Genomic DNA, 144,179 nt, shown 5'->3' with positions numbered 1-144,179 from the left:
TGGTATCGAATTAAATCGGCTCCAATGTTTTAAATATTACGTCCGGAGTGTTCATGTTAACAAACCTGATTGTTAATTACATCTTCTCCTGCTGCCTGGTGGGGCTTTGAAAGGAGGGAGAATTGGAGGAGGTGAAGCAAATTTCATTCTTCTATGATATTTCTCCAGAAAAGACAGTGGGAGGCAGCATGGCTCTGTTGAGGAAGAACTCTGGACTGGAAGCAACGGCATCTGGGCTCCAGATTCTGCTCTGCCACTATGTGACCTTGGGATAGCTCCTTAACCTCTCTGGTCTTTAGTTTCTTTATTTGTAAACTGAAGAAACTGAAATGAAACCTACATAGTCAAAAAAAAAATCTAAATGAAAACTAGAAACACTGGCTCTGGAAACTGAAAATCTGGGTTAAATTCCATCTCCAATGCTAGCCTCAATGAACTTGGTCAAGCCCCTTCCCTTCCTTGGGCCTTACTTCCCTCCACTGGAAAGTGGATTGGGCTTCATGACTTCTAAGGTCCCTTCTAGCTCTGGAGCTATGATTCTATGAATCCACTCTTTGGCAAAATCTATATTGGCCACATCTTTATGATTTAGAGATAGGGTGGGGGTGAATAGGGGGAGAGTTCTGCCACTGACCAAAACTTGGACAATCAGGGCAGAAGAAAGGAAATTAGAGACAGAAGCCTTTGAACTGTGGACAAGGGTACTTCTCTTTTTTTCTGTGGTAGGAAGTGATGAGATCAAAGTATGCAGTCAAAGTGTTCTAGGGAAATTGGACGAAGGAGAAAAATCTTTCAGTTGAGGGCGTTATAGAAGGTTTTCTAGAGGAGGTGGTATTTCATATGAGGCTTGAAGGAAGATAAAGATTTCAGAAGGTAAAGTGCATGCTTGACACAGGAAATGGCTTGAACAAATGCACAGAGGTAGGAGATGACATGCCAAATTCAGAACGCATAGACCTTGGTGACTGTTTTGGTATGAAGGAATGACTTTGATATTTTGAATCTGGCTGACTAGAAGAATAATCATGCCACTAACAGAAACAGGAGTGTGTGCATTAGGGCAAGTTTGTCAGGAAATGACGAATCTAGTTTTGGACATGGTGAGTTTCAAGTGCCAGCAAGACATCAGGGAGGGAGTGGGCAATAGGAAATTGGAGATGTAGGCAACTACTCAGGAGAGAAAACTGGGCTAGGTATATAGATTTGGAAGTCACATAAAAGAGATAACTGAAAATGAGGTCACTAAGTGAGAATGTGGAGAGAAGATCTTCCCCCACTCCTATTGTTAATGCTCATAGATTTTGTGTTTGTTTACATATAAGTAAACATGTTCTATCCCTAGTAGAACATAAGCTTCTTGAAGGCAGGATTATTTTATTTCTCTCTTGTATCCCCCACATCCATCTCAATGCCTCTTACTTGGTAATACGTATGTAGTACGTAGTAGTACATAATAAGTGTTTATTGAGTTGGCACTATATCCATCCTTAGTGGATAGGAAAAAAAGATGATGAATGATCAGTGGAGACAGAGAAAGATTGATGAAGCAATCTCTTCATTTCCCAACTGGTTACACTCATTTTGGACTTTTTATGGATTCTCTACCATGCTGCACTTGGTACCTCCTCTCTCTCCTTTTTTTCAGCTGCCCTTTATGTATTATCTTCCTCCACTAGATTATAAACTCCTTGAGGGTTGGGACAGTTTTTCTTTTTTTTCTTATTTGTGTGCTTCCTATAGTGCCTGGTACAGGTTAGGAAGTTAATAAATGCTTATTGAATAATTAAAGGTGGAAGAACCAAGAGAGAGAGAAACTTCAAAAGAGGTCAAGGAAGGAGAAGGTATGTGGGGGGAGGAGGTGATCAGTAATGCTGAATTCAGCAGTGTTCAAACAGAATATGGTCTAAGAAATGGCCATCAGTTTTGGGAATTAAGATATCACTGGTAATTTTGTAGAGAACATTTTGAGTAGGATGGTCAAGTCAGAAGCCAGATTGCAAAGAGGTTGAGAAGTGAGTGGGTAGTGAGGAGAAGGAAGCAAGAGAGTACAGAATATTCTCTCTAGGGATTTGGTAGAAGTAAAGAAGAGGTATTGTATGAAGGCTGGAGAAGATATGAAGGGGATCAATGGAAGGCTTTTTAGGGACTGAGGAGCTCTGGGCATGTTGGTAGACAACAGGGAAAAAGACAACAGATAGAGAATGATTGAAGAGAATAAGGGAAGGAAAAGGGAAAGCAAGAGGGATAGAGACAAGAAGGAGAAGGATAGGGAGAAGAAGCTCTAAGGAAGGGAGTATAGATTTAGAGTTTAGAGATTTAGAGAAAAAACCTTCCAACTATACTAGCCATCTACCAGTAGCGATCATTTATTAGTGGAAGGCTTTCATTTTAGAGATAACGAATCTAAAGCACAGATGAGGATAGACTTGCTCATGGTAACATAGACTCTTGAGATTTTATTTCATCAACATGGATGCTTGTTTCATAACTATTTAATAAGATGGTGTCATAAACTATTTTCTATGGCTCCAGTGTTTCACAGGTAGTATTTACTAATGTTCCATAGCAGAGTGTAATTCACATATCTGAATTCATAGGATTATAGAGTTGACACAGGGCTTTAGAAGTCATCTAATTAATCCCCCTCACTTTACAGATAAGAAAACTGAGGACCAGAGAGGTTAAGCACCTTGTCAAAGTTACCCAGGCAGAGACAGAGCTAGAGTTGGAACCCAGGTTCCCTGATCCAAATCCAGTATTCTTTCCAACTTCACTATACTATAGACCTACTGTGGGTTAGCTGAGTGACCTTGTGTGAGTCATTTAATCTTTATGATTCTCAGTTTCTCCAACTGAAAAATTGGAATGGCTAATATTTGCATTATCTGTCTCCCAAGGTTGTTTTAAGGAAAATACTTTGCAAACTTTATTATTAAGTGGCAAAGCTAGAATTCAAGGATCAGGTGTTCTGACTTTAAACTGAATATATTTTCCACTCAAGTCAGGAAATCACAGCATATTAGAACTCTAAGGAAATACAGTCTTACTGATGAGGAAACTGAGTACCTGAATGGAAATGACCTGCATAAAGTCACAAAGTATGAAATAAAGCTCAGATTTGAAAAATATTCTTATTTAAATTTAAAAAATAAGGATTTAAAAAAGATTTTTGACAAGCTTGAGAACTGGACTGAAATCACTCAACAAGCATTTATTAATTGCCTACTATATGCCTTGCTGTTCCTCTCATGAGATACTTTGTCTCCCACCTTTGAGCATTTTTCCTGGCTGTCCCTCATGCCTGGAAGGTTCTACTTCCTCATCTCAACTTTCTAGCTTAGTCTTCCTTCAAGTGCCAGCTACAATTCCAGTATTTATAAGATGACTTTCGTGATCCTCCCCTTTAATGCTCATACCTTCCCTCTATTTATTATCTCCAATTTATCTTGTATATAGATGACTTGCATATTGTTGTTTGCATGTTATCTTCCTCGTTAGACTAGTAGTTCCCTGAGGGTAAGAACTACTTTTTGATATATCCTTACTACTTAGCATAGTGCTTGGCACATGCTAGGCATTTGATAAATGCTCATTGACTATCCAGCTGCTAGACACAGGGTATACAAATATAAAGAAGGAAACAATTCCTATTTGCCAAGAACTTATATTTTAACTAATAAGATGAGGTCCAATTGGACTAAAGAAAAATTATTTAAATAGTACAAGATGGGTGAGGTGTTTCTGGAGAGCATATTGTCTTAAAAAAAATTGGGAGAGGTTAATGACCTCAAAGCTCAATATGAGTCAACATTATTGGTTATGCCAATGATCAAAAAACACACAAAACACACAAAAAACCTTAATGACATCTTAGACTGTAGTAAAAGGGATATATAGTTCAAGACTAGAGGAAATAGTCCCACTGTCTTCTGCTCTGGTTAAGTCACATCTGGTGTATTGTGTTCAATCTGGGTCCAATATTCTAGGAAGGGCATTAACAAGCTAGAGAGCATCCAGAAGATACAAACTCAGGTGGTGAAAATCGTGGAGATCATGGAATGTGAAGAGTATTTTAAGGACCTGGAGATAGTTACCTTGGGGAAGATAAGACTCATCTATCTTCCTGTAGTTGAAAGACTGTCATATGGAAGAGGGATTAGACTTATTTGGCTTCAGAAGAACAAGGAGCAGTGGGTAGACATTTCAATGAGGAAAATTTATTCTCAGTGTAAGGAAAAACATCCTAATGATGAGAGTTTCTTCAAAAGAGGAATGGGCAACTCCACATAGACTTGGGTCTGCCCCACTACTACCATTGAACAAAAGCTCAGTGGCTGCTGACTGACAGTGTTGTAGCTGGAGGTTTTGGTTGTTCAGGAATGGAGAGCTCCTAAGAGCCCTTCTTGATATTTTCTTTGTAAAACGGCAGACCAAGTTTTCTGATTCTCTAACAAGGGTTCTCTCTATTTCAGTAACTTTCATGAGCTGAAGAACTGTTCCCAGAACCTAAGTTGGTGACCATACCTGATATTCACTGTAGATGGAAAGGGTGTTGAATTTGGAATTGAGAGAATCAGAGTCCAAATCCGAGCAATGCTATTATGTGACCTATAAAGCAAGTCACTTAAATTCTATTAAATTCAACAAGTATTAAGGGCCTACTCTACATCAGGAAAAAAATTAAAATCTTTTCTTGTTTTCAAGGACTTTACATTCTATTGCAATGCAAATTTTCTTGACCTCGGTTTTCTTATTGGTAAAATGAAAAGATTAGTCTAGACTGTAAGGGCTGCCAGGTAGCATGGTGGGTAGGGGGCCAAGCCTACAGTTAAAAAGACCTAAGTTCAAATCCAGTCCAAGATACTTACTATTTGAGTGACTCAGAGCAAGTCACTTAACTTCTGTTTGTCTCAGTGTTCTCATCTGTAAAATGGGGATAATCAAAACACCTACCTCCCAGAGTCATTGTGAGGATCAAATGAGATACTATTTTTAAGAGTTTAGTACAGTGCCTGACACATAGTAAGCACTATAGTGTTAGCATTATTATCGCTAGCTATCTTTAAATTTCCTTTCAACTCTAAATCTTACGATCCTTAGTAACAACAACAGTAGCAGAAATAAATGCTATTGTTCAGTCATGTCTGACTCTTCCTGACCCCATGTGGCATTTTCTTGGCAGAGATATTGAAGTGGTTTGCCATTTCTTTCTCTAGCATATTTCATAGATGAGGAAACTGAGGCAAACAGAGTTAGGTGACTTGCCCAGGGTCATACACCTAGGAAATGTTTGAGGTTGGATTTGAACATAGGTCTTCCTGAATTAGACTTACAATGAATTGATCCTCATAACCATGCTGGGATATAGTTGCTATTATTATCCACATTCTACAAATGAAGGAAGTGAAGTACATAGAAGTTAAGTGATTTGCCCAGGGCCACTCCGCTAGTCATTACGTGAGGCAGGATTTGAACTAGTATCTTCCTGATTCTTTAGTTCTGTGCTCTATTCACTGTGCCACCTATTTGCCTAGTACTACATTAATACTGTACCATACATCCTGTGCATGCTGAAAAAATATTTAGTGATTGACTTGACTGTACAAATTAAGTCACTTGCTAGGAGACAAATAGAATGTAGATTTCAGAAGTCTAGTTTCCTATCATCTGCTTCTGAATCTATGCATTATGATTTAATGGAAAGAATGGTGGATCCCACAGTCAAGAGAGATGGTTTCTAGTCTGAAGTCTAATGTCTGATTCATTTAACAGCGCCTGAGTCTCAACTTCCTTATCTGTAAAATGATTATAACAACACTTGTATTACTTGCCTTATGTGGTTACTATGAGAACTGTGTTTCAAGCACTGTAAAAAATGGGAGGTAGTTTTATTGAATTGTAATGTTTCCTACTATAATTTGATTCGGGACATAGTAATAAACTCACAAAAAACTGTGAAAGAGGCAACTAGAGAGGCAGTGGGCTGAGATTCTTGGATTGGGAGTCAGGAGAGTTTCTAGTCCTGGCAATGTAGACTGGCTTGCTTTCCTCTGGGCCTCAGTTTCCTCCTCTGCAAAATGGGGCTAATAATTCTCATCTTTCCCTCCTAGAGCTATTGTTAGTGTAGCTAGAGGGGAATTTGACTGGGTGCTAAATACAGTTTATGTTTACCTGAACAAACATGCAAGTTTCCACTTCTCACTGCTACTGTCTTAATTCTTCAATAATCTCTCTGTCTTCTGAAACAGTGTGGGGTATGTTCATCACAGCTATTAGTGCTATTACAGCAATTTCTCTTTCTAATCAGCTCATCCCCAAACTCAGTCTGACCTGAGCAAAATCTCTCCTTTTTGTGGTTTGCTCTCTTCCAATCCCCAAATTTCACGGTCACATGCTTGGGCACAAATGATTGTTGTGTCTATGTACTTTAATGGCAATTTTTAAATAGTATAAGAGAAGAAATAAGAATTTTGAGTAACAGGGTATTGGACTTCCATTTGTAGGCTCTGATGACTAGGCAACCAATCAGGCAACCAAACTTCTTTACTTCTTCTTCCACTCTCCTCCCTAAATGGTCAGAGGGTACATAGGAAGAGAAGTAGTTGGGCAGATACATAGAGGATGGCCTCCCTGGGTAGCACTCCTAGGAAACCCAGTGGCAAGTAAGTGCTAAAGACTGGATTTCAGTCTTGCCATTTGCTCCAGTTGTTGGCTCCTAATCAGCCTCTGTCCTCTAGTACGCTTCTGCTGCTCTGTCCAATCATATCTCCCCCTGCCTTCTTGTATTATAGGAGATCTCAGTCCTGTGTTCTTGCTTTCCCTCACTTTCTCTTTCCCAGTACCCTAGTTCCCACACAATTTTGCCCAGCATGCCAGTTCCCATTCAGTTTGCTTTAACAAACTTGAGGTGACCAGTACAACTCACAGTTCTCCTTCTTCTATGTCTCTGCTTGGCTCCACTGAATGGCTTCTCCATGAAAGAAGCTCCTTATCAAAGTTAAAAACCCTGAGATCCTGGGGAACTCTGGGTAAGGTCTATAGTCCTAGCATTCATATTCTAATAAGTCTTCATGGCAGTGTCCCCAAAGAAAGAGTTATATTAAAACCAAATTGGCCTGAGGATACTTTGAGAAAGTCTGGACCCTAGCCCTAACCCTAACCCTAAATGCATGCTGGAGTAGTGGAAAAGCTAAGAAATTGTCATTTGGACTGGACAAGTTTTCTCCAGAAGTAGGATGGGTTCAGAGCACAATTTTTTTAATCTTTTAAAATATCTTTTATTTCATTTGTATATTTCTATCTTAAATATATTTATATAAACATATATTTATATCTTAAATATATTATATAAATATATATTTATATCTTAAATATATTTATGTCTTAAATATATATTTATATCTTATATTTTATATCTTCATTTGAACTCTGTTGCTGAGGCATGAAAGGTCCAAGAAGAGTTTTAGGATCCAGTGCTACAGGAAGACTTTTTTTTTCTCCTACCAGTTACCAGCAGTTGTGGTGAAGTGTGTACTGCATTTTTTCACATTAACAATTAGTTTTCAAGAATCATGAATCTGGAAGGGGTTTTCAAACAGAATGTCTGAATCAGAAGAGCCTTTAAAACATAGAATGTCAGAGCTTGAGGTTGCCTTAGTACAATGGACACAGAAGATGGAAATAGTCTACCAGGGGTGGGGAACCTGTGACCTTGAAGCCACATTTGGCCTTCTAGGTCCTTGGGTATGGCCTTTTGATTCAGTCCAAGTTTTACCGAACAAGTCTTTTTATTAAGAGAATTTGTTCTGTGAAGTTTGGATTCAGTCAAAGGGCCACACTTGAGGATCTAGAGGGCCACATATGGCCTCAGGGCCTCAGTTTCCCATCCCTGCCAGCTAGTCTAACCCTTCTTATTTCACAGAGAAGGAAAATGAATCCTAGAGAAGAGAAGTGATTTTTCCAAAGTAACAGTTAAAAGGAGAACTGAACCTCAAACTCAGGTCTCCAAGTTCCCAGCCCCAGGCTTTTTCTATTTCCCTAAGGGACCTCTCAGTCTCTTTTTAGATTTGACATTCTGTAACTATGATGCATTTTGCTTATTTGTATGAAAATCCCAAAGAGATGGGTGGGTGTACTGTGGGGGTTCGAGGATGGGGAGGTGGGTAGTGTTTCACATGCTTGTGTCCTTCTGACTTGGAGACAGGAGGAGGGGAAGCAACAGAAAGGCAAAGAAGAAAAAGGGAGAAAGGAGGGTTGGGAGGAGGAGAACAAGGCTCCTCTAATCTCTTAAGTTTCCAAGTGTCCTTAAGAATGCAACTCAGTGTTGATTTTTGGTGGAAAAAACCTTTCCTCATATGACACCCAGGAACTGTCTTTCTTTCTCTTTCCTCTGCCCTGATAGCAGTTAATTTTGTACAAGTTGGAGTGCATTCAATCCAGTGTATATGCCTAAATGACTTCCGGCTCGAATGCCTCATTAGAATGCTGGCTGTGAGTGTCTCTGCTCTGCTCTCAGCCAGCCTCAAAGAGGCCTAAGGAGGATCATAGAATGACAGAATCGTAGAATCTTAGAGATGAATCACAGAATATAAGAATCACATAATTATAAAATCTAAGGAATGTTAAAACATCATCTAGTCTGACTCTTTCTCTTTCTGTTTTACAAAGAAGGAAGCTGAGTCCTAGAGATGCAATTAATTTCCCCAAGGTCATCCAACAAATCAGCAGTGGAGTTGGGGCAAGATCCCAAATGCTTCCCTCTTTGTGGTTCTAGTATATCACAGTGTAATTTCTTAGTGTGGCTGGCCAGAGGTTATTGTTGGGGACTAATATTTTTTTGAGAGATTTTTATTTATCCTTTCCACAATGAACTCATCAATTCAACTTTCTTTTCCATGTATCCATGAACCCTCCACCCTCACACCTCCATCTATCCATCCACCCATCCTTCTCTCACCATCTACTTATCAGTCTACCCTGCACTCTTTTTAATCAACCCATTCATCTATGCCTCCTTTCCCTATCCACTCTTTCCTCTCCATTTATTCAGTCCTCCCTACTCCTCTGTGCTTCCTTTCTATCTCTCTGCATTAAGTTTCAGTCCGTTCAAAAAGCAGATTTCCTTTCGCTATTTCCTTAATCCTTAATCTAGTTCTTCTTTGCTTTCCCTGGATGTCTTTGACCTTCTAGCCATCAGTTTCTATCCTGTGCGTGTGGGCTTTTGATAAAGTGGTTCCCATGACGACTCAAAAAAAATCACACAGATTGGCCTTTGCAGGGCGAGTGGGGGTAGGGAACTGCCAACTCAACCCAATGAAATCTTGTCACTGAGTAGCCTGGAGGTGTTGAGTATGAAGGAAGAGCCCAGACATCCTAATCCCATCATCTTTTGCGAGGAGAGAGTGAGAAGCATGGAAAGAGCACTGGATCTGGAGTTATTTGGATTTTGGATTTGAATATGGGTTCAATTTCTGACTCTGCTGGATACTGTTTCACTTTTTGTCTCTGGATCCTCACATCTAGCTCAGTGCCTGCTATATATAAAAGCAACTATCTAAACCATTATTAAGTTAAATTACCTTTGTGACCTGGAGCACATCACATCATATTCCTGAACTTCACTTTCCTTGTCTGTAACATGAAGGAAAACCAAAAACCAAGGGAAAAATGCATATATGAAAAACCAATGGGTATGTGGGGGAGACATAGAAGTCAAGAAATAGGGTTGTTGTGGGGTAGAGAGTTTAAAGATCTGGGGGTCTGGGATCCAGGGCTCCCAGAATGAGGGAATTGAATGTGATGACCTCTAGGATCCCTTTCTGGTCTAAAGTATATTGGCCTGTGATCTTGGGAGTGGAAGTAAATGATGGTTTAGGGATATGGAGGGTATAGAATAGTGTGAATACATGTTCCATAGGTTCTGGTCTGTTCTGCCCCTAGTTTTCTCTGATATCTTTCCTCTCATCCCCAATTGAACACACTTCTATATTCACTCTCTCTTTGCCTGAAATCCCCCTATTAGAGTCTTTCTCCTTGAAATAGTAGAGACTTAGAGCATTATTTCCAGAAGAACCTAGTGAAAAAGGTCTGGGGATATATTGGGAGACCAAGGTTTCCCTTAGCCCTTAATCAATTAACACTGTTAATTGTCTAGGCTGTCTGATTAGATAAATGAAGGCAATTCAATAGAATTCAACAGCTATTATTAAGAACCTGCTAAATCTAGAGAACTCTGCTTGTCATTGGGCGTAGAAAGGCACAGAACTGCCCTCAAGGAATTTATATTCTTAAATATACAGAAATACAAAGTATTTGCAAATTAATTTAAATTAATTTCAAGTAGTAAAGAATAGGGATGGCTGGTAGTGATTGAGAAAAACTTCCAGTAGGACATCAATCAATCAATATTAAGTACCTACTGCATGAACAAAGAAGCAAAAGACTATCCTTCCCCTCAAGGACCTTATAGTCTAACAGGGGAGACAACATGCAAACAAATATATACAAAACAAGCTATACAAATAGGAAATAATTAAGGAAGATATTGGAATTGAGGCATTAGGGAAAGATTTCTATAGAAGGCGGGATTTTAGTTAGGAATTAAAGCCAGGGAAATCAGTAGGCAGAGTATAGATGTGTTTAGGTCTAGAATGGGATGAATGTGCTAGGTATAACAGCATTGTTGTTACAGGAACAATTATGGCCTTTTCTAGAGGCAGAAGCTGTGCTGGATAGGAGTCTTGTAGCAGAGGATAGGATAGAAAGGGGAGATTGAGTGGGGCCAGGCCTGCTCCTTGTGGAACATCTCCTTGAATGTCTGGTATTTCAAAGTTCCTGGCATGTGGTAGGCACTTAATAAAGCTTTATTGATTTGAATTGAATTGGTATTTTGGTATAGCACAAGTGTAGCCAGGAAGGCTTTCATCATGGAATTTAGCAATCTGTGGTCTGGAGTAGAAAAACCACTTGTTCTAGGACGTATAAGTAGCAGGGAAGGTAGGTTTACAAAAGAAAGGATTGGTTCTAGGCACTAAAACTTTGTGACTTTGAGCAAGCCAGTTCAGTTCTTGGAGCCTCAGTTTCCTCATCTGTAAAATGGGGCTAATGATACTTGACTTGCACTCTTTACTTGCTCATTGTGAGGAAAAAAAGCACTTTGTAAACTTTTTAGAGTCTATGGAAATCAGACTGATTATCATTATTAATAATATTAATAATACTAATATGAATGCAAATTCACAGCTCTTCATCTTTCTTCTGCATGGATCATTAGGTCCTTCTAGGACATTTAAACTCAAAGCATATTAATAATCTTATTTATTTATTTAGGAAGCTCATCTCTAGTTCATCATTAAGGGGTTTCTTCCTTTGTTTGAAGAGCAGCCCTCTCCACTAGGATCACATGCTGATGAGCATTGAAGCCTTAGGCTAAGTCAGGCTCCCCTTATTAAGATGTTCAGGGAATTGATAGAGAAGAGGTAGGATTATGAAATGAAAAGAGCTCAAGATATGGTATCAATGAAATTCTAGTTCCACCCCTGGATCTGGTACTTACTACTTATGTGACCTTGTAAGTCACTTCACTTCTTTGACCCTCACTTTTTACACTTGTAAAGTGGAGGGAGACTACTTGGGCAGCTGCCTCCCTGAGCTGTAGTGGGGACAACACTTTGTAAGTGACAAACCTCTCTAGAATGAATCGAGAGCTGTTCTTATGATTCAGACAAGACTATAATCTGGGCCTAGAGAGTCAATTGCCAGTGATAGCTTGGGAAGAGGACCACAGTTCTCCTGGGCTGCTCTGGTCTATAGACATTAGGAGCTCTTGTATCAAGTGTCCCAAAGTTTGGTCGAATGAATTCCCTGAAGCAAAGTGGGAAGGACAGTCACTGAGTGATAAACACAATGTTTCTTGATTTGAAATCAGGAAATCTGAGCATGAGGACTTAAATCAAACATTCTTTTTGACCTGGGACAAGTAATTTAATTTAGCAATAATAATACTTGAATCAGGAAGTCCTGGACATGATGAACACAAATGCCATCACAAAAATGAAATCATTTCATTTTAACATACGGGAAATGACTTTTTGCTGATGTGGGAGTTATTCCTGAATCACCTCTCTCTGTGTACAATTAGACCATTAACTTGTGAGAGCAAAAGTCAAAATTAATATAGTTCTGGAAGAGACAGTGCAAATGAGTAAAAGATATGGCATGCAATACAGAAAACTTTAGTTTGACCTATTTAAAAAAGTTATTAATGCCAAAGATTGAGAAATAACTGGAGAAATAGAAATTGACACTGCGATAGCATTTTCATAAAGAAATTCAACTGATGTAAATCAAATACTATAAGGAGGAGCCCAAATGAACTTAAATGCTACCTTAAGTTAGCAAACACTTATTCGTCTTGACAAGCAAGGTTATGTGACAACCAACAGCAGGGCTTAGAATATAAATTCATTTGTATCCTCTTAAAGAGAAAGATGGTTGAAGATTATGAGCAATATTGCTGAGTAAAACAAGAAGCAGAAGAAAAAACAGGCATAAGAAAATCTTGGTATAATTAGGCAAAGTCATCTCAAGGACATTTAGGGGTAGAAATAGAAAGAGGGCAACAGACAGATAAAAAAAGGAAAAAATCTATGAAGATTTTTTGTAACATTCTTTTCATCAGCAACAATAGAACCACCATATGTGAACACCAATATCACAATTTTTGATGCGCTTTTGATAAAAACGGAAATGGTGTCATAGAAATCAAAAATGGAAAAATTAGTAGGAATAGATAAGAGTATATGCAGATGAGGTGTATATATATATATATATATATATATATATATACATATATATGGTGATACAGTTTTGAAGGCAATGAGAGATCAAATCTCAAGGCACATAAAGGTGTGGAAAATATGAAAGACTGGAATAAAACTCTGGATTTAATTTTTACTAAAATAAGAGTGACAGAGAATGTCAGTGACTACTGGTCCGTATGCTTGCTTTCTCATCTGCGAAAAAATTGTTAGAATAACTACATATGTATTGAAGGCATTCTTGATTAGAATATTAGAAGGAAAAATTAGGCTTCTGAAAGTGATATTTACCGTAGATCACATCTTTACCATCATTCATTTCCAATTAGATGTCACCTGTGCATATGTCAAAATTACAAGTTTCTTTGTGAGATGCAACAGCAGAAATATCTTTATTCCATGGCTCTTTGATTATGGTAAAGAAAAGCATAAAACAGACATTCATTTTCTACAAATGTGTTCACCATTGTCTTGGATGAGGTCTAGTTCATGTACATGCGGTGAGGTCTTCCAACTACTCCTGCTTGCCATGATTTTGTAATTGTTGCATCAAATCTCCTCCTGCCTCTTAAATGAGATCCACAATATCCTAACTGTCTACCTAGAAAAACACAAGTGGATGAAAAGTGCTTAATGTACAGAATATGAAATGAAATTGAATGTATAATACATAAGGTATGTTCATCAGTATATACTTTGGAAAGACAATGCCAACTGGAAGTTTTGTGGTCCTAGAATTGACAAGGAGGATGATAACAGACTATATCATCTTTAGGAAATGCAAAATTCTTTTAAGGATCTCATGTTCTTTTCTGAAACAAAAATTCATCTTTTAGAACCAATAATAACTAATAATGATGGGTATCATTTATGTAGCACTCAAAAGTTGGCAAAGTACTCTACATGCATTATCACACTTGATCACAGATATTCTTCTGATTTTACATATTTACGAAGCATGGAACAACACAGTCTCCAAATATTACCCAAGGAGAAATAGAGAGGCAAATGGTGGCCATGAACAGGTAGTTGCTGTTGTTCAGTTGTATCCAACTCTTTGTGATCACATTTGAGGTTTTCTTGGCAAAGATACTGCAGTGCCTTGTCATTTCCTTCTCTAGCTCATTTTACAGATGAAAAAATTGAGGCCAAAAGGATCAGGTGACTTGCTAGTAAGTGTCTGAGACTAACTTTGAACTCAGTTCCTCCTGATTCCAGGGCCAGTGCTCTATCCATCATGCCACCACGCTGCCCCAAATAGGTGGTAACATATAGACAATGATATATTGTCTGGAGTGGAGAAGAGATAAAAATGCTCCCAAAAATAAAGGTATGACTACAAAAGAAAATGATTGGGCTGATCCCATAGGTAGAACTATGAAAGATAATTAATTCTATGAATTTAAAGAAAATGGGAGGAAGGTGTTCCTGAATGTTGGGTGGATGATTTATGGTCATCTTATGAGAAGACATGTGGATGAGTGTCTCACAGGACAAGCCAGTATGGATATATTAAGATCTACATTTTTCAAAGAAATGCTTACATTAATATGAGATCATGGCTTCATTCAACTATTAGAATATAATATTTCATCATCCCCCCTTTTCACAGAATGTTTGTGAGGAAAGTGTTTTAAACCTTAATATTCTGTATAAATTTGAGTTGCTTAGAGACTTACAGGGTCATATAATATTAGTGTTGGAAGTGACCTCAGACCTAGAGTAGTTTGCCATTTCCTTCTCCAGCTCATTCTACAGATGAGGAAACTGAGCAACCATTCAGCTCAAGCAGGAATTCTCTCTATAGCATCTGTGACTTTTCTTAATCATCTCCAGGGAGAGGGAACTCACTCAATATCTTTCAAGAAAGATGATTTCACTGAGGTTTCTCCTCTAATTCTTAAAGTTCTTCCTTATATAGAGCTAGAATCTAATACCCTACAACTTCTGTACATTGCTGATACCATCACTACCATCACAACTACTTCTACCACTACTGATACTACCACTACTACTACTACTGCCACTACTACTACTACTACTACTACTACTACGACTGCTAGTATATTTATATAGTGCCTACTATGTGCCAGGCACTTTGCTTAGTTTTATAAAAACTGTCTTACTTGATCTCCACAACAATCTTGATAGGTAAATATTATTATCGTTCCCATTTTGTAGTTGAGGAAATTGAGGTAAAGATACATGAATTAACTTGCCTAAAGTTGCACAGCTAATAAATGTCTGGAGCTGGATTTGGACTCAGGTCTTGTGGAATAGTGAATGGAGTGCTGGGCCTGGAGTCAGAAAGATTCATCTTCCTGAGTTCAAATCTGGCCTCACATACTTACTAGTTGTGTGACCCTAGACAAGTCACTTAACCATGTTTGCCTGAGTTTCCCCATCTGTAGAATGAGATGGAGAAGGAAATGTAAACCACTCTAGTATCTTTGGCAGGAGAACCTCAAATAGGGTCATGAAGAGTTAGACATGACTGAAACAACTGAACAACTTCTTGACACAATGGAAAGCTGTGCCATCTCTGGCTGCCTACTTATATTTATACCCCTTGTTTCCTGGCATTCCATATTCTTTGTCATGAGGTTCTTTCCATCTCTGAAGTTCTTTGTTATTATTAGTAGCAATTCATTTTCAGGTTTACAAAACACTTTCCTCAGAAAAATTTTGTAGGATAATTAGAAACAACATGGAGTGCTAGACTCAGAGCCAAGAAGAACTCAGATACTTACATATTGTGTTACCCTGCGTAAGTGGCTTAACCTTTCTTAACCAGTTTTCTTATCTGTAAAATGAGAGGCGTTGTCCTCTGAGGTCCTTTCTAGCTCTATGATTCCAAGTACTTTAGTCTCAGTTTCACAGATGAGGAAACAGAGGTTCAAAGTTTTTGCAACTCCTGTTCTGATATACTTTTAAACTAAATCCCTTTACTAAAAGATAATGGAGATTGATAATGGGAACCTCAACAGATGGGGGCTTATGATTGATGGTACTAGAAACCTCAGTAAAGCATAGATTTATCTCTAGGACTCTGACGGGTTAAATAATCAGCCCTTCTCTGTACAAGTTGGGGTTGGGAGAGTGAGCCCAGCAGGGATGCTGCAGATTAAATGATTTTCTCAGGAACACAGAGAATTGGGAAATGTCAGAACCAGATTTAGAGTCTAGGCTTCCCAGTTGCTCTATTATACTTCATTGCCTCTATGTTTGAAGGTTCTTTCTCATTTTTAACATTTTTGATTCTAGGGGCTATGTTCCTTTCCTGTTCTGAACTCCCTCCCAACTGGGACATTCTCTAGACCTATCGGATTAACAGTCTGGGGTTACCCTCCATATTCACTGCTGAATCAGCAGAACTTTTAGAAAATGTAAATGCCTGTTAAAGAGTTAATAGTGCTTATTACTGCAGCTCGTCTTTGGGTAAAACTAATAAACATGACATTTAAAATATATAATTAGCATAATGTTTTCATTAATTCGTTCCTTTCATTATAGCAGCCGAGTGAAAGTGACAGATTACAACAATAAAGTCCACAATTGTGCTAATACCCGCAGTCATTACACTGTTACCCAGAATGATGTGTCAGTGTTTATTATTGGTAGATTATTATTTATATTACATCCACTCATATCTCAGGGCGCTTTCCAGAAAAGGTTACATAATTGCCTTATGGTAAAACTGGAAAGGAGACTCCATAGGACTGACCCTCACTCACTGTGAGTGACCAACCTGGGAGCAGAGATTGCTTTAGGAATAGTGGAAACCGTTTGCTTTACCATCTGCAGGACCTTCTTCAAGGGTCCTGAGGGCTAAGCACAGCCTACCCCCAGAGGGCTTGAGAAACACACTTTGTCATGTATAGGGGCATGCAATGATGTGAGGGAAGAATCATTTCCCATTCTGGGGACAAATGAGCTTGATGCTAGGGGAGAGTGTCTTGGGCTAGGTACCCTAGGAAGGCTACTAGTTTGACAAGAAACATGGCTACTTTCATCTAAGCTCGGAGCTTCTTAACCCTCCATGGGATTGAGAATAGATTTTAGAACGTCTGTGAAATTTCTTTTTTCTATTTTGATGACTGTATTTCAATATAATTGGTTTCCTTTGTACCCTGGTGTATTTTCTTTTATGCATTTGAAAACGTGATTCTGAGAAGGATACTGCCAAAGGAGTCTATGATACAAAAGAGGTTAAGAATCTCTGTCCTGGGTGGCCTTTTGCTTTGAGCTGTGTTTGCATTGGGGAGGGAGGAAGAAGAGCCACACTGAGGCATCTGCCTTCTTTCAACTGGGCACCGTTTTGACTTACAGTATAAATCTGTGAGGCAGCTAGGTGAATCAGTGAAAAGATTGCTGGACCTGGAATTAGGAAGACCTACCTTCATATCTGACCTCAGACACTTACTATCTGTGTGACCCTGGGTAAGTCACTTAACCTCTGTTTGTTTTAATCCACTGGAAAAGGAAATGGCAAACCACTTCAGTATCTTTGCCAAGAAAACCCCACGGAGAGTTGAACATGACTGAACAACAGTCAACAATTAATAGGTTAAGAATGTACTCCTCTATCAAGCCTGATTCTTGGTCTAAGACTAGAGTAGAAAGTAAGTCTTTGGACAAGGTTAGGACTCAGGTTGATATCAGGGGTATAGATGATATTGTGACTAGGGACAGGGTCCATTGTAGGACTTCACAGCAGGTCAGAAGTGAGTCTGTAATCAGAGTTATAGCTATGTCTGTAGTCAGGGTCAATGCTCATTCTATGTCCACAATCAAAGCTCAGTTGGTGACCTAGGGTTCAATTGTAAAATAGGGATAATAACAGCTCCTACCTCTCAGGGTTGTTGTGTGAATCAAATGAGATTATATTTGTAAAGCACTTAGTTCAATGTTTGGCACATAGTAGGTACAATATAAATGTTTATTCCCTTCTTTCTGCTCATACATCCTCTTTGGCTATATCCAAGATGTAGAAAGCAGTGTTTGGGAGACAGGAGAGTCCTGATGTCAAACAATCCAGAACAGGAAGCTAAAGATTTCTTATCAAGCATCTGGGAGACAATTTTCTCTCTGAGAAAAAAGCTAGCCAGGAAGCCCCCCTGGTCAGTCCAGCTGTGGGCAGAGAAGCAGCCAAATCCCACTAATAGAGGAGCTGAAGCCTTCAGAAATCACCGACAGGAACTTCCATCTGCATAATTATGAGGAGGTTTTTTTTTTTGGTCTTTTATTATTGTGAGCGGATTAGGAGGGGTGAGTGACAGAATAATTTTTTTCCTTTTTAATTTCATTTGAAGGTTATTCTCTTGTAGGGGAGGAAATGTAAAAAGGACATTCTTTTCTGTCTTTATAATTAGTAAAAGAACAAAAAATAAGAAAGAAAAATGAAAAACCCCAGTAACCTTCTCTTCAATTTGGGACAAAAACCTTGACCATGATTTAACCATAGTCAGAAGAGAGAATCACAGGGAAGCCTAGAATTTTAGATGTGGAAGAGCTCTTTGGAACATAGAATATTAAAAGCTGCTGAGACCTTAGAATCTAAACCATCAGACAGACAGTCATTGAGTATTTGGTAAGTGCTTACTATGTGCTAGGCATTGTACTAAGTTATACTGATATAGAGAGACCCTGCTCTTGAGGATCATTCATTCTAAAGGGTCAAATGACATGAAACAACCAGGTATACAGAGCAGCCATATACAAAGTAGATGGAAGGTAATTTGAAAAGGGTACTTAGGTATTGGGCAGCTAGGTGGCACAATAGATAGAGTGCTGAACCTGAAATCAGGAAGATATCTTCTTGAGTTCAAATCTGACCTCAGATACTTACTAGCTGTAAGACCCTGGGCAAGTTATTTAACCCTGTTTGCCTCAGGACATTTGGGATGGCCAGTTCAAAAGCATGGAGGTGGGATTTGGAGTACCATGTGTAAGGAATAGACCAGTGTTACTGTAACATAGTGTTTATGAAAGGAATAAGCTCTAAGAAAACTGGAAAGGTAGGAAGGGGCCAGGTTATGAAGAACTTGAAGAGTCAAACTGAATACTTGATATTCATTCCTGAAAGTAATATGGAATTACACTGATCAAGGGGTGGTCAGACCTACTCTTTAGAAAAATGACCTTGGCAAATGAGCGGAGTTTGGATTGTAGTGGGGAAAGATTTGAAGAAAGGAGGCCATCTAAAAGGCTATTTCAGTATTCCAGGAGAGTTGACTTTAAGAGCCAGAGTGAGGGTTGTGGCTGTGTAAGTGGAGAGAAGAGAGTGGACATGAGAGATATAAAGGTGGAAATGACAAGATTTAGCAACAAGATTTGGCAACATATCGGACATATGGTAAGTGAAAATGAGATGAACATGACACCCAGAGGCCACCCTGACTAGGATGATAGTGGTGTCCTCCATAGTAATAAGAAAGTTCAGAAGTAGGGAGGGTTGGAGAGAAAAGATAATGAGATCTCTGTTGGATATATTGAGGTTAAGATGTCCATGAGTCATATAATTGGGGATGTTCCAGAGGCACTTGGAGATGCTTGCTTAGAGTTCAGGAGAGAAACCAGAGCTGGATATAATGAAAATAGTCTCTTTAAATATGATAATTGTGCCCATGGTTGCTGATAAGATCAAGTGAAATAATATGCTACAAAATGAGAAGGGGATGTAGGAGTCCTAAAGCCTTGGAGTCACCAATATGAGACCTAGTAGGGACCTCAGAGATTGGGCAATATACCCCCTTCATTTTAAAGAGGAGGAAATTAAGGCCCAGAGAAGGCTGTCACTACCCAAGGTCACATAACTAGTAAGTGATAGACTCAAGAGTAGAATCCACATATCCTGCTTTCTATGCTGGTTTCTCATTGCCTGCTTTCATTTGTACTTTCTCATTGACATTCTTTGCATTGGGTCAAGAGAAAACAGACAGGATACAATTTTGCAGCCAGATTTGGGGAATGAAAGCATCATTCTGTTTTGCCCTGGTCAAAACACAGATGTGGTATTATGACTTGCTTGGGGTGTCATATTTTAAAGATGGATATTAACATATAAGAGCATTTTCAGAGAAAAGTGACTGGGATGATAAGAGGATTCTATGCTGATAACTCTAAATTCTCTGTATTCAGCCCCAGTTTTTCCCCTGAGATCCAGTCATGCATGATGAACTACCTATTGGTCACTTCAAGCATCCTATCCCACAGGCATTTCAAACTCAGTATATCTAAAACAGAACTTACTGACTTTTCTCCAAACTACCTGTTTTTTCCCCTGAAAGTTCCCTTTCTTTACTGAGGAGACCACCATGCTTTACAAGTTTAGTGTCATTCTCAGCTCCTCCCTTTCAATTACTTCACATATCAGTAGCCAAATTTTGTCATTTCTACCTCCAAGACATCCCTTGTGGCTGTATTCTTTTCTCTACTCTCACAATCAACACCCTAGTGCAGGCCCCTGTCACCTCTTGCTCAGATTATTCCAACAGCCTGCTCACTGATATCCCTACCTTTAGTGATCTTCACTCATTCCAATTAGGGTCATTTTCAGTTGTCCTGATCAGCATCTTGCCACTGGACTCAGCTCCAGAGAAGAAAGGGGGGCTGGTGACTCTGCACAGCCCTCCCTCACTTAAATCCATTTCACTTACATGTCATGGCATCACCTCCCTGATGTCGTGGTCCTCTTTGACAATGAAGGGCAAACAACAACTCATTTCAATATGTCCAAATCACTGCCAAAGTAATTTTCCTAAAGTATAGGTCAGACCTTATCACTCCCCTACTTAATCAGCTCCAGTGGTTCTCCAGTACTTGATCAACTCTGGAATTAAAGTCCTTCACAAACTGGCCCCATCCTATTTATCCAGCCTTATTACACATTGTTCCTTTAGGTATATTTGGCTCCTTTTGATCTAGCCAAACACAGTCCTCAAATGTTCTTCCTTGTGTCTTTGACCTGGCTGTCTCTCATTCCTGAGCTCCATTCCATTCTCATTTCTTTCTCTTGAAGTTATAGATTTCTGCAAGGTTCAGTCCAAACACCATGTTCTATGTATAACCTTCCATAATCTTTTCTGCTGCCTCAGCTCCAAAATTATCTTATGTTCATTTTCTACATATCCTTATACATACACATCATTGTCCTGGCTAGATTGTATGCTCCTTGAGGGCAGAGACCATTTCACTTTTGTTTTTGTATCCCCAGGACTTAACGTAGTGACTGGTATTGGTAAGTATTTAGGAAATGCTTGCATTACTGATTGACGTATTGATTGACTAGATATAAGTTCCACAAATAGGAGCCATTTATCTTGGTGAAACCAGCCATTGGGGGACGTGATCATGGTCTTCAGGTATTTAAGGACTGTCATAGGGAAGGAGGAGTAGACTTATTCTGCTTGGATATAGAGGGAAGAACCAGGTGCATTGGGGCTAAAGTGAGGGGGAAATCGATTTTAGCTCACTATAAAGAATAATTTCCTAACAATCATCGCTGCCTAAAAATGGAATGGGCTGTCTTGAAAGATAAGAAGCTCTACATTGTTGAAGCTGTTTAAGCGAAGTCTGAACGACCACCTGTTACGCTGAGGTTCTATTGAGTAGATTCCTACTTTAGGTATGAGTAGGGCAAGGTGATCTCTAAGGTCACTTAATTCTACGATTCTGTTAAACATGGTCCCTGCTATGGAGGAACTCATAATTCAGTGGGATGTGAGCTTGATGATGATGATAACCACAATGATGATAGCTGGCATTTATATAATACTTCCAAGTTCCAAGAGTGCTTTCTAAATATCATTTCATTTTATCCTCCTGGAAGGTAGATGCCATCATTATCTCCATTTTGAAACTGAGGAAATTGTATTCAAGTCCTCTGATTCTAATCCAGAGCTCTCCCTACTGAAAAAAAGATGTGAATGGAGGATTTACATGTAATTTACCCAATGAACAGTTGCTCATTTTGTATTGAGAGAGGATAAATAACTTGTCCAGAGTCACACGACTAATAAGGGAGGTCAGATTTGAAATCAGGTCTTTCTGATTTCTGGTTCATTACTCCTTCCACTATATCCCTGGTTGAATAAAATGAAAATCAATGCTGCAAAAATGTATGTCACTATGGAGTAATAATTGCTTTAAGAACTAGAAGAGATAGATAGTTTAGTAAGGGGAGTCCTCGTGAAGGGGATGGGACTTGAATACTGAAGTAGGATAATATTTGAATTGGTTCTGAGAGTATTTCAGGCAATGGGGCATGGGGGGCATGAAGACAAAACATGGCTAATTTTTATACCTCATGACCAAGAAAAAAATACCATTTGGAATACAGAGTGGGCAACTGTTCATTGGATTGGATTGGACATGGAGATTCTCATTTAGATTTTTTCCTTTGTGGGAAGAACCTTGAATTTAGTCAGAGGACCCATGTCTGGTTTCAGTGCTCTCATTTGTTGCCTGCACTGTTTGTTAAATTATATACCTTTTTGGGCCTTAGTTTCCTTATCTGTAAATTGTGAGGGTTCTGCTAGATGATCTCTGAGATTGCTTCCAGCTCTAAGTCATTTTAAATGCATCTTCCCCTCTGACTTCCTTCCTGTGTATATTTTTCCCCTGGGTTTCATTTCTCGTAAAAGCAACTTTTCCCTGGGTTCCTGGAGGAAGTGCCTTGAGGACAGCAATTATCTCATTTTTGTCTTTCTGTCACCAACATCTAGCAGAATATCTGGCACATAGCAGGCACTTAATAAATATGTTTTGATTGATCAGTTGATTCCTTCCTCTGTAAATGTATTTTCTTTGTAAATGTATCTTTTCTCTGAGTTTCTTTTTTCAATGACTCTTCATTCCAGGTTTCTTTTATTGAAATGGAAGCTTTTTCCAGGGACTGGTCTTATCTCTGTCCCCACTCTACTCCAGTCCACTTTAACTTAAGTAAAGTGTTGTTTAATTCATTGATCTCCAGACTTTTAAAAATACCCGCTACCATCAATAAAATAGTTTTGAAACACACACTCCCAAATATATGTACATTTGCTAATTGATAACTTATGCACATGTACTACTGTCCTTGGGCAGCTAGGTGGCACAGTAGACTACTGTGCTTGATGTCAGCAGACTCATCTTTGTGAGTTCAAATCTGACCTCATGCTTACTAGCCGTAGGATGCTGAGCAAGTCACTTAACCTTGTTGGACTCAATTGTCTCACCTGTAAAATAAGCCTGAGAAGGAAATGACAAACTACTCTTGTATCCTTGTGAAGAAAATCCCATATGGATTCATTAAGAGTTGGACATGACTGAAATGACTGAACAACTACTGTCCTAGCACTTATGTGCATCATAAACCTTAAACAAAACAGAAATAAAAAAGGATGAGATAAAGATGACATATTATTTGATCCCAGAGTCAATAGAGAACCTTTGAAGTTTGTTGAGTGGGGAAGTGATGCAGTATGACTTGTGCTTTGGGAAAATCACTTTGCTAGCTGAAGGAAGGATAGGTGGGAATGGGGAGCAGCTTGAGAAAGAGAGAATAATTAGGAAGCTATTGTAATAGTCCAGGCAAGACATGATGAAGGTTGAAATAGCAAGATGGCTGTGTGAGAAGAGAGAAGGGGGCAAATTTAAAAGATGAAGAGATAGAAATGGCAAGATTTGGTAACTGATTGAAGGGAGAATGAGGCATGAAAGGTGATACTTAGGTTATGAAGCCAGGTGACTGGAAAGATGGTGATATTTTTGAAAGCAATGGGAAATTTGGAGGGGGTAGAAAGAGGTGTGTGATGAAGACCACAATCCAACTGTACCTGATCTTACTTTGTGGCTCTTTCTACTCATCCCCTCCCTAAATGATGAAGGGATAGGCAGGTCTCTTATTCACTGATCACTATTCAGAGTACAAGACTCTTGATTCATTCATGATGTAATCTGAGGGGATAAAAGGTGAATATAACAAAATATATATAATTATTATAATTATAATATATAATTATATCTTGTTATATAAATATATAATAAAATATAATTATAATATATAATTATATCTTGTTATATAAATATATAATAAAAGGGTGACAGTTTTTCCAGTGACACCTGCACAGCAGCTGTTGTGGGTATCTGAATAGAAATTAGGTTGTAATTGCCCTAGAAGGACTGATACCAAACTCACAAAGGTGAAGCTGGAGTTTGTATAGCAGAGGAAAGAGGCAAAGTTGGGGAGCATTGAGGGATGGTAGATGTGGTTGCTCTGGAAACAAATTGCATGAATGGCTATCTCAGGGAGTGGGGGATGGGACTCTTCTAACTAACTGATTGTTTATAGTAGCAATAGAGTCAAGCCACAGACAGTTCTGGCTTTGGAGACCATTGATAAAGAAAAAAGAGCTCTGGTTTTGTCATCAGAAGATGCAGGTTTGAATCCTGGCTGTGCCTTACTAATTGCATGATCTGGGCAAGTCTCTTCATCTCTCTGACTTTCAGATTTCCCATCCATTAGGTTGGACTATGGAATGTCACCCAGGCCAAAGTAAGGAAGAACAAGAATCTTTTCTATGACATACTCTTCTAGGGTCATCAAATCCACTGTTTTCCAAGGCAGCACATTTTATTGTTGGACAGCTCCTAACTGTTGGGTCACTTTTCTTTAGCAGCAAAAATCAATTTCTAGGCAGCTTCTATACCCATTGCTACTAGTTCTTATTTCTGATGTAAATTTTATTCTTAGAGTCTTAAAAGGAAATATTTACTCTGGGATCAAATACCAATCAGTGAACTAGGATTTATTAGGCACCTACTATGTTCCAGGCACTGTTCTAAACTTGGGGGTACAAAGACAGGCAAAATCCAAAAAGTCTTTGCTCTTAAAGAGCTCATGGTCTAACAGGGGAGACAATGTGTGAACAACTACATATGAAGAAGATGTGTACAGGATAAGTTGAGGGTCATCTCATAGTGAAGACACTGAACTCTGTTCAGTGCAAGTGGAATAACATGCACTCTTAGCTGAGGGTAGTAAGTCAGACTGCGAGAGAAGCTTACCCTAGAAGTACATATAGTAGCTTTGTATTTTAACTAATAATTTGTAGTGACCAAGTACTAAGCTCTAGGGTTTCTAATATGCTGAAGGACTGGAATGCAGTTAATACCCTTCAGATCCAGTGCATTCTGATCTCATCAGCTCCAGTCAAGTGAAAGACCCAGTCACTTCTCCCTAGTTGTAGCTCGGATACATAATGGAAACAATGAACATGAGCTTGGACAGACTTCTGGAGACAGTAGACAATAGAAACATCTGGTGTGTTATGGTCTATGGGATCATGAAGAGTTGGACATGACTGAACAGCAATAGCTCTGATAATTATTATCTCCTGGGACTGATAATATTTGCAGTACTTGCCTCTTTGGGTTCTCACGAGGAAAACATTTTATAAACCTTAAAGTGCTATAAAACAGAGGTTATCATCATTATTTATGTTCCATCTCTACCCTTACCCTCCATTCTTGTTCAATTGGTTGAATTTTCAGGATCCTGCCCTAGCAAGTGTAAAGATACAAGAGACTTCTTAGATTAGGCAGAATTTGCTTTAGTTTCTAGGTCTTCTTGTTGCTTCTGTCTCATGTCTGCTGCTCATTCTGCTTGCTTGTTTTCTTACAATCTGCTCTACTCTGTCATCCATTCCTGGTGTTTTCCCCAACTCTGGCCTGATGCTTGACTCACCTGGACCTCTAGAATTCATGTGTTCCTTGGCTTCTCAATTCTTTCCTCTATTGTTACTACTGACCTCATATAATAATAATAGCAACAGTATTAGCTATCATTAAAGTAGCACTTTAAGGTTTACAAAGTGCTTTACCTATAGTATTTCATTTGATACAATGGCCTGGGAGGTAGGTGCTATTCTCATCCCCATTTACGGATGAGGTAATTGAGGCAGACAGAAGTTAAGTGGCTTGCCCATGATCACAAAACTAGGGAGCATCTGAATCAGGATTTGAACTCAGAACTTCTTGATTCTTGGGCTAGTCCTCACACTACTGTACCAGGCAGCTGCTTCAATAGGTTCATAGAATTCAGATTTGGAAGACACTTGAGACAACATCTAGTCCAGTGGTTCTCAAAGTGTACCTCCAGGACAGATCTTTCAGGAGGTCCACAAATCAAACTTTTCATAATAATACTTTATTCATAATAATGTTTTAATCTCTAAAATGATAAATATCAATAGATATAGTCCACAAAAACAAAAGTACTTTTTTTGAGTACATTCCTTAATAACTTTAAAGTGTATAAATTGGTCCTGAGGCTAAAAGGTCGAGAACTTCTGTTAGTAGGTCAATGTCACCTAACAGATGAAGAAACTTAAGTGAATTTGCCCAAGGTCACCTAGGTAATAGAAGAGCCAAGATTAGGTCTTCCAACTTCAGATCCAATGTTCAGAATTCTGCTGCCTATTCCCAAGCACAGTTGGTTCCTATGCGTTACCCTGATTTTGAAATTCCTCAGCTTGCCTGGAGTTTTCTCATCCTTGCTTCTTGCCTAGAGGAAAGTGAATATTGCGAGGGGAAAAAACTGGACTGAGATTCACTAGTTCTGGCTCTGATACTAACTGCATATCTCTATGGACCTAGTTTTCTCATCCTTCAAATGGAAATATTTGATTAGACTACATTTAAAAGGGAAAGATCTACAGATCCTTTTGGCTCTGGCATTTTAAATATTCTATATTCTAACATTCTATCATAAGGTCCTATTATGTGCTTATATTTTATGTTCTATATTCATTTGCCCCATCCAACTCCTCAATTTTGAGATCTCATGATTCCTCCAAGGGAGGCAGTATGATATAATGGTTAGAGCGTCAGATGATATCAGGAAGAAGTAAGTTCAAGTTTTTTCTCTGACACTTACCTTATGTGATTTATATGAACCTGGACAGATAGCTTAGATACTCTGAGCTGAGATAACTCTCTAAGACTGTTAATTATAGATACCTTGTGATCTGCATATCTGTCTTGGTAGATGACAAGACTTATGATCAACTGCTCCCCATAGTCCTGATGGGACACCTACCTCTCCAGGTTCCCTTCCCCCTCTTCCTCTTTCATTTGTCCTCATCTTAATCCATCTCTCTCTCTCTCCATTCCTGTTTGCTATTTACTCTCTCCCTCCCTTCCCTCCCCTGTCTTTTACACACCATGCCATGCCATACACACACACACACACACACACACACACACACACACACTCTTTCATGGGCATTACAACACCTTACAATAAAATGTCACATTTTCCCAGGGAGAAGTAACTTCAGGTGCCCCACATCACTATACATATTCATCCCTTGAAGCTGGCCTGCTGAATGCCAACACACTTAATATGATTTATTAATCCACCAGGAACTTTTTCAGGGTCTTAATGCAGCATTTATCGTCTCTTTAACTGGGTAACAAAAACATTCAAAGCCAGGCATGGTAAATAATTATCTAATCCATCAAGACTTTCATGTAAGAACTATTAAATTCTTTTTCTTCTGAGATACTCAAAAGCAATTTTCAACTTTCTCTGTCCTCACCCCCCTTTCAAAGAAGCATCCTGTTCATCAAAGGAAATACCTTCAACAGACTTAGGAAACATGGTCATGGGAACCCTGCAAGCCTGTGATTAGAATACAGGAGACAGAATCAGGGTAATTATTTTTTTTTAACTTAAAAAAAAAAAGAGGAAAAGTTCCCCATCAACCCAGGCAGAGCAGCCTGAATTATATCTGCTTATGTAAATAGAACTAATCACTGATAACATTAATTAGCAGCAGAAAACTGGGGCTCCTCAGGCTGGAGATAGCAGGTAGTCACTGGGCTAGGATTAATTTCTCTTTTAATTAGAAATGTACATTTTTGGCAGCTTTGCCCCCAAGCAATTAGCAATTTGGGAGCCCAGTGAAGTATTTCCAATTCCATTTGAATGGAGGTGGTTTTGGAGGGTCAGTCTCCAGCAGTTAGTCACATCTGCCTGAGTGAATGAACCTACTTCAGCCCCCTCCCCCCCCATTCCCTTCTGGCCAACCTGGATCTGTTTGATAATAATAACAATAAAAACGGTTTAGAAAGACATGTGCTCAGGCCTATTGGCTTCACACTCTGGCACCTCCTTGACATCTTAGCTTTATTTTTCAGAGCTTCCCTTTACATATTCTATGCTTTGGCCAAACGGGACTCATCACCTCCCTTCACCCAAGTCAGTCTCTGCTTTCCCACTATAGTACCTTTACTCAAGCTGGTCCCTGTCCCTGGAATGCCTTTCCTACCTGTTGAATTTCTATCTGGTTTCAAAAACCTCAACTCGGATACGAACTTTTCCAAAAAGTCTCCTTTGATCTATTCCATTGGTAATGACCTTCCTTCCTCAAACTTGTCATGGAATGATAAACCACCTCCTACTAATAAGCTCCTATTATGTGTTAGGCATATTATATACTATAGTTAATGTGTTGATGCCATATTATGCTTCCAGATTATGAGCTCTGTGAGGGAAGAGACTTAGGCTTATGTTCAATTTGACAAATTTAACATTTATAAAGTATTATTTTTATACTAGGCCTTTTGTGTTTGACACTGGGGATAATAAAACAGATGGTATACAGTGATGCACTTATATTCAGGAATAATTAAGCTCAAATCTCAATTCAGACACTTAATAGCTGTGCGATCCTGGGCAAGTCACGCAACTTAGTTCACTCTCAATTTCCACATCTATAAAATAGGGATAATGAATGTAGCACCTAACTTATGGAATTGTTACGAGCATGAAATGGAATGTCTTTGTGGAGTGCTTTGTAAAAGCTGAATACTTGCTAGTTATTATAATAGGTCCTGGTTTCAAAGAATTTACAAGCTGATATGTTAATATGCCATATGCAAACAATAATAATCATCTCGAGGAGGGATAACTTTACAGTTGGTCTCAGTTGTTATCCCCATATCTCCAGGAGGAAACTGAGGCCCAGAGTGATAGGCTAGCATCAGTGTCCTTGAAGTTAATCTTATTAATAAGATTCCTTTTTCCATCTGACTCCCTTTCGTTAGAAGCTTGCCAGATAGGTCATCAGGAGTGTCTGAAGTATAGTGTGCTGGAGAGTTTTATAAAACTTTAAAAATCCAATTGACATTCATCAAGGATGTGCACTAAAAAGTTAAAGTCATTTCTAAGCTTGGATTTGAAATCAAGAAGACCTGTGTTCAAATTCCACTTCTGAACCTTACTAGCTATGTGACCAGGGACAAGTCACTTCATTTCTCTAATGCAGATAACTCTCTAAAAATTATGAAGGCTGATGGGGTTCCTGCACAAACAAAACCGTCATCCTGAGATCTAGATAAATTCAATGTAGAATGAGAAATCTGAAGAAAAATAATGTTTATTTAATTGGGTGGGGAGTAGGAAAAAAGACCAGGAAAGGCTTCATGTATGAGATGGCACCTAGTTTGACTTTGAAGGGAGGAGGGAGAAGAACATTAGCAGACACTGGGGGCAGTCCATTCCAGGCACAGAAGGTGGACAAGAATGGAGGTTGGAGAGTTGTCCTGTTTGACTTGGTGCATACTCTCAAAAGAGAATGGCGTAAGTTAATCATAGACAGGTAGGTAAAAATCAGATCATTGGTGATCTTTGAGTCTTTTCAAAAAATTTGTTTCAGCACTGAATACAGTACTATGTAAAGTGGTGCTGATAAAAGTAACAGCTAATACTTATATAGCACTTTGAAGTCTTCAAAGACTTCTTCATGCATTCTCATTTGATCCTCTCAACTACCCTGTAAAGTAATTGTTATTATCATCATTCCCCTTTTACAGGTGAGGAAATTGAGGTAGAGAAAGGTTAAGTGGCTTACTCAGGGTTACACAGGTAATATCTGAGGCAGGATTTGAAGTCAGTGTCTAGCACTTTATTTATTGTGACACAGTTATCTCCTGAGCTACTAATAAATGCATCATATAGTATATTGACTTTTAGTTACCTTTTCCTTTGGACTCCCCTATGGTGCCATACCATAAAACTCTCCTTAGGTGGAGAGCAGTTTTATTGAGTTAGCACTGGATACAACAAAGTGTAGTCTTTAGGCTGGGATTCAGATTTGGAGTGATAGGATCATAGGTTTTTGATCTGAAAGATCTTAGAAGATCTTCCTTCTCCTCTCCCTCCTCTCCTCTCCTCTCCTCTCCTCTCCTCTCCTCTCCTCTCCTCTCCTCTCCTCTCCTCTCCTCTCTTCCCCTCTTCCCTTTCCCCTCCTCTCCCCTCCTCTCCTCTCTTACCATGTAGCATTTAGTATTACCTAATCATTCTACAGATGGAGAAAGTGAGGTTGAGACAAAAGTAGATTACCTTAGGTCACATAGGGAGGAAATGGAAAAATCATGATCTGAACCCAGGTCCTCTGACTCTTAACCAAGTGCTCTTCCAATCAATACATCAGTTGACAAACACTGAGGTATATACCTACTTTGTGTCAGGCACCATACCAAGTACTGTGTTGTGTAATACAACTAAACCAAACTAAACAGTGCCTTCTCTCAAAGAACTTACTTTCTTATTGGGAGAAAGTGACATGCACACTAATACAAAATGTAAATACAAAAATGTATACAAGAATAAATACAAAATATTAAGAAATGGTCAGGTGCTAGTGGTTAGGGGTGGGTACCGGGATGCCATCAGTTGAAGTGACGCTTGAGCTGAGCTTTGAAGGAAGGTAGAGATTCTAAGAGGTAGAGGTAAGGAGGGAGAAGGTTTCAAGGCTGGGAGACAGACTTGGACAGAGGAGATGAAATGTTTTAAATGAACCACAAGAAGGGCAGTTTGACGGAACTGTAAAAGGCATGAAGTGGAGTAATAAGTAATGCTTGGGAAGGAACATGGCACTAGATAGTGACAAGCTAGAAATGCCAAACAGGGAGTTTGTATGTCATCCAAGAGGCAATATAGAGACTCTTGAGTGCTTTGTACAAGAGTGTGACGTGATTGGATTTGCACTTTCAGAAAATTCTTTGATTTTTCTGAGTAAAGAATGAACTGAAGGGAGAGAGAGACTTGAGGCAGAATGATTATTAGGAATGATTATTAGGAAGCTAATGAAGTAATGAGTGATGAGGTCCTGAACTAGTGTAGTAGTTGTGTGAGTAGAGAGAATGGGTAATATTTAGGCGATGTTTATGTAGAAAGGGTGATATTTAGCAACTTGCTGGATATTTGGAATGAGAGAGTGAGAACCTAAGGATAATATTGAGATTATGAACTGGAATTTGGAAGGGGAATTGTGTCTTTGTTAGAAATAAGGAAGTTAAGGAAAGGGTTGGATGTTTGGGAAATGGTAATGAGTTCTTTTTTGGACATACTGATTTTGAGATACCCATGCAACATCTACTTACAAACATCTCTTAGGTGACATGAAACTCATGAACTCAGAACAGAGACTGAGGCTAGATCTTTGGATCTGGGAGTCATCTATATAGAGATGATAATTAAACCCTTGGAAGCTGAAGAGATCCCCCAGGTGAGGGAATATGTATCTATATGTGTACATCTATCTATCTATCTATCTATCTATCTATCTATCTATCTATCTATCTATCATCTATCTATCTATCTATCTATCTATCTATCTATCTATCTATCTATCTATCTATCTATGTATTTATCTGAAAAGAGGATATAGGAATACTTAATAGCCTAGTTGGGAAATACCATACAATCCAAGATGAAACAAGATAAATGTACAAGAAAAGTCCAAGATGTTTGTGTCCCACAACTTTTGACACTAATATGTTGAAATACTCTATTTCCAGCTGTACTGCTGGCTTGCTCCACAATCTTAGACAAGTCATTTCTCACCTCTGGGCTTTGGTTTCCTGATCTGTAAAATGAAGGGCTAGGATGGCTAAACACAATATGGCAAAGAATGTGATAAAATATTTTTGTGTTGTAAGAAACTATGATGGGGATGGTTTCAAGGAAACCTGAGGAGATTAGTATGAACTGATACAGAATAAAGTGAGCATAGCCAGGAAAATAGTCTATACAAAAATAACATTGTAAAAATGAACTATTTGGAAAGTCTCATGTACCATGACCAATCATGATTCCAGAAGACCAATGAAGAAATATGCTACAGAGGGGGAAAAAGCTGACTGTATAGAATGGGAGGCATGTTTTTGGACATGGCCATTGTGGGAATTTGTTTGGCTTGGCTACATATATTTGTCATAAGTTTTTTTCCCTTTTTCATTTCCCACCACCTTCCCTCCCAATACCTTTCCAGGGAATGAATGAAAGATCTTATTAGTTCAAAAGAAGCCTGATTAAAATGCAATTAAGCGCTAGAGCTAATTGTTTCTGAGGTCCTTTCCAGCTCTGATATTTCATATTCTGTCTTTTCAGATTCCACTAAGCTAACATTCCATGTTCTGTGTTCTCATCTAGCTTTAACAATGTTTTCTGTGCTTATACATCTGAGCAACAAGGCAGAATGTGGATTAAAGGATCAAGGAGGCAAAGAACTTGGGCCCACCACAAACTGTCTCAGTCCTTGATGGATCCCACGCCATCTGTCTGAATGAATTTGCCTTTAATTAACTTTCAGACAGCTAATGGAGTAGGAGGTTATATGGGTCAAATATTTTTTCAGTGACAATGGAAGTGATTGTATTGTTGCTTTGCATGTGATATTGTGTGAAAAGTAAAGTGGGCTTCATTAGATGATTACCAGGTCTCCTTTCTAACTCTAATATCATCTGTCCTCTGTTCTGATATCCTGTGTTTGAAGGTTCTAACCAACATTAACTCTCTGTGACTCTACTATGGTTCAGTGTTTCAGGATAGAATGATTTCTATTTTATATAGAAGATATTAAGACCCATGGATGCTTCATGGCTGCTCCAAGGTCATACAAACTTTAGAGACAGAGAGTCCAGGTTTTCTGACTTCTTAACTACTACTTTCCATGTCATCCTCGTGAGCAAGTCCTTCTCCCTGATCCTCAGTTTCCTTATCTGTAAAATACAATGACTGGGTAAGATAGATAATTTATAAAGTCTCTTTCAGCTCCAAATCTATAATCCCATAGTCTTCTTGCTTTCTTGAATATTTCTAACTGTAATTCTGAAATTTCAAGGAGGAAAAAAATTCTAACATCTATTGACATATTTCTCTTCCCAGGACAGCTTCAAACTGATTCCCCTCACTCGTATGTTCTGCCTGTCAATTCAATTGAATTCAATTTAGCAAACATTCATTGAATGTTTACTATATATGAAGCACTGTAGTGGTTGCTGGGGAATTTATATATATTCTGGAACTTACAACCTAGTAGGGGGAGGAGGTACAAACACAGGTAAAGAAATATAGGATACATTATTGTATGATAAGTTCATTAGAGAATCTTAAGGATATTACATGCACACTCATTTCTTATAATAAATGGATAGAACATTGGTCTTAGAGTCAGGAAATCCTGGGGTAAAATCCTACCTAAGGATACTTATCTGCTGTGTGACTCTGCATGCCACTCTCCCTCTATTTAAGCTTCTGTTTCCTCATCTGGAAAATTAAGATAATGGAAATAATAGATCTTACCTCACAGGGTTGTTGGCATCATCAAATGAAATAACTATTCAAAGTGCTTTACAAACCTTAAAGGGCTATGCGAATAGCAGTTATTTTATTATTTTATATTATCTAATTCTTCTTTACTTGTTTGATGGAGTTGATGTAGAAATAGTTCTGGGATTAACGGATATCTTGCTATCATTCCTTAATATATATATTTGGCCTTTGACATTTCTTGGCTGCATGACATAACCTACGCAGTGCCCCCAGTAACCCACTAAGATTATAAATTTCAGAGCAGGTGCCAACCTACATTGATAGAGGTGGTTTCCTTAATTGGAAATTCCCTATTCCAATTCATTCCAGGTAAGTCCCTAGCTCTATGATTGGAGAGTAGATAAAATAGTACATTTTTGGGTAACTGAACAAAAGTATTGGGTTATAAGTTGAGCATCTTTGGCAACAACTTCAGAAGCAGTTGGCAGGATGATGGGGATGATATGGACTTCATCTTATTCTTATATGGTTTTTATTTCCTCCATTAGGTTTTTTATATGAACGTTTTTCATTTCATGTTGCTTTTAGGTTATGTGTATTTGGGATGGCATTCTTAAGTGATTATAGAGCAACATTTTCTCCTAGTGATTGTGAGCCACAGTTTTGTGCGTCACGAAAAGGGTGATGACAATGTATTGATACCAATATATTGTTATAGTGTAGATGTGAGTGACTTGGACTCTTGAAAGCTAGGCCATCTGAATACAAACCACCATAGGATCCATCCAGCCAGAAAGACTTTAAGTTGGGCTTGGCAAGAAACTGTGTGTCTGACACTAAAGGAGCAGCTTAGCCAAGTAAGGGGAAGCTCACTAACAAAGGGGTGACCCTCAAGGGATGAGGAATGAGTTTTTCCCATCAGCAGATCAAATAACCACTGTTAGAGATGTTGGCACTGGCACTGACAGAAAGAAGATCCATGCTAGTGGGGTCACAGGTCTTTGTAGAACTAGAATGACAGAGTGAACAGGATACTGGATTTGGAGTTAGTGGAAACCCAGGTTCAAATTCCATTTCTAATATCTATCAGTCCATGAGTCACTTAACTTTTCTGAATCCCAAGCATTTAAGTGTCAGATAAGTGCCAGGCTCTGTATTAAGCACTGGAGATACAATGAAAGGCATAAGCCTGTCCTTGCTTTCAAAGAGCTCATAGTTTAATGGGTGAGACAACATGAAAACAACTATGTGTAGACAAGCTATCTACAGGATAAATTGGAGATAACCTAAGAGGGAAGGAACAAGTATTAAGGGGGCCTGGGAAAGTGTTCTTTTTTTCAGAAGGTAGAATTTTAGCTGTGATCTGAAGGGAGACAGGGAGGTATGGGACAGACCTAGTGAAGATGTCAGGAGTCAGGAAATGGAGGAACAGTAAGAAAACCATTGTCACTGATTACACAGTATATGGAGAGAGGAAGGAGTAAAATAAGAATAAAAATAGTATCTACATCACAGGATTGTTTTGGACATTAAATGAGAGAGTGTATATAAAACTCTCTAAAAATAATTTTAACAACAACTCATATATTCAGTGCTTACAGGTTTGCAAAACTCTGCACATCATCTCCTTTGTTCCTCACAAAAGTTCTGGGAGGTAGGTGCTATTGTTATCCCCATATTCCAGAAGAGGAAACTTGAGGACTGGAGAGGCAAGTTTTTAGTGATAAACTTGAAGTTAATTTTGTCAGCAGGACCTCCCATGTTCTGGGCTCATCTGTAATAAGCGAGTGCACTAGATATTTCACTAGGGATGTCAGAGGCACTGCGTGCTGGAGAGTTACATGAAGCTTTAAACATCCAAGTTGACATTCATCAAAGATGTGCTCACCAGCACTTTGCAAGAAAAACCAAAATAACTCATAATTTCTAGGCTTGAGAATAGAGCATGAATACCAGGAAGCCTTGCCAACCCTCTTTGATCTCTTCTCTTCCACCCATCCCCCAGTGTCATGCTTACTTTCTGAATCTCCAAGCCTTAAGTCTTTTCTTCTTTTATTACCTTTAAGTGATTAATAAATCTAGGTCTCCTCTGACTTTCTAGACTGGGAGTTCCCCGAGAGCAGGGAGTCTGCCTTATTTCAAGCTTATCCATCATAAAGAGAGGTCTAATGTCCAGAATGCAGTGGATAACAATCTCACTGTACTCGGTCAAGATCATCATGGATAGGGAACCATCCTCAGATCCAGGAAGACTTGGGTTTACATGCAGCTTCTGACATGGGCTATGTGATCTAGACCAACACATTTAACCTCTTAGTGCCCCATGTATCTGTATAAGACTATAAATGATAGTGAAATTGGTAGAAAGAATTTCCTCACCTGGAATTTCCCTATACCAATGAAATCAGTTCCAACACCTATTCCTACATGTTAGAAATACATTGATAGACTGGATCACATTCGTAAGAGTGGCCAGGATGGTGAGGGACTGGAGATCAGACCATATGAGGAACTACTGAAGTAATTGGCAGTATTTAGCTTAGAGATGAGAGGACCTGGTGTCAGGGAGAATAATATTTATCGCCTAGCTGTCATGAGTCAGAGGGCTTCCTCTTGCTCAGCTTGACGCTAGAGGGTAGAGCTAGAAGCAGTGGGTAAGGAGAGAGACAGATCAACACAGTATTGGGAAAAACTTCCTAACCATTAGAGCTATTTGCAAATGGGATTGGATGCTTTGGGAAGTAGTAAGCTGAGGGGATCTTGTCAAGGATGTGACTATTCAGGAGCAGCTTGGACTAAGTGAATCCTGAGGGTTGTGCTTACTCTCAGTCTGTACTTTGGTGATTATCCATCTCTGCCTCCTTTCTTCTAGTGTGGATAGGACAAGGTCTGGGATGTTATAGGTACTAATGAATGTTTCTTGTGTCACCCAGAGGTCTCTAAGACTCTGGACTCAAAAGGACTGGATTCAGTCCTGGGGCTGAAGATGGTGATTTTCTGTTCTTGGCTCTTGGCTTGGAGTACTCCAGGAAAATCTCTAAATATACTGTACTCATGGTACAGTTTAGTCTAGATTTCTACAAATGAGATAACATATCAACCAACTCCCACACAGGCACTCAGTCATTCAATCACTAAACATTTATAAAGCACCTACTATGTACCAGGCACTATGCTAGGTGCTGGGGATAGAAAGAAAGGAAAAGATAGTGTCTGCCTTGAGGTGTTTACAATCCCACAAGCCTACACTGAGTGTACAATGTGGGTATCAGATAGTGGAATAGTTTTAATTTTAAGGCTTACGGAAAATGTATAAGATGACAAAGATTCCCAGGAATCCAGAAGCAGATATAGAAACACACAAAATAATCCAATAGTCTGATTGATTCCCTCTGGAAGGTTAGCACACCTTGGGGGCTGCCGGACTAACATTTCCCTTATCACGGACCTGAACATACATAGCAATAGTGGGGTTACCAAGGTCCTGAGACTGACTTCCTCTTCCTCTGGCCATTCCCCAAATCATGGCATTATTTCTTCAGCTTTAGGTCAACTCTATCAAAAATCTTCTTTGAATGGAGAGTGGTTTATGAGATGACTTCCAAAGCTGTCCAGATGTTTTTGCCTAGGAAATCTTCCTTTTCTGGCTAGGAGTTCAGATTCTAATCAAACTGCCTAAAGAATTACAAAAACCTCCCTCCCTCACAGAGGAGTTTGGGATTCATGAAGACTGTGGTCAGACTGAGCAAGCACAAATATGCCTGCCCCTGCCAAGAGCTTCAGCTGCTCCTAGGGGGAGGGGGAGCAGGAGGGGAAGAGAAATCCTTCTCCCTCTCCCTCTCATCCTCCCAGTTTTGCTTTACTCTGAAGGAAAAGGAGAAAGGCAAAGCAGGCATATCATGAGCAGCTCTGAGTTGGTTTCACAGCTCACTTTCTATAAATTGTGAAGGGGGTGGGGTGAATCCTTTGTGAGTTTCTGTAACTCTTGGTTGCCAATCATCTTGAAGCAGCCTTGCTCACTGGGCACCAATAAGAGGAATTTCTGGGGTCTTTTGAGAGAAGTTCCAGTGTGTATGCCTACCTCCTTGGGACTCCCTGTCTTATGTGTTTGGGCAAAGGTCAGTACTCTGTAAGCTCACCAAGTTGATAAGTGAATCCTGAGGGTCATTCTTAGTCTCAGAGTCTGTGCTTTGGTGATTATCTATCCCTGCCCCCCTTGCTTCTACTGTGGCTAGGACAAGGCCTGGCAAATTGATCAAGGACACCTTTGATCAACCTCCCCTTGCATCTGAATGGAGTGAGAAGCTCACTTTAGTGGAATTAAGTGGTCAGAAGACTTGGGTTCTAGTCTCAGTTCTCTCAGGAATTCTGTGTGTTACTTTTCCTCTCTGAAGTGTAGTGGTCTCATCTGTCTAAGAAGACTGAAAACTCATGCATGCCCTGTCTCCATCATAAGGCTGAGGTGAGTTTCCAAGAAAGCAGTGAATATGAAAGCCCCTAGGAAAGGATTTAGAGGGATAGACATGCATGGGACCTTTGTCAGTCTAGAACACTCACTGTACCTTGGGATGGGGAGTAGGAAAAAAACCTAGTGAAGAATAAACTTGGTGGAACTTTGAAGAGTTCCCTATCTTTTCTGATCCCTCCACCCCCAGCCTTCTCTGTCCCCTGCAGGGAGCAGCTGTGCCAATCCTGAAAAAAAGAACAAAAAATAGAAGAAAAAAAAGAATGCGGGTGTATTTTCCCCCCTACTTGAATGAAGGAAAGAAATGACGCTGAGTGGGGAATAATTACTCAAATTGAGACGGAAATCAAATATGAAAGGAAAAGAAATGAGGAGAATCAACCAGGAAATGTGTCTTTTTTCCTCTCTCCCTCCCTCCAGTCCAATCTCTCCTCTCCACCTGGCTTTCCCTAGTGATCTGGTCCTCCCCCTCCCCTTTTAATTAATTGGCTGTCCTTTTGCAGAGATGCTCTCAGGTCCTTGTGGGCTAAGGACTACATAAATAAGCCCAAGATGCCCCCAAAGGGAGCTGACAATCCCTCTACTTTGTCAATTCTCTGAAACAGCGTTTTCTCAAATGCTGCTCTGGAGTTGACTGAAAGTTATAGAATCTTTGAATCATTGAATGTTAAAGCCATGGAACCTTAAGATTGTGGAATCTAAGAGACGTAGAGCTGCAGAATCATAGAATCTTAGATTCTTAGTCATGGAATCAATTGTAGCATATTGGATAACAGCAGCATAGAATCTGGAGTCATAGAATCTTAGTCATAAAAATCATGGCTCTTAGAATTCTAGAATGGTAAGAAACAGTGTGCATACTGGAAAGGACATTGGACTTAGATCCAAGGGTCCTGGTGAAGAACTGGGTTCTGGAAGAAAGCATTATTTAACTTACATTTGCCTTTATCCTGCAAAACTTTGTGAATTTGTGATTTTTTCAGAGTGGCTCATCCTTCTGCTGATCAACATTATTCTACTAGTAAATGATCTAAGAGTTAGTTACTGTGCCTGAGAGCTTCATCATCTCCCTGTGGCTAACCTGGTGATGGGCTTCCTGGGCTCAGAGATATAACTAGCAATTAACATGATTAAGGCAAGTATTATAAAAGGTTGTGGCTTTGGAAAACTGCCAGAGCCTAGGACATTATGAAGCAGTCAGCAGGGAGAACAGTATGGGGAGGAAACACAGAGTAGGTTGTACAGGGGATGCAGAAAAGTCTTGAAATCATATCTTAGCCAATGCCATAGGTAGGTCTGGGGAGGCTTTGACTACTGTAAACAATCCAAATAATACTTGGATGTTATCATCGCCCATAACCCGTAACCCTGCATGTAGAAGTGTCATGCAAGGGGCATATTGGTGGGGGATGGCGAAGGTAGCCATGTCCATTGATCCTAGATTGGCAAAACCCTAGATTGTCCCAGCAGTGATTTGAAATGAGTGGTTCATCAGGTCTTAAGGTGAGGCAGAGCCATGTGTCAATGGGATAGGGATGGCATACAATGCCCAGAGAAAAGGCAAAAGAGCAGAAGGTTGTTGTACTTTTGGACATATGGGGGGCAGTGGAGTGATTCGGATAGAGAAGCAAGAGGCATGAAATTGGTAGTCAAGTGCATTGGCAGGGAAGAAAGCATGCCCCTATGAGTTCTAGTGCTCTGGGGCAAAGCCCCATTCACTCTTCTTTAGTTACAGCTCTGTTTGTGTCTCTACTTGAAATCTTTCTACTTTTATAGGACATGACAGAGATGGTACCTGACCAACTTTTCAGTTCACAATATCACTTCTATGCCTTAATGAAGCAACAGAGAAGAACTTGAGTGGAGAAACTAATACTGAATTACAATCTATTAGAGCTCAAAGGCATCTCAGGCATCATCAAGTTCCATTGTCTTATTTCAAAGATGAGTACCCTGAGATCCAGAGAATTAGAGTGATTTAGCCAGTTAGAATAAAGATTAGAATTCAAGTTCCTAGAATTTTAGGTTAGTTAGAGGGTGCAGTGGATAGAGTGCTGGACCTGGATTCAGAAAGTTCTCTCCTCCCTGACTTCAAATCTGGCTTCATCTGTGTGACCCTGGGCAAATCATTTAACCCTGCTTGCCTCAGTTTCTTCATCTGTAAAATGAAATGGAGAAGGAAATGGCAAGATACTTCAGTTTCTTTGCCAAGAAAACCCTAAATAAAGGAACATGACTGAAAAATGACTGCATAATAGCCCTAGAATCTATGATCAGGGCTTTTCCCACCACGCCATCCAATGTGGGCAAGTCTACTTGATTCCAGCCCTCACTGATCTGCCCTTACTCCAAATGTCCAAAGGACGTACAGGCTGGACACACAATCCAGCATATTATCATAAGTAATCTTTAATCGACTAGTTGATCAGCAAACATTTATTAAGACCCTACTATTTGCTAGGCATACAAATTCAGAAGTACAATACTCCTTGCCCTCTAAGAGCATATGTTCTACAGGGTGACGTGTAGGAAGACTTGTTTACAGATAAGTGAACACAGAATATGTTTTTAAAAAGTGATTTCAGTGTGTACGAACTTTAATAACTAAGGAAATCAGGGAAGGTCTCTTGAAGAGAGGTATGTTTTTCTTAATGGTACACGAATTCTATTTCCCAGCCTGTCTGAATCCCATCATTCCTCTTTCTCTCTCCCACAGTGGTGCTGATGAGGCATGACACTGGTCACACAGGGCACCCAGACTGAGATCTTATAGGGCCCTGGGATTTGGAATCAGAAGACCTGGGTTCAATCCTCACTGTGCTGCTACCTGTGCAACTCTAGGCAAGCCACTCTGATCCTCAGTTTCCTCATCTATAAAATATAGCCATGAGAATGTATTCCCTCATGGAGCAAAGAATGCATTTTATAGAGCATTTCAAACTATAAAAATAGAATTGTTATATGTCTCAGGTCTGAGCATGGCCATGGGTAAGCTACCCTTCCTTTCTTTGCTTCAGTTTCCTTATCTGTCAAAAGAGAATGTTGGCTTACCTAGTTCCCAAGGTTCTTCTTAGTTCTAATATACTGTATTCTAAGATTCTTTCCAGCTTGGACACTGTGTTCTGTGTTCAAAGGTTCATTCTAGCTAAGTTTTCAGGGCCATTTTAAGTCAGAAATGCTAGGATCCTATGAGTCTTTTCTTTCTACTCCCTCTCCTTGTGTCTGGCTGCCCTCAATCACAGTCTGTTCTTCCCCAGGCATCCTCTTGCCTGACTCCATTAATTTTTATAGCATTACAGCGTAAGGCTTTTACAGCTCGTCTGTGGTGGATTCTACTTTAATGAAGTTTTGTGCTCCCACCCTGTACCCAATATTTTATTTTATTTTTATTTTATTTTTTTCTTCCATTCTTCTGAAAGAAGATGCCTGCTTGCTGACCTGCCAACAGACAGCCCATAATCTCAACAATGGTGTTTTCCAGTGGGGAGAGCCTTGGGCAGGGAGTCAAGTGTCCTGAGTTTGGCATTATTACTCTGTGTCCTTGACCAAGTCACCCCCTCTCTGGATCTTGAATGCCTCCTCTATAAAGTGAAGACATTGAGCTAGATGATCTCTATGGTCCTTTCCAGCTCTAAAATTCTATAATTCCATAAATTTTAGCTGTCCATAAGTGGGGGAGAGGGAAGCCAAGTTTTTTGGGTAGAGTTCCCTATCTAAGCAGAGGCTGGCTGACTATCTGCCAAGGGTGCCATAGTGAGGATTCCTGTATCATGTCCTTCCTAATTCTAAAGTTCTGGAAGTCTGGCACCTCTATTTGAACAATGAAAATCCACCAATAACAGGACCAGCAAAGAAGAGTGACTTAGCTGTGGTAATACAATGAATTCATGGCAAAGCCTAGGCTAAAAGGAAGGTCTGTTGACTTCTAGTCCAATGCTCAAATTTGTATTATATCACATTGCTTCCCTATGATGAAGGAATACTTTTGGAACTAAGGCATGACAGCCTGGAGCAGGTGACTGTCTTCCCTGTCACACTCTTGAGCTCTACAACCACTAGACTGTTTTATGCCTGGCCTTGGTTCCCACCCCCTCACAAATTCAACCATCTATTTAATGGGGAAGGGAAAAGAATGAGACAAAAATGAGTTTAATGATAGTTTGGCTGGCTAGGCACAGCTGTTTCCCTAGTTAACTCACTGAGAGATGGGCAGTCCATGTAGGAAGCAGAACTGGAAAGGCCCTGGGAAGGGAAAGGAGAGAAATGTTGGATTCCTACAGGATCATAGGAATATATGCTTCACAGCTAGAAGGGACCTCAGAGATCATCTAGTATGACCTGCAAGTTTCATAGAATATTGAAAGTTTAGCCTGCACTTTCCTTGGATGCTTTGGGGAGAAGTAGTTGGGTGTAACTGAAAGAAAGTGGAGGTTAACCTGGGTTCTTTAGGGCTTTGCCATCAGAGTGGTAACTCTGGAAGGTCCTACCAAGCTAACAAAGCTTTGAGTATGGTCTTACTGATGGATCTTGTGCCTGGTATCCAAAGATCGGACTTGGCTAAGGTTGGAGAGGTTCATTGTCTATTACACCATAGTATGTAGGTCTAATACATCCTGGCTAGGTGCCTTTGGGAGAGTTACTGTTATCTCAGTGCTCCAGACAAAGGCTAGGAGTGGCAGAGGAGGGCTGATCAGCATTGGTAGAGGACATCCTTCCACTGAGAGCTACTTATGTTTATGAAATCATAGGAATCATAGGTCTAATTCCCTCCCCTACACACACACACACACACACACACACACACACACACACACACACACACACACACTCACACAGAATATAGGTAGTCAGCACCATAGAAATTCATAGGCAGCCAGGAATGGAGAAAACAGCTTTGTCAACTCAAGGAGCTGTCTGCCTATAAAGCATGGATAAGCTCTTCTGCAGAAAGACAATCTACTCCAATAGATAGTGTGGAGGCACATAAGTGGTACAATGGCTAGAACACTGGACTTGGAGTCAAGAAGACCTGAGTTCAAACCCAGCCTCAGATTCTCGCTAGCTATATGATCCTGGTCAAGTCATTTAATCTCAGTTTCCTCAACTATGAAATGGAGATAATAATAGCACCTACCTTGCAGGGTTGTCATGAGGATCAAATGACATAATATTTTGTAAAATGATTAGCATTGTGCTTGGTACATAATATGTACAATGTAAATGTTTATTCCCTTTCCTTCCCTTCTACTATCTTGAGTCTTGATGAAGGATCATGGAAGAAAATTAAAACCAAATGGGTTATAAGGCATGGAAGTATTGTAATCTTTTTAAAAATTAATTAATTTATTTGTTTTCTACAATCACTTCCATATATCTTAGCTGTTTCTCACTCCCTCCCCCTTTTTGCCCCTTTGCCACCTTCTTCCCCGAAATTGTGTGCAATTTTATGCAGGTTCTACACATACATTCTTATTAAATACATTTTCACCTTAGCTGTGTTGCACAGAAGAATTAAAATGAATGGGAGAAACCATAAAACAAAACATAACAGAGAAGAAAATGGTCTGCGTCATTCTGTGATCCAGTTCCATAATTCTTTCTCCGGATGTGGAAGGAATTTTGCCTGAAGAATCCATTCGAAATTTTTTAGGTCCTTTCATTGCTGTAAAGGCTAAGTCTACCAGAAAGAGTCCTCACACACTGTGGTTAATGCTGTGTACAAAGTTCTCCTGGTTCTGCTCCTTTCACTCAGCATCAGTTCATATAGGTCCTTCCAGGCCACTCTGAAGTTTTCCTGGTCATCATTTCTTGTAGCACAATGTATTCCATTACATTCATATCCACAACTTGTTCAGTCATTCCTCAGTTGATGGATATCCCCTTGATTTCCAGTTCTTGGCCACCACAAAGAGAGCTGCTATAAATATTTTTGTACATGTGGGACCCTTTCCCAGTTTTATAATCTCTTTGGGATACAGTCCTAGAAGCGCTATTGCTGGGTCAAAGAGTTTGCACATTTTTGTAGCCTTTTGGGCATAGCTCCAAATTGCTCTCCAGAATGGTTGGAGCAGTTCATAGCTCCACCAACAATGAATTAGTGTTCCAGCTCTCCCATATCTTCTCCAACATTTATCATCTTCCTGTTTTGTCATATTAGCCAATCCAATAAGTGTGATATGGTACCTCGGAGTTGCTTTGATTTGCATCTCTCTAATCAATAGTGATTTAGAGCATTTTTTCATATGACTATAGATAGCTTTAATTTCTTCCTCTGAAAACTGCCTGTTCATATCCTTTGACCATTTACCAGTTGGGGAAGGATGGGTTATAATCTGTGCAAATGGAGAAAATACTTGTAGATGAACCCATTAGCATAATAAATGTCAGAAGCTAGACAACATCTTTGGGATTGGAGGGTCAGTTTTCATCTATTCATGTCGTGTTGCTTCCTGATGGAATACTGAAACATAAAGTTCCCAGCTCTCAAACACAGTATTCCTCAACATGAAATTGTTTTTTTTAGTCTGTTTGTTGAATGTTTGCTGGGTGAATTAATGTATGTCAATGAACTTAATAATCATATGTAAGATACTGGTTTAATGATCCACTTGGAAAGACCAAGCAGATGAAGGATACCTATAGGCAATCCAGACTAAGGTATGCTATTGTTTGAGAAGCCCACTAAGCTGGTTCATCATGATGCATATCTTACAAAGATGAGCAGTGAATCAGAACCAGAATTAATTATAAGTAGAGAATATAGACCGTATTTAAGAAATTGAGCAGCTTTTAGTGAACACTGCCACAAAAAAATATTCTAACTGCCAATGTCCTTGTTGTGAACTGTAGAACAACATGGTCTTATAAATATCAACGTTGGAGGTGAACCAAAGGAGAGTTGTATGACTTGTGTCAGCTGGCCATAGCATATTTCCAATAATGACTTTCATCTTAGAAGTGGTATAAAAGACTTGTAGTGAGGGTGAGGAATGGGTAGCCAGAAGGTTACATTAGAATGTGCAAAAAAAAAAGACACAAAGGGTTGCCTTCAATTCATGATGAGAAGCTTCCATAGGGAAGGTGGAAGACTCAGCCCAGTGAGAACATAGGAGTGCCTACCATCAGTCATCAGCAATCTAATCAGGAGTATTTGCCAATACACCCTCTTCCTCCACCTTTTATCCTTTCCCCTGGAGTGATCTTGCATATAGAGCTCTCCCAGGCAGGAATCAATCAATCAATCTATTATTTATTGAATAACCCATAAGTCAGAATGTTGCTCTTTTTTTGGCCAAAGCCCATTGCAAAGGCTTGTAGAGGAAAAAGTATCTACAATGTGACCTTTAGAATAAGTAATAAGGAGTATGATGCAGTGAAAAGAATTCTGAGTATGGTGATGAAGGGTTACAATTCCTGCTTCAGGGGAGGTTAATCCCTTGAATTCAAGTATTTTGAGCTAAAATAAAGCTAAAATCCACCAAATGTCTGCACTAAATCTGGCACCAATATGCAGAGCCCCTGAGATTGGGGGTTGGGGTATTAGGAGGAGGAGGGTACCATCTTAAGTCAGAATTGGAATAGGTCAAAGCTCCTGTGCCCATCAACAATGGATTTGGAGTGTATGGACTTCAGTTTTCTCATTTGTAAAATGTGAACATTGTACTAAATAATTTCCAAGTTGACATGACTAGAAACTAGAATACAGGATAGCAGCACTAGAATGAACCTTAGAACAGAATTTTAGACCTGGAAGGAAGTTTTTAATGTAGAATATTTAGAAATAGAATGCTAGAACCCAAAAGGACTTCAGAGATCATCCAACCCTGCCATATTCTAGATCAATATTATTATTATATAAGTTGAGGCTAAGAGAGAGGAAGATCACACAGTGAAAGTTTTTATCTCCAAGTCTGGCAGTCTTTTTTGTTCTATATAATTGTCTATCCCAGAAATGTTAAACTGAAATTGAAATGGGCTCTACTAATCCATAATAATCATTCCTGAAGATATCTTATCGACTGAGTTTTAAAATGTAATGTTATCTATGTTTCATGTATGTTTATTTCTTTATTTTGTTAAATATTTCCAGTTACATTTTAATTCTTCTTCAGGTACTCAGGAGTGTTGGTGGCATGTGGTCGGTAGTTAGCTGGTCTATGCCACCTTGCATAACTCATATCTGAATTAGTCAACGTGGCCAAACCTGGGGTTTTTTGGTGGCACACTAGTGCTGGTTGGAAGATTGTCCTCAGTGAGCTGGGATGGACTGGAATTGAAGCTAGTTGTGGGATTGATTGAAGCTTCACATACAACCTTCTTGTCTGTCCTGGAAAATCATAACGTTGAGTACGTGAGTCAGGAAGGACTTTAGACATTATCTAGCTGAACCCTTTCATTTTGCATATTAGGAAACTGAACCCCAGATAAAGGAAAGTGACTTTATCTAAGGGCACACAGCTAGTAAGTGAAAGAGCCTGAATTTAAATGCAGGCTTGTAGGCTCCTAAATTCTAAAGTGAAAAGATAGTCAGATAATATTTAATTTAACACCCATATTAACAGCTGAGGAAACTGACAATGAATGAGCTAAAGGGACTTTGGAGAGTAAGCATCGCTTGGGTCTCATAGCAGAGATTATTGAGCTTCTGTGAATGCATACCCTTCTTTGTTTGGGGCTGTGGGCTCAGTCCAATCTTAGAGAAGAAGTTGAGGCTCAAAGCACCAGAGTTTGGCAACAGAGATATAACTAACTGAAACTACAGCCAGGGCAGGTGTGTGTGTGTGTGTGTGTGTGTGTGTGTGTGTGTGAGAGAGAGAGAGAGAGAGAGAGAGAGAGAGAGAGAGAGAGAGAGAGAGAGAGAGAGAGAGAGAGAGAGAGAGAGAGAACCAGAACCAGTGTGATGTTGGAGGATGAGGGAACACAGAGGACAGGGTAAAGCTATAGCAAGGGAATGGCTTTTCCCCGAGAAAGCCTTACTCTCAGTGCCTATGGAGGAGGTGAGTCACAGGAATGGCAGTTGCCATTAAAGACAATGTACACACTGCTTCTTTATCCCCTAGGCAAAGCTCCCTTTTTCTAAGTTGGTTAGGAATCTGCTCAGTAATAAGACTGCTCAGTAATAAGTAATAAGGATATTATTTGCCCTTTCCATTGTACCCCATTCCAGTTTCTAGTTGCTTGTCTTGCTTCATGAGACCAGCCTCATGGCTAAGTGGAAATAATGTTTCATTTGGAGACAGAGGACCTTGGTTTATATCTTGACTCTGGACTGAATCCGTCTATGGCCCTTTCCAACTCAAAATTCATGATTGTCTGAACTTGAGTTTGAATCCTGGCTGGGTTTTGGATACTTTTCTCTCTTTGTGACTCAGTTTCTTCATCTGTAAAGTGAAAGGTTTGGGCTAGATGATTTCTGAGGTATTTGGTGACTTTGTGATTCTGTGATTGTCTCGTGGAATTGGGGCTTACCTCTGTTCCCCTGACCTCATAGTCCTTGATGCCTCTGCTTTAGTCCTCCATAATACCTTAGAGGGCATCAAGGTGATCACCCTACTCTGTTTTCTGATGCCAGATTCCCTTAACACAATATAGTTCCTTCTGACCAGATTTCCTTCCCCCCATGCTGACTATAAACCTAGAAGTCTGCATAAGGCTGAGACCTTCTCCAATTACTTATTTCACTTGAGTGGGTCTTTGCAGAAACTGGGTCTGACCTATACTGCTACAGAGACAGTTCTTGTTCTGAGAGGATCATGATGAAAGACTAGAGTTCGCATGTGCTAGGTGGCCTGAACCACCAACTCCATCTCCTGTCAGACCCCAGTGGAGACAACCCAGGATGCTGTGTCTAAGATCCTTGGAAATGGCAGTGCCTTCCCCTTGGCCCCCACTACCCCTTGCACCCCAGGCCATAGGTCCTACTTCCAGCATAATTCCTGCCTCCATTTTCCATGGGAGCAATCTCTATAAATATATTAGCTGACAACTGGTTCTGCAGGTGCTGTGGCATCTGCCTCAGCAGCAACATCTACTAAAGACTTGGAGAAGAAAGTTCTCATCACCAGTGTCCTTGGCATCATCAAAAGATCGAACATCAGAAATGGATACAAATTTATCAATGGACACAATCCTGCTTTTTTCTTTTCTTTTCCTTTCTCTTCAACAGACCTGGGTTTCATTTCTCTCTCTACTACTCTCTTGGTGCATGACTGATTTTTCTAAAGCAAGTAACATCCTTCTTTAATACCTTCCTGCACCTCTTTCCTCACCTGGAAAATAAGGGTAATAATTTATGGTCTGCAGTCTGTCAAAGTCAGACCCCATTTGAAGTACTGGGTTTAGTCCCAGCTGCTCCATTTTGAGAATGATACTGACAAGCTGGAGACTGACCAGAGGAGAACAATCAAGATGGTGAAGGACTGAACTTTACAAGAAACAATTAAAGGAAGCAGGAATTAGCTTTTCTACAGAAGGGAAGACTTAGGGAAGACACCTTATTTGTCTTTAAATCTGTGCATTACTGGCATGTGGAAGAAGGCTTATACTAATTCTGCTTTGCCCCAGAGGACAAAACAAGGAGCAATGGGTAAAAATTTCTAGGATGCAGTATTGTATTAGTAGGTAGTGAGTTCCTTCATCATTGAAGCTGTTCAAGGAAAGACTGAACAATTCATTTTCAGGGCTATAGAGATGATTTCTGTTTATAGATGAGTTGCATTAGTTGCCCTCTGAGGTACTGACCAGCTATGAGATTCTGTCCCTCACAAGAATGTCATGAGTATCCAATGAGACAATCTATACAAAAGTACTTTGAAAATTATCATACAGGCAAAAGGTTATAGGATCATAGCCTGAGAGGTGGTATCAACTAATTCATCCTTAATTTTACAGATGGGGAAACTGAGAAAAAGAGAGATTAGGCAATCTCTAAGGCCCCTTCCGATTTCAAATTCTGTGAGGGGCAGCACTTAAGCATACTTCCTATGCCTTCATGTCTAGAATTCTTTATGTAAATTAAATTTTAATTAACAATCAACAACAGATATTTATTTTCTCTCCTTACCCCTTTTTGCCCCTAAAAAAGACAACAATCATGCATAGTCAAGCAATACAAATACCCCTGTGGGTCATATTCATACATCTGTGTCTCATCCTACATATTGAGTTCATCACATTTTGAGTCAGGAGGTGGGCAGTATGCCTTTGGAATCATGGTTGGTCATTGGGTTAATCAGAAATCTTAAGGCTATCCCAGTCTTTCCTTTTTTTCTTTCCAGTGTTGTTATGCACACTAATGCCTCCCATATAGCATTGTTAGAGAAATACTTTTTAGAAAAAACTTTCTTTAAACATTTATCTCTGGTACCAGAGATTTGAGTTCTAATCAAGGGCAGTCAAACCCTTATTAGGGTAAGAACAAAAGACATGTAGCACATAGTAAGATATCAGGAATAACTGTTGAATTGAGTACCTACTGTGTATTCTGACTGGTACAGTGGCAAAGCTAGCAGAAGGGGACAATAGAATTCTGTCCTACTGGAATTCTCAGTCTGGATGCAGAAGCAGATATTAAGGACCCTTCCTGATAAGACTTCTGATGGCAGTGATGCAATTGACTATATTTTTCACTATGAGTGAATGCTATGGAGTGAATACAGAACAGAGATCATGGATGACCTGAAAGTTAGGATGTTAAAGTAGGACCTTGAAAAGCAAGGGATTCTCGTCTGTAGCATCTGGAATCTTTCTTTCATCTGGACAACTATATGAATTTTTGGCATGGACAAAAGGAAGATTGTTCCTGGGACAGGAGCAAAGCCAGGGAGGGGTCTCTGATGGTTTGTTGCTTTGGGAGACGGAACTACAAGACAGGTTCTCAATGGGCAACTGGGTGGCACAGTGGATAGAGTATTGGATTTGGAATCAGGAAAACCTAAGTTCGTATCTTGCCTAGTCATTACCTTGGACAAGTCACTTAATTTCACAAGCTGGAGGCAAGAAACTTGCCTGTTTCCTTATCTGTAAAGTGGAGATAATAATAGCACCTACTTCCCAGAGATCTTGTAGGATAAAATGATATAATATTTGTACAGTGCCATATAGATGCTATTAAAAGAAAAATGGTTAAGTTCTTGGTGGAGAAAGGGCTGGCTGGGTGATTGGGTGGGGGAAGAGATGAGGTGGCCACTCATGAAAAAAAAATTCTAGAAGAGGTCAACTATTTTACCTTATAACAATGCTGAGAGGTAGGCAGCACAAATATTATTATCCACATTTTGCAAATGAGGAAATTGAGGTTCAAAAATGTGAAAGAAATCATAATTAGTAACTTTGCACAATTACTGACAATTAGTAACCATAACTTCTGAGATTGGGAGAACTCTTTCTTCTACACTATGAACTAGAGAATACTCTTAAGTTGGGATTTGTGAATTTATTTATAAAAAATATTTTGATACCTTTGATACTTTTATTTCAAAATAATTTGTTTCATTTGTAATCATGTGCATTTCTTAATGCATTTAAAAGCATTATTCAGAGAAGGAATTCTACACATCATCAGTCAAAGAAGTCTACACCACAAAAAAAGATTAAGAACCCCTGAAGTGAATTCTTAGAAAAATTCACTTCAATTCAAGCAAACATTTATTAAGATCTTATTATGCTGGGCACTGGGGATACATAGACAAAATGAGGGATTCCTTGCCCTCAACTAGCTTAAATTCTACTGTGGGACAACAACATATAGACATGTAAGTACAAAGTATATATACCTGTTCTATTATTAATAAACTGCCCTTCCTAATAGACCTGTGCCTTCCCTTGGGGATTATTCTTCATATACATATGAAGGGTGGGACTGATATGGATGGATGGAAAGGAAAGGCTATGATGGTGAATAGGGTATGGCACACCTGCCTAGCTAGCTTACCGTTTAGAAACAGGGACACTGAGTAGAACCATAAATCTAAAAGTAAAAGTTTTTTGGTCTTTCATTGTAGCAAAGGTGTGTGTGTGTGTGTGTGTGTGTGTGTGTGTGTGTGTGTGTGTGTGTGTGTGTGTGTGTGTGTTCGTTCATCCTTTGTTGCCAAAGAAGACTATGCCATCAGAGAAATGATGAGATGACTTACACTTGACTTTGGAGTGAGTAAGGACTGTGCAGGTCACCAGCCTCACTTCTGCTCCAGAGTCATCTGAATTCAGTGACCAGATATTCATCAGGATGACTGGAGATGACCCAGGATGAGGCAATTGGGATTAAGTGACTTACCCAAGGTCATACAGCTAGTGAGTGTCAAGTGTGTGAAGTGAGATCTGAACTCAGGTCCTCCTGACTCCTACCCTGGTGCTCTATCCACTGCACCACCTAGCTGCCCCTGTAGTAGGTAACAATGATTTGATTGTCATTCCCTGGGAAAGGAATAGGATGTGGGGGGATGAGACTCTTTAATTGTAATGGAGATGAATAGGACGGAAGTCTGTTTTAGGAAAGCATGGGCTCATAGGCCAGGTTGATATGGAGAGGGACCTGAAGCCATCGCCATTCCTCAACTCTGCTCTTGGGAGTGACATTTCGAAGGCAAGCTGTGGGCTCACTTAACATTTGCGTTGAATTGGTAAGTTGGTGCCCAGGGGATTCCCAGTCCCATTTCCGCCGACATTAGCAGGCTGCAGAAGAAGGCACAGAATTTGCAACTAGGATTTAGTGGCACCAAAGGTGTAGTTAATATCAAATCTGATTGTCTCTGGCCCAGTGGTGGAACTGAGCCAGGAGGAGGACAGACAGAGGGAAGACAAAGTGAAATTATCTGTAAGAAAACTTTCGGGGCAGATGGGTAGGTCAAGATTAATGGAATCCAAAGCTTTCTCCTCCATGAAGTCCTCCTTGATGTTCCTGACTGAATGTGACTGTCCCCTCTTCCAAATCTCTATGGCACTGTGTTTGTAGGTGTCATTCACAAAACAGAGTAGTCAAGTGAATACTAGACATAGAATCCTAAGACCTGGTACAGAAGAAAAGATCCAGGCTTTGGAGTAAGATGACCTGAGTTGAAGTCCCCTCAACCCTCACTACCTGTGTAATCTTGGGCATGTTGTAAGCACATCTGTCCACCATACTAATGACTCAGTTGTTAGATTAGGGAACCTCTGAGATCACTTTCTGCTCTTTACCTATAATCCTAAAACATCCCTGATCTTCCTAGCTCTCTGAGCTTCAGTTTCTCCCTCTGGAACAAGGACATAGAAAGCTGGCATCACAGTCAGGAAGACCTAGGATCAAGTACTCATACATGTAGAGCTGGAAAGGACCTTCACAATCACCTAATCCAAGCTCCTCCTTTTATAGATGTAGAAACTGAGGTACAGAGAGGTTAAATAATGTGCCTAAGGTCTCACAGGTTGTAAGTATCAGAGGTAGAATTTGAATGTGGATCTTCTGACTCCACATCAATTTGCTTTTTCCAGTGTACCATGTACATGTGATTGGTTGGTTACTGTCCTTCATTCTTGAAGAGGACCAAAATGACATCGCTGTGTTAGAGTCAAGTTCCAATGTGTCCGACTGTGACTGATCAGACCAATCCTAGCTTGGAATGCTCTACCAAGACAGGGCACAAATACATTTGGGTTGGATTCTCTAAATTTGCACATCCTACCTTTCCTTTGAGCTGTTTCAATTCTGTTTTGCTTATAAAGCATGGTACCTTCTCTGATGAGGGCATACCATGCTGAATAGTCCTGTGTCAGTATCTCCCATGTCATAAGAGAGACCTTGAGAGTATCCTTATATCACTTCTGACAACCATATGGATGCTTGCCCTGTGTGAATTCTCCATATGATAGTCTTTTTGGCAAGTGCATGTTTTGCATTTAAACATTGTGGCCAGCCCACTGGAATTACACTCTCTGAAGCAGTTTAAAATGCTTGGCAGTTTAGTTTGAGTAAGGACATCAGGGCCTGGTACCTCATCTACAAACAAAAATTCATGTACCAACACTCTCTCCATTTTGTTCTTGTCTTATAGACTTTTTAAGGTGAAGAATTTACTGTCAGTGTGGTAGTTGACCTTGATGCCATGTTCATCCTCATTGAAAGCATTTGACAACATGACTGAAAACATCATGCCAAAAAGCATGGGAGGAAGCACATGGCCTTGTTTCACTCCATTGGTGACTGGGAAAGCTCCATGGTAAAGTCACTTAACATCCTAGTTCCCCAGGCAAGATCTGCATCTGGAGAGGAATCTTTCTTATGGGAATCAGTCCCTTATGTTAAAGACACCACAGATCTGGTAAAATCAATGTTGTTGAAAATACTGGCACCACCTCCCTCCCAAGATTGTTGTAAGAAATCTCTAAGTACCAAAGGATTGGTTGTTGTTCTTCGTTCTCAAAGGGGACCAAAATGACATCACTTTGATTAAATGAAATTTCAGTGTGTTGACTGTGGCTGATCAGACCAATATGAGCTAGGAATGTTCTACCAGAGGTTGGACACAGGTAGTCCATGTGAATATTTGGGGTGGATATGTTTACTTTGTGCTGTCTCAATTCTGCTTTGCTCATAGAGCACACCACTCTTTCTGATGTGGGCATGTCATGTTGAGCAGTCCTGTGCCAGTGTCTCCCATGTTGCACAGTCAAATGCAAAGTTCTTGAGAGAGACCTTGAGAGTATCCTTGTATTGCTTCTGATCACCATGTGATTACCTGCCCCATGTGAGTTCTCCATAAAATAGTCTTTTTGGCAAGTGTACATTTTGCATTCGAACAACATGGCCAGCCCATTGGAGTTGTGCTCTCTGAAGCACAGTTTGAATACTTGGCACTTCAGCTGGAGCAAGGACTTCAGTGTCTGGTACCTTATCCTGCCAGGTGATCCTCAGAATCTTCCTAAGGCAGTTCAAATGGAAGCAATTCAGTTTCCTGGTATGATGCTGGTAGACTGTTCAGATTTCACAGGCAAACAACAATGAAGTCACCACAACAGCTCTGTAGACCTTCAGTTTGGTAGTCAGTTTAATACCTTTTCTCTCCCAAACTTTTCGTTAGAGCCTCCCAAACACTGAATTAGCTCTGGCAATGCATGCATCAACCTCATTGTCAATGTGTACATTCCTGGAAAGTACACTACCAAGGTAAGCAAACTTATCCATAGCATTCAAAACTTCTCCATTTGTTATAACCGATGGTTTCATGTATGAATGGTGTGTCATGGTGGCTGATGGCTGTGTTTTCTTGTTGTTGATTATTAGGCCAAAATTAGCAGAGGTAGCAGAGAATTGATCCATACTTTATTGCATCTCAGCTTCAGAGGCTGCACTGAGTACACAATCATCTGCAAATAGAAAATCATGCACCAACACTCCCTCCACTTTGGTCTTGGCTTGTAGCCTTTTCAAATTAAATAACTTAACATCAGTATGGTAGCTGACCTTGATTCCATGTTCATCCTCACTGAAAGCATTGAAAGCACTGAAAACATCATGATAAAGAGCATGGGAGCAAGCACACCACTCTGTTTCACTCCATTGGTGACTGGGAAGGTGACACCACTGTCCACATTGTCCAGAATTCAGGCAAACATGCCATCATGAAATTGACATACAATACTGATGAACTTCTCCAAGAAACCAATTTTTGACATAATTTTCCATAAGCCCTAATGACTAACAGTGTGTGCAGACCTCTGTTCTTCTCCTGGCATTTCTCCTGGAGTTGTCGGGCAGCACACACCATATCAACTGTTCCTCAGCCCTTTCTGAAGACACAATGACTGTCAGGTATATGATCTTCTTCCACATGAAGGATCAGCCTATTAAGGAGGACTCTAGCAAGAATCTTGCCAGCAGTGGCTAAGAGAGAGAGCCCCCTGTGACTGTTGAAGGACAATCTATTCCCTTTACATTTATAGAGATGGACAAGGAGGCATCCTTGAACTCCTGGGGGATAACCTCCTTTTGCCATATAACCTGAAATATTTCAGTCAGCTTTTATATGAGCAATGGTCCCACTTCCTTGTAAATCTCAGTTGCAATAGAATAAGCACCAAGTGCTTTGCCACATAAAAGGAGACTTAATGGCCCTCAAAACCTCTTCTTCAGTTGGAAGTTCAGCTAAGGAGGGATTGACTTCAACCTGAGGCAAACTGTCAATGGCATCAGCATTTGTTGATGATGGTCTGTTGAGAACACTATGGAAGTGTTCAGCCCATATCTAGGATCATGTCCTTATCACTAATCACTGTGGCTCCATTGGCACTGAGCAGTTGTGGTGCACCATAGGTTTTTGGTCCATAAATAGCTTTCAGGGAATCATAACAGTGCTTTGGACTGTTACTGTCAGAATAAAATTCTAACTGAGCCAGGAATCCTACATCCCTCTAGGCTCTGCTTGTACTTTGCTTTTGATGGAATTAAATGCTGCCTTTTTAGAGGTGGATAAACTATCCTGCTGGTATATCCTATGGAGTTCTCATTTTCCATTTAGCAGCTTCTGAATTTCCCCATCATTTTCATCAAACCAATCTTGGTGTTTGTGAGTGTTCTGACCCAGATGAGCAAATGCAGTGCTATATTCCAAATCTTGAAAGCTGCTCACTCCTTTTCTTCTCCATTGTTGCCAACTATGTGTTGGCTCAACTTTACCTCCAAGTTAGCAACAAACTGTTCACAGTCAGAGAAGAGCTCTAATTTGTTGACATTAATTCTTCTGGTAGGCATTTTGCCTTGGGGTGTCACTTTTGATGAATGCAAATATTTAACTTGGAAAGGATAAGTCTATGATCAGTTCAGCACTCTGCACCACACATTGCCTTTGTCACTCTCACATCTTGTCTGTATCTTCTCCTTATCACGTAGTCTATTAGATACCAATATTTGCTGTGAGGATGTATCCATGAAGTTTTATTGCTTTTATGTAAACAGAAAACAGTGTTGGTGATGGGGTCATGTGATGCACAAGTCTTTAGCAGTAAATGACCATTGCTGTTTCTAACTCCATTCCTCCCTAGTTCTCCCTGCCAAGTCTGGTAGTCTGAGCCTACTCTAGCATTAAAGTCACCCAGAATTATAAGCTTATCCTCTTTTGCTACATTGATGATAATAGTCTCTAGATCTTCATAAAATTTTTTTGACCTCATCAGGGTTTGTCATGGTGGGAGCATAGGTACTGATGATGGTGGCCAAAAGAAACATAAGCTCTAAAGCCCATGTAGTTGTATTTTACGTTTATCTATCCCTCATGCTAGATTGTAAAGACAAGTAGGCTTTGGATTTCCTGCGGGGTCAAGCAATAGTTAGTGAAAATAGCAACTACTCACTAAGTACCTCTTAAATTGAATTGTATTGAATAACATTAAAAAACATACTGAATGTCAATGTTTGAAGAGACCCAAGAACATAGAATGTTAGAGCTAGAAGAACATTTCAAAAAGAGACTCTTAGAACTTGAAATGGTCTCAGAACATGGAATGTTAGGACTGAAAGTGGTTTTAGAAGAGAAACCTTCAGAAGTGGAAGGGACCTAAAACATAAAATATTAGAGCTAGAAGAGACTTTGGAATATAGACTGTTAGAAATAGGAGGGCTATAGAACATAGACTTTCATGGCATGTCAGAACTAGAAACTAGTTGTCAAATGCAGACTTGCAGAACTGGAAGGAAAATTAGAACACAGAATAGCAAAGTTGGATGAAACATTACAACATGAAATAATAGGTTTTAGAAGAAAAACTTTCAGAACTGGAAGGGGCCTTAGAGCATTGAATGTAAGAGTTGGAAGAGATGTAAGAACATGGAAATCACCTACCTTAGATATCATTTAGTGTTACACTCTATTTTACACAGGGGAAAACTGAGGGCCAAAGAGAGAAATGTAATGCTGACTGATGGTCATCCAGTGATCCAGGTGTCTTGTTTCCTAGGAGACCCACTTGTTGACCGAAAGTCACTGATAGTGCACTAAAAAACACTAATAGAGTAATTTTATAAAGAGTTTTAGGTTGAAGCATCCTTCCTCATACCATTTGGGCAGCTTCATATCTGTCCATGGGCAAACTCAATTTGGGTTGGGGCCAATTAGTAGTGTATGATATCTCTTCTTTATCAGCTTTTTCATTGAGTGTTAGTGGGAAAAAGAAACAAAAGAGTTGTTGCTTCCTGCCTTCCTCTCTCTTTGGTCCCTCTCTGTCAGTCCCCCACCCCCAGTCCTTGGTAGGAATTGGGCAGAAGGTACAAACTCATCCTACCAGCCCTAAGAGAGTAGCTACCTTCTGTTAGTACTCACATCAGCTGCCTCTTAATGAGCATCCTGCTGGGAGACACTCTGAAGCCTATTACCAGCTTTCAGAGCCATCCCTGACCCCAGCAGGAGGCTCCTTCCATAAAATCTCTCCCTTCTCTCTCTTTAGTCCCCTCTCCCAATTTTGCCACTCACTCTGGTTCTTTTAACTGCCATCCACTCCAGCCCAGTGAACATGGTGGAGAAAGCCAGTGTGGTGTCAACAACATTGGCCCAAGAGCTTGCCCCAGACTCACTATGAGATTGTGACCAAGTCATTTCCCCTCTCTGGGACTCAGTTTTCTCATTTGTAATACAAGGGGGTTGGACTAGATCATATTCAAAGTATGCTTTAATTCTTAACATTTTGCATTCTCTGCCCTATGTTCTTGCATCTTGTACTCTTAAGTTCCTTTCCAGACCTAATGTTCTATGTTGTATGTTTTAAGACTCTTACCTTCATGCAGTGTCCTAAGTCCTTCTCCCTCTTCCTGCTGTGTCCAAAGGTTTCTTCCAGTTCTGACAGTCTATCCTCCAATGTTTCTTTCAATTCTGGCATCTACATGTTCTAGATCAGTGCTTCTTAAACTGTGGGTTGTGACTCCATACGGGGTTGTGAAAAATTTGACAGCAGTAAAAGGTTTCTGAATGCACAATGACAAAAATTAATTCAAAATCACACTTGCAATGAATCCAAGGTATTTCTGACAGTGTTTGCCCATGTTGTATCACCCAACTTCACTGAAGCCTTGGTTCCCAGCACACGTGCACTTTGTATTGCGTATGTCATCAGACCAAGTAATACGAACAAACACTGCCAAAACTCAAAAAGGGGTCACTAGTGGAAAAAATTAAGGAATCCTGTACTACACCATAATTTCTTTTTCACCTCTGTTGGCCTATGTTCTAAGTCCTAAGATTCTCTTCATGTCTTACATTTGTATATGTTCTATTTTCTGGCTCTAAAATGTTCTCAAGTCTCTTCTAGGCATAGAATTTTGTGTTCTAAGTTCTGCTATTATATTTTGTGTGATCTAAGGTCCATTTCAGCCCTAAAAATGTTTTATGTTAAAGACTTCCAACTCCATGTTTTATTTTCTAAGGTCATTTTCAATCATGAAACTCTATGTTTTTAGTTTCTTTCCATGTTATAATTCAGATCATGAACAAAAGTGGATGTAGAAATGTTTGTTGTGTCCTATTTCTGCGTCTCTCATTTGGAAAGAACCAGATAAAATTACCTTGTCACTTAAATTTGACTAGATCTATACTTTTCTGTTTCTTTAACTTGTGCCTAGAAGGTCTTCTTCCCACCTGGAGCTTCCACCATTCTATTCCCCCTTCAATTCCTAGATGGAACCAAAACCTTTGCTCTAGAACAAATGCTCCACATCATTTCCCAACCTTAAACTCTAAACCTTGTTGTTGCTCCCTCTCCTTTCAGCTTTCATTATGTATTCTCTCCCCACACTAGAATATAAACTTTTGAGAGCAGGGATTATCCTGTCTTTCATATCCTCAGTGCTTAGCACATAGCAAAGACCTTAATAGAGAAGTAGCTGATGGCTCAGTGGACTGAGAGATGGGTTTCAAGGACTGGAGTCAGGAAGACCTGAGTTCAAATGCCACCTTTGATAGCTTCTAACTGTGTGACCCTGGCCAAGTCATTTAACCTCTGTCTACTTCAATTTCCTGCTCTCTAAAATGGGAATAATTATAACATCTATCTTCTAGAGCTGTTGTGAAATTAAAATGAGATTTTCATAAAGTGCTTTGTGGATGTTAAAGTGTTATAGAAATGCTAGCTAGCTTTATATTATTAAAAATACCTAGGTAACCAGGCTCCTCTGAGATACATTACTCTACCACAAAGTAGTCTCATCTGGCCTTTTTATTCTCTCTGCTTCCAATTCAATCAACTTTATAGTCATGGAATATGATCCAGTTTGGGGAATACTAGCCTAGAGGTCTAGGCTTTCTTTGCTTTTTTATGCTTCTTACAAATAGACCTGAAGTAGAGCAGCATTTAGGTGGCTGAGAGCAAGAACCTTCCTATTCTTAAAGTTCACTTGCCTTGTCTCTTCAATCATAATAACAAAAGGACATCTCTGTCTCTGGCACGCTCCAGAGGGTTGTAGATTGTGAGACTTGTATTATCATGTGAAAAAAAAGCAGAACCTTTCATGGACTTTAATGTGTATCGATGATTGTTGATTACTGTGTGGGTGTACAAAGAAATGGCACATTCCAATGGAATCTCAGTTTTTTATTCTTTTAATTTCTAAGACTAGGAATTTTCATACAATTTAAGAATTGTTTTATGGTCATTACTCCCAGCTCTTTCCTACTCTTTTCTTACTGGGGCAGGTAGTGTTTTCCTGGCATTTTTGACTTTAGCAAAGAAGACACCCTCCTCTCTACCCTCTATTATCCTGCTAAGAAAAAATAGGTTGTGTTTTAGAGGTAGGGAGAGGGTAAGCTAAATGAAAGAAGAAGTAACAGAAAACAAAGCTTTGGTGCAAAGACTGACAAAAGGCATAATCTTTTTTGTTCTAAATCTATAGATCATCTAATTTAGTTTGCTCACTTTATGCAACTGTGGTCTATAAAAGGGAAATGATCTTCCTAGGCCCACATCCATAAAGAATCATCATTTGTATCCAAGAGTCTTAGAGCTCCATTCATTCTTTGCCCCCTTTTTAAAAGGTAACTTAAAAGTCCAAAAAATGTGAAAGGTATCCAGATCCTTCAGTATGATAACATATAGCCACAAATACCCAAACTGACATGCAAAAGCTACTGAGAAGTCACTTCTTTATAGGAGGAGATTAGTAGGGGAGGGACAGTTGGGGCTACAGCCTATCAGCTCTTATGGGTATGGTGAATTATGAGAAAAGGCATCAAGGATAGAAAGCTTGGGGAAATGTATAAGAGAAGTGACTAGTTTCATTATCCATAGCATAAAGTGCACGATGGGTGTGGGGTAGAGGTAACTTGAGCTAAGGGCATAAAAGTAAGTTGGAAACAGGAAGTCTTGTAAACCAGTTTGAGGCATTTGTTTTTGATCCTGTACTCAATAGGGGCCCACTGAATATTCTTGAGCAAGGGAATGGCTTGATGAGAGTGGTGATACAGTGATTTTGAGGAGAAAGATCTGTAAGCAGGGGAGACTTCATAGAGTAGACATAGTTGGAAAAGGATCTTGAAGGATGAGAACCACAGGAAGGTCTACTATCTAGACATGACAGAGAGTCTAACAAAAATTATCAAATATCGTGAATACTGTACACATCTGGTAATTCAAATGGAGACAGATAATACCACCAGAGGTACCTGGCAAGTATTGCTAAGGATTATCAGGTCCTGGGCAGAAAACTGAAGGGTTCACAGGTGGTATTTTAAAAATCATTCCTTTCATTTGAAAATATTAGATTTAGAAGATAAAGGTAGTTATGGCAAGTGAATAGCTGGAAGAGAATATAGTATCTGAGAATGGAATTTTTATTTCTGGCTCATGGCTTAAAATAGTAGAATAAGATAACAAACTCCTGCATAGGAATAAAGCACACCCAACAAAGGTAAAAAGCATTTGCTTGGAATTTTCAAATCTAATTTTAAGGGTTTTAAAATAAAAAAAAAAATGGAAAATGAGATTGTAAGAAGGAATGCAAAACACTACAAACAACAATTCTATAGGGGGAAGTTAGCCCAGGAAGGATGGGAGACACTTGGGTCTGATAAGGAAATAAGAAAGCTTCCTAAAGAATCTAGCCTGGAAAAATATTGATAAACAGAATTTTATTTTATTTTATTTATGATTTTTTAATTTTTAACACAGTTCATATCACATAACACAATTCCAACTTTTGGTCAGGTGATACTTCTTTTAAAGCGTTTACAATATAGACCACAAATGGATTTTTTTTAACACTAACCAACTGAGAAACAAATAATAACTATCTATGCTAACTTCATGAGCCCTTGACCTAATTGTCTCCACACTATTACTAAGAATTAAAGGACCCTAACTTATTGTTCTTGGTCTAAAGTCCTAAGCCTAATAGCTAAGTTATAGACTTGACCTCGGATGTTCCCTTACCAACAATTTATAATTTGATAGATTTGGTATTAAGCTTACAAACTTCTTGACTATAGAAATTGCCATTAAGAGTAGGGACATTGCAGGGAAACAATATCTCCCCAACTTCATGTCAGTTCCAGGCAGGAGTAGATTGTCAACTTGCACTCAGTGAGGCTTAGGGTCTGTCAGGTCTCAGTGGAGAAATTGAGTCAGAAAAATCCTACCTCAGCCCAGGCTGAACAGCCACTCTCCCACCCTTCCCATGATATCACCTTTTTCAGTTCATACCAGCACCTCATAGGTTTACTGGCATCATACATCAGAGGCTCAGACTGCCTTTGTTGCTATCCATACCTGGAGCTAGACTCAGAAGAACAGTCACTTAATAGTCCCATAGCATCTTAAAATAGCAAGTTCCAATAACCAGGTTTCAGATATGACTGTAATTTCACATTGGCTAAGGAACATTTTTTGAGGCAATTTTAAGTGGCTTACATGCCTATCTATACCTCTTCTAGTTCGTGATTAAATAACAGTCATAAAATCAAATTTACCATTAAAACCTTAACTTTTCCATCAATACCAAATTTTAGCTGAAGTCACCTGCCTTCTATCAAACCGCACTCTTTCCTTATCCTTATCTTCTCTCTTTTCTTGTAGTACAAGATATATTTCTATACCCCGTTACCTGTGTTTCTTATTTCCCAGGTATATGCAATAATAATTCTCAACATTTGTTTCTAATACTTTGAATTCCACCTTCTTTCCCTCTCTCCCTCTCTCCCCATCCCCAGAGAGAAGGCAAGCAATTCAGTACAGGCTAAATATGTGTCATTTTGCAAAAAACTTCCATAATAATCATGTTGTGTAATACTAACTATATTGCCCTCTATCCTACTCTATCCTCCCTTATTTTTTTATTCCCTCTTTTGACCTTGTCCCTTCCTGAAAGTGTTTATTTCTAGCTATTCCCTTCTCCCATCTGCCCTTCCTTCTATCATTCCCCTCACCCCACTTGTTGCCTCCTCCCCTACTTTCCTGTAGTATAAGATAGATTTTCATACCAAATTTTGTGAGCATCTTATTCCCTCCTTAAGCCATATGAGGAGAGAGTAGTTTTACTTTCCCCCTCTCCCCTTCTCCCTTTTCTCCTCTATTGAACAAGATTTTTCCTTATCTCTTTTATGAGTTATAGCCTGCCCCATTCCACTTCTCACTTTCTTCTCCCAGTATTTTCTTCTCTCACCCCTTAATTTTTATTTTATATTTTTTTTGGTGGATATCATTTCTTCTGATTCAACACAGCCTGTATTCTCTGTCTATGTGTATGTGTATGTGTGTGTGTGTGTGAAAAACATCTCAAGAGTTATAAATATTTTCTTTCCATGTAGAAATGTAAACAGTTCAGCTTTAGAAAGTCTTTTATGATTTCTCTTTCCTGTTTACCTTTCCAAGTTTCTCTTGATCCTTCTGTATGAAAGTCAAATTTTCTATACAGTTCTGGTCTTTTCAACATGAATGATTGAAAGTCCTCTATATCATTGAATGACCATTTATTCCATTGAAGTATCATACTCAGTTTTGTTGGGTAGGTGATTCTTGGTTTTAATCCCAGTTAATTTGACTTCTGGAATATCCTATTCCAAGCCCTTTGATCCCTTAATGTTGAGGCTGCCAGATCCTATGTTATCCTGATTGTATATCCACAATACTTGAATTATTTCTTTTCTAGCTGCTTGCAGTATTTTCTCCTTGACCTTGGAACTCTGAAATTTGGCCACAATATTCCTAAGAGTTTCTCTTTTTGAGTCTCTTTCAGAAAGTTATTGGTAAATTTATTCAATATTTATTTTGCCCTCTGGTTCTAGAATGTTAGGACAGGATTTCTCGATAATTTCATGGAAAATAATATCTAGGCTCTTTTTTTGATCATGGCTCTCAGGTAGTCCCATAATTTTTAAATTGTCTCTCCTGGATCTATTTTCCAGGTCAGTTGTTTCTCCAATGAGATGTTTCACATTATCTTCTATTTTTTTAAACTTTTAGTTTTGTTTTCTAACTGCTTGGTTTATCTCATAGTCATTCATTTCCCTGAACTCAGTTCTGTCTTTTAGAGAACTGTTTTGTTCAGTGAGCTTTTGACCCTTCTCCTCCATTTCGCTAATTCTGCTTTTCAATGTCTCCTTCTCCTCATTGGCTTTTTTAACCTCTTTTTCCAACTGAGTTAGCCTCTTTTTAAAGACGTTATTTTCCTCAACATTTTTTTGGTTCTACTTTAGCAAGCTGCTAACTCATTCTTCAAGTTCTTCTATTACCTGAGTCCAGTTTAAGTTCATTTTGGAGGCCCTGGAGAGAGGGGTCTTAACTTCCTGTGTCAGTAAGCTTTGCTCTTCCTCATCTGAAAGAATGGGAAGAGACACCTGTTTACCAAGAAAGTAACCTTCTATGGTCTTATCTTTTTCCCCTTTTTGGGGCATTTTCCCAGCCAGTTACTTGACTTCTGAATCCTTTGTCAAGAGATTGGACTCAGCTGCTCCATTCTCCTGGGCTTTGGGTGGAGGTGGAGCCTCACTCAGAACTGGGGTTTAGATCAGCTGCTCCCTACCACCAGAGGCTTTAAACTGAGCTGCCTGAACAATGGATCCAGGTTGCTTCCCAGACTCCATAGTTGCCTACAGTCTGCTACTGCAGCCTCTGCTCTAGCCTGGGGCTATTTTTGGAGAAACTCCTGTTCCCTCTCCCCTAGCTGGGTAAGCCCTCCCCCACTGACCTTTCGAGCTTTCTTTGTCACTTGTGGGTTGAGGTTTCTGGGACCTTCCCTGCTAGGAACTCTGCCTGGAGGTCTGTTCAGGTCCTGTTTCTCTCAGTGCTGCATGGCCAGGGCTGTGCTGTGCTCTGCTCAGTGTCCCATGAGATAGACCTTTCCTGTCAGCCTTCTGGGTTACCTTTGTATGGAAACCTCTTTCACTCTGTTGTTCTGTGGCTTCTGATGCTCTAGACTTTGTTGAGCATCCTTTTTACAGGTATTTTGTGGGCTGTGGGGGAAGTGCTAGTATATATGCATCTTTCTACTCTGCCATCTTGACTCTATCCCTGACAACAGAATTTTAAAAAAAGTGTAGAAGGTGTAAGCATAGGTAATTAATTGAGGATGGATATAAAAGTGTGGTGTGGTGCAACTACGTTGGGTAGGTAGGTGGTACAGTGGATAGAGTGGCAGGCCTGAAGTCAGGAAGACTCATTTTTCTGAGTTCAAATCTGGCCTCAGAAATTTACTAGTTATGTGACTGTGGGCAAGTCACTTAACACTGTTAGCCTCATTTCTTGTCTGTAAAATGAGCTGGAGAAGGAAATGGTAAATTACTTCAGTATCTTTGCCAGAAAAACCCAAAATCAGGTCATGAAGAGTTGGGCATGATTGAAATGACTGAACAACAACAAATGATCCTGCAGGAATTGAATAAAGAATGGTAAAACAACTTACCCCAAAGACCCTAGAGAACAGAAAAGATTCAGGAAGACTAGAGAAGGACAAATGTTTCAATTTTCAAGAAAAAGGAAAGAATCAGTAAACTGTAGAGTAAGAAAATTAACTTCTATTCCCAGCAAATTTTTAGAAAACATTATGGAGGAAATTGTTTGTGAGCACTCAGAAAGGTAAACTAAATCACTAAAAGCCAGCATAGCTTCAAGAAATACAGGTTATATTAGATTAATCTCATTTCCTTTGACAGAGTAAATAGATGGTAAATCAAGGGGATGCTGTAGTTTTGCTTAAATTTCAGCAAAACTTTTAACATTTTTTTCACTCTATCAATATGCATAAGGTGGAGAGGCATGAATTTTGACAATAGTATAGGGTAACTGGAAGGCCACAAACTCATTGATGAGTTAGGGGGATATGTACCCCAAGAATGGGAAGGCTTCCCCCAGTGAAATGGGCAGATGAGAACAATTTGTTTCAACAGCCATGAAGGTGGCTGAAGCAAGTGTTTTAGAGTCCTTAGAGTTTGGTCAGACATGCTACTTTGCCTCACTTAAATCCCATTCATAAGAGTTAAGACATCACCCTGTTATGTCCTTGGTCCTCTTCAGAAATGAAGGGAAAACAACAATGGTGAGTAATGCATATTCACAAATGACTGGATGGTTAAGATTCAAAAAGTATTCACTAATTGTTCCATGTCAACTTGGGAGGTCTGTGGTGTAGTGCCCCAGGGATCAGTCCTCTGTCCTTTCTGTTTAACATTTTTGTTAATGACACAGATAAAAGCTTGCTTGTGAGTGCCAAAAAACTGAGAGAGATAGCTAACACATTGGATGACATGAGGCAGTTGTTGGCTTAGTGGATAGAACCCTGGGCATGGAGTCAGAAAGACCAGAACTCAAATCTGGTCTCAACACTTATTAGCTATGTGACTCTGGTCAGTCACTTAGCCTTCACTTGCCTCAATTTCCTCATCTGTGAAGTGAGTATAATAATAGAACCTATCTTGCAGGGTTGTTGTGATGACCAAATGAGAAAGTATTTGTAAAATTAGCACCTGTCATATAGTGGATGCTATGTAAATGCTTATTCTCTGTTTTCCCTTCCCAGGATCCTCCCAAAATCTTGACGGGCTTGAACATAGGTACTAATTAAATTAGAAAGACTGAGTAATGAGAAACATAAAGTCTTAAATTTAGCTTCGTAGTGATGTGGGAACCATGGTTAGAGAATGGATTTTTTTCTGAAAAAGATCAACAGATTTAAGTGTACTTCAAATTCAGTATGAGGTATGGTGGCAGTCCAAATGCTGATGAGTCTGAGGGTTTCATTAACAAAGGCATAGCTTCTAGAAGTAAGGTATGGGCTAGTTTCCTTTATTGGTTCATCAGCCAGCTCATGCCTCTTAACTATGGATGTTCCACCAAAGTGCTGTCCTGAGTCACCTACCTTTCTCCCTCTCAGTGGTCTCATCTAATTCTTGTCTCTATACCAATAAAACCACAATAAAGTCCCAGGCTCTCTTATAAGGATCAACCCCGTACTAATTGCCTACTGTACATTTCAAACTGGATGTCCTATAGAAATCTCACATTCAACATGTCTAAAACAGAATTTGTTATCTATCCTCTCCCAACCCACCCTTCCTCCAAACTTCCTAATCTCTGTTGAAGGCCTCACCATTTCTTCAGTATCCTAGCTTCATAACTTTGGTGTTATCTCAGTTCCTTATTTTCTCTCACCTAAAACATCTAATCAGTTACCAAATCTTGCCACTTCTGCCTTTATCATATCTCTTGAATCACTTTTTCTTAACTCACATAGCTACTTTTTTGTTCATCATCTCTCACCTAGACTATTGTCATGGCATCCTAAGTGGTCTCCCTGCTTTGCCTTTTCTCACTCCATCTCATTCTAAACATTGCTTCTAAAATGCAGATCTGACCATATCACTCCCCTCATTCAATTCCAGTGGCTCCCTCTTTCCTCCAGATAAAATTTCAACTCCTTTTTTAAACTTCTAAAACCCTTGACAATCTGGATCTGACCTATCTCTCCATCTTCATTGTATGCTACTCTCCTCCTACACTCAGAATTCCAGTAAAACTTGCCTTCTCTCTTCTCCACACATGACATTCCACCTCCCATTTCTTGTACCTTTATATAGGTCCCTCCATATGCCTAGACTGTATTCCTTTTTTACTTCTGCCTCCTCAAATCCCTCTCTTCCTTTAAGGCACAGCTCAAGCATTATGCTTTCCCAGGCCTCCAACTGCATGTACTCTCTCTTCTAAACAACCTTGTATTAACTAATTTATGTTTATTTTCCTTATATTTATTCCAATTAGATTTATATACACCTTAATAGTCCCTGATAAAATGTAAGCTTCTCTCAAATAGCAATGTTGTCATTGTATTTGTACTGCCAATCTCTAGCACATGATAGGATCTTAATAAATACTTAGTGATTGATTGAATAAGAAAGTGATAGTTTCTCTGTGATCAGTTATGGTCAGATCCCATCTGGGATCTTATGTTCAGTTCACCAAAGTTTAGGAATAGATCACTTAGAATTCATTAAGCACCAGCTATGGATCAGATGCTATGCCAGATGCTAGGAAAACAAAGAAAAGCAAAACAAAGAAACAGTCTCTATTCTGAAGGAGAGAGACAAGTTGCAAACAATGATGTGCAAACTAGTTATATACAGAATCAATTGCCTCAGAGGAATGCCACTAAGAGTAAGGAAGACTGGGAAAGGTTTCCTATAGAAGGTAACTTTAGCTAGGACTTGAAGAAATCCAGGATAGCCAGGAGGTGAAGATGAGGAGGGGAGAGTATTCTAGGCAGGGGAACAGCCAGAGGAAATGCTCTTAGTTGGGAGATGGAATGTTATGGGTGAGGACCAGAAAGGGGTCCAGTGTCACTGGATTGGAGAGTAACTGGAGGGGAGTAATGTGTAAAAAGACTGAAAATATTTGAAAGGGTCAGGTTGTGAAGTTTTAAAAGTCAAAGAGAGAATTTTGTATTGGATGCTGGAGGTAATAGGGAACCATTGGAGTTTATTGAGTAGGGAGGAAGAGAGTCACATGATTAAGGAAATCAATTTGGCAGTAGACTAGAAAGGCTGGAGGAAGGTCATTGCTAAACTGGAATATACCCTTAAGAAGTAGATCAGAATGGGGAAGGTTAAAGGAACTAGGAATGTTCATCATAGAGAAGAGAAGATTCAAAGATATGGGGCATGACAACTGTCTTCAAATTTCTGGAGAGATTTTGTTTGTAGAAGGGGATTTATTCTGCTTGACCCTAGAGGGAAAGCCCAGGAGCAATGAATGAAGTTACTGAGGCAAATTTATACTTGGTATCAGAAAAGATTTCCTAACAATAGGAGCTATGCAAATGTAGAACTGGTTACCTTGGGAGATAATAAAGACTTCAAGTAAAGGCTGTTAGTGGTAGGTAGGTGGTCCATTAGATAGAGAGCTGGACCTGGAGTCAGAAAGGTCTGAGTTCAAATCTATCTTTTAACACTTACTAGCTATGTGACACTGAATGAGTCACTTAAGTTTAGACCTCAGTTTCTTCATCTGTAAAATGAGCAAATGCAGTGCTGTATACAAAATCTCTGAAAGCTGCCCATTCCTTTTCTGCTCCACTGTTGCCAACTATGTGTTGGCTCAACTTTCCCTCCAAGTTAGCAGCAAACTCTTCATGCTGAGAGAAATGCTCTAATTTGTTGACATTGATTCTTCTGGTAGTCATTTTGCCTTGGAGGTCAGCAGTTTTGATGAATGTGAATATTTAACTCGGAGAGAATAAGTCTTTGATCAGTCCAGCACTCTACACCACACATTGCCTTTGTCACTTACACATCTTGTCTGTCACTTGTTATATCACATAGTCTATTAGATGCAAATGTTTGCTGTGAGCGTGCATCCATAATGTTTTATTGCGTTTAGGTAAATGGAAAACAGTGTTGGTGATAAGTAGGTCATGTGATGCATAAGTCTTCAGCAGCAAATGACCATTGCTTTTGCTGGATTTTGTGTTGTCAATAAGTGTGCACATGTTCCATGTGCCGATGGTGAGTGAGATCATCTTTGCAGATGTTTTTGTACATTTTGTAAGTTTTTTTTGTGTGTCTTGACCACATAGTGGGATTCCCCACCTGCTGCAGTAATCAGGCCAGGGCTGGGTAAACAGACAATATATAGGGCACCTTTTCTAGCCCCTTTCTCACAACATGAGGTGAGCAGTGTGATCTTTGAAAGGCTGCTCAGATACCCAGGAGGCTGCAGAGTCCCACTGTTGGTTCCAGTGAGAAACAACCCTATGACCTGAGTTGCCTCTGTGCAGGGTTGTGACTACAGCTCCCAGTGTATCCTCACCTGCTGCTTCATCACTTGCCTATCACCATAGGACTTTGAGGCATAATTGTAAAATACTATGTGTTTTGTCTTGATTCGTGCGTAAATTGAATTTAAATGAGACAGAGTTGCACGAAGTCAACAGCCTCACTCTCTCCTCTAAAGTCATCATAGTCCAGTGGTAGGACAGAGTCAGGATGGCTGGTGATGGCTCAGGATGCAGTGGATGACCTTGGCATCTTCAGTGTTTAACCAAGCTCTAAGCGCTCCACATTGCCTGCTTCAGTTTTTCTAGCAGTTTTTGTCAAACAGTGAGTTTTATCCCAGAAGCTGGGGTCCTTGGATTTATCAAATAGAAGACTACTATATTTATTGACTGCTGTGTCTTGAGTACTTAACCTAGTCCACTGGCCTACCCCTGTATTTCTTAGCCAGTACCAAATGGTTTTGATGATTGCTGTTTTACAATACAATCTGAGATCTGGTAGGGCTAGGTCACCTTCCCTAGCATTTCTTTTCATTAATTCCCCTGATACTCTGGACCTTTTGTTCTTTCAGATGAATTTTGATATTATTTTTTTCTAGCACTGGGAAATAATTTTCTGGTACTTTGATTGGTATGGCACTGAATAAGTAAATTAATTTAGGTAGAATTATCATTTTTACTATATTAGCTCAGCCTACCCATGAGCAACTGATGTTTTTCCACTTAGATATGACTTTATTTGTGTGAAAAGTGTTTTGTAATTGTGTTTGTATAGTCCCTGGGTTTGTTTTGGCAGGTAGACTCCCAGAAATATTTAGTGTCTGCTGTAGTTTTAAATGGGATTTCTCTTTCTATCTTTTGCTGTTGGACTTTGTTAGTAATATATAGAAATGCAGATGATTTATGTGGGTTTATTTTATAACCTGAAAATTTGCCAAAGTTGTTTATTATTTCAATTTATCCTTTGATTCTCTAGGATTCTCTAAGTATATCATTATATCACCTGCAAAGAGTGATAACTTAGTTTTTTTTCTTCGCCTATTCTAATTCCTTCACTTTCTTTCTCTTCTCATTGCTAAAGCTAACATTTCTAGTACCATATTTAATAAGAGGGTTGATAATGAACATTCTTGTTTCACTCCTGATCATATAGGAGATGTATCTAGCTTATCCCCATTGCATTTAACGCTTGCTAATGATTTTAGGTAGATACTGCTTATTATTTTAAGGAAGGCTCCATTCATTCCTGTGCTCGCCAGTGTTTTCAGTTGGAATGGGTGTTGTATTTTGTTAAAAGTTTTTTCTGCATCTATTGAGGTGATCATATGGTTTCTATTAGTTTTGTTGTAGATATGATCAATAATGCTAATAATTTTCTTAATATTGAACCAGCCCTGCATTCCTGGTATAAATCCTACCTGATCATAATATATTATTCTCGTGATAACTTGCTGTATTCTTTTTGCTAATATCTTATTTAAAACTTTTGCATCTGTATTGATTAGAGAAATTGGTCTATAATTTTCTTTCTCAGTTTTGGCTCTTCCTGTAATAGGTGTCAGAACCATGTTTGTATCATAAAAAGAATTTGATAGGACTCCTTTATCAATTTTCTCAAATAGTCTATATGGCATTGGAATTAACTGTTCTTTGAATGCTTGATAGAATTCACTTGTAAATCCATATGACCCTGGAGATTTTTTCCTAGGGAGTTCATTGGTGGCTTGTTCAATTTCTTTTTTGAGTTGGGATTATTTAAGTATTTAATTTCCTCTTCTGTTAATCTGGGCAATTAATATTTTTAAAAATATTCATTCATCTCACTTAGATTGTGAAATTTATGGGCATATAATTGGGCAAAGTAATTTCTTATTATTGTTTTAATTTCCTCCTCATTGGAGATGAGTTCACCACCTTCATTTTTGATATTGGTAATTTGATTTTCTTCTTTCTTTTTTTTTAAATCAAATTGACCAAAGGTTTATCAATTTTATTGATTTTTTCATAAAACCAACTCAGCTTTATTTATTAGTCCGATACTTTTCTTAAATTCAATTTAATTAATCTCTCCTTTGGTTTTCAGTATTTCTAATTTGGTATTTACTTGGGAATTTTCAATTTGTTCTTTTTCTACCTTTTTCAGCTATGTGTCCAATTCATTGATATCCTCTTTCTCTATTTTATTCAGGTAGGCATAAAACTTCCCCTAAGAAATGCTTTTGCAGTATCCCATAAATTTTGATGATTGTCTCACTATTGTCATTCTCTTTAATGAAGTTATTGATTGTTTCTATGATTTGTTGTTTAACCCACTCATTATTTAGGATTAGATTGTTTAGTTTCCAATTAATTTTTGGTCTATCTTTCCATGACCTTTTATTACATATAATTTTTATTTTCATTATGATCTGAGAAGGATGCATTGACTATCTCTGCCTTTCTGCACTGGATTGTGAGGGTTTTTTTGCCCTAGTACATGGTTAATTTTTGTATATGTGCCAAATACCACTGAGAAAAGGGGATATTCCTTTCTATCCTCATTCAGTTTTCTCCAGAGATCTATTACATCTTCCTTATCCAGAGTTCTATTCACCTCCTTCACTTCTTTCTTGTTTATTTTGAGGTTGGACTTATCAGGTTCAGAGAGGGGAAGGTTGAGGTCCCCTACTAGTATACTTGTGCTGTCTATTTCTTCCTGTAACTTCCTTAATTTCTCCTTTGTGAATGTATATGCTATACTACTTGGTGCATATATGTTTAGTAATGATATTCCTTCATTGTCTATGGTTCCTGTTAGCAGAATATAGTTTCCTTCCTTATCTCTTTTGATTAGATCTATTTCTACTTTTTCTTTGTCTGAGATTAGGATTCCTACCCTTGCTTTTTTATGTCAACTGAAGCATAATATATTCTTTTCCATCCTTTTACCTTTACTTTGTGTGTAGCCCCCTGTTTCCAAGGTGTTTTTTGTAAACAATATATTGTTGAATTATGATTTTTAATCCATTCTGCTATTCACCTCCATTTTATGGGAGAGTTCATCCCATTCATATTCACAGTTATAACTACTACCTGTGTCTTTCTCTCCATCTTATTTCTCCCCATTTATGCTTTTAGTTCTCCCTTCTCCCTTTCCCTCCACAATAGTTTTGTTTTTTGACCACCAACTCTCACAGTCTTCCCTCCCTTCTATCAGCTCCCCTACCTTTTATTTCCCTTATTATTTGCTCCCTCTCTTTTAACCACCACTCCCTTTTCTTTTCCCTTTCCCCTCCTACTGCCTATGAGGCAAGTTAGATTTCTATACTTAACTGAATTTGTTGTTCCCTCCTTCAATCAAATCAGATTAGAGTAAGTCTCAAACAGTGCTCATCTCCCTCTCTTCTTTTCCTGGTGTTGATGATTGCAGGTTTCACCCCGCTGGGGCTCAGGATCTCCTCCAGGTTCACTGAGGTGGAATTGTCTGGTACAGCTCTGGTCCTGCACTGGTCCCCTTCAGCCATAGCAAGAGGGAGTCTCCATAATAATCTCCCCACCCTCTTGAGCTCATTCCACTATTCCAGGATTTTTCCCAGGAAAATATTTTCTGATGCCCAAAAGGCTACAAAAATGTGCATACCCTTTGACCCAGCAATATCACTACTAGGACTATATCCCCAAGAGATCATAAAAATGGGAAAGGGTCCCACATGTACAAAAATATTTATAGCAGCACTCTATGTAGTTGCCAAAAACTGGAAGTCAAGGGGATGTCCATCAATTGGGGAATGGCTGAATAAATTATGGTATATGAATGTAATGGAGTACTATTGTGCCATAAGAAATGATGAACAAGAAGACTTCAGAGAGGCCTGGAAGGACTTATATGACCTGATGCTGAGTGAAAGGAGCAGAACCAGGAGAACTTTGTGCACAGCAACGACCACAGTGTGTGAGAGTTTTTTCTGGTAGACTTGGATTTTTGTAATAACGCAAAAACTTCTTATAAAAAAAAAAATCCCAAAGGTGGTTCTCAAGGCAAAATGCCTTCCACACTCAGAGAAAGAAATGTGGAAGTCATTCACAAAATGTAGCAGATCATGTTTGTGTATGTGTATGTGTTTGTGTATCATGTTCTGATTTGTTATACGATTTCTTTCATTTATTTTAGTCTGACTACATAGCATGACTATAGTGAAAATATACTCAATAGGAAAGTATATGTAGAATCTATACAGAATTGTATGCAGTCGTGGGGAGGGAGGGGGGTAGGTAGGGGGGGATAAAATCTCAATTGTATGGCGGTGATTGTTAAACATTAAAAAATAAAAAAAAAAGAATACCATGAAAAAAAAAAAAAGAAAATATTTTCTGGGTTTTTCAAGGTAAGGGGAGGGGGAGAGCACTTACAGATCATTCCACCATCTTGGCTCCTGGAAGTTCAAGTAGGTGATTTACAGACATTTAATCTGTGGGTTTATAGTTTCAGGAGGGACTGCTGCTGTTAGCAGGGGTCCTGCACTTCTGTCTCTCTCAGTTCCACTGCTCTCCCATCCTGGGCTGATATGTTTGAGAATCCACACTGCTGCTTCTGCTTCAGTCCACCCTGGCACTCTGCTATGGTGTGGTCTGCGCTGGTGCAGCCTGCGCATTCTGCTCTTTCTCAGCCCCGTGTAACAGATCTTTCACTTTGACCTTTCGGGCTGTCCTGGACTGGAAATCTGCTACACTCTGTTTTCTAGTGGATTCTGCCACTCTAAAATTTGTTCAGCTTCTTTCTTAGAAGTATCTGAAGGAATTTGTGGTAGAGCTTAGGTGAGTACATGCTCTCATTCTGTCATCTTGGCTCTGCCCCCTTTATAACTCTTTAAAACATTCATTTCTTATTTATTGATGGTTATTATTTCTATTTACATTGTGGTGGTCTGTATCTATTGTTTTCACAGCATTTCACTTTGTATCAGTTACTATTAAGTCTTTTCACTCTTCCCTGTCTTTATTACATTTGTTAATTTTTACAGCACAAATTTTCATTCTCTTTATTTACCACCATTTATTTAATTATTCCCAAAGTAATTGGCATCTATTTGGTTTCTAGTTGTTTACTACCATAAAAAGTGTTGTTACAAATATTTTGAGTCATGGAAAGCCTTTATCTTGATGTATTGGAAGGTTTTCTTATAGACTTTTAAAATGTGACAGCTAGAAATCCCAAAATTATCTCGTACAAATACTAATTTTACTGATGAGAAAACTGAAGCTCAGAGAGGGAAATGTCCTTGCTTAGGATCATGCAATGACCCAGTGGCATATCCAAGAGTAGAACAGTCTGATTCTCTACTATTGCTAATTTTTGTCTTCATTGTTGTCTGTCTGGTTAGAGGACAGAAGGTCCGGTCCAGCCAGATTGGATGAAAATTTTTCTGCAGATCTGTCATCCAAGATAGATCAGAGTACCATCAGAGAGGTTGTATGAATTCATTCTGGGAGCACTGCAGTGGAGCCCACAATAGATGCCAGAATCCCAAACATCTCTTTTCTTCTCTCATTTTTGTCCCTTGATTGGGGCAACAAATTTAGAGAAATGCCATGTTTTCTCCCTTACTGTCTGATAATTAACAATGATGACCGCAATAAGCAATCAAAGAAACAGGAATGGCATATGAAATACCACAGTATACATTCCCATGGCAGCTTTTTATGTGGTTATGGGGTAGAATTCTAAAATATTGGGATACATGTGAGAGCTTCAAGGCACCTTAGAATGTGGAACACAGAGTGTCAGTGATGGAAGGGCCTTCAGAGACCATCAAATCCCTAATTTTTCTTTCAGAAGAGGAAAGTCCAACCAGAAAAGCGGATAATGTTGACTTACTGAAAGTCACGCAATTCTTTGTAAAAAAATCAGCTAATAATGTAATAGTTCAATGGATATTTTGAAGTATTAACACCAAGAAAGTTTCCAGATGAGGAAAATGCCTTACGTAAAAGGAAGATTAAGGCAAGAAAGTTTCATCCCTGCTCCCAAGATTTTTGTATTAATTCCCTTTATATTTATCATATTATACATTATAAGGCTCATTCTGGGCTTTCTCTCCCACTCTACACTGGCCTTGTCAGATTTGATCCCTAGGGTTCTAAGGATAACTCCTTTGGTGGAGCACAGGCCCACTAGCAAAGGCATATACTCAAATGGTCTAGCAAATACAGTGTTTCAAAGTGTTTTCCCCATATCTTGGGGATGTGCTCTTCCACAAATGGATACAAAGTCCATGGTGGGGGAGGAACAGTAAGCATGAATTTAAAATCTGTGAGGTACATGTGTAGGCAGCATGCATGTAGGCTAATGCAACTCACAATTCCATACCTGCAGATGATCTGCCCCTTGGGGACCGTTACAAAGTTTGCTGATGAAGCATAATGTTGGTCATGGAAGAATTGCTCTTTGGCTCAACTGGGCTTACTTTTCATAGGGCATAGTATCTTACTAAATTGCTAGGCCTAACTTCAGGGATGACCAAGGATTGAAATTAAGCTAGAGGTGATCACTCAAAATTTTTTTACCTGATAATAGTATAGTATCAAAAACAGTTTGCAGATCATTGGGTTAGAGAGTTTCTTCTTACATTTAGCCCCAAATTTGTGTCTCTTTAATTTCTCCCCAGTTGGTTCCAGGTGTCCTTTCTGGAGTCAAGCAGAACAAGTAGAATCCATCATGAACAACCATATTCACACTTGAAGACAGCTATCATATGCCCCTTACATCTTTCCTCTTCCTGCTTCAACCATCTTGGTTCTTTTGATCTGTATCCATATGACCTTGTTTCCAGTTCTCTTTACCACCTTTAATCACTCTCTTTCTGATGTTCTCTGGTTTGTGAATGACCTTCTTACAATGTGACATACAACTTCAAATCCACTATTCCATATGTAGTTTGATCTTCCTTGCTCTGGCCATTGAACTTCTATTAAGGTCATCTAGAATGGCTGACACATCAAATTGTTGACTCATTATGGAGAGATGTTCCAGTTTTGTGTTGGACAAAACTGGCAGTTCTTTCTATCTCCCCTACCTCCTTAAGGAAATATGTCATAAAATACTCCCTTAAACCTTTATCTGCTGCAATTGTACTCAACTAACCTTTATTAAGTAGCTATCCTGTACTAGGATAATAATTCACATATATACATATACATTTTCAAGGTTACAAAGTGTTTCTCATTTGGTTCTTCCATTCCATCCTGACACCAACTTTGTGGGGAGTCAGGGAAAGGATTACATTGTCTCTTTTATAGATAAGAATATCCCCGAGGTCTAGAAAGATGGTACAATTTTTCCATAGTCATAGAACTAGTATGTGGCAACATCAAACTCAAATATAAGAATTTTTCCTCATGTTTTCTATTCTTTCCCCTATACTGCCCTGCAAAGGAAGTATCTAATCTCTGTCTTATATGTGAATAATCTAAAGCAGACCAAGATTAATTTTACCTAGGGTCAAATTGCTAGGAAGCATCTGAGACTGGTTTTGAATTCTGGTCTTCTTGACTCCAAATCCAGTGCCTTAACCACTGTGCCACTTAGCTGCCTGAACACCTGTTTAACAGAGAAAACATCTACCCATAAGGACAGTGGGGATTTAGAGTTGATTTTCCCACACAAAGGGTTTGGATTCCGATCTAAACAGCATGGCAATCGGTGACATGATAAGCTATGCATTTCATTTCAACGCAACAAATATTACTTGAATTCTACTCTGGGGTAATTTTTGGCCTCCTGAGGAAGTAAGAAATGAATGAAACTTCATTCTTGTCTTTAAGGAGCTCAGAGTCTGGTAGAAGTGAACCTAAGATAGAAACCATTATTATAGTTTAAGGCAGTATGTGGTTAAGTGCATAATAGTGGTAACACTGAGGTACTCCAACTAATTCTTTCTGTTTCTCTGTCTCTGTGTTTTGCTCTCTCTTCTCTTTTTACTCTAATATAAAACTAACTAAAAACTTTATTGAAGGTATACTTACTAGAGTGGGAAAAAAGACACTGTAGGGATTTCTGGTTTTCCTAGCAAAATGGCCCAAGTTTATCTTCAGTGGGAGGAGAGAAACAGGAACCCTGGGCTCAATCCTTCTTCCCTGCTTCTACTAGAGAAGGGAATAAGCATTAATTAAGTATCTACTGTGTGCCAGGCACTCACTAGATGGTTTACAAATGTGATCTCATTTGATTCTCATAATAACCCTTAGAGGTAGATTCTCTTATTCTCCCCATCTTACAACTTAGGGAACTGAGATACACAGTGGTTAAGTGACTCAGTGACTTGCTCAGTGTCATACCTTGGAAGTGTCCCAGGCTGGATTTAAACCTAGATCTTCCTGATTCTAGGTCCTGTGATCTATCTATGGTGCCACCCAGTTGCCTGCTAGAAGGAGAAAGAGATTACTTCCCTTTGGACATGGGGTAAGAAATCAAGGAAGGCTCTTGGACGTGTTAATATTGGAACCAAAAAGTATGCATTCTGGCTTTTGAGACAGAGGATCTGGGTTCAAATCTTGACTTTGCTATATCCCATCAGTGTCAGCTTGAGCACATCTATATTTCTAGGCCTCAGTTTCATCAACCAATAAGTGGATTGGAATAGATCAATAGTATCAAACTAAAATAGAAATGGAGTCCACTAATTCATACATACGAATCCCTGTGGGACACATATTGTCTTAATTTTTAACTGTCATCATTTTTATTTTATTGTATTTTAATTTATTTCTCTAAGTAATTCCCAATTATATTTTAATCTGGCTTGGGTCACACTTGGGAGCTTTGTGCACTGAATGTGACCCATGGGCCGCATGTTTGACACCTTTGCAACTGATGATTTCCAGTGTCCCTTCTACCCTACAATGAATGGAGAAGGGTTTGATAGAAACAGAATGGATTAATACTTATGGGGTAAGGAAAGACACATGATAGGCAAAGAGAATGGTAGAAACAAAAGTGCAGAGGCAGCAATGCATAGGCAGCATCAATTGGTTTGACTAGAATGAAGTGTATCTGAGGGGAGGAGTACTAGATAAAGCTGAAAAGGACAGTTGGAGTTAGAACATGGGGAACCTTGAAGGCAAGATGGAGAATAGAAAACTTCAGGAAAAAATTCTTATATTTGAGTTTTGATTTTGCCACATACTAGCTCTATGTCTATGAAGAAACTAGACCGAGGGGAGGAGCCAAGATGGCAGAGCAGAAAGACACACATATGCTAGCTCTGAAACCCACAGCCCATAAAATATGTGTAAAGAAGAACTCCCAACAAATTCTGGAGCAGCAGAAGCCACAGAACAATGGAGCGGATGAGATTTCTATTCCAGAGAGACCTGAAAACCTGACGCAAAAGGTCTGCTGTGCCCGGACCCAGAGGTGAGCCCAGCCCTGCCCTGGCTGTGCGGCACTGAGAGGAGCAGATCTGAGCAGGGCTTCAGGGACAGAATCTCTGGCGGCTGCGCAGGACCCTCCACCCACAGGTGACAAGGGTTGGTGAGAGAGTCTTTTTGGGTGGCCAACAGGGGAGTGGGGTGTCCCCATGGCTCAGGCCCCCTCAGGAGGCAGCAGAGGGGGGGGGCAGCGGACAGGGGCTCCCAAAGCAGGCAGGAGCTCAGATCCATTGTTGAAGGTCTCCTCATAAACCCCCTGAGGGAACTGAGTCCCTTGTGGCGGCCCTGTCCCCACCTGAGCACCTGAACTTAATCTCACACTGAATAACAGCCCTGCTCCCACCCAAAGCCCTGAGGTTGGGAAGCAGCATTTGAATCTCAGACCCCAAGCTCTGACTGGGCTGCTCTGGAGGTGAGGTGGGGGTGGAAAGAAAACTCAGAAGTCAAGTCACTGGCTGGGAAAATGCCCAGAAAAGGGAAAAAAAAATAAGACCATAGAAGGTTACTTTCTTGGTGAACAGATATCTCCTCCTATCCTTTCAGATGAGGAAGAACAATGCTTACCATCAGGGAAAGACACAGAAGTCAAGGCTTCTGTATCCCACACATCGAAAACAAATATACCATGGGCTCAGACCATGGAAGAGCTCAAAAAGGATTTTGAAAATCAAGTTAGAGAGGTAGAGGAAAAACTGGGAAGAGAAATGAGAGAGATGCAAGAAAAGCAAGAAAAGCAGGTCAACACCTTGCTAAAGGAGACCCAAAAAATGTTGAAGAAAATAACACCTTGAAAAATAGGTTAACTCAGTTGGCAAAAGAGGTTCAAAAAGCCAATGAGGAGAAAAATGCTTTCAAAAGCAGAATTAGCCAAATGGAAAAAAGGAGGTTCAAAAGCTCACTGAAGAAAATAGTTCTTTCAAAATTAGAATGGAACAGATGGAGGCTAATGACTTTATGAGAAACCAAGAAATCACAAAACAAAACTAAAAGAATGAAAAAAATGGAAGATAATGTGAAATATCTCATTGGAAAAACAACTGAACTGGAAAATAGATCCAGGAGAGACAATTTAAAAATTATGGGCCTACCTGAAAGCCATGATCAAAAAAAGAGCCTAGACATCATCTTTCATGAAATGATCAAGGAAAATTGCCCTGAGATTCTAGAACCAGAGGGTAAAATAAGTATTCAAGGAATCCACAGATCACTGCCTGAAAAAGATCCAAAAAGAGAAACTCCTAGGAACATTGTGGCCAAATTCCAGAGTTCCCTGGTCAAGGAGAAAATATTGCAAGCAGCTAGAAAGAAACAATTCAAGTAGTGTGGAAATACAATCAAGATAACACAATATCTAGCAGCTTCTACATTAAGGGATTGAAGGAAGTGGAATATGATGTTCCAGAAGTCAAAGGAACTAGGACTAAAACCAAGAATCACCTACCCAGAAAAACTGAGTATAATACTTCAGGGGAAAAAATGGTCTTTCAATGAAATAGAAGACTTTCAAGCATTCTTGATGAAAAGACCAGAGCTGAAAAGAAAATTTGACTTTCAAACACAAGAATGAAGAGAAGCATGAAAAGATAAACAGCAAAGAGAAGTCATAAGGGACTTACTAAAGTTGAACTGTTTACATTCGTACATGGAAAGACAATATTTGTAACTCTTGAAACTTTTCAGTATCTGGGTCGTGGGTGGGATTACACACACACACGTGCACACACATAGAGACAGAGAGCACAGAGTGAATTGAATAAGATGGGATTGTATCTTAAAAAATGAAATTAAGAGGTGAGAGAGAAATATATTGGGAGGAGAAAGGGAGAAATGAAATGGGGCAAATTATCTCTCATAAAAGAGGCAAGCAAAAGACTTTTTAGTGGAGGGAAAAAGAAGGGAGGTGAGAGAAAAACATGGTTTACTCTCATCACATTCCACTAAAGGAAGGAATAAAATGCACACTCATTTTGGTATGAAAACCTATCTTACAATACAGGAAAGTGGGGGATAAGGGGATAAGCAGGGTGCAGGGGATGATGGAAGGGAGGGCATGGGGAGGAGGGAGCAATTTGAAGTCAACACTCTTGGGGAGGGACAGGATCAAAAGAGAGAATAGAAGCAATGGGGGGCAGGATAGGATGGATGGAAATGTAGTTAGTCTTATACAACACAAATAAAAAAAACAAGAAATTGTACCATTTTTCTAGACCTTGGAGATATTCTTATCTATCAAAGAGACAGTGTAGTCCTTTCCCTGACTCCCTACAGAGTTGGTGTCAGGATGGAATGGAAGAACCAAATGAGAAAAACTTTGTAACCTTGAAAATGTATTTAAATGTCAATTATTATCCTAGTACAGGATATCTGCTTAATAAAGGTTAGTTGAGTACAACTGCAGCAGATCAAAGTTTAAGGGATCTTCTATGATGTATTTCCTTAAGAGGATAAGGGAGGTGGAAAGAACTCCCAGCTTTGTCCAATACCAAACTGGTATATCTTTCCGTAATGAGTAATAAATGAATCAATGAGCAAATAAGTTATGTGAATATGTAATGTATGGATGAATAAACAATAAATGAGTTACTATGTAAATGGCTAAATGAATGAATGTGCAGCGTTTATCTGAATGGAGGAGTACCCTCATCACAACTGAAAGAATGGACCACTCAGAGCCTAAGTTTCAGTTAAATAATCTCATTAATCAAAACATCCAAGAGCCCCCAGATAAAAGTATGATCATAACTTTGCATTAGAAAGATAACTCTGACCATATATTGTTATATTGGAGGAAGACAGACTTGAGGCAATGAGATCAGGTAGAAGGCTATTTCAAGTGTAGTTGGAAAATTTAAAGGGGTTAGCCAAAGCAGGTTCACATAAAGCAAGAGTTTTGAGTGCTCTGGACAAAGACCATTTTTTCTTTAAAATACACTAATTTTAGTGCACTGGATCACCTCCTTGTCTGCCAGGCCTGCCTTTAAAGTGGACTAAGGATTAGATGCAGACTATGAGGGACCTCCAAAGGAAGGAGTAGGAGAGAAACATTGTACTATTGAGGTACTCTCCAAGCTAATTTTCTCTGTGTCCTTGTTATTTACCACCTCCCCATTATCTCTGATGTAAAATTGCCTGAAACCTCTGTGTTGAAGTGTTTGATATTTAGTAAGGATTAGAAAAAGGCTTTTTTGGTTCTCCAGTTTTACTAACAATATATTCCCAGTGAAATCATTGTACTTTGTCTTTTCCTTCCCTCCTCCATCCTCATGATACTCCCTAGTGTGGGCTAGTAGGCTAGTAGAACTGGGGAGACCCATGCTCCTACAACACCAATCTCTACTGTGAGCCAAAATATTGTGAAGCAGATGTAGGGCAGTTTGAGTTCATATTGCCCTAGGTGGATTGATCTGGGGTAAGAAAGAAAGGAAAGGAAACATTAAGTACCTACTGTATGTCAGACATTGTGCTAAGCATTTTAACACATTGTCTCATTTAATCCTCACAACAACCTTGGGAAGCAGGTGTTATTTTTATCCTCACTTTACAATTGAAGAAACTAGGGGTAAACAGAAGTTAAATGCCTAGCCCAGCATTACACAACTGATAGGTATCTGAGGTTGAATTTGAACTCAGATCTGCCTGACTCCAGATCCAGTACTCTCTCCACTGTGCTACCTCTTAGCACAGCAATGAGAACATAAAAATAGTTTTAGGACTTCGGAGAGTTCCTGGTATTATAGAGAACTTTCTCATTGACTAGTTTTAATTCCTTTGCAGTGACTTTTGCATTCCTATGCTGCCTTTTATAGTCTTGTACATTACTTTTTATCTGGGGATTCTTGGATGTTTTGATTAAAGAGATTATCTAACTGAAACTTAGGCTCTGAATAGTCCATTCCTTTAGTTGGAATCCATTCAGATACACACTGCCCATTCATTCCTTTAGTCATTTCATAGTAACTCATTTTTTTTATTTATTCATTCATACATTACATAATCACATAACTTATTTGCTCATTGATTCATTTGTTACTCATTGATACATGCTTTCACTCATTCACTTATTCAGCTATTCATTCATCCATTCAACTCACAGAATTTTCATGAGTGAATCATTTTTGAAAACCTAAAGTACAATAGAAATCTTAAATATTGTGAAGCCTTATTTCCTATTTCTCTCTAAAAGGATGGGGGTTGATTGAGTCAATCAATAAATTACCCCAGGCCAATTAAAGGAAGAAAATACCCTAGCTCTGATACTTTTATCAGATGAGTACATCTCTATTGAATCAATCAATCAAAGACATTAAACTAATGTTTAGCCTAACATGTCCTTTGGATCTTTTTTATAAAGTAGCAAGATAGTACAGAACTGGCATTCCAGTATCTGGCCAGTGAATGGAAAAGCAGGAAAGAGAACACACATCTACTCCCTTATTCTTCTTTCTTCTCCTTGAGCAGAACATGATCTTGTGAACCTTGGAGAGTTGGAGGATTTGGAATTCCTATTTTTGTCATGGCAGAACATCCTTGGACTGCAGTATCTACATCAGGAGCTGTGGATGCTGATACAAAGCATTCACTCTGAGGAAGGGCAGCTTTGGGACTCTACAAGAAGCCCAGTACAAAGCTATATCATATCTACCTCAGGTCTTTAGAGAACTCCAGGCAAAGGAATTCCAGTTCTGAGTTACTCCCACTTTGTCATATGTACAATAAAAGTGAACCCACATTTCTCTGAACTCTAGTTGAAGAGTGAGTTAGAGACTTTTGGTATGCTGCATTCTATTAGCTCTTTTTACCATGCCATCTTAGTATGGGATAGAAAGGGATATGAATCTCTTCCTAAGAGCTAATTAAGTCTGACTGACTGATACCAATTGATAATCAATTGGAAGGAAACATACTGCAGAGGGTTGATGGACTATAGCATTAAGATTCCACCATCACTTCAGGGTCCCTTAAAAACTATAATGTGAGGTATGGTAGCCATCCTCTCAGAACCCTACTTGCCATTGTGAATGAGTAAGTCCTGGAATATATGCTATATACTTCATTTGTTCTTTTAATCAGTCACTTGCTCAATGCCCCATTTATTCAAGGGATACTTCTTAAGTGCCTACTATGTACAGGACCCTTTTCTGCGTACATGAAGATGCAAAAGTGAGTAAGATATGGTCCTTGTCCTCAAGGAGTCTTCCAATCCACCTAATACAAACCTGTTCCAATAAGACTGGTTTCCTCAAAGTGCTCCAATTCCATGCAACCTCATGCTTATCTTTGATCTTCTATATAACCTATTCCCTTCACCTGGAATGTGTTTTTCTTTCCCTGTTGCTAATATAAACCCTGCTCACTTTCCTTTCAAGGCCTTGCCAAAGAACAGTTCTGGCCATGGAACACTGAGCATGGAACTCTATCAGGGAGGGGGTCCCCTGACTACTCAATCCACACTGATTTTTCTTTTTTTTTCTTCATTTCATTTCCTTTTATTTTTTAATTTATTTAAGTTTTCAACATTCATTTCCACAAAATTTTGGGTTCCAAATTTTCTTCCCTTTTCTCCCCTCCACCCACCCCAAAACACCGAGCATTCTAATTACCCTTATCACCAATCTGCCCTCCCTTCTAACATCCCTCGCTTCCCTTATCCCCATCTTCTCGTTTGTCCTGTAGGACAAGATAACTTTCTATACCCCATTACCTGTATTTCTTATTTCCTAGTTACAAGAACAATACTCAGCAGTTGTTCATAAAACTTTTAGTTCCAACTTCTCTTCCTCCCTCCCTCCCCACCCATCCCCTTTGAGAAGGCAAGTAATTCAATATAGACCATGTCTGTGTAGTTTTGCAAATGACTTCCATAATAGTCGTGTTGTGTTAGACTAACTATATTTCCCTTCATCCTATCCTGCCCCCATTTCTTCTGTTCTTTCTTTTGATCTGGTCCCTCCCCAAGAGTGTTGACTTCAAATTGCTCCTTCTTCCCATTGCCCTCCCTTCCATCATCCCCCCCACCCTGCTTATCCCCTTCTCCCCCACTTTCCTATATTGTAAGATAGGTTTTCATACCAAAATGAGCATGCATATTATTCCTTCCTTTAGTGGAATGTGATGAGAGTAAACGTTATGTTTTTTCTCTCACATTACCACTTATTCCCTCCACTGAAAAGTCATTTGCTTGCCTCTTTTATGAGAGATAATTTGCCCCATTCCATTTCTCCCTTTCTCCTCCCAATATATTTCTCTCTCCCTGCTTAATTTCATTTTTTTTAGATATGATTCCTTCCTATTCAATTCACCCTGTACTCTGTGTGTGTGTGTGTGTGTATGTGTGTGTGTGTGTGTGTGCGGGTGTGTGTAATCCCACCAACTATGCAGATACTGAAAAAAGTTTTCAAGAGTTACAAATATTGTCTTTCCTACAAATATTGTAGGAATATAAGTAGTTCAACTTCAGTAAGTCCCTTATGATTTCTCTTTACTGTTTACCTTTTCATGCTTCTCTTGGTTCTTGTGTTTGAAAGTCAAATTTTCTTTTCAGTTCTGGTCTTTTCATCAAGAATGCTTGAAAGTCCTCTATTTCATTGAAAGGCCATTTTTCCCCCTGAAGTATTATACTTGGTTTTGCTGGGTAGGTGATTCTCGGTTTTAGTCCTAGTTCCTTTGACTTCTGGAATATCATATTCCACGCCCTTCAACCCCTTAATGTAGAAGCTGCTAGATCTTATGTTATCCTGATTGTATTTCCACAATACTTGAATTGTTTTTTTCTAGCTACTTGCAATATTTTCTCCTTGACCTGGGAACCCTGGAATTTGGCCACAATGTTCCTAGGAGTTTCTCTTTTTGGATCTCTTTCAGGAGGTGATAGGTGGATTCTTTCAATATTCATTTTGCCCCCTGGTTCTAGAATCTCAGGGCAGTTTTCCTTGATAATTTCATGAAAGATGATGTCTAGGCTTTTTTTTTGATCATGGCTTTCAGATAATCTCACAATTTTTAAATTGTCCCTCCTGGATCTATTTTCCAGGTCAGTTGTTTTTCCGATGAGATATTTCACATTATCTTCCATTTTTTCATTCTTTTGGTTTTGCTTTGTGATTTCTTGGTTTCTCATAAAGTCATTAGCCTCCATCTGTTCCATTCTAATTTTGAAAGAACTGTTTTCTTCAGTGAGCTTTTGAACTTCCTTTTCCATTTGGCTAATTCTGCTTTTGAAAGCATTCTTCTCCTCATTGGCTTTTTGAACCTCTTTTGCCAATTGAGTTAGCCTATTTTTCACAGTGTTATTTTCTTCAGCATTTTTTGGGCCTCCTTTAGTAATGTGTTGACCTGCCTTTCATGCTTTGTTTGCATGTCACTTATTTCTCTTCCCAGTTTTTCCTCCCCCTCTCTTACTTGATTTTCAAAATCCTTTTTGAGCTCTTCCATGGCCTGAGACCATTGAATATTTATTTTGGATGTTTGGAATATAGCAGCCTTGACTTTTATGTCTTTCTCTGATGGTAAGCATTGTTCTCCCTCATCAGAAAGGATGGGAGAAGATATCTGTTCACCAAGAAAGTAACCTTCTATAGTCTTATTTTTTCCCCTTTTTTGGGCATTTTCCCAACCAGTTACTTGACTTTTGGGTCCTTTGTTAAGAGTAGGGTATACTCTGGGAATCCGTAAGATCCCAATTCCTCCAAGGTGGCACAATCAATCGTGTACACTGGTCTGAGATTAGGAAGATTTTTGTGTCTAGAATCTTAGCAGTTACTTCTCCACAGACACCTGGTCTTGAGTTCTACCAAGTCAGCACTGGGGGCTGGTTTCAGATTAGCTGGATGGGCAGGGCCACCATTCAGTGTGAGATAAAAGTCAGTTCCCTCAGGGCCTCTACACAAGGCTGAGGTAATATTCAGCTCCTCATTGCCCCCAGGGGTTTTTATGATGCAACAATGGATGCTGGCTTCCCTGGGAACTGCTGCCACCTGTCAATGTGGCCTCTGCTGCCACTGCTTGAGGCCGGAGCTATGGGAAGGCCCTTCTCCTTTCCTGGTCAGCTGAAAAAAAACCCTGTCACTGACCTTTGGCACCTGTGGGTTGAGGGATCTGTGGACCACTGCTGCTGGGACTGGGGATTCACTGCTACAGCTACTGGAGATTCTGCTTCTGATATGTCATCTTCCCAGAGCCATGCTGTGATGTCTGGCCATGGCTGAACTGGGCTCAGCTCCACGTCTGGTGCAACCAACATTTCCCATGGGCCTTTCAGGTCCCCTTGGGCTGGAAATCTCCATTCTGTTGTTCTCCACTTCTGCTGCTCCAAAATTTGTTGAGAGTCCCTCTCTCCAGGTATTTTATGGGCTCTATGAGGAGGCTCTGCGTATGTGTGTCTTTCTACTCTGCCATCTTGGCTCTGCCTGATTTCTCTCTTCTTTGAGTTCAAACGACTCTGGTGAAATGAGTAAGCAAATAGAAGTAGGAGAGGATGAATGAATAAATGAGGAAATGAATAACTGAGTGAGCAAAAGTGCACTAATCTGTTGAATATCCCATGCTGCCTGGAGAGGTTTGTTGTATTACTGAAGTGTTTTCAGTCAATCAGTCAACCCACAAGCATTCCAGCACCTCATTTAAACCAGAGAAAATAGTTGTGATGATGGCAGAAAACAAAAGAGCTGTCACTAGGCCCATAGTGGTGACTTCTGAAGAAAAGATGGGAAATCTGTTTGGTTCAAAAGTAATAAAAATGTATTAAGAGTTCTGGTTAGTGGAAAGACTTCCAGCCTGTGAATTAGACCTGGCCTGAAGTTCTGCATCTGGATGATGTTATTTAAGTATATCATTTTTCATTTTCCCAGTTGTACAATGGGGATAATATTACTTGCCTTAAGTATATCAGAGGAGAGGAAGAAAAGGTTTCATTAAACCTTAATCTATGATCAAAACCCAAGCTAGTATCATGCCCCCAAATTGCAGGGGCTTTGCTGATAAGCATAGCAATTACCCCAGTGGGTCAGTCACTTAGCTCTGCATTATATTTTTCTGTGTGGCACCAGCAGACATATTATTAGGGTGAGGGGGAATCTCCTTTTGACATCACCCCTCAGAAGTTTGAGACACTACCCCAACTGAGAGGCAGTTTGATGGAAGGTAATGAACACTGAGCCGGGAGGTAGGAGATGTGAGTCCTAGTGCTGCTAGTTGTACGACTTTCTCTCTTTGAGCCTTAGAAGGTTTCTAGTTGTGACAGTCTATGCTTTATCTTTGAAGGTTCCATCTGGCTCCAGCAATCTGTGATTAAATGACTATACTCCAGATCTCCTGATGTCTAGGCCCTATATCTACAAAACTGTATCAGGGGAAAGTTTCACTCTGGTCACTTACATGAATTGTCTTTCACATTGGCATTGACTGGTGAAAGTTTAAGGTTAGCCAAACAAGATTTCATTCTGGCTCCAGTGCCTAAAGACCAGCTACTCCCTTTCCTTTTTCAATTCAGTTCAGCACAATTCATTTCCAATTCTATTCCTTTCCAATTTAATTCAATTCCAATTCTTATACAATTCAATTACAGTTGTATTAAACTCCAATTCATAGTGTCAGAGAAGCACTCAGAACCACAGAATCACAGATTTTGTGCCAGAAGGGACCTTAGAGACAATCTAGTGTAGTTTTCATACTTTACATTAGTAGAACTGGAATTCAAGCCCAGGTCCTCTGACTTCAAATCCAGAACTCTTTCAGTGGTACCATATTGACTGTTTGTCTTGCAGTTGGAAGTGACCTTGATGGTTGTTTAGTGCAATCTATACCTGAACAAGATTCTTGTATGATATATCTAACAAGTGGCTATCCAGCCTTTTCTTGAAGACTTGTGATGAGGAAGAACCCATCCCCTCTCACTGTAGCCTATTCTACTTTGGGACGACTCAGATTTCTCAACAGTTTGTTTTTAATTTTTGGACTGGAGTTACCTGCTTCTGCTTGGATTCAAATAAAATTATGAGACAGCTCTTCAATTACTTGAAGATTAGTTTTATGCTTCCCCCTAAGGCAGAGGCTCTGTTCTTTATTTTATTTACTTTGGTTTTTTTTTCCTGTTCGACTTCCATATTTTTTTTAACTTAGTATTTTATTTTTCCCAGTTGCATGCAAAAACAATTTAACATTTATTTTTTAAGCTTTAAATTTCAAATTCTCTCCTTTTTTCCTCCACCCTCCATTGAGAAAGTAAGACAATTCCATATAAGTTATACATGTGTAGTCATGCAAAATATATCCATAACAGTCATGTTGTGAAAGGAAACATGGACAAAAAACTCAAGAAAAATAAAGTTAAAAAAAGGGTGCTTCAATCTTTATCCAGACCCCATAAGTTCTTTCTCTGGGGATGAAAAGAATTTTTCATCAAAAGTTCTTCAGAGTTATCTTCAGTCACTGCATTGGTGAGAATAGGTAAGTCATTCACAATTAATAATCTTACAATATTGCTGTTACTTTGTACATGGTACATTTCACTTTGCACCAGTCCATGCAAGTCTTTCCAGGTTTTTTGAGAGTATCCTGCTCATAATTTCATATAGTCCAATAGTATTCCATCATAATCATATGCCACAATTTATTCAGCCATTACTCAACTGATGGGTATCCCCTCAGTTTCTAATTCCTTACCCCCAGAAAAAAGCTGCTATAAATATTTTTGTACGTATGATCCATTTCCTTTTTTTTTTTAAATCTCTCTTAGGATACAGACCTGGTAGTGGTATTGCCGGGTCAAAGGATTTGTGGTTTTATACCTCTTGAGCATAGTTCCAGATTGGTCTACAGAATGGTTAAATCAGTTCACAACTACACCAAAAGTTGCATTAATATCTCATTTTTTCCCACATCCCCTCCAACAGTTGTCATTTTCCTTTTATGTCCTGTTAGTTGATCTACTAGATATGAGGTAGTTACTCAGAATTGTTTTAATTTGCATTTCTCCAATCAATAGTGAGAGTATTTTTTTTATATGGCTATAGATAGTTTTGATTACTTCATCTGAAACCTGTTGATATCTTTTGATCATTTGTCATTTGCGAAATGGCTTTTATTTTTATACATTTGACTCAGTTTTCTACATGTTTGAGAAATGAAGTTTTGTCAGAGAAACTTGCTTCAAAATTTTTTTCACTGTTACTGATGTCAACTGTATTTCTCTCTATCCCATTTGCCCACCTTTATTCTGTTCTTTCTCTTCTTTCACTTTGTCCCTCCTCAAAAGTATTTTACTTATCCCTTAATCTAACCTCCCCCAAGCTAACTCCTTTCTATCAACCCTCCCCTCTCATATCCCCTTCCTCTCCTACTTTTTTATAGGTTAAAGTAGATTCCTATACCAAACAGAGTATGTATGTTATTTCCTCTTTGAGTCAACTGTGATGAAATAAGGTTCACTCACTTTTTCTTCTTTTATTTGAGATAATTTACTCCATTCTACTTCTCCTTTTCTCTTTCTCCCAGAACATTTCTTTCTCACCCATTAATTTTACTTTTTAGATATCAGTCCTTCAATTCACAGACGTCTCCTCTATCTATATATCCTCCTTCTAGTTACCCTAACAATGAGAAAAAGTCTTATGAGTTACAAATAACATCATCTCTTGTAGAAATACAAACAGTATAAACTTCTTAAGTGCCTTATGATTTCCCTTTCTTGTTTACCTTTTTATGCTTCTTTTGAGCCTTGCAACAGCTCTGGTATTTTCAACAAATATGCTTGAAATTCATTTTCATTGAATGTCCATTTTTATCCCTGAAGGATTATACTGAGTTTTTTCTGGATAGGTGATTTTTGGTTGTGATCCTAGTTCCTTTCCCCTCCAGAATATCATGTTCCAAACACTTTGATCCTTTAATATAGAAGCTTCTAAATCTTGTGTTATACCAACTGTGGCTCCATGATAGTTGAATTATTTCTTTCTGGTTGAAGGCAGCATTTTGTCCTTGATCTGGAAAACTGAAATTTGGTTATAATATTCCTGACAGTTTTCATTTTGGAATCTCTTTCAGGAGGTGATCAGTGAATTCTTTCAATTTCTATTTTACCTTCTGGTTCTAGAATATTAGGGCAGTTTTTCTTAATTTCTTGAAAGGTTATGTCTAGGTTTGTTTTAAAAAATCATGATTTTCAGGTAGTGCAAAAACTTTAAAATTTTCTCTCTTGTATCTGTTTTCTAGGTGAGTTGTTCTTCCAATGAGATATTTTACATTATATTCTGTATTTTCATTCTTTTTATTTTATTTTATTGTTTCTTGATTTCTTATAAAGTCATTAATCTCCATTTGCTCCATTCTAATTTTGAAGGAATTGTTTTCTTCAATGAGTTTTTGGATCTCCTCTTCCATTTAACCAATTCTGCTTTGTTTTTTTAATATATTCATTTTATTTATTTTTAATATTCTACAATCTCTACCAAAAAACTTAGATTTTTTTCCCCTTACCTACTCCCCACCACCCCCTTCCCTCCCCAAGATGATATATAATTCTATATAGGATCTACATATACATTCCTATTGAATACATTTTCACTATAGTCATGCTGTGTAGAGTAACTAAAATAAATGGGATAAATCATATAACAAACCAAAACATGATACATACACACACACACACACACACACACACACACACACACACACAAATGATCTGCTACATTCTGTGATTGAATTCCATAGTTCTTTCTCTGAATGTGGAAGGCATTTTGCCTTAGAAGACCATTGGGAATTTTCTTTTTTTATGTTCTTGCATTGCTATGAAGATCCAAGTCTAATAGAAAAATATCTCGCACACTGTGGTCCTTGCTGTGCACAAAGTTCTCCTGGTTCTGCTCCTTTCGCTCAGCATTAGATCATATAAGTCTTTCCAGGCTTCTCTGAAGTCTTCCTGTTCATCATTTCTTATGGCACAATAGTATTCTATTACATTCATATACTATAATTTATTCAGCCATTCCTCAATTAATGGACATCCCCTTGATTTCCAGTTTTTGGCAACTACAAAGAGTGCTGCTATAAATATTTTTGTACATATGGGACCCTTTCCCATTTTTATGATCTCTTGGAGATACAGTTCTAAAAGCAGTATTGCTGGGTCAAAGGGTATGCACATTTTTGTAGCCCTTTGGGCATAGTTCCAAACCTCTCTCCAGCCAATTCTGCTTTCTTAAGGCATTCTTCTTCTTATAGGCTTTTTGGACCTCTTTTGTCATTTGAGTTAGTCTATTTTTAAGGTGTTATTTTCTTCAGTATTCTTTTGTGTCTCCTTTACTAAGCTGTTGACTCATTTTCTTTTTTTTTTAAGGTTTCTTTTCCCCTTTATTTATTTATATATTTAACTTTTAACATTCATTTTCACAAAATTTTGGGTTCCAAATTTTCTCCCCTTTTGTCCCCGCCCCCCACCCCAAAACACCCGGCATTCTAATTGCCCCTATCACCAATCTGCTCTCTCTTCTATCATTCCTCTCTGCCCTTGTCTCCATCTTCTCTTTTGTCCTGTTGGGCCAAATAACTTCCTATACCCCTTTACCTGTATTTCTTATTTCCTAGTGGCAAGAACAGTACTCGACAGTTGTTCCTAAAACTTTGAGTTCCAACTGCTTTTCCTCCCTCCCTCCCCACCCCTTCCCTTTGGAAGGCAAGCAATTCAATATAGGCCAAATCTGTGTAGTTTTGCAAATGACTTCCATAATAGTCGTGTTGTATAAGACTAACTATATTTCCCTCCATCCTACCCTGCACCCCCATTGCTTCCATTCTCTCTTTTGATCCTGTCCCTCCCCAAGAGTGTTGACTTCAAATTGCTCCCTCCTCCCCATGCCCTCCCTTCCATCATCCCCCGCACCCTGCTTATCCCCTTATCCCCCACTTTCCTGTATCGTAAGATAGGTTTTCATACCAAAATGAGTGTGCATTTTATTCCTTCCTTTAGTGGAATGTGATGAGAGTAAACCATGTTTTTCTCTCACCTCCCTTCTTTTTCCCTCCACTAAAAAGTCTTTTGCTTGCCTCTTTTATGAGAGATAATTTGCCCCATTCAATTTCTCCCTTTCTCCTCCCAATATATTTCTCTCTCACTGCTTGATTTCATTTTTTTAAGATATGATCCCATCCTCTTCAATTCACTCTGTGCACTCTGTCTCTATGTGTATGTGCATGTGCGTGTGCATGTGTGTGTGTGTAATCCCACCCAGTACCCAGATACTGAATACTTTCAAGAGTTACAAATATTGTCTTTCCATGTAGGAATGTAAACAATTCATCTTTAGTAAGTCTCTTATGACTTCTGTTTGCTGTTTACCTTTTCATGCTTCTCTTCATTCTTGTGTTTGAAAGTCAAATTTTCTTCTCAGCTCTGGTCTTTTCATCAAGAATGCTTGAAAGTCCTCTATTTCATTGAAAAGCCATTTTTTCCCCTGAAGTATTATACTCAGTTTTTCTGGGTAGGTGATTCTTGGTTTTAGTCCTAGTTCCTTTGACTTCTGGAATATCATATTCCACACCCTTCAATCCCTTAATGTAGAAGTTGTTAGATCTTGTGTTATCCTGATTGTACTTCCACAATACTTGAATTGTTTCTTTCTAGCTACTTGCAATATTTTCTCCTTGATCTGGGAACCCTGGAATTTGGCCACAACGTTCCTAGGAGTTTCTCTTTTTGGATCTCTTTCAGGAGGTGATAGGTGGATTCTTTCAATATTCATTTTGCCCTCTGGTTCTAGAATCTCAGGGCAGTTTTCCTTGATCATTTCATGAAAGATGATGTCTAGGCTCTTCTTTTGATCATGGCTTTCAGGTAGGCCCATAATTTTTAAATTGTCTCTCTTGGATCTATTGTCCAGGTCAGTTGTTTTTCCAATGAGATATTTCACATTATCTTCCATTTTTTCATTCTTTTGGTTTTGTTTCGTGATTTCTTGGTTTTTCATAAAGTCATTAGCCTCCATCTGTTCCATTCTAATTTTGAAAGAACTATTTTCTTCAGTGAGCTTTTGAATCTCCTTTTCCATTTGGCTAGTTCTGCTTTTGAAAGCATTCTTCTCCTCATTGGCTTTTTGAACCTCTTTTGCCAATTGAGTTAGGCTAGTTTTCAAGGTGTTATTTTCTTCAGCATTTTTTGGGTATCCTTTAACAGGGTGTTTACTTGTTTTTCATGCTTTGTTTGCATGTCACTTATTTCTCTTCCCAGTTTTTCCTCCACCTCTCTAACTTGATTTTCAAAATCCTTTTTGAGCTCTTCCATGGCCTGAGCCCATTGAGTGGGCTGGGATACAGAAGCCTTGACTTCTGTGTCTTTCCCTGATGGTAAGTATTGTTCTTTCTCATCAGAAAGGAAGGGAGGAAATACCTGTTCACCAAGAAAGTAACCTTCTATAGTCTTATTTCTTTTCCCTTTTCTGGGCATTTTCCCAGCCAGTGACTTGACTTCTGAATATTCTCTTCATACCCACTTCACCTCCAGGTCTGCCCAGTCAGAGCTTGTGGTCTAGATTCAAATGCTGCTTCCCAGCCTCAAGGCTTTGGACAGGGACAGGGCTGCTATTCAGTGTGAGATTAAGTTCAGGTGCTCAGGTGGGGGCAGGGACGCCTCATGGGCTCAGTTCCCTCAGGAGGGGTTTATGCAGAAACCTTCAACAATGGATCTGAGCTCCTGCCTGCTTGGGGAGCCCTTGTCTGCTCCCGCCTCTGCTGCTGCCTCCCGAGGGGGCCTGAGTCATGGGGGCACCCCATTCCCTTCTCAACCTGCCAAAGAGACCCTCTCACCAACCCTTGTCACCTGTGGGTGGGGGGACCCGCATGGCCGCTGGAGATTCCATCCCTGAAGCCTGCTTGGATCTGCTCCCTTTGGTGCTGGGCTGCCAAGGCAGGGCTGGGCTCTGCTCCGGGTCCAGGGCACAAGGGACCTTTTGCGAGAGGTTTTCAGGCTCTCTGGAGCAGAAATCTTGTCAGCTTCATTGTTCTGTGACTTCTGCTGCTCCAGAATTCGTCAGGAGTTCTTTTTTACAAATATTTTATGGGCTGTGGGTTTGGAGCTAGCGTATATGTGTCTCTCTACTCTGCCATCTTGGGTCCTCCCCCTGTTGACTCATTTTCATGATTTTCTTGAATCACTCTAATTTCTCTTCTCAATTTTTCCTCTACCTCTCTTACTTAATTTTCAAAATCTTTTTAGAACTCTTGGTCTGAGACCAATTCATATTTTTTCTTCACCACTTTGGTTGTAGGAACTTTGAGGTTGTTGTCTTCTTCTGAGTGTGTATTTTGATCATCCTTGTCACTATAGTAACTTTCTACAGTCAGAGTTTTTTTCTGTCATTTCCTTATTTTCCCAGCCTATTACTTGACTTTGTCTCTTTGTTAAAGTAGGACTCTGCTTTCATGGTGGAGAGTATTCCAAGCTTTATGGGTTTTTTTGCAGATCTTTTCAGACATAATTCTAGTTTTCAGTTCTTCCAAGATGGTATGATCTAAGGAGAGGTATTTATTACTCTCCTAGCCTGTACCCTGGTCTGTGAGTGACTATAAGCGCTCTTTTTTGCCCTTGAACTGTGAGGAGGGTCCTCCCTCCAATGCTGCTACAAGGTCTTCTATGCTAATGCTTCTCCTTTCCCTGGGACTGCCCCACAGGACTGCTACCTGGATCTGGATATGAGTAAAGCAAATGAGTCCTTACTCACTGTTAGCAAAAAAGACCCTTGTATTCACCTGCTGACCAGTTGTTTGATCCTCTGTGGGATGAGAGTTCCAGAAGCAGCTGCTGCCACTGCTGATTCAGTCACTCCCATGTCCTGTTCCTGGTTTGCTGTGGTTGGAGCTGTGCTGACATGGCCTGCATTGGACTGCACTCCACTCTCACACAGGTGCAACTGACCTTTCCTACTGACTTTTTAAGTTGTCTTTTACAACTATGAGCTGAGAAGTCTGGAAACTGCCACTCTGCCAGTGATTTGTTTGTGCTGATGCTTGCTCAGGGTTTGCTGGGCCTCAGGCTGTGTTGTCATGGTCTGTGCTAGACTGTGCTCCTCTCTCAGCCTGCTACATTAGACCTTTTCTGCTGACCTCCCAAGTTGTTATGGGCTGGAAATTTGTTTCACTCAGTCTTTTTGTGGGTTATGATGGTTTAGTATTTATTTAGAGTCATTTTTTAAAAGATATTTGGAGTGTTTTGGGGGAGAGCTCCGATAAATCCCTGCCTTCACTCTTCTTGGTTCTGCCTCCTACTTTCCCTTTAGCTTACAAAAATTTACATATTACACCCCTCTCCCCAATACTGTGAGAAGTCTCTTGTGACAAAGTAAATCATTAAGTAAAAGTAACAATACATTATCCTCATCTGAAAGTGCATATAATATCCCACAACCATAGCATCCTTTCCCTCAGCCTATTAAATTAAAAAAAAAAAACTTAATGAGCAGAAATCTTTCTTCTCTCTCTCCAAACTCTCATTCCATTGGAAAAAATGAAACAAATCACTTGTTACAAATATGCATAATTAAATCCCTTTATTAACTGTATATAAAAACACATATTTCTCATTCTATGTCCTGAATCCATCCCCTCTCTGTCAAGAGGTAGATTGTACACTTCTTCAGCAAGCCTCTAGGATCACGGATGGTCATTGCATTGATCAGTGTTCTCAAGAGCTTCAAAGTTGTTTATCTTTACAGTATTGTTATCATTGTATGAATTGTTCTCTTGGTTCTGTTCATTTTATTCTTTATCAGTTTATAAGAAGTTTTCAGGGTTGTTCATTATTTTAATGTTGGTGCTATTTTAGTATTTGTTCTCATTCCTTTACTCTTCATCAGTTCATAGAAGTTTTTCCATGTCTCTTTAAAATAATAAAATAATATTTCCTCATTTCTTATCACATGTACCACCATTTATTCAGTCAGTTTTCAGGTGATGGGCATAGCATCCCTTTAGTTTCCAGTTGTTTTATTTTTGCCATTACAAAAAGAGCTGCTACAAATGTTTTTATACAAATAGAATCTTTCCTCATATTTTTGAACTGTTTTGGGCATACATCTAGCATTGCTACAGCTCAGGCAAAAAGTATGTAATTTTTGTTAACTTTTTATATCTAATGATGATTGCTTTTTGGAATGTTTTCTGAATGGTGTATTGGTGTGCCTGTTTTCCCACAGCCCCTCCAACACTTAACATTTCATTTTTTGGGGTGGAGGGGATGATCTTTGCTAATCTGATAGGTATGAGGTAGAATCTCAGAATATATGCTACAATTTTTTTGATTTTCTCTAATAAAGTATCAGTCAGCAAATCTAATGGAAGAGACAATATGCAAACTACTATGTATAAACAAGGTTTATTGGAGTTAAGTTGGAGATAATCAACAGAAGAAGGGCACTAGCATTAAGGGAGTCTGGGGAAATCTTCATATGTAAGGTAGGATTTTAGTTGAGATTTGAAATAAGTCAAGGAAACTGGGAAGTAGGGATGGGGAGGGAGAAAGTTTCAGCCTTGGAGGACATACCGGTAGAATTTTTAGTGGGAGGAACAATAATGAAGCTAGTGTCACTGGGTCACAGAGAATGTAGGAATATAAGGAATATAGGAATGTAAGAAGTAAGAAGACCAGAAAGGTAGGAAGGGGTCATATTATGGAGGGTTTTAAAAGTTGGAGAATTTGATATTTGATCCTGGAGGCTATACGGAACCATTAAAATTTATAAGGTAATAGGGGTGGCATTATTAGATCCACTCTTTAGGAAAAAATCCCCTTGGCAAATGAGTGACGTGTGGATTGAAGTGGGGAAATACTTGAAGCAGGAAGACTGACCAGCAGGATATTGCCAGAAGTTCAAACCTAAAGTAACAAGAATCTAGAAAAGAAAGGATTAAGAAGAGGAGAGAAGAGAAGAGTGTATTAACCTGGAACATTTTATAAGCCTGTACGCAGTCTTGATTTCTTCCCTTGAAAACTGCCTATTCACATCCTTAGAGCATTTATCAACTGGGAATCATTCTCATTTTTCAACATTCCAATCAATTCATTAAATACTTTGTAAGTGAAACCTATACTAGAAAAACTTACCGGCAAGGTTTTTCTCAGTTAATTTTTCTCTTCTAATCTTAATCTTTTTTTTTTAATTTTATTTTTATTTTTTAATGTTTAACAATCACTGCCATACAATTGAGATTTTATCCCCCCCCCACCTACCCCCCACTACCCCCCTCCCTCCCCACGACTGCATACAATTCTGTATAGATTCTACATATACTTTCCTATTGAGTATATTTTCACTATAGTCATGCTATGTAGTCAGACTAAAATAAATGAAAGAAATCGTATAACAAATCAGAACATGATACACAAACACGTACACATACACAAACATGATCTGCTACATTTTGTGAGTGACTTCCATATTTCTTTCTCTGAGTGTGGAAGGCATTTTGCCTTGAGAACCACCTTTGGGATTTTTTTTTTTTATAAGAAGTTTTTGCGTTATTACAAAAATCCAAGTCTACCAGAAAAAACTCTCACACACTGTGGTCGTTGCTGTGCACAAAGTTCTCCTGGTTCTGCTCCTTTCACTCAGCATCAGGTCATATAAGTCCTTCCAGGCCTCTCTGAAGTCTTCTTGTTCATCATTTCTTATGGCACAATAGTACTCCATTACATTCATATACCATAATTTATTCAGCCATTCTAATCTTAATCTTATTGGCTTTGTTTATGCAGACCCTTTTAAGTTTTATGTAGCCAAACTTGTCTATTTTCTCGTCTATAATCCTTTTATCACTTGTTTAGCATGAAATTTTGTTCTGTACATTGCTTTAATAGGTAATTCTGCACCGCCCTCCCCCCCATGTTTGTCCAATTGTTTACATTTGTTTTTGGGTTATGTTTCCATTTTTAACATATTTTGTTATAAGGTATAAGGTGTTGATCTTAATTTGATTTCTTTCATACTTCTTTCTAATTATCTTAGCAGGTTTTATTAACGAGTGAATCCCAGTGTCTGGGTCTTTGTATCTATTGAATATCAGATATATTTGGTTCTCTAAGTTGTACACTTGCTCTTTCCCATTGATTGATTTCTCTGGACAATATCAAATTTTTTGAGAATTACTGCTTTGTAGTACATATTGAGATCTAGGGTTGTTTGGCTTCATTCTCACAACTTTTCCTTATGTCCTTGAGATTCTTGAGCTTTTTTGATTCCATATGAAATTTGTTATTTTTTCTAATTCTTTTATCATATGTTACTTGATTGGCATGACATTGCGTGAATAAATTAATTTAGATACTGTTGTCATTTTTATTATATTGACTTGTCCTACCTATGAGAAATTAATGTTTTTCCAGCTACTTAGGTCTGTCTTTATTTCTATAAACAGTGATTTATAGATATATTTATACAATTTTTGTGTATATTTTGTTAGATAGACTCCTCAATATTTTATACATTCTCTAACTATTTTAAATAGACTTTTTCTATCTTTTCTTTTGGGTTTTGTTGGTGTTACATGGAAATGCTGATGATTAGTGTGGATTTATTTTATACTGAAGAATGTTTGCTGAAGTTACTGTTTCAATTGAAGTTTTCCTTAACTCTTTAGGGTTCTTTAAATACCATCATATCATCTGCAAAAAGTGATAGTTTTCTTTCTTCTTTACTTATATTTAAATTTCTTATATTTCTTATATTTCAATTTCTTTTTCTTATTTTTTTTTGCTATAGCCAATATTTCTGATCCAATGGCAAACAGAAGTAGTGACAGTGAACATTGTTTCCTATCTAAATTTAGTAGAAAGGATTATAGTTTATCTAGGTTACAAATAATGTTAGATCAGGTTTTAGATATATAATATAATCATTTAAAAAAAACAGTCCATTTTTCTTATGTTTTCCAGGTTTTTTTTTTAGCAGAAATGGGTGCTTTATTTTACAAAAGCCTTTATAAATAGATATAGATATAGATATAGATGAAGATATAATCAAATGATTTTGGTTAATTTTGTTGTTAACATATTTGTTTAACTTTATTATTTTCCTAAATTCAAATCTACATTTTTAGTATTAATTTAACCTGAGTATAGTATCTGATTTTTGGATTTTTAAAAGCCTTTTTAAATAGTATTTTCTTTAAAAATTTTGTATCTATGTTCATTAGGAGTATTAATCTATAGTTTTCTTTTTCTATCATAACCCCTCCTGGTTTATGTGTCAAGTTCACATTTGTCTCATAAAAGGCATTTAGTAGAATTTCTTGTTTTACTTTTTTCCACATAATTTATGATAAGTTGCATTGCTTTTTGAATGTTTGATTGAATTCAATTGTCAATCTGTGTATTCCTGGAGGATTTTTTTTTCTTTTAGGGTTTATATATGGCTTGTTCAATTTCTTTTGCAGAGATCAGGTTCCTTAAATTCTTTCTTGTTCTGTTAATTGGCATATTTTGTATTTTTGTAAATTTTCATTTATTTCATTTATGTTGATTTGATTGGAATATAGTTGGTCAAAATAGTTTCTAATAATATCTTTTTTCTTCTTCATTTGTTGGGAATTATCATTGTTCACTTTTGATACTAGCAATTTAGTCTTCTTTTTAAATCTACTTTGACGGGTAATAGTTTTTTTTTTTTAATGCTGGTTTGTAGTATTTTTAATTGCATTACGCTCTGTGTTTTTTTTTGTCAAAAAACTATTGAGAGATATAAATTTTTGCCTTTAGGATTGCTTTGACTGCATCCCTAAAATTCTGGTATGATGTCTCACTGTTTTTATTATCTTTAATGAAATCATTTATCATTTCTACAATTTTTTCTTTGACACACCAATTCTTTAGGGTTAAGGTGTTTGGTCTCCAGTTGATTTTTAATATTTTTATAACATTCCTTTAATATAATTTTTATTGCATTGTATTCTCTTTTTTTGGCATTTGTTTATGAGGTTTTTGACTCTTAAGACCTGATCAATTTTTGTAAAGGTGCCATGCACAGCTGAGAAATATGTATGCCTCTATATTTATATTAAATGTCATGGATTCTTAACTTTTATTTGTGTCATGGGTATCTTCAGCAGTCTTATGAAGCATATGGATCCCTTCTCAGAATAATGTTTTTAGAGCCTAAGCACACATAGGATCATAAAAGAAACCAACTGTATTGACGTGAAATCATCAAAATATTTAAAAAAATAGATTCTAAGTTAATACTTCTTGTTGTAAGTCCTCTTCTCTCTAACTTAAAATTTCAATATCTTTAACTTGGACCTTATAGCAGCATGATTTTTCTGGCTCTTCACCATCCTCATTGCCTTACTGTGGATGTTCTCCAGTTTATTAATGTGCCTTCCAAAATATGGCATCAGAACTGAACACAATGATGTCTGACCAAACCAATCCACCCTAATCCAAACAATTTCATTTTATTTCAATTCAGGTAATCCATTTCAATTCAATTGACTTCAGTCTTCTTCATTTGCCTCCCCTGGGCTCAGTGCTACTTGAAGTTTTGTGGAGGATATTGGAGGAGAAGACCTAATCTCTTCACTCAGGGAGTTAATAACCTCATTGAGAAAACAAAATTCAGACATCTCAATATAATTTAGTGCTAAACTATGTGATTCCAATTCCTTGTGAATGGTAAGGGCCAAACAAGGAATAGAAAAATGTATGATTGGGGTAGCTTAGGAGGACTACATGGACAAGGTGGCATTTGAACTGAGCTTTAAAGACTGAAGGGGAGTGAGAAAGGTAATTGGAAATGTTTCTGGGAGGGCATAGCCTGAGAAAAGACCCCTGGAGGATCCTGAGAAGTCAAAGAATCAGATTCTAAAAAACAAGTCCATAGGCAAGATTTGTTTCTAAGGATCACAGAATTCACAACTAGAAAGAACCTTAGAATGCAGATATAGCATCATGTCAGAGGTGGAAGGAACCTATTGGTAAATTCCCTTCTTTCCTTAAATAGATTGGGAAAATGAGATGCTAAGGAATTAAGAAACTCATAAAAGGTCATTCAGAGAGACTGAAAGAGCTGAGACTAGAACCTAAGTCTTTCAATTCTAGATCAATCCCCTACAATATGTTGCCTCTATGTTTTCAGACACCTGTCAATAGGGAAAGAGATTTTTCATAAAGCTCAGAGAAATCACTCCTCCCAATAAGTTCTCTGTCTGCATGCCCCTCTTCCAGGTCCTGAAAAGGAAATCCATCAGTGCCAGCTGAGTGATGGATGTACTGACTCACGAATAAACAAAGTTACAGGCGATTGGCTAAAGTGCCCAGTATTGGATTCTGCATTGGACACAAGTTGCCAGGCTCCATCCATCAGCTGACTGGACCTATGCCTCAGTCAATATTTCCACCAGCACAACACAGAGGCACTGGAGTCCTAAAGGGTAATGAAACATGGCATTGTACAGGTTCTTCCTGCAACAGAGATTGGCCTATTGATATTACTGGGACTTAGCCAGCAGGATGGATGGCAGGGCCAAGTCCTGAAACTGACGAATGTTCTCCCTTCCCTCCTCCTTCTCCCAGTCTAAGAAAATCTTCAGAATGGGATTGAACTGATCAAACCTTCATTTCAGTTTGGATCTATGGAGTCTCCAGGCAGGGGTAGAGGAGGTATTTGAAGGGATATAAACATGAATATACACACATGTGTATATGTATATATATGTGTGTATATATACACACCCACACACATACACACATACAAACAGTCAATAAATGGGTAGTTAGGGGCTCATGGGGTAGAACTAGTTCTTAAGAGAGCTGGTTTGGGCTTCAGAATCAGAAGACTAGAATTTCCGTCTTGGTTTTGACATTTACTGGCTTTGTAACCCTGAGCAAGTCATTTTTTTTGTCACTGAGCCTTAGTTTTCTTGTCTGCAAAATGTCAATATTAATAGCACTTCCACCTTCAAAGTTTTATGAAGGGCCTTCTTTATATCAACTCTATGATATTATTTTTTAGTCCTTTTTTCAGCTGTGACTTTATGAACCCATTTGGGGGTTTCTTGGAAAAGATACTGAAATAGTTTGAAACATTTTCTTCTTCAGCTTCTTTTCTAGATGAAGAAACTGAGGTAGACAGTGTTAAGTGATTTGCTCAGAGTAACACAGCTAGTAAGTGTCTGAGGTCAGATTTGAACTCAAGAAGATGAATTTTCCTGACTTCAGACCTGGCACTCTTATCTACTGTGCCACCTTACTGACCCTTATGATAAAGGTTCTGTAAATATCATTCTCTTTATTTTACAGAGGGATAAGTTGATGATTAAGGAGAATCTTCACAGAATCATAGATGAACACTCTAATTCTTACAAACAAATTCAATGACTTTCTAGTTTGGGGGTACTTAAACTTTTTGCATGTCATGGATCCCTCTAGAAGTCTGATGAAGCCTAAGGCTCTCTTCAGAGAATAATGCTCTTAAATGTATAACATGAACTACATAGGATTACAAAGAAAATCAAATATATATATACATAAAAATGTGTAATTGATTCCTTTTATAATATATACATGTAATACACACCCATATATACATATACATGTATATATGCATTAAGTATATAATACACACATATGTATATATGATACATATATGTATATATTCATACATATTTATACACATGCATATATACGTGCATATATACATATACATGCATATATACACATACACATATATACATATACATACATACATCCCCCACATATCTATCTATCTATCTATCTATCTATCTATCTATCTATCTATCTATCTATCTATATCTATCTATCTATCTATATATACATATATATGTGTGTAGTTGGTTTCATTCCTGTCATTTTCTTCCTAAGTCTTTTATTTCCCTTCAGACTAAACATTTCCACTTTGTGAAGGAACTTGACCATAGTCACACAGCTAATAGGTGCCCAAACCAGAATTTGATCTTGATTCCTACTCAGGTTAGTACTATTTCTACTGTTACACTGGTCTCCCTGACTTTTCTCTTAAGGCTATTGCGAGTATCATCAGGTTTTTTTTTTTAATTATCATGTTATTTCATTGGAAAAGGGAAATCTAGTTGAGGAAACTCCCTCTACCAAAGCAGATTGTCACCTGCAAATTTGTTTGACTTTACTCAGAGACTGAGTAATTTATGTATCAGAGACGGACTTGATCCATGGGGTGTATTCTAAGCCCCCTATTCTATCCACTAGACTACATTTCCCCTTCAAAGAAATAATAACTAAATAATTATTTAAATGTGAATTGTAATCTTAGATATTACTTCTGGGGATTAGAGGGCTTTCTAATCCCCAACAAAGGGTTCTGAGTGTCCTGGTGAAGCTGCCAAAGGGTCATGTTCCCACATATGGTACTCTCATCTTTGTTTGGTGTGTAAAGTTCATTACAACGTGGCCCCTCCCTACCTTCCCAGTTTTCTTTATACATGACTTCCCTCTGCATGCTTTACAATCCAGCTGTGCTCACCTAGTTACTGTTTGTCACACAGGATGCTTCAACTCTGTAGCAGTAAGCAACCTGGCCTACATAGGAGCACCTGCTGTATAGATTCTTAGATACACTTTTCTAAAAGAAAAGCAACTTTTGAGGGATCAACAATCTTCTTTAAGCACATTAACAGAAAAAATACAAGCAGAGAAACAAAGACCAAGAGACAGGGTTTCTAACTGTCTGACCATAAACAATATATACATCACAGATCAATAGACAGATCCAACTGTCTGATCATTACATACATACCAGAGAGAAAAGCACCAGCATCTGGGTTTTCAAAGCCAGGGGCTTCTTAACAGCTACCCAGAGTCTCATCTGGTCATAGCACACAAACATTCTTCCAAAGAATGAGTAAAACTTCACCTCATAGTATATATAGAACCAGAAGTATACATAGAACCAGAGTACATATAGAACCAAGTGCTTCAGTGTCTAATTACCAAAAGGTGTGAAAGCCTTCAAGCAAGTGAACCTCCCCATAAGCTACCTTTCCCTTTAAACAAGTCCATTCCCCAATGGGCTCCACATGAGGCCTATTAATGGGCAGGGAAAGATCTTTAGCTATTATTAGAAACTCTCATCTCCATGCCTCTGTTCTGGCTGTCTCCCTTGCCTAGAATACTCTCAGTCCTTATCACTGCTTCTTAGAATCCTTGGCTTCCTTCCTTCAGCTCAAATAGACTATTTTACCCCTTCTTACCTGCTAGAACCTTCCATTTATGCTGTTTCTATCTTGTTTGCACCACTTTATACTCCAACTATCTCTACCTTGCAATATAAGCATATTGAGGGCGCATGTCTGACACATAGAAAATATTTAATAAATATTTTTGATTGATCATCATGACCTATTGTGGTGTTGTGATTGATAACTCTGTATTTCCTCTCCCATCTGTCCTTCTCTCCTGTTTCCTGATGATAATGCCCTTGGTCAGTCTCTTTATTTTACCCCCACACTAATGTGAGTGTCTCTTACATGGAAAGGTTTAAAGACCACTGAATTCCCAGTGAGGCTTGTGTTCTAAGACTAACCGACTGACTTCCCCTCTCTGGGCCTCATTTTCTGTTTTGCAAAAATGGGGAGATTCAGTTCAACCTAATGAACATTTATTAAGCCGTTTTGTGTACAGAACACTGTACTAGGTATTGATGGAGATAGGAATTTAGATACAAACTGATTCTAGGGTTTATCAAGGTCTCACCATTCAGTAAAAAGGATAAGAAAAAGAACCCCCCCCAATATAATAGTACACAATAATACATGAAAAGTGCATGAAGAGAGACTTAAGCAAAACATTATTCAAAGTGGGAATGGGAGTGGGGGTGGTAGGAAGGAAAATTTTATAGAAGGGAAAGAAAGGGAATGAGCTTTTATATAATGCCTACTATGTGCCAGAATTTTTAAAAAAATATATTATCTCATTTGATTTGCAATAATCCTTCAGGACAGGTACTAATATTATTCCCATTTTATAGTTCAAGGGACTGTGGTGAATAAGATGTTAAGTGACTGGCCCAGGGTCACATAGCTAACATATCTCTTAAGCTGAATTTAAACTATGGAGGAGGGGCCATTGGAGTTAGCTCACAAAGGATTCCCAGTAAGAATTCAAGAGGTGGAGGGAAGGTCTGAGAGGGAAGTTCCCTCTGGCTTTCTGAAGCTCCCTACTTCTCTCTGGTGCTCCCATTTAGTGGTTCCAGATAGAGTTTTCTCTGCTAGTCTTTAAAGTTTCTTCTGACTCTAAGGGTCAACGATTGTAAGAGTTCTGTTGCTTTAATCTCTCCCTTTACCCCAATCACCTTGCTAGATTCACTTGGGAAGAGCATCATTTTCAGAGGCTACATCTCCTCTAAAATCTGCAGTGGCTTCCTATCATCAGTAGAATTTAAGTCAAATGCCTTAGCTTCCTGTGAGCCCCCACTGATACTGCTAACTTGTTAATCAATAATGGTAGCTACAGGCTGTGAATAGTTCTTTAACAAAATGATTTCAGGTTATTGGATCAATAAAGAATCAGTATAAAGTGAAGGGTTATGGGCAAATCATTAAAAGACCACAAAAGTAGGGAATATGTGTGTGTGTGTGTGTGTGTGTGTGTTTGTGTGTTTACAGTTCTCAGAAGGTAAAAACAGATGAAGAAAGCAAATCTGCAAATTAATTCCTTCAGAGCCAAAGGTATTGAGGTGAGATGAGAGACAATGAGATAATTCAAGGACATTAAGATAACTTCCTTGTACATAGAAGTTTATACAAATCTATGACTTTAAATAAAAGACTCATGAAGATAGGATTGGGGAAATCATTTCATCCAAGAGTTCTGGACTTGAAATCAGAAATACCTGGATTCATTCCTTGGCTTTGCCTTTTCCTAACTGGGTAACCTTGGGTAAACCACTTCTTTTCCTGAGCTTAGGTTTCCTTATTTATAAAATGAGGAGAATGATGCCAGCTCCCTTCTGGACATCTCCAATTGGATATCTTGAAGACATCTAAAACTTGAAAAGTCCAATATAGAACTCACTATCTTTCCACTCAATTCTTACCCTCTTCCAAAATTTCCTATTGCTATCTAGGGGATTATTATCCTCAAGCTTAAGATCTCAATGTCATCCTAAAGTCCTCGCTCTTATTTATTCCACACATCTAATCCATTGCTAAATTGTGCATTTTCATATTCACAGAATCTCTCACATTCTCCCACCCATGCAGGCAAAATATCACTTCTTGCTTGGACTATTGAGCAATAGCCTTCTGGTTAGTCTCTCTGCCTCAAGTCTCTCCTCACTCTAATCCACCTTTCCCTCTCCTACAAAAGTGTTTTTTCTAAATCCTAGATCTTCCCAAGTCAGTGACTACCTATCTTCTTCAGGATCAAATGTCCTCTGTTCGGCATTTTAAGCTCCCTCTGAACAAATTGATTCCTTCCTACTTTTCCATTCTTTTTATGCTTTATTTCAGTTTGTAAGCTCTATGATCTAGTTACACTGGTCTCCTTGCTGTTTCTTGAACACAAGACTCCACCTCCTTCTTTGTGCCTTTGCACTGTCTCTCTCCCATGCCTGCAATGCTCTCCTTCTTCAGCTGCATCCCTCAGTTTTCCATCATGTCTTCAAAATTCATCAATTTCCACTTTCTGTAGGGTGCCTTTCCTAGTCCCCACAGCTCCACTGACTTTTCTTTGAGATTACCTTCCATCCATTCTGTGTATATCTCATACGTGCCCAATTACATGATGTCTTTCCTATTAAAATGTGGGTTCCTTTTGGGCACTAAAACACAGTAAGCACTTAATAAAATCATGTTGATTGACTGAATATGATAACAAATGAATGAATGAATGAATGATGATGGTGTAATATTATTGTAAGGTTAACAGTGGGTGGGCAGAAGAGTTAAATATTTTCTCCACCCATTAATAGGCCTCAATACTTTTTGTTAATTTTTACTGAGGTACTGGGTCAGAGGGGAGTGCCCTCTGGCTCTGAAAAGTGTATAAATATTCTGAGGTGAGGTTTTGTTTTGGGGCTTACTCATTGGAAGTGTTTGTTTGGCCAGATGAGACTCTGGGCAGCCACTAAGGAGCCTGTGGCTTTGAAAACCCAGATATTGGTGCTTTCCTCTCTGGTAACTATTTTTGTATATAATGGTCAGACAATTGGATCTGTCCATTGATCTGTGATATATGTATTGCTTATGGTCAGACAGTTGGAAGCCCTGTCTGTTGGTCTTTATTTCTTTGTTTATATTTTCTCTGAAGTACAGGGTGCTGGCTTTTCCCCCTGAACTAAGTGAATGATGTATGTGCTTGATTAAAATAGATTGTTGACCCCTCAGTAGTTGCTTTCCTTTTAGAAAGGCAGATATAAGAACCTACACAGCAGACCCGCCTGTGTATGCCAGGGTCCTTCCTGTTACATATGACCATGATCCAATCATAGCTAGACTCCTTTAGAGGTCTCAGTTAGCTATATCACTCCAATCTAGTAGTTCTCAAATGTGGCCTGAGAATCCTTGGAAATTTCTGGGACTTTTGAAAAGAGTCCATAAGGTCAAAATTATTTTCATAATAATACTAAGACATTTTAATTTCTAATATTCTGAATATCAATAGATACAACCCACATAACAAAATCCTTTGGGGTTTCCGCAATAATTTTAAGATTGAGAAGGGGTCCTGAGATGAAAACCTTCGAGAACCATGACTTAGTATTCCTGACTGACCTTTTATGGTTCTCATCTAATCTCAGAGGCAGCTCTCCCAAATTATGGTTTTTGGGTTATTTTCACCCATCAGAGATGTCTATGGCATCAGCTTGCTTCTAGATCCTCACCGATTTGGGTAAAAAACGTCTTTAACACTTATGCAAGCACTCAAGTTAATGATGCACTTATCAGGAAGGGAAAAAACCTTTATTTCACCTCACAACAAATTCATAAATGAATTGTAACCCATACACAAGTGAAATAAGAGAAGCGTTTCCCTTTTTTTTGAATCCCATCTTTCCCTAAGGCTCTATATAGAAATTGACTCCTGTCTCTTCCATACTCAGAGCCCTTGGGCAGCTAGGTGGTGCAGTCGATAGAGCACCAGTACAAGAGTCAGGAGGACCTGAGTTAAAGTCTCACCTCAGACACTTGACACCCACTAGCTGTGTGACATTGGGCAAATCACTTAACTCCAACTGCCTCATCTTGGATCATCTCCAGTCATCCTGACGAATATCTGGTCACTGAATTCAGATGGCTCTGGAGAAGAAGTGAAGCTGGTGACCTGCATAGCCCTCCCTCTCTCCAAACAAAGGTAAGTGCAAGTCATGTCATTACTTCTCTGATGGCATGATTGTCTTCGGCAATAGGGCTCACACACTTAGAGCTGTATCCTATGGTTTAGAGTCCATATAGTTAATCAATGAACATTTATTACGTACCTATTATGCTCTGTGCTAAGCACAGGGGATACAAAAGAGGCAAAAACAGATAATCCTTGCTTTCAAGGAGCTCACAGTCTAATAGGGGAGACAGTAAGTAAACAAATTTGTGCAAACAACGTATACAAACAAGCTACATAAAGGATAAGTAAGAAATAATTAATAGAGAGAAGGCACTAGAATAAGAGGTGTTGGGAAAGGTTTCTTGTTGAACTTAAGCTTCTTGAGCGCAAAGATTGTTTGGTTTTTGTCCTTGTTTTTCGAGCATCTAACTTAGGGTATTGTTTAATATGTATTAATTGCTTTGTTGACTTCAATTAAACATAGACAAACATTCCTGTATGAATAAATGCTAATAATATTTTATCATGGATGTCAGAGCTGGAAGGGATTTTTAAAGATCACTCAGTCTAAACTCCTTATGTTATATGTAAAAGGAAATGGAGACAAAGCTCATCCAATAAGACTGATGAGATTTTGAATTTTTGGTCCTAGCATCATGGTTTTTAGAAATGAAAGGGATCTGAAGGCTCATCTAATCCAATCTTCCTTGTTTTACAAATGGGAAAGTAGAGATTCAGAGAAGTTAAATGATTTGTGAAAGGTCACACAGATAGGAAGTTGAAGTCGGGAGGCATCAAAAATTAGAGATTTATCTTTTTTATTGAAACTAGATATTCTGAATCCAAATCCAGTTTTCATTCCACTGTTGGTGATTATTATAAGTCCTCTCTTCAGTCATGCATTATTTGTCAATGATACTTTTCCCTCTCCAAGCAAGGTTTCTATAAAATGAGAGGAGTTGGACTAATGTCTTTCAAGTATGTGATTCTGAGACTTAATGTCTTTCAAGTATGTGATTCTGAGACTTAATCTTTGTTCTTCCCATGGTCTCTAAGGCATTGTATCTCTCACATGGCACTAGTTTGATGCTTTTAATGGCATCTTCATCTCTTTGAGTCTCAGTTCCTTCATCTGGAAATGGGGATGATAGTCCTTCCTCCACTACCGTTTCTAGATATTCACTAAACTCTGTCATTAATAAGACAGGTTAGAATTTTACCAAGAATCAGTGAAAGAAAAGGCTTACTGTTTGTAGACTACACTCTCTTCCCTCTTTAGAAAATCAGGACAACTATTCCCTTCTGTAATACAGGACACTTAGGTTCTACATCATTCCCCAAAGATGATATAGATGAAGCAGCAATCATACCTGCCAGTCTTACAGAACCCTCTAGAGCCTGGGGACTTGAACATATTAGAGGCAGCTGGACATTGTCTTTCCATCTCCCTCCTTATCTTCTGATTCAATTCCCTATTTGCTCTCCCTGTTTTGTCTTTCTCACTTCAAAGATATTTTTTTGCTTAGTTTATGAGGAGGAGCAAAATAAGAGTGAACTTTTCTCCATCTTCTATTTTAATGGTTCCATGTAAGCATTGGTCTTGGCCCCCTTGCTTTGTGCATCCCCTGTTTCTTCAGTACAGTTAAGATTGTTCAAGCTAGCCTCCAGCAATATACAAACCAAGAAATTACCAGAAAAGTAGGCTGGTTTTCATCAGAAAGGTCTAGAAATCCCTTATTTCATTGAATGTCCATCTCCTTGCCTGAAATATTATGCTCAGCTTTGCTGGGTAATTAATCCTTGGTTGTAGTCTCAGTTCCTTTGCCTTACAGAATATCATATTCTAATTCTTTCTATCTTTTAATATAGAAGCTGCAAGGTCCTGTGTGATCCTGACTGTAGTTCCTTGATATTTGAATTGTTTCTTTCTGGCTGCCTGCAGTATTTTCTCCTTCATTTCATAGTTCTGGAATTTGACAATGATATTCCTTGATGTTTTTACTTTGGGCTTCCTTTCAGCAGGTGAATGGTGGATTCTTTCAATGACTATTTTGCCCTCTGGGTGTAGGACTTCTGGGCAATTTTCCTTGATGATTTCTTGGATGATATTGTCTAGGCTCTTTTTTTATCATGACTTTCTGGTAGACCAATAATCCTTATATTTTTCTCTCCTGGATCTATTTTCCAGGTCAGTTGTTTTTCCAATTAGATATTTTACATTTTCTTCCATCTTTTCATTTTTTAGATTCTGTTTGAATGATTCTTGATTGATGTCTTATAGTTTCTATTCTATTTTTTATCACACTGTTTTCTTTAGTTAACTTTTGCATCTCTTTTTCCATCTGTCCAATTGTTCCTTTTAAGGAGTTATTTTCACCAATTAGGTTTTGTACTTCCTTTTCCATTTGTCCAATTTTCATTTTTAAGGAGCTGTTCTCTTCAGTGAATTCTTTTTTCATATTTTTAAGATCATTGGCCAGTTTTCCTTCTATTTCTCTAATTTGGGTTTTAAAATACTTCCAGAGCTCTTCCAAGAAGGCTCTTTGTGCTTCTGACCAGTTCATATTCCCTTCTCTAATTTCAGATGGGAGTACAGTCTCAATGCTGACCTCTTTGGTATTTGCGTTTTGGTCCTTGTCCCCATAGAAAGATTCTATGGTCTTTTCTTTTCTGCTTTGCTTTTTACTCATGATAATAACCCTTTTCCTGACTTTTAAAGTAAATCTCTGTGTCTATGGCAGCTCTGTCCCACAGTTCTTGTACCTAAAATTTGAGACTTTGTGTGTTGTGGCCTCTGGTGCTTTCAGCTAGAAACTAAAATGCTGCAGCTTACCTGGTGCTGAGCTGGCTGGAGTTTGAAAGCAAAAGTCAGGTGAGGTCTTTTTGAATTTTCCCCACAGTTTCGCAGGAGAACTGGCTCCTTTGCTGGGCTAGAGCATAGCGAGTTTATCCGTCTGTGCTAGTGTGTTCCCAATTCCAGTGGGGTGCTGAGGCATGCCTGGGGTTCTGGTGTTGGCGGTTGCTGGCTTCACCTCTTTGGGGTTCAGGATCTTCTCCTGGTTTGTTGAGGTGGGGCTATCTGGGACAATTCTGATCCTACACTGGTCGCCTTTGACCACAGTAAGATTACTCCTTAGTGATCTTTCTACCCTCACAAGCTGAGAGACTGTTTACCCCTTCTGCTGTTCCCACTGTTCCAGGGTTTCCCCTGGGGAGATATTCTCTGGATTTGTCAAGGTCAACAAGGGGAGAGAGAGAGCAATTACTGATCACTCCACCATCTTGGCTTCTGGAACTGGAAATCTGGGTTGACTCTTAAGGAGCCAAAGCGTTTGTAATGCTTGTATTAACAAGTGGGCCAGATAGAATCTCAGCTAGACAGAGTATGAACTGGATTGAATCTGAACTCAGGGTGGTTTTCAAAGGGGCAGAAGAAGTAGAGACGAAATTGCCAATGTTCTCTCAATTACGGAGAAAGCAAGGTAATTCCAGAAAAAAATCTACTTTTGCTTCACTGACTGTAATAAACCCTTCTCTGTGAATCACAGCAAAATGTGGCAAGTCCTCAAAGAGATGGGAATACCATATCATCTTACTTATCTCCAGAATTGAACATTGAACAACTGGTTATTTAAGATTGCTGTATATTGTCATCTTACTTATTTAACTTATATGCAAAGTACATCATGCAAAATGCCAAACTGGATGAATCAAAAGCCAAAATTAAGGTTGCCAAGAGATATATCTATAACTTCAGATGTGCAGACGGTATCACTCTGATGGATGGCAGAAAGTGAAGTGGAATTAAAAAGCCTCTTGATAAGAGTGAAAAAGGAGAGTGTAAAAGCTGGCTTGAAGTTTAACATTAAAAAAAGAAAAACTAAGATCATGACACCTGGTCCCATTACTTCCTGGGAAATAGAGGGAGAAGAAATGGAAGCAGTTACAGGTTTAATATTCTGGGCCTCAAAGATCATTGCAGATGGCAACTGTAGCCAGAATTTGCTCCTCGGGAGGAATGTTATGGCAAATATGGACAGCATATGAAAAAGAAGAGACATCACCTTGCCAACAAAGGTCTGTATAGTTAAAGCTATGGTTTTTCCAATAGCAATGAAAGCTTATTGCTGCAGAATAAACACTTTCATATTATGGTGTAAGAAGATTTTGAGAGTCCCTTTGATAGCAAGGGGGTCAAACCAGTCAATACTTAAAGAAATTAATTCAGTATATTTACTGAAAGGTCAAATATTGAAGCTGAAGCTTAAATACTTTGACCACATAAGAAATTGGGACTCATTGGAGAAGATCCTGATTTTAGCAAAGCTTGAAGGCAAAAGGAAAAGAGGACAGCAAAAGGTGAGATGGAAGATAGTGTCATGGAAACAATGAATATGAATCTGGTCAGACCTCAAGAGATGGTGGAGCATAGAAGGAACTGGCATACTATGGTCCATGGGATCATGAAGAATCAGGCATGAATGAATGATTGAACAATAATAACATAGTTAAAATAACCCTTTTATATAGTTCTCAATTTTCCTTGACAGCTTAAAATCATCCTAAGTGCTCACATTCTTTATATCTGCTCTTGTTTCCATTTCTATTGTTTTTGATATAAAATTATATACTGATATATTTTATCTGTATTTTTAAATCAACTGGTAATCAATGATTTTCAAGCATTGTCAGGCACTGTGTTAAGAATTCAAGTACAGAGAATATAATAATCTTTTCATAAGATATTTACATTCTGAAGGGAGAGACCAGTTCATGTAAAATATGTATGTATGTACGTATATTATATATATTTATTTATGTATTTAATCAGCTATATGTGTGTACATATGTATATATATACACATGTATATACACATATATACACATATGTACACACATATAGCTGATTAAATACAAAGATATACAAAGCAGGTAAATACAAAACAGTTTGGAAGGGAGGACATTTGTGTCATCATTGTTTCCAAATGTACACTCCTCTTTCCACTTCTTCAGTGAGCTATCCTTTGTAAAAAAGTGAACGAAAGAAATAAATTTAGTCAAAATAACCAACATTTCCATACCTATAGCTCCTCACTTCTAAAAAGAAAGCAGCAAATGCATCTTTTAACACTGTTTGGTTAATGATTTCCCTATGCTTTCATGCTAGACTCTCTATCCCACTTTTCCTCCTTATCACAATTATTTTACTTTCTGTATTCAGAATTTCATTGGTGGAACAGTTGTTGGGCTTACTTCACCCACTGAATTTTAGACCAGGTCATTCTACCTCTCAGTTTCTCCTAGTCCTTGGAATTGTCCAGTGAGAGTGTTAGGTTTCCATAATTTCAACTTCAGCAACCAGTTCCTCCTTGTTGCTAAGATGCAGGTTCAGAATGGTCAGGAAAGCAGTTGTCCTCATTCAACCAAGTAATCAATCAGCCTTTATTAAGCACCTGGTATAGGCTGGAGACTATGCTAGGTACTGAGGATACATAGACAAAGTTTAAGTCTTTTGTGTCCTCCAGAAGTTAGTCTGTTGTGAGAAACAGTTTACATATATTTAAGCAGATAAAATATACACAAATTAAGTTTGAAGCATTTATATATGGCTTGTTTGAGTATATTAATATATTAAACATATTTTACTTCATATGTATTTATATATGTAGTATATTCTATTAAAGCTAACCTGTACAAAGTAATTAAGAGACTGGGCAACTTTCGAGTTTACAAAATAGCCCCAGAGAACAGAGGGGACCCTATTAGGATTATTCACCATCATCACTTATTGCCTATGGGAGAGTCAGACTTTCTAGTGAACAGATAGAGAGAATTGATGTATATTCACCTAAGAACAAGTTGAGAAAAAGAAACTGTCTACCAGCTGTACAAAGACTTTCTGACCCAGATAGTGCTACTAAAAGTGATACATCCAGTGAAAGAAACTGTGTTGTTGTTATAGGGCAGAAGAATTGAACCCATAGGCAACTCCTTCCTTGCCCAAAATTTCTACTGTGATCCCATGGTACAGGCTCAATCCATAGAGCTCGAATAGATTGATAGCCAGCATGGCATGGGTACAAGTGTAGACATACAAGTCACTAAGGATCCTGATGGCCAGTCTTTACCAACTACTAGCTCAAGTAAAAGAGCATATCATAGGAAAGCAATAGCATCTCTCATTGAGGAAGGGGAATGACAAAAGGTATGATTGCTTTTTGAAGGAAAACTAAGAAATTTGGAGAGATGGAGCTAGGGAGGGAGGGAGGGAGGGAGGGAGAGAGAGAGAGAAAGAGAGAGAGAGAGAGAGAGAGAGAGAGAGAGAGAGAGAGAGAGAGAGAGAGAGAGAGAGAGAAAGAATTTCTCCAATGTGCTTCTCTCTGAGGTGAAGAGGAAAGAAAGATATAGAAAGAAATGAGAGACTGAGTAGAGAGACATGCATAGAGAAGACATAGACCAAGAAAGACACAGAGAGACTGAGAGAGAGGCAAGAGAGACAGAAAGAAGAAAGCTAGACAACAACAGAGAAAACAATGAATGAGAGAGAGAAATTGAAAAAAGAAAAAGGGAGAAAAGACAAAGAGACAGATGGTGTTGCAGTAAATGTCCAGCTAATTCTCCCATCATTACTGTTATCATGCCTCAGTGCTAGACTTGTGATTCTGAACTTCTCATCCTTTTCCTTTTTCAATCCAGGAGTCCTGAAGAATATTTCACTGATAATAACATTTCTATTTCTATCTCTATTGACCTTTATCTAAATATGCTCCATAATACTTCTACCTATCTTTTCTTTATTTCTCCATGAGTTTGAGTTTATCTTCTTAATAGACATTGCAGCTCTCACTCCCTAGTTCATTTCTCCCTCTCCTGCCTCCCCCCATATCCTGTTCCTTTTGAATAAGAAGTCCTTCTAGCAACACTGGTCATTCATGGGTCCCATTCATCTACATCTTATGTCTATGAGCTCAAATACGTATTCTTGCATTGACTTAAAATTCACCATGTTTATTTCCCAGACTTTACCTATTTGTGTATGGATAACTGGGCCCAGAGATTTTATTTTTTATCACTTCTTTCTTGGGCATTTTGAGTTTGTCTAGGGAAATAATCATCTGAGCTCTGCAGGACACCAACCATCCCTTTCCTTATCCTTTCAGTGGAAACATCCTCCAGACCATTTCCCTTTATTTCTGTTTCTGTCTCTGAATCCCTATCCCTGTGATACCCTGACCACCTGTGCAGGAAGGAGTCTATTGTGCCAAGTTCAGATGTGGGTATGTGTGTGGGGTGCAGCTGGGGAAAGTGGAAGGAGAGATATTATATTGTGGTTTGAATGGTGTGAGGCAATCTTCTGTGTTCAAGACCCTGATCTATGATGCGGGAGGCTCCTGTTACAGTTTATAGACCTGGGGAACTGGGCTATGAGCCTTACTATTCCCTTGTCTTTCTTTTTAATTTACACATGTGAAAAGCTTGCTTTCCCTCTTGGGTCAGCAGGCTAAATCTGCTGACTGGTTGTTCTGGGAAAAGTCTATAAAACAATCAGGATTGCTCTGTCCCTTATACATCACATTCCAATGGGGCAAAGAATAAAAACAGTAGTCCCTAAGAGCAAACTAGCATGAAGTGGAAAGAGCTCAACAGGAGACCCAGATACGAATCTTTGTTCTGTTACTTACTAATTTGGTGACCTTAGAAAAGTTCCTTAGCCATCCAGTACCTCAATTTCTTTACTTATTCATACTAATAATCTTGACTCATGTATTCTTAGCTTGATGTTTGGGAACCTAATTTTTTTGTTAAAACTTTCAATACATGTTGGTTTTCTTTGTGATCCTGCGTATTTCATTTTATACATTCAAAGACATTGTTCTGAGACGTGATCACTAGAGGGTCAAAAAAGGGTCCATGAAACAAATGGAAAAAAAGGTTAAGAACTCCTGGTCGAGATGATCTTATGATGTGTAGGTTGGTTAGAGGGAGACATCAAAGTTGACGGTAGGTTGAAGAATCTCAGTCTGGGAACCAGTATGGCTGGGGTCTAGTTTCAGCTTTTCTGCTCACTCCCTGCATGACCTTGGGCAAGTCACTCTCCTTTTAGGGGCTTGGGTTTTTCTCCCTTTAAAAAATGTAAGCATGTATTGTGGGGTGGGAGTTGGGATAGTGACTAGGAATTCCTTGCTTCTCAGTAATAGATCTTTGGTTCTTGTCCAGCAATTATTAAGAAAATAACTATATTAGGAAAGGGAAAAAATTACGAATATAAAAAATTCAGGTTAAACACAAAGAACTTCTGGGCAGTCTAATATTGGTGAAAGGGTTCACTGAAGAAGGTTGACTTTGAGCTCTTAAAGAACATGGTAGAAAATTTTGGTCCAGGTTGATTATGGGAGGAAGGAAATAGCATTTATTGATCACCTATTGTGTATGTACCAAGTATTATGCTAAGCCATTTAAAAAGGTTATCTTATTTATTTCTCATAATTCTAAGAGATAGGCAATATTATTATCATCCCATTTTGCAGTTAAAGAAGGAGACAAAGATCAAGTGGCTTGCCCAGGATCTCACAGCTAGTAGCTGACTGGGGACAGATTTGAACTCAGGTCTTCCTGACTTCAGGTCCATCACTCTACTCACTGGGCCACCTGTCTGTTACTACAGAGATGTTGTTGTTTGTCCTTCATTCTCGAAGAGGCCCACAGCATCAGGAAGGTGATGCCATGATTTGCAAATGAATTGGATTTAAGTGAGGAAGTGCTGTCCAAAGTCACCAGCCTCACTTTCTCTTCCAGAGCCATCTGGGTCCAGTGGCAAGATAGAGATGAGGACAACTAGAGATGGCCCTGATCGAGATGTTAATCTTTACTGGAAGCAAAGGAAGGAGGGATGGGCAATATAACTTGTGGATGGCCCAGATTCAGACACAGAATACACAAAGTCCCAATCAATCTCAAACAATCAATTCTAAAAATGAGTTCTCTTTCCTTTGGTGAGATGATGACTGAGAAGAGGCAGGAGCAGAATCTATCAACTAAAGAAGAGAATGGAGGAGGGGGGAGAGCTGATCCGTCATTCTGGCCACTCAAAAGTAAATGCCACTTTGGGAATTGGGGAGCTAAGAGGAAGTGGTATGAAGTTTCATTCCATTCAATTTCAACTTTGTGCAAAACATTGTCCTTCCTGTAACAGCAAGATAGGAACAAGGTCTGGATCCATAACTCCACTAATAATGTGAACTCTCAATCGGGGAAAGTCCCTCTACTGACAGATTGTTACCTTCTCTGCAACTTAGACACTTGGTTAAAATTACTTGCTTGGGGTCACACTATCTGAATTTGAATCCATACAGTATTGAGGCCAGTTCTCAATCTACTAGACCATTGACCCTCCTATGACAGTATTGATGTGAAGGATGGAGGTAAGTACAGGACATAGAAGTAACAGAGAATTCTAATATAGAGGATTACCTGCTAAGTAGAGAGACACAAAGCTTCATGTGATGCCTGAAGCAAAAATGGGAAGATTATGGAAGACTTTCTAGAGAGGGTAATATCTGAGTCAGATATTAATATAAAAGGTCTTCTGGTAAGAAGATCTTGTGGGAAGAGGTAATCTAGCTTCTTGGGGGAAACTCAGGCAGGGCAGAAAAATAGATCTGAGAAAGTGCAGAGACATTCCTAGAAAACTTACTGCTGAGGAAGCAGAGAAGTTTGAAGTCACTGCATCCTGTGAAGAGAGTACAGGGTGAGGAGCCCCATCATCCCTCACACTACTTCTCAGGCCCCAATAATAATAGTAGCTATAAATAAATAGTTCTTTAAATTTGCAGTGTTTCATTTATCAACCTCATAACAGTCCTTCAGGATAGGTACTATTTTCTCTATTCTACAATTGAGGAAATGGAAACAGATATTAACTGACTTGTTCAGGATCATAAAACTTCTAGGTGGTGCACTGGATAAGAGCACTGGGTCTGGAGTCAGGAAGACCTGAGTTCAAATGTGGCCTCAAACACTTATTGGCTGTATGACCCTGAGTAAGTCGCTTAACCTCTGTTTGCCTTGCCTCAGTTTCATCATCTGTAAATTGGTAATAATAATATCATCTATCTCTTAATGCTGTTGTGAAATAATATTTGTAAAATGTTTAGTGTAATGACCAGCACTTAGTAGGTGCTTAATAAATACTTTCATTTCTTTTTTCCCTTCATTTATATCCTTATCAATAAAAAATTGTTTAAAAACAAAGAAGGGGGGTCTGGAGTGTCATCTCTCTCTGCCCTTAGCAGCATTTGATGTCCTTGAATTCCCTTTATTACATTTCATTTCAGTTCTTGTATCCAATCAGAGTGGAGACATTCTATCCTGGCTCAAATAACTGGGCATTCTCATCAGGTAAAGAGAGGACTGATTTGTATCTTCAGCCTATCTAGGGGCTGCCAGATGACTTGTTTATTTGTTTGATGGGGGCTTAGGAAAAGGGGTAGGGGGTGGGGGAGGGGAGATAGTTGTAATTGGTACATTTTGTAAGCAATCATCTTCTGACACCGTTTGGAATGGTGTGTGCAATGGCTGATATCGTTAATCACAAGGAAAGGTAGGCCCAGCACCTCAGCTAGGTGACAGGATAATTCCTCTCCTTGTGAAAGGATTGAATATCTGTGTCTTGCTAATGGTGTGATTTTTTTATTCCAGAGACAGGCAGAAACATTCTAATGGAATTCAAACTTAAGGGAAATGGATTATCTATCTATCTATCTATCTATCTATCTATCTATCTATCTATCTATCTATCTATCTATCTATCTATCTATCTATCCATCCATCCATCCATCCATCCATCCATCCATCCATCCATCCATGTATCTATCGGAAAAAACGGTAGTATGAAAATAAGTTCTTTAACACTAACATTTTAGCTCTGACAGTGACCTTTATTCCTGAACAAATTCAGAAACTCTTAGTAGTATGAAGGAGCCAGCAAGATAGTGAAAAGATGTAATGGAAACAGTGGAAACAGTTCTGAATCTCCAGTCAGTAGAGTGAATCTGTATTCAGAATCCCAGATCTTTCTCTTACCTGCATGACTTTGGTTTTGTCAGCCTCAGTTTCTTCATCTGTAAAAAGAAGGGCCTGAATTAAATACTCAGGGATCCTTTCTCCTAGCTAGGCATATTCCTCCACCAGCGGAGAGACTAGATTGCTCTCCAAATAGGTATCAAGGGAAAAAGAGAAAGCACCAGACTGGGAAACGAGAGACTCAGGTGTTAATCTTCTGTCTGCTACTAGTCAGATATGTGACCTTAGGGAAAATACTTTCGCATTCTGGACCCCCTTTTTCCATCTGTAACACTTCAATTTCAGACTGTGCTATTTGCTCCCCATGTTATACTGGAAAAGTCACTTCATATTTTGGGGACTAGTTTCTTTGTTAGTAATGTGATGTATAAAAGTTAATTTCTGGATAATTAACAATCACTTAATTCATGATGGCTAGCAATCAATAAAAGATGAGAGTGGCATTCTTGGGGACCAAAGATGAATCACTGAGGCCGCTCAACACTTGTATACCCTCAGAAGAATGTATTCCTTACAGGTAGAAATCAACTTTCATTGGTTAGCAATTAATAAGATAATGAATATTATAATGAAAGATGGGACTATTCTAATGAGAGGCTAGGTACATGACTCTGATCACTTCATTTATGGTCAAAGAGAGACTTTTCTCACGCCAGACCACTCTGCAATCTATACAAAAGGATCCATCCAGTCAAAGTACAATGAACAACAGTGGGGTAAGGATTCCATCTCTTTGTAAGGTTTTCTAGTTGGGTGGGGTGAGAAGCATGTACATGAGGATTTGGACAATCTCATCTATCAGCAATGTCCTTCACAAGGACTGGGCTTTGAATGAGGAAATAGAAAGGGAAAAAATCCTTGATCTCTTTAAATGGTTATTAATATAAGAGAAAAACAATCATTTTTCTCAGTCAAATGAAGGTGCTGGATTAATCAATCAATAAACATTTATAAAATGCCTGTTATGTGTAAGGCACTAAGCTAAGGACCTGGGATATAAAAAGAGTCTCTGTTCTCAAGGAGTTTATAAAATAATGAAGGAGTTTATAATCTAATAATCTCTAAGGCCTTTTCTAGCTCTTAATTCTTTTATTCTATCTATCCATAAGCATTGATTAAGCACCTACTATGTGCCAGACTGTTTTAGGTATTAGGGATAAAAAGATGAAGATGAAATATTCTCCATTTTCAAGGAACTTCTATAGAAGAGACAATGTATATTTGTAGGTACAGTGAGTGAGATTACAGCTTTAATTTCACTGGCATGCAGAACTCCACTAATGCAAACCAGAGCCTTCTCTACATTTTACATCCTTAGGGAATTTTAGTAAAGTGACTAGAAATCTGGGCTAGAAGCCAACAAGACCTAGGTACACGCTCTGTCTTTTACAGATGCTGGTTATGAGACCATGAGCAAGTCACTTAATTTCTCAGCAGAGACATAAGATAGATTAAACATTTATTAAATACTTGTGTTCCAGGGACTGTGTTAGGCGCTGAAAATACAAATACAAAAAATGAGGCAGTTTCCATTCTTAAGAAGCTTACATTTTAATAATAATGGAAGAAAAAATATAAAAGGGAGCTACAAATCAGGGATTGGGCAAGGGTACCCATTCTGGACAAGGGAGCTTGTGTCGAGGTTAAAGATTCTGGAAAGTAAGATGAAGTCAAAGTGAAGTGAGTGTGATTAGGGACCTTCATGAAATGTAGACTCAGACCAAGGACTCACCCATTACAATAGCATTATATACGGTGGAAGCATCTAGGGCTGGACAAGAAAGTAGAGGGAAGGGGGCAGAACAATTTGAAGAGTGAATTGAGTTGAGAGTGCCAAGGAAAACTTCTAAGCCTTTGTATTACAGAGAGGGTGCTGATCTTCACTGATAGAACTGGGGTGTTCATGGAGGACTAGCATCTGTCATGTGAGGCTGCTCACTTACCAAAGGTGTCCACCTGTCCCCCAACTCTCACCAGTGGCTCCAAGAAGCTGTAGCATGAGCAATGACCACACCCTGATAAAACCATCTCAGAAGATGGACTAAACCAGATTTAGGGTAACCAACAGTCCTCAAAACTATTGATGAGTTAGGGGGATGCCTACCCCAAGAATGTGAAGACTTCCCCGAGCAGAATTGATGGGTGAGAACAATTTGTTCCAATGGTCATGAAGGCAGCTGAAGCAGGTGTAGTGGAAAGTTTAGAGCTTGGTCAGACATCAAAAATGCCAAGGTTATCTATTGTATATTGGACCATCACCAGTTTTTCACTTCTGTCTTGCCACTGGACTCCTATGACTCCAGAGAAGAGAGTGAGTCTAATGACTTTTTGCCAAAACTTTGCCTCACTTAAATCCAATTCACGTGCCAGTCAAAACATTACCCCATGACATCATTGGTCCTCTAACAATGAAGGATGAACAGCAACAAACATACCAATGTCCCTATCCTTATCCCTATTCTTATAAAGAGTGCCCTTAGGGTCCTGGTGCAGTGCTAAGCTTTAATAAGTGGGAGTATATAGTTGGTACAGTAGATGAGAGCACTGGCCCGTGAGTTTAAATCCAGCCTCAGACACTTACTAGGTATCACCTAATCAAGTTAAGTAAGTCACTTAAACCCGGTTGCCTTTCCTTCTCTCCCTAAAATAACTTAAAACTGCACTAAAAGTTTTGGAAAACCCCATGCCTATATCTATGTTTGCCTCTGAGTCTTAATCCAGCACCACATCCATGTCCATATCCATATCCATGTCTGTGTATATGTCTATGTGCATGTGTATATGTATGTATATATGTGGTATCTAAAATTACACATATATATTACATCTGCAGATATGTGTACACATGTATGTATATGTATTTGCATATGGATATGTCTATGTGTATGTTACAGTAATGAAAAAGTCTGAGATATAATTTCTGGACAATTTAATCATTTCACTGACAATGCCAGCATTTTAATAAAAGGATGGTCATTTGGCTTTCCTTCTTTCTTAGATCAAAGGCAATCATGGCAATGGGCTCACGGCTTATATGCCCCATTGGAAGATGGGTGTTCCGAAGGGTGATGATCACCTCTGATTGGTTAACTATTAATGAGAGAATGAATATTGCAACGAGAAGTCGGCATAATCTGAACTGTGATTACGTTATTTACTTTTTAAGTTACCTCCAACCTTGGCTAATGTATTCAAAAAATTTATCTCCGCCCAAACCTGAGTGGAACACAGTGATTGGGGTCACTGGAGCCAGAGCACATCTGGGTGGGGTCTGAACAAGATATTTAAAGTTATTCCAGTCTCATTATCAGTAATGTCATTAAGAGACTGAACTTTTAAAATTGGGACTTTAGAAAAAAGAGAAACCTCTGGATCTTCCCAAATCATTGGCTATTAATAACCATTTCTTTCAGTGCATTTACTTGCACAAAATAAATGTAAAGTACTTTGTGGGGAAAAGGCACTAGAAGTTGAGAGGATCAGGAGAGGCCTCAGGAAGAAGGGGGTATTTAGGTGAAGTTTTGAAGGAAACTATGGATTCATAGATGCAGAGATGAGGGCCCACTGGGACAAAAGCATTGAGAAGGAACATATATGGTTGTACAGTCACCTCATGATAATAACCCATGGTGAACAAAGTTGAAGGAGTCTTTACTTCTTCACTATGAGTCAGTGTCTGGGGGATCTCTTACCCAATGGGCTTTGTGTATTGATGATATTTGATAACCGAATTGTCTCAAAAGCCGAATTGAGAGGGGTTTTTTTTACTGCTTGCCTTGATGGTAAAAACATTTAGTTGTGCTTGCTGAAAGCATAAGGAGTGCTAATTTTAGCTCTGTCACCAGGTCTAATACTTGATATTCCAAGATCCTTTCTATCTTTGTATCTTTTCTATCTTCCTTCTTTTCTACTTCTATTCTACGGTGGGAGGGCTCTCCAAGTTGTCATGTTGTATGTTTTCAGGTTCTTTCTAGCTCTCATTGACACTGGAGAGATAGATACATAGAGAATTTATTAAGCATTACTATGTGCTAAGCACACAGAGCTAAAGGCTGTAATTTTAAGCAAAACAGCAGCATTTTCCTCCAAGGAGCTTAAAGTCTACTGGAAGATAGCAACAGAAAAAGAGGAGCTATAAAGGGTAGAGAGAGGGAAGCATATCTGCTTGGGCCAAAGCTGTTGGTGAGGAGGTAGAAAGGTTCAGAAAGGGAGGAGTGGTGAAATCAGCATGACCTGGACACCTCAGGAAATGAAGGTTTGGGCTAGGGTTTGACTTAGAGCAGGCCTTAGTGTGGTAACAAAGTGGAGAAGTTGGTAGAAAGAGAATGAGGGTGAGTCTCATATGGCACAAGTCAGAAAAACAGAGTATTCAGAAGGAGGGTGTAGAGAAGGACATAAGGAAACCCTTCAGCCTAGAGGACGGATGGCCTTCAGAAAGATGTGAAAGAAAGGCAAAGATAGCAGGAATCATATTTCACCTGAGAAAAATCCATGACCCATCACCCTTTTACCACATATTGGGAATAAAGCAACAAATCCAAAGGAACTTGAGAGTTACCTGGATACATTTTGAATTTTTCTTCTTGTGAACCAGGAACTATCTGGACAGAAGCTGACAGGGACAGAATGCAAAGTTTTAGCTCCTTGCCCCCTCTGTCCACTAAACTATCTTCCCTCGGTGATGAAGGACTCATCTAGTCTCCTTTGAGAAAGCTAATGAGGCACTATATACTTGGAATTAGCACAGACTGTGCCATCTTTGATGAACTTCGGGGGGTGGGTGGAAGTAAAGAACTGAGATGATGTGTGACACCCCAAACAAGCAGAGGCTTCATTGAGAGGCAGCATTGTCTCCTGGGTTTTGGACAGAGCTCACCTTTGAGGAAGAAAGACCTTATACATCTTTGTTTCTCTCCCGTTCTGCCCATTCCTAAAGTCATCATTCTAGCCTCTAAATAGGTCTCCTTGCTTCCAGGCTTTTTAATATTCAGTTACAGAATCTCTGAATATCAGTTTTTCAAACCTCAGAGGTCATCCAATCTAACTTACACCTTTGTATGAATGCCCTCCAAAGCCTTCCAGAGAGGTGACCATCCTCTAGAAGATGGGCAAAATAAAGGGCTCCTTTTCCAAACTTACCTTCTACAGGAAGCCTTTATGTACCCCTTTTAATTCTAGTGTCTCCCCTATCTTAACTGTTTATTCTTTATCTGGTATACTTTATTTGTACATATTTCCTTGTTTTCTCTCCCACTACATTGTGAGCTCCTTGAGATCAAGGAATGTCTTTTGCCTCTTTTTGTATCCCCTGTACTTAGCACAATGCCTGGCACATAGTAGGCCCTTAACGAATATTTATTGACCAACTGGCTATACAATCAATGCTACCTCTTCTTTTCTTCTCAGTAGAATGGAAGCTTTATGAGTCTACATTCTTTTTTATTTTAATTTTTGCATCCTGAGCATTTAGAAACTCAAATTTTCTTGTTGAATTGACGATGTGAACCAGCGGAAAACAGCAGGAGTTTTATGCAGATCCGTATCCAGGTCAGAGATTTGCAAAGCTCAGACGAGGGCAGTGATCAGACCTTGTCATAGATCAGACCACTTTGGGGGCATTGAAATCTCATAAGTCCTCAACCAGGGCTGTCCCTGAGAATTGGGAATAGTATAATGCTTAATATAATACATGTTATTAATTATTATTAATACATATAACATAATAATACCCCAAGAAAACAAAAAAAATGAAAAGACCCAATATGAATAAAAGTCTAAGTAAGACATTCCTCCCTGAAGTATACAAAGTTCAGCCCTAGTCCAAAGTTAAGAAGTAGTCTGGAAGAAGGAGCATACAATAATGTGGTGTCACTCCTTTGCTTAAGACTCATCTATGAGAGCCAGTTGCTTATGGCTGAAGTTCAAATTTCTTTGATCATTATTCAAGGCCCTCCCCTATCTGGTGCCACCCTTCCTTTGTAGTCCTATCTCATTATACGAGATTATCTATCTATCTATCTATCTATCTATCTATCTATCTATCTATCTATCTATCTATCTATCTATCTATCTACCTTTCTATCTTTCTATCTCATTCCAAATATCCCAGTTTACCTCTATTAGTTACTACTTTAGTATATTCTCAGATCTTTTTTTCCTCTTTGCCTTTGTTGATGATGCCTCATATGTCCTTCTCCTCCACTGAATTCCTAACTATCTCTTAAAGACTTTAAAATGATATCTGTTCTAGGAAATACTTTGGCTGGTCATGATCCTCTCCCTCAGACTTCACATAGGATGAAATGAAAATGCATTTATTTACCTCTTACAATGTGCAGAGTACCATGCCAAATGCTGTGGATACAAATAATAATGATCTCTGACTTTAAAGAGTTTACATCTGAATAAAGAATATATACATATATAGGTATATGTTTATATATGTGTATACATGTATATGTGTGTATGTGTATATGCACACCTATATTTGTGGGTATATGTGCATACATATATGTGTGTATGTGACATATATGTATATGTATATATGTGTATATGTGTATACATATATGTATGCATATATATGTCTGTGTGTATATAGGTATACCTATACACATATACATACATACATATGTGTATATGTATGTGTATATCTCTATGTATATTTACATATATATACATACATACAGAGAGAGAGAGAGAGAGAGAGAGAGAGAGAGATACATCTTGGGGAGTGATGGCCAGTGAGAAATGTTTTGCTTAGGAAAGTTACAGGGATGGTGACTGGAATTATAGAGCTTTTGATTGATATATCTTTTGGAGCTGTTATTTTTTTTTCTGTTAAGATTTAAAATTTTTTTCCTCAATCACATGTAAACAAAATTTTTAACACTTGTGTTTTGAAGTTTTGAATTTCAGATTCTCTCCCTTTCTCCCTCCCTCCTTGAGAAGGCAAGCAATTTGATATAGATTATACAAATGCAGTCACGCAAAACATTTCTATATTAGTCATGTTACAAAAGAAAATGCAGACCAAAAAAAATCAGGAATAATGAAGAAAGTTAAAAAAAGCATGTTTTAATCAGCATTCAGATTCCATCATTTTTCTGTCTGGAGGCAGATAGCATTTTTCATTATAAGTCCTTTGAAATTGTCTCGGGTCATTGCATTACTAAGAATAACTAAGTTTTTCACAGCTGATCATTGTACAGTATTGCTGTTACTATGTACAATCTTCTGTTCAATTCACTTTACATCAGTTTATATAATTCTTCCCAGGTTTTTTTGAAATCATCCTGCTCATCATTTCTTACGGCACAATAGTATTTCATCACAATCACCATCATCTACCACAACTTTTTCAGCCATTCCCCATTGATGAACATTTCTTCAATTTCCATTTTTTTTACCAGAACGAAAAGAGCCACTGTAAATATTTTATGCATATTTGTCCTTTCCATTTTCTTTGATTGTTTTGGTATACAGACCTATTAGTGGTTTTGTTGGATCAAAGGATAAGCACAGTTTTCTAGCCCATTGGGAATAACTCCAAAGTACTCTCCAGAATGCTTGGATCAGTTCACAACTCCATCAACAATGCATTAGTATCCCAAATTTCCCACAACCTCCTTCAACATTTGTTATTTGCCTCTTCTGTCATATTAGCCAAGATCAATAATATTGTTTTGCTCATGCCTCTCTTGCACTTATATATTATTTCAAATTATAACTATTTGCATTCTTCTTTACTATGCTATCAGTTCCATGAGGGCTATGATATAGATTTATAAATATTATGTCTTTCCCCTGTATCTAACATGATTCTGTATACACAGGAAGTACTTAATAGATGCTTATTGAATTGTACGGAAATTCTGAGAACCAAAAAGCCATTATTGACTGAGTATTATAGAAGGTGTTACAGATAACATTTATGATGAGTCAATCTTGCAGGCATGAGAAAATGAATACCACTAGGGGAAAAATCATCTTCCTTCTGCTGCTAAGAAGTAGAATAGAGAGAGCTGAATCTTGAGTCAGAAGACTGAATTCAGTCTGGGATCTCTCACTTTCTAACTGTGTGACCCTGAGTCACTAAACTTGTCTCCTTTCTCATCTGTAAAATCAAGATAATAGTAGCACTTAACTCCTAGGTTTCTTATTAGGATAAAATGAAATAATATTTGTAACGTGTTTGCAAACATTTAAGTGCTATATAAGTGCTAGCTTGGTAGCTAGTATTTTTAGAATTATTATTATTTAGCATCATTAATATTATTTTAATTTTTATTAACTTGCAGTGACATCTAGTAGCCTACCAGTAATGGTAATTACAGATGACCTGCAGGGGCTCTGCAGAAATAGCTGATATAACTCTACAATGAATAGGATCTAATATGTGACAGTCAGTCTAGCTAAATACAGAGTAGGTCACCATGTCTACCCAGCATGTCTACCCATGGAACAAATCAGAAGTACAAAATTCTCTCAGTCTTTAGTGGTTCCTTTCTACTCCTGAAGTGGTGGGGATAGAGTGATAGAACCAAAAGAGAGGCAGAGAAGCATGCACTTCTTCAGTTGTCTATACATGTTACTTTAAATGTTGGCATTCTTAGCTTGTGATCCTTAAACAGTAATCAATGAATGGATGGATTCTCTCTTCAAGGAACTTAGCCACACCCATGCTGCCTCATGCTACATGTAGCCTCATGCTACATTCCAGTAGAATGTATGATTCTTGGGGGCAGAAGCTTTGTTTTTGTATTTGTCTGCTTCGATCCTAGGGTAGAGCTTCACTCATATCAAGTGTATGTTTATTTACTGAATTGAAATGAGTCTACAAGATATGAAGAAATCATATCTCATAGGTTTTCTTTGGTGAGGCAAAGCATTGGTTTCATCATGAACTCAGGGGCAATAAGACATTTCATTTCATTTCATTAGATTATGGTCTTTTTTGCCTTGCAATGATGAGAGTGAATATAAGCTAATGGACTGTCAAGAAGATAATTATAGCTTAAAATAACAATGACAAAATAGCAATAACAACATTTATATGTTGCTATAATGTGCCAAGCACAGGGCTAAGTACTTTACAAATATTATCTCATTTTATCATTATAACAACTCTGGGAAACAGTTACTATTATTATCCTTATTTTACAAATCAGGAAACTCAGTCTTATGCATCAACATATTTCTTCATCTGTCAGAGAGGAAAGGGAACACATTAAGTCTTAAGCACTTTACAAATATTACCTTCTTTGATCTTCACAAACCTGGGAGGTAGGTACTATTATTTTTCCCATTTTACAACTGGGGAAACTGAGGTAGACAGCGGTTAAGTGACTTACCCTTCAGGTCACAAACTCATAAGTGTCTCAGGCTGTATTTGAGCTCAGGTCTTCCTGACTCTAGGTCCAGTGTGCCATCCACTGTACCACCCGAGCACTGTTAAGTGAAGGTGTTGGACATCAAAGGTTCCTTCCAGCTCTAAACCAATGTTCCAATGATACATGAATCTGTGATGTGGGGGGTGGGTGGGAGAATGAAGGAGACAAAGTTCCCATGCGGATTAGGAAAAGTAACTTTGCAGAGAGAGGAGAGAGACAGTGAGAGTGCTCTGTGTTCATGTACAGCTGGACAGCTGTAAGTGTGATTGAACCCTACTGTATGAAGAACTGATATCTGGTGTTCCCCCATCCCTTTTCACAAGGATGCCAGTCAGTCAGTCATCAATCATTTATAAATGATTACCATATGACAGTCTTTGTGCTATTTTCTGGGAACACATGTACAAGCAGAAAGATAACCCCAGTCCTCAAGTTCATTTTAATGGAGGAAATCAATATATTTAAAAAATATGGGGGATGATATTGGGTTGGAAAGTAGGAGTGGGGTGCAACTGGGGAGGCAAAGATACCCATCTGGTCATGGTAGAGATTCTGTTGAGTGTGGTCTTTTGAATGAGTCCAAGCTTAATACAGCAAATCCTTTTATTAAGGGAATTTGTTTGGTAAAGTTTGGATTCAGTCAAAGGGTCATTCTTGGTCTTGAGGCTGCAGGTTCCCCACCTCTGGTAGAGAAAGTCTGGAGAGAAGTCTTGGGAGGAATAAAGACATGACTGAATACCAGTACAGGAGAACCATGATATGTATGTTATATGTACCAGTACTGAAGACTCATTCAGATTCTGCCTTATACCAGAATTAAATTTCTGATCTCCTTATAATCTCTTCCAGGGAAGAGAGACTTCTAGAGGGCCACAAAGAAGCTAGAGCTTGGTTTTTGGAGGATGTTCCATTAAAATTCTAGATAAAGCTGGAGGGAGAAAAAAAGAAACACACACACAAAAGGGAACATATCTGCTGGTGTTTCTATGGTGACCTCTCCTTATCAGTGATAAAGCTGGTACCACCACATTTAAACCTTAATACTAGGTGTATTTTGTGAAGCAGTGACAGCAATATTTAAGGAGATGTAGAAAGGAAGAGGAGATGAATATGATCATATAGAATAAATCTATTCTAAAGGTGATAATATTTTAGCAACACCTAGGGAATCAATTTTCAAGATACCTTAAGGAGGGGAAGATTTCAACAGAATGTAAGAGATCATTTTTTAAAAAGGCAACTGAGAAAAAAAATTAGCAAGTAGCAACACATATTCCTACTTTTTCATCTCTATAAAATCTTTATGAGAATGATGTATGCATGCTTTTTATGAAAATATAACAAGGGAACAGGCAGGCTTTCACAGATGATTTTCTACAGCAGACTGCATTTTCACAGTCACACAACTAACTGTAAAGTGTGGAGAATATAAAATCCTGCTGTGTCTATTGTTTATTGAGTTTTTAAGAGCAATTGACTCAGTAGAACAAAAGACACTTTTCTACCATGAATTCTCCCATGTGTATGCTAAAATCAGAGACTATGGCAGATGTGATCATGGAAATAACTTTGTTCAGCAATTTCCTGTGTACCCACATGAAGCTAGTCATTAAGCAAGGAGATCCACCCTGGCATGTCCATGGTCTGGCAGAAGTGCTCCAGGGATGATCTTAATGAATTAGGTCTCACACTAAGCTTTCTCAAAGTCTCTAGTCCTAAGGCATTACCTGGTAGAATCTGAATGGAATAAGTGATCCACACGGATAACAATGCTCTCCAGCTGCTCTACACATGAATGCATTGTGTTTATTACAGTGAACTCTAGGACCCATTAGAGATTCTTAAAAGAACTGATCATTTTATGTACAGTCTTTGCTGCAATGGACAGTCCTCTGGGCTTAGAGTAAGGAGAGCTTGAAGTCAGGAAGACAAATGTTCATATATGGACTCAGATACATGCTAGTTCTGTGACCTTGGGGAAGTCACTTAATCTCTGATCATAAAAGCACTGTTACCCTAATGTTATTGGGAGGATCAAATGTGATAATATTTTTAAAGCATTTAGCATAGTTATACTGGATTCTAGAACACAACAGAGATTTCTAGAGAACTGTTCTACTTTTGAGTGCGTTGTCTTTATTTTATTATACTCTAAAATACAATTGGCCTACAGAGAACTGTTCTATTTGTGAAACCACTGAGCTCTAGAACACAACAGCAACTCCTTCAAGAGTCATGAAAAGGTATATAATACCTTATTCAAAAGGAACAGGATAGATAAAAGGGAAGGGGAAGTAACACTATATATGTTAAGAAGAAATATTTCTGATGAAATCCAAAAAAAAAAATTGAAGAGAAGAGCCCAGTGGAGAGAATTTGAGTGAGGTTCAACAGAGGGAGAGACAGAAGTGGTAGTGTGGGAAGATGGTGCATACCACTTAGAAGGAGGAAATAGATAAATTCACTAAACATCTCATAGACACCTAAGAGATTTGACTATCCAGATACGTGATGGAATTTTTTCTCTACCAACAATAAGAAAACTGACCAATCCTTAGCTTGCCTCAGTTATAATTTCATCCTTGAAAAAGTATAGGAAGTATCAAAGAGAACTGCAATTCTGAATTTTGACTAACAAAGATGGTTGCATAAGTAGAAATAATGGGAATCTTGCGAAGGCCAAATGACTACTTCCTGAAGACTGTGATAAGAAGTTGAGTTAAAAGTAGCATGGAAAGATATATATTCTAGACTTGGGGAGGGAAGATTTAAAAATTTTTACAAAAAAAGAGTGGGGCTAAAAATTCTACAGGGGGATTTGACCTAAGGAAAATGGAGATTTGAGAAATATAAAATTCAGAATCTATATGTAGATATGATTATGATGAAGAAGAAAAGGGAGAATTATCTAAAGAGACTAATGTGATTACACAGGGAACTCATCAACCAACACAGATTAATAAAAGACATTTATAGAAAATAGAAGAAAGGGCAGGTAATTGAGGATAAATTCAAAGGAGTGGCAAAGTTCTGCAAGTATAGAACAGGAGTGCTTAAATTTAAAATGAGTTGAGGCTGGCAATGAATATTAAACAGATTTTAAAAAGGCTTTTTAAATTCTATGTTGGGGGCAATAAGGACATCAAAGAAGGGATGGGAATGTTCTTTTACTGGTTCCTCCAGCACTTTTTTCCCTTAACCTCTAAGAATACCTTCCTTTTGTTCTGTATGTGTCTTATACATACCCATTTATTGATATGTTATGTCCATCTTCCTGCCTCCCCAACTCACTCATTAAAATGTAATCTTCTTGAAGGAAATGACAATTTTTCTGTTTTTGTCTTTCATTTTATCATTAGGTCCCAACACTGTGCTTGGCACATAGGAAGCACTTAAGAAATATTTGGTGATTGATTGATTTCTTGTTATGAATTGGATGTTGTTAAGTGACAATATTTAGAAGTCAGAATGAACAAGTCTTATTTTGCTTCTGTTTTTCTCCTGGATTGGGAAAACAAGAAAATTAATGAATAAGGAATTGAAACCCTAAATAAGTGAGTAGGTAAAAGATAATCCCTGGGTGCCTTCAATTATTTTGAGTCAAACAAATCCATATGAACCATGCCTTCAGGATACTCAAAGAAATGGTGGATGAGATTTATGAGTGACTGCTACTGGTATCTTTAAAAAGTAGTGGAGAATGGGAGACAAGGGTGAGGTGATACTGGAGATTAGAAAAATGTCATCCTATGTTTCAAAAGGGCATGACATTTTCAGACCAGGGGTCTGTGAGATTATCTTTAATTCCTGGAAAAATATAGAGAATATACTTACAATGATGATAGTAATATTAATATCATCTTATTCTTCTCATTTTAGGTAATTGACATTCAGATAGTACTAGTTCTAGAATAGGTCACTATCCTACTATTATTCTTTTATATTTAAAAGTCTGCAAATGATTTCACAGCCACATGGAATAACTACTTTTTGTAACTGGATAAAAGTATTGGAGTATTTCTTTTCTGTAGGCTTACTGAAAGCTCCTTAGGTATTATTATTGCTATTAAAATAGTTTGTGAGAATTTAGAAAAGGAAGCAGTGATAACTAAGAGCTAAAATAGCTTAGATAACTATGAATCAGAATAGATCATATCATGCTAGCTTCATTTCCCTTTTTGACAGGGTCACTAGAATCTAGGAGAATGAAAGGGAGAAGGGAAGAGGTATTTATTAAGTCCCTACTACATACCAGGCACTGTGTTAAGGACTTAATCTCATTTGGGATAATTACAGACATCAGCATAATCTACCTGGATTTCAGCAAAATGTTTGACAGACTCTCATGCTACCTTGGTGGAAAAAATTGAGTGATATGGGCTAGGTAACACTACAATTAGGTAAATTAGACACTGAGTGAACCTGAAGAGTAATCATTCATAGGTCAATGTCAACTTGAAGGCAGCCTTTAGTAGAATATTCTGGTTGTATCTTATTTAACATTTTGTACCAAGAACTTGAAAGAAAATATAGATGTCATGCTTGTTCAATTTTCAGATAACATAAATTAGGAAGAGACATGACTTTGGATGGGAAAGTCAAGATCCCAAAAGACCTCAAAAGGTTAGAATGGTGGTCTTAATCTAGTAAGAAAGCAAGTGAAATAGAAGTGAAATCTCATACTAGGATTTCATAAAAGCAGTTTCCTCAGGGTCTTTGGAATTATACCACATTATTTGTAACATTGTTTCACGCTTTGAGATGATAATATTCATTAACTCCAAACTTGAGGGAATAGAATGGTGGAGGTTCTGTTGATGAGAACAGGAAAGGTGGGAGGAGGAATTGAGCTGAGGGAGGCAATAGATACCATTGTCTATTTCAAGAAGGGCATATTAGATTTTATGTGAGGTGGGTTATTGAGACAGCAATGTCCATTATTCATTTGACATTAGAGTACTAGAATTCAGTGACATATCAAAAGATGACTCATTAAGGATGCCAAAGATGGGCTTGTAGGTCTAACATCTCTTCATAGGTTGAGAGTCTTTTATTGCTTAAGAAAATAAATGAGGGCTGGTAAGACAACCCTCAACTTTTTCTTCTTTCTTTTGGTTACATCTTTTGGATTTTTTTTTACTATCACAGTTATTTTTCTTCCTCTTTTTAATTTCTCCTTGCTTTTGCTACTCTTCTTTTACTCTCTTTTCTCATCTTTCTCTTTTTTACTCTTCCATTCTCTTCCTCTGCTTCTATGATCCTCTCACATTATCTCCCTGTCCCTGTCTGTGTTTCTCTTTCCTCTGTCCCCACTGGTATTCTTTCCCCACATGTCACACCTCTGTCTTTACTCTCCCCCAGAGATAAATGTTTAAATTCCATGACACTAGTTCTCATGTTTCTCTTATGCATGTGAATTGGGTATGCCCATTCCCAGGATCCCAGGTCATGAAAATAAACGAACAGAAAAAAATCTGAGGGGCTCAGGTTACTGCTTCCCCTTCATACTCAGAAAGTGTCAGTCCCCCTTCAATTTTTCCTTCTATGTCATGCAGTAAAATTAAATATAGAATGCTAGAGCTAGAAAGAATTTTACTTCGTACTTAGTCCAACTTTTTTCATTTTATGTACAAAGTAATTGGGGCCTGGGCAACTACATGGTGCAGTTGATAGAGTACCAAGCCTGAAGTTAGGAAGACTTCTTTTTGTGACTTCTAATCTGGCCTCAGATGCCTACTAATTGTGTGACTAGTTGTGTCACTCTATGACAGAGACTTAACCATATTTGTCTCTGTTTCCTCATCTGTAAAATGAGCTGGAGAAGGGAATGGCAAACTACTCCAGGATTTTTGCCAGGAAAACCCCAAATGGGGGTCATGAAGAATTGGAGATGACTGAAATGACTGAACAACAACAAACTGGGGCTCAAGGAGGGGAAGGGATCCACTCAAAAATCACTCAGAAAATTAGTGGCGAAGTTCAGATCAGAGACCTGGTCTTTTCATTCACAGGTCAGAGTCCTGGATGCCACATCATATGCAAATGTTGGATCAACACAATGGATGGTTTTAGCATATACCTGAACTTAAAAAAATGTGTGTGTGTATGTGAGTGTGTGCATGTGTGTGTTTGAGTGTGTGTGTGTGTACATGAAGTGCTGTGGAAAGATAGATAAAAATATGACTATATCTGTTTCACCATTCATAATGGTGCTGCTGTAACTGGGGGTCATCAAAAGAAGTCAGAGCTTTTATGGGCAGCAATAAAATGGGAGCAGTATTTCTCTTCTTGCTCACCCAGGGGAGAACCTTTGCAATCAACTTGTCCTCCAAGTCACCTCTGGGAGGAATGATTCTTCTTCTTCATTCCTCCTTAGAGAGGTATAAAAAATCCCTTGGCTTTAAGGTTCTGGGAGCCCAAGGTAACATTAAAATGGTAATGGGGGAGGGGTCAGCACCGCAGAGTGAGGACGGAGGGAATCAGAGAATGCTATGCAGGCTCCTTTGGGGGTAGGGTGATGGCCACAGAAAAGATGGTAACTTGAACTAAAGGGATTGAGAAATGGGTCTTTGCAAATTTAAGATACGAGGCAATGGACTGGGAATCAATAGATCTGGGTTCCAGTTCTACCGTTGTCTTGATGTATGGCCTTGGATAAGTCCCTTCTTGGCACTCAACCCCAGGATTTCCTCTTGCAAAATGAAATGTTTGACCTAGGTGCTGTCCGTGGTTCTTTCCAACTTGCATATTCCATGTACGGCAGAATAGAGGATAGAGTGCTGGACTTGGTTTCAGGAAGTCCTGAGTTCAAATCCTCCCTCACACCTTCTTACCTATTTGACTCTGGGCAAGACATTTATTTAATTTCTCTAAGCCTCAGATTTTTCATATGTAAAATGAGAATAATAATAGGACTTACCTCTTTATATGAGGATCCAATGAGATAACAGATATAAATACTTTGCTAACCATAAAGCCTACATAAATGTTAGCTGCTTCTACTATTATTGTTATGTCCCAGTATTCTATGGAGATTTCTCCCCGCTCTAACATCATGTATTTTATAATTTAAGTCCCTTTTCCACTGTAATGTTCATTCTATATTCTTTTGTTATAATGTTCTAAGTTCTAAAGCATATTCCAGCTCTGATGTTCTATGTTCAAATATTCTTTTTTATATTTTGTGTTGTCTTTCCACTCAAACATTATATGTCCTGTGTTCTAACATTGTGTATTTAAATGTCACTTCCAACCCTAATTATTTTTTCTGAGTCTCTTCCAACTCTAATCATACGATGTTCTAATAGTCTTCATTCTATATTGAAGATAATCCCACCTGTTATATTCTATGTTCTTTGTTCAAACATTTTAGGTTCTGAGAGTCTTTTTCATATCTAACTTTCTAGGCTCTGCATTCTACCGTTCTGGGTTCAAGGTCCTAAGGTCACTTCTGGCTCTGGTGTTTTCTCACTGTATAATTACACACCTGGCTCAAAGCTATACTTCTGCCATCTGTCCGTGTTCAATGGTACCTGTTGATTCACAAGTGTGAAACAAAGATGAGGTCTGTATAAAAAGGGGGCACATAGGCCTAAAAAATAGGTACTTTACAAATTAGTCTTCCTCACTTTTGGCACTACAGCCTCCAATTGGCAACCCTGGATTTGGGAGAATTCTCTGGGGTCTTTAGTTTTCCTTTGGAATGTAAGATGCTATGGTATCTGTTTCTAGGGTGATATGCCAGACTTGGGAAGGGAGTTGTCTAGATACACTCATGAGGGTCTGGGTCCTAGGGCAGGTGATCTGGATGATGTATTTTGTTTAGAGATTTTGAGAAAATCCTGCTTCTAAAGATTTAGGAAATTAAAGTTGCTAGCAATATCAGATTGTAGGATTTAAAGCTGGAAGGAGTCTTAGAGATCATCTAATTAATTTTGTAGATGGAGAAATTGATGCTCAGAGAGGAAAAGTGATTTGTCCAAGAAGACATAGATATTAGGAAGCAGATACAAGATTCTAACCCAGGTTCTCTAAATTCAGTGCTTCCTTTCCACCTTCACTATAGCAGAGCCTAGACTGGTATCACTTCTTTTTATGTACAAGCTACTACTAGTAATATGCTGTACCCTGCTCCCACCCGCTGAATGATTCTCTATTGTCCTTTCAGTCATGTATAAAGTGTTAGCATTGGATTTCACTACCTCTTTGGATGAAAAGCAAACTTAGGCTCAGGGAAGGAGCTGAATGACTGGTCTAAACAATAAGTCAGGGACAATTCTCCTGACTACTAGTTCAGGGTATCTTCCATTGTCCCATCCTTCATGTCTCTCACCCATCCAAGTCCATGTTGGAGGATGCATATATACATTGATGGGATCATTCTGACTCCTATCTTCTCAATATGTCTGGTTGTGAGTCCTCTTGTTTCAGTTTGTCAAGGACTATAAAGTATAGAATGTTGAACCTAGAATGTACCTTAGAACCTAGGGCATTGAATGTCAGAGTTGGTATATAGAATCTCAGGGCTCTAAAGGACCTCATAGGTCATTTAATTAAAATGATTCCTATATACAAATTCAATCTTCTACATGCTCTACCAAAAGGTTATCCAGTTTTCACTTGAAGATATCTAAGGATAGGAAACCCACTACTTCCCAGGAGGTCCACATATAGAACTATGAACATAGAACATAGAATGTCAGAGCTTTAAGAAATCTGAGAATATAGAACACAGAATGTTAAAGTTCGAAAGGACCTTCAAACATAGGGGAAAGGCTATCATAGCTAGAAGGGTCTATAGAGAGCATCTAGTCCAATCCCTGGAAAGTAGAGCAATTCCTTTTCTATGTAAACAAGGCTTATTCTAATGGAAATATTCTGGGGGAAACCTAGAAAAAAAGTTGATTCATTTTTGACAACCTGCTGTTTGTTTACCCCTCAGTGGAAGATTGAGGTAAGGGTTGATGGATAGAAAGCAAAACACACCTTCCCCTTATACCCCAGATGCTGCTTGAGTTGGTGGAATTGAAGATTTAAGGGGAGGGGAGTGTTATTTTTTCAGCCCAAAAGTTATGTTTCTCAATATGTTGTGGTCTAAATTTGAAATCCTAGAAATATCTTCCAGATTATAAATAACATACTCACAACAACACAACAGTTACATCAAATACACACAGAAACACATGCATAGTGTACATCCTCTAATTCTCTGTGCCTGACATTGATGCTCCCCCAACCCCTGCCCTCATTTCCTTTTTTACAGAGTTCACCCTAGATATCACTTCATCCAGGAAACCTTCCCTGAGGTCTACCCTCCCTCCCTCCCCCACCTAGTGAAAGTTGTCTTTCAAGGTTCTGATTTCTCATAGCTGTTATCTTTCTCTATTTTTTTACACTTATTGAACTCTCCATTGTATCTTACCTAACTCTCTATGGACCTGTGATCTCATGAAGTAGGGCTCCATATCCAAGGCAACCCACCCATAACTTCTTGTTCTACGTGACTTTGTCCACATCTCATATAAATCTTTCAAAGAGCACCCATCCAACATGCTAGGGTCCTTCATCTTGATCTCTTGACATTAAATGTGAGCTGTTGACTGACCATTCCTTGACTTTGCCACATAAGTGCCATTTTCATTTTCCTATACCAAATTTCTCTAATTTCCTTCAGCCAGTTCTCCTGAACAATTATTTATTGGTGATACAGTACAAGTTAATCATGCCCATTATGTATCCCTTCTTTACCCATTGGGTGATTTTCCACTTTGCTTCTTCAAAGACTGTAGTATTCTATGACCTGAAGTTATATAATATCAATAGAATGATATTGATGTTTAAAATATAACCCTTTGTTCCAGGGAGAAACCATGGGTTATTAAAAACTCTACTCGTTGCTCTCCATCTCCCATTCAATTTGTGGGCCATTTCATTGTCTATTGCAGTGTCTATCCAAGATATGTGAATTGATGGGTTAGAGTTGTGAGTTATCTATTAAATTTCATTTCACAGTCTGGACCACATGACTAGTTAGACTAAACTCTTTTGAATGGTTAGTGATTTGGTTGAGGATGCTTTGCAATGCTCTGGGACTTAAGGCAATCAGAACAATGCCATCTTTAAAAAGAAACATGTAGAGTACTTTCCCATCTGTAAGGAGTCTGTCTTCAATTTGGATTCTTCTGGACATCATCCATGACAGTGGAAAACAGATTTGGTAAACTCATGCCTTGGTGTGTTATGCCTCACATTATATTAATAAGTAGAAGGTTGAACAAAGTTATTTCTGTTGTACATTTCAAGGAATCTTGGATGATTCTCACCTAATTATGAGAGATATCTTGTTGGAGAAACTCTTGGAAGTCAGTGTTTTTTTGCTTCTATTAAATAAAATATATTTTTAGTCACCAAACAATAAACAGACTGTGATCTTGTATTCTTTGTATCATTTAATCCATGAAAAGATGTTATTTACTGTAGAATATAATTTATGAAAACTTTCCTGTTTCTTTTTCATACCATTCTAAAGTATCAGTTCAGTACATATGTTGATGATTCTCAAAGATTTTGTAGAGCTGAAAAACAACCAAATTAATCCATGACTATTAATGTTTTCTTACATTTCTTCCCCTACCCCAACCACCCAGTCATAGTAAGATCTGTGATTCCTGCCCCTCCCCTGCCACAAGCATCTGTTGTTCTTACCTTTTACAGAAATCTTGAGAAATAACATATCAGTTCCTTAAAATTATGTCTCTTCTAGTATGGATTTCTTTTGGGTATACTTGGTGGAAATAAGATGCTCTTCTCATATTTGTTTTCTTTAAGAGTGCCATTTCCACTTCCTTTTATAGCAGCACCCAGGGAGTGCAGATATTACATATTAATTGTTTGTGGTGGTTCCACTCTCTCAGATAGAGAAATGTGTCTTTTAAAAAAATTGTGTACAGATCATTTCTGTTTTTCATCTCTTGTCCTCCTTCCTCTGTTTCACCCTTAAATGTCCTCTAGATGACATGGCTTAATTGTGTTCCTCAATGAGTTTTCTATGTACTTGAATTTCCTGCCCCCTTATTGCTTTATGATGTGATGCTACTGCTAATATTCCCGACCCTGCTATATAAAACTTCACAAATGAGTTTATATTTTAAACTGGTTGGGATAACATATCTCTTCTCTTTGTATTTGCTTGTTGGGGCAGTTTCTAGGCTCTTTTGGTATCCTCATTATAGTGATTAAATCTACTCCTTCTCCTCATAGTGATCTTCCGTGCCCTCTGACTACACTCTCTGCCCTTCCCAGTCTTGACCCCTCAGTGAATCAGTTCAACTTCACATTATCCTTAACTTTCGTCCTTGTTCTATCATCAATAATGCCTTGCCAAAGGACTTAAAACATTTTAAAGGACTCATGATGCAAAATGCCATTCATATCCAGAGAAAGAACTATGGAGTGAGAACACAGAATGAAACAGACTAGTTTCTCTTTATGTTTTGTTTTTCTCATACTTTTTGGTATTAGCTGTAATTCTTATATGCAGTATGACTAATGTGAAAATGTGTTTAATGGGAATGTATGTATAGAGACCATATAAGATTGCATGTTGTTTTAGGGAAAGAGAGGGAGAGAATTTAAAACTTATGGAAGTAAATATTGAAAACTGAAAACAAATAAATTAATAAATTTGGAAAAAATAATGCCTTGCCAAATCCTAACCATGAACTCCATCTGCCTCCTTCACTTCTAGACAAACATTGCTGAATGGGACTGGAGAAAATTACAAAACTCCTGATTGGATCCACTAAACATTTCAGCTCTCTGATTTTAATTGGGTCTTCACTGCTGCAAAGCAATGCTACTCTTCCTCCCTAACTGATTACCTACTCCACTCACCAAAGTGTGTTTTAAAGCTTCTTTTCTTCTCAAGTTTTCCATGTCAACCCCTTCCCTCCTCTCTCAGCAGAGGATCTCACCTTACACTTCCCTGGGGAATAAAAGAGGTCACTTAACCTAGAGCTTTTCTCCAAACTTTTTCATGTCTCATTCGTCTGTCACCACCCTTCATTGTGTTCTCCTTCATTCATTCTCTCTTCATTCTTTGATGAAGAGGTGGCCCTTCTTGGTGACTCAGTGTCAAGCCCTCTACATATATCTCTGTTCTCATCCCTCCCGTTTTCTTCCTAAATTGTCTTAACTATTATCTCCACTCTGCTTCTCATCATTACTCTCTCTTTATCTACCATTCCTTTCCTACTGTCTACAAACATCTCAAAATATCCTTTATTTTTTTTTAAATCTCACTGGGTGATAAAAATATTTAAAAAAATACCTTCTATTCCTGGTGGATATTATATTCCTCATTCGTTTCTCAGATAACCTCCTTGAAAAAGCCATATAAACTCATGGTCCCCATTTCTCCTTTCACTTATTTTAAAGCTCTATTGAAATTTGGTCCTTGACCTGATCATTCAAATTAAGTTGCTTTCTCCTCTAGTCTCTTCCAACTCTAATCCATTCTTTATATGGCTGCCAAAGTGGTTTTCCTAAAGTTTCAGTATGACCATATTATTTCCACCCACCTTTAATAATCTAATTGAATCCTTATTGCCTCGAGAATCAAATATAAACTCCTCTTTGGGGCATTTAAAGTTTTTCTTAACAGCCCCATCCTTTATTTCTAGTTTTCTTATATGTTACTCCCCCTCCATATACTCTACAATTTAGTCATGATTTACTTGCTTTTCTCACACATAACACTCTGTTTACTATCTCCGTTAATTTTTACTGATTATGTCCTCTATGCATGGAATTTTTTACCTCCTTGCCTCCACCTCTTCAAGTCCCATGCTTGCTTGCTTCAAGATTCACGTCAAGCACCATTTTCTTCAGGAGGCTTTTCCTATAGTGCCTCCCCCTCTAAGGCTACCTTCCATTTTCTATTCTGTATATATATTATATGTACCTAGTTATTGACATATTTAGAATGTAAGCTCCTTGAGGTCAGAGACTATTTTTGTCCTTTTTTCCCTGTCTTACCATTGTGCTTGGCACAATGTCTGACACATAAAAAGAATATAATAAACATTTCTTTTAGAAATGATGAAAGTTGTCTTCATCATTGCCTGTTCTTTTATCCATTTAACATTTTATTTTACTCTGTTATATACGTAGTGACCTCAATTTCAAACTATATTTTTCCTCACTTTTATTCTTTCTTCTAATATAATATTGATTTTGATCCTTTCTCTAACAAGTCAATGCTTTCTCTATACATAAGTAACTGATTTGGAGATGACTCCCACATTGATAGGTAGTGTTTCTGTCTATTACAGTATGATACATTTCTTCCCTCTGTGATAGTATTAGATGATTATAATTTCTAAGACCTGACTTTCTTCTTGAAACAAGTACTCATGATAAATAGACATAAAGCTTAAGAACAGTCTATTATCATTTGACCACTCTTGATTTTTACTCCTAAACCATTTTTTCCAACATACATAAATACATACATACATACATATGTATGTGTATATATGTGTGTATATGTATATCTATCTGATCCATATCCACTTTTGCATTGAAATATTAAAGGATGTATTGATTTAATTTGGGGTCTTATCAAGTTTCTTATTGAATTTCTCTGCCTCCTAATCTACTTTAATAACTATTGCTGCATGGAAGACACAATTATCTTTATAGTAACTTTTTAAAAGAAATGTTTATTATGAGCAATATAGCCAGAAATAATCAATTATCCCATGAAATGATGCTTCTTATGTATGGTTGCAAGGTAGAAACAGTTTCTCTAATTCTTTAACTGAAGCCTGAGGGTCAACCTGTGAGCCACGCTTCCTTTGAGCTACAACTTCCTTTTGTCTTACGGTTTCATTTGTACTGAGAATATCAAGATTGTTATGATCTCTATCAATAGTAAGTCTACTTCCTGGCTTCTTGTTGGCACAAAGATTTATAATACCCAAAGTTAAATGGATGTTTATAGGTGAATCAAAAACCTTAGGGATCTTTTGTCATCTTTTCTACAACTCTGTCACTGTTATGACAGAAGCAAAAAGGAGGGCCATGTACTACTGAGGGCTATTAAAAGTCTTTTTTTCCCTTTGATTCATAGGTTGCCATAGTCAAGAAATTCAACGCCGAGTGATCATCTTTTTAGTCATGAGTCTCTTGGTATTTTAGCTAGGTTGATGCTCAGAAAGCAGATACAATTTGCTACCAAGACGCACATGATACTTTCCAACATGATAGAATCTGACAGCTCTTGTGCTTTGCTGGAATTGTTTTTTTTTTATTTAACTTTTAACATTCATTTTCACAAAATTTTGGGTTACAAATTTTCTCCCCTTTTCTCCCCTCCCCCCCCCAAACACCAAGCATTCTAATTGCCCCTATGACCAATCTGCTCTCTCTTCTATCATCCCTCTCTGCCCTTGTCTCCGTCTTCTCTTTTGTCCTGTAGGACCAGATAGCTTTCTATACCCCTTTACCTGTATTTCTTATTTCCTAGTGGCAAGAACATTACTAGACAGTTGATCCTAACACTTTGAGTTCCAACTTCTTTAGCTCCCTCCCTCTCCGCCCCTTCCCTTTGGAAGGCAAGCAATTCAATATAGGCCAAATCTGTGTAGTTTTGCAAATGACTTCCATAATAGTTGTGTTGTATAGGACTAATTATATTTCCCTCCATCCTATCCTGTCCCCCATTACTTCTATTCTCTTTTGATCCTATCCCTCCCCATGAGTGTCGACCTCAAATTGCACTCTCCTCCCCATGCCCTCCCTTCTATCATCCCCCCCACCCTGCTTATCCCCTTATCCCCCACTTTCCTGTATTGTAAGATAGGTTTTCCTACCAAAATGAGTGTGCATTTTATTCTTTCCTTTAGTGGAATGTGATGAGAG

This window comes from Notamacropus eugenii, chromosome 4 (genome assembly GCF_028372415.1).
Source record: "Notamacropus eugenii isolate mMacEug1 chromosome 4, mMacEug1.pri_v2, whole genome shotgun sequence".
Classification (NCBI taxonomy): Eukaryota; Metazoa; Chordata; class Mammalia; order Diprotodontia; family Macropodidae; genus Notamacropus; species Notamacropus eugenii.
Note: the sequence above shows the minus strand (reverse complement) of the source record.